General features: G+C 41.0%; 3 protein-coding genes across 4 annotated transcripts; 2 read left to right on the forward strand and 1 right to left on the reverse strand.

Moving 5' to 3' along the window:
- Positions 1-16,724: 16,724 nt before the first annotated feature.
- VTCN1 (V-set domain containing T cell activation inhibitor 1) lies at positions 16,725-85,577 on the forward strand (the record flags this gene model as incomplete). Of its 2 annotated transcripts, XM_081307971.1 has the most annotated exons (5): positions 16,725-16,756; positions 67,614-67,678; positions 77,980-78,327; positions 80,032-80,310; positions 85,453-85,577. In XM_081307971.1, the coding sequence occupies 5 exons, from the start codon at positions 16,725-16,727 to the stop codon at positions 85,575-85,577; spliced, it is 849 nt and encodes a 282-aa protein (XP_081164097.1). The 2 variants fall into 2 exon arrangements, with proteins under 2 accessions (XP_081164097.1, XP_081164098.1); XM_081307972.1 differs by lacking the exon at positions 77,980-78,327.
- LOC308656753 (large ribosomal subunit protein P1-like) lies at positions 37,218-37,619 on the reverse strand (the record flags this gene model as incomplete). The annotated part of the gene is made up of 1 exon (XM_081308128.1): positions 37,218-37,619. The coding sequence occupies one exon, from the start codon at positions 37,617-37,619 to the stop codon at positions 37,218-37,220; it is 402 nt and encodes a 133-aa protein (XP_081164254.1).
- Positions 85,578-111,130: 25,553 nt separating the features above from the next.
- Positions 111,131-121,064, forward strand: TRIM45 (tripartite motif containing 45). The gene is made up of 6 exons (XM_081305557.1): positions 111,131-112,420; positions 114,387-115,120; positions 116,575-116,704; positions 117,218-117,332; positions 119,318-119,444; positions 120,330-121,064. The coding sequence occupies exons 1-6, from the start codon at positions 111,933-111,935 to the stop codon at positions 120,476-120,478; spliced, it is 1,743 nt and encodes a 580-aa protein (XP_081161683.1). The 5' UTR covers positions 111,131-111,932; the 3' UTR covers positions 120,479-121,064.
- Positions 121,065-144,179: the final 23,115 nt, after the last annotated feature.

Below are 144,179 nucleotides of genomic sequence, written 5' to 3' on the forward strand. Positions count from 1 at the left end.
TACAGGCGGTGAAAGCAGAGCCTCATGATCCTTTTGACCTTCTGGCTTTCAGCAGGAGGTGTCCGAGAAGTTCCACAGGGATAAGTGGCTTACGGCAGCCAAGCCTTCATAGAGCTGTCACTGTTGGATCTAGCCGTCTGCTCTTCCTTTCCATGTGCAGCAGAATTTGTCAACCACTGGACTGTGTGTCTAGTGACAGGGAATGTGAGCTGGGTTTAGACCATCCTGAGACAGGACTTTCTTTGACTCTCTCTCCATTTGACAATAACGTAATCCTTGCCTACATTATGAGATTGGAGAGTTTTAGTGTTATTTCCCAAGATGATTATAAAATTGAAGGCAATTCACTTTTCCAAGGTAGCTGTTACACAAAGGGTACATCTGTCCTGATGCAGGGCCTCAGCCCTATTGGACACATAAAGGAAAAAAGGAAAATAAAATGAACCCTCAATACTTTCCCCTTCAAGTCCAGTGACTGGCTACTTAAATTCACATCTTGTATAAAATGAGAAACAAAAAACATTTTCAAAAAGAAAAATGAAAGATATCATTCTTTTCCAATTCCAACTCTCTTTTTCTCTCTGTAACCCCTCATAACTGACTATGTGTGCATCTGTGTACTGCCTGTCCCCTGTACTCAATCTCCAGGAGATTGAGTGCTCCATGGGGACAGAGACCTGGGCTTGTTCATCATTCTAACTCCATGACCTAGGACAGAACTTAGCACATAGTAGGTGCTTGTTGCAGTTTGGGTTCTCTGGGAAGCAGACTACACGATGGAGTTTGATGTGCGTGACTTCTTCTGGTGAGCACTCTTGGGATTAGCAGCAATAAAAAGGAAGAGAAGGAGAGAGAGGATCAGGCAGAGGAGTTCTCTGGTTAGGTAATTGGGCAGTGGGCTGACCACCCAAGGCTTCCTTCCAGCAGCACTCCCAGGAGCTGAGGAGAACGTTGCTTCATTTCTGAGGGCAGGGATGTGCGTAGCTCCTCACAGGGCCAAACAAAGCATCCAATAAGGTGGTCAAACAAAGGAACTTACCGTGATCCAAAAACAGGATAGATAGGGTAAATACTCGTGATATGCAAGAGAGAAAGCAAGGCAGAGTCAGGTGAGTGAACCTCCATGCCCAAAGTCTTCTGTTTGCTCATTCATCCATTGCTTAGTATAAACCAAGCCCTATGCTGGGTGCCATGAGCCAATGACTTACACATGTAGAAATCGAGCTTACAGGGAAAAGAGAGGAGGGGGTGTCTCTCAGCTAGGGGAACACAGGGGAAGGGCTGAGGAAGACAGTATGAGGAGGCTTTTAAAGCTTTTAAAGAGGAATAAGACTTTGTTGGTCAAAGGAGGAGGCAGTTGGCAGGAAAAGTGTTGTAGATCAAAGGTTCATATGTAGGAAATCCCAAGCCAGGTGGCCAAGAGTGTTCTCCGAGCTCTGGTATTGAAGGTTGGAGACTTCACTGCACATGAATCCCTCAAAGGCCACCCAGCCTGTGTCTTCAAGCCAATTCCTGAAAGAGCCTTTCCTCTTTGCTTGCTAACCCTACCAGCCTCGGGAGACAATTTTCGGCCATTCTCTGTGACTTGTTCCACTTTGAAAACTGTAATGAGCCAGTAAATCCAATCATCCAAACTATAAAATAGTCCATTGTATTTGGGAAACAGAGTGTAATACATACAGAAAAAAAAAAAAAACCATACCTTTCTGATGAGAAACTGAAGGAGTGGTAGCTGAATCTGGCTAAAAGAAAGTTCAAAATCAAATAAGTAGGCACAAAGCTCTAACCCTACAGATGAAGGAACCAGGCAGACGAAGGTGAAGGGATTTCTTCAGGGTCACACAGCAGATCCATGTCAGAGGTGGAAGTCAGTGATGAACACACAGCCCCCCGAGTGACCCCCGAGTCTTTTGCCAGAGCTCCCCAAAAGATGATGCTGCCCTCTTTTTTTTTTTGATCAATAGCAACAAGAGACACATTTGCTGGGTCAAGTGGCAGCCCTTATCTAATCATAGCCACTGTAAAGAGGAATGACAGCATTGAGCTGGTTTAGAGTCCGTTTTCCTGTGGCTCATGAATGGCAAGCAGAGCAATAAACTATGGGCTTTATTGTTGGGGTAAGAGAATGTTTACAAGGCCCTGGCAGGGGTCACCGGCCTTGGCTCTGACCAAAAAAGAACAGACTCTGAGGCTGTGATTTCAGAGAGTGACAAACAGTTGTCACGTGAAACCATGGTTTCAGCTTGAAGTTCCAACTGGGCTTCGTGTTTTCCCACCAGTTATTTTCTGTTTGCCTAACCAGATCAAACTGAATAACGGCTTCCTGATGGGCTTCTAAAAGAGTCTGTCCCCAATCACACACACTGCTAGAAATGAACCTGTCATTTCTTAAAGACCTAGATTACTTTGATTGTTCAACTGCGACCTCAGACATTGGCTTGGAATGTGTGGGTCATCTTGTGACCAAAACGACCAAGATGAGAACTGAGTGCCAACAACGAAGCGTTCGACCAGCCTGGATCAGAACCGTGATGCGAAATGACATTGTTAAAATTAGGCCTGAAAGACACAAAAGACCCATAGATAAAATTAGACCAAATATGATCTCAGGCCTCCAAAAACTTAGAAGCAGGTAAGATGTTTATCATTTACTCCAGATTAATGACTCTTAAATAGTGAAGAAAGGTTTAACTTAGTGGTAGGCTACATGACCTACATCCCTGGGTATGAGCCATTCGATTTTTTTATTCAAATTATGAGACAAATGGTTTAAGTTTGGCCTAAAGTGCAAGCAGGAATCAAGTGACACTTTTCTTTGATAATTATTATTCTGTTTGTCAAGATCTTCCATAATGTCCAGTTTCAAGATGAAACGTGGGTGAAATGAAACTTTAGAGAATTACACTGAGTTTCAAATCTCATCACTAAGAGATAAGCCCAGCTAGTATTAGACCAAGCGGAAGAGTGACACAACTATTGTGGTTGTGCAGTGGACCTGAAGAATCCCTGCGGCCTACGACTAGGTCATCAGATAACTAGTAGATATGTTTTTGTTTTCCCTGAAATCTGTGACAGCTGATCCCTATGGGTCACACTTTGGAGTTTAATGTGTCATGCATCAGTGCCTCGAGTTACTATCCTCCCTGTCATCCATTTCTCCATGCCCAACTTTGTCAAATGGTCTTTTTCAAAGGAAGGTTAACAAGGCCAGTAACTTGTACCTTCTTCCTGTACCAGTCACCTGTGCTTGTCATTCTTCACCTGGCTACAAACCTTATCAACTCATTCACTTCTTAGTATCAAGATTCAGCCAAGATGTGTCACGTTGGTGATGATGGTGGATGGTGTGTGCGGCCGTGGGTGACATATATGGTCTTGCTTCATCCTAAAAGCAACTGTATGCACTTGTATTTTACAGGTGAGGAAATGAGAAGAAGAAGCAGTGAATGACTTGGTGGGCAGGGACCAGATGAATATGGACCCCATAAGCCATGAGGGACCCCATAAGCCATGAGGGAGCCCATACGCCAGCTGCAGTCAGAAACCACTGGAGGGTTTTCAGCAGGGACATGATGTGATATGCTTTATTGCTGTCAATCACGGTGGCTGCTACGGTGTCAGGTGCAAGAGTGGCATCGGGGAGCCAGAGAGGTACTTCAGGAGAGAGTTATTAGCCTGCTGTTGCCCACAGCTAATCAATGATCCTCACTCTTCCTGCATCTAAGAGTAAACAGAGAAAGCGTTGACGTTGTCTGATAGCAAGATGCCAGTTTTTCTCTGACATCCCCTCCACCCATTTCTGCTTGAGCACCCTCTGGGTATAGTACTTGAAAGCAGATTGACAGGGCCAGATGCTATCAATCTCCTGCCCTTCTAGAAGCCCCCAGGCCAGAATATCTCTAGAGGTCAAGATGCTAGATAGCCTGCCTTTTTGGGGTGAGGGGGAGTAGGGGAGACAGGAATTATGAGATGTGGTGGTACGGGGGCAGGTGGCATATAGAAACCAAAACGGGGCGAGGGTTAGCTGTTCTGACCATTGGAAGAGAGGGGAGGAGAAGAGAGAGGCCCAGAGAGTGCCTAATTTTACCAAAGATTTTTTATGAGGCCACCAATCTAGGAACTGTGGAAATAATGAAAGAGGCTTTGGGGTTTAGTCCTACTTTTGCAATCCTTCATAAATGCTTTAGGGTGAGAGATTCTGCTTCATGAAGAAGGCTGCCAAACTATGTTTCTCTCTGCTCTCTCTTTCCCTCAATCTCCCTAGCACCCCTCTCTTCTCTCTCTCTCTCTCTCTCTCTCCCTCCCTCCCTCTCTAGCTGAACAACTTTTGTTCTGCAGTGCAGCAGATTTCAGGATGATTTTCTTTTTACATGTTTAAGTCACTTCCTCCACCCAAATGAAGCCTCTTGAGAGCAGAAAATTGGATTTTATAGTTGTACCCCTTGAGGTGCTTGGTGCACCAGTCACAGACTGATGACCAAGTCACAGACCAACTGATGCCAAGGTCTCCCCTCTATTAGATGGAATGTTCATTCAGCCTTCAAGGTTTGTTGGGAAGATTAGATTAAATAGGTGTGATGTTTCCTTCAGTGAGTTTGTGAACCTGAATTCATAGGGTGTGTTCCACCGTCATTGGGTCATTTCTGCCACTAGTTATTTGGGTTGGGCAGAAGTGGCTTCAGTCATCTGTGTCTAAAACTGTCCTTTGGGAGGTGGGTACCTTGCTTGTTTGGGGAGGCCATAGCAAAGTGGGACAACCAGATTTTGTGGTGGGGCTGTAAGCTCTGGGATTGATCACATTGGGCCAGCAATTCTGAATCTAATTGCTAGCCTCTTACCTGGATGTTGGCCTCCCCATAAGTCTTTCCTATTAGGTGTCCACAGTCCCTGAGGACAGCCGTGTTTTCAATCATTTGTTGAATGAGCACCAGGGCATAAAGCATTAAGTGAGGGACTGTGAGGGAGACCCCAAAATCCCCCTGTCTTGAGAATTTTCTACATACCTAACTCTGAGCTAGACATTTTACACACTTTATTCTTTTCAAACATGAACAGAGCAGTTTCTGACCATAAGGAAAAAAAAAACATTATTTGTGGAAACAAGATCCATCCCCCACAAAAGGACCATGAGTTATTCCAAGTGTATGGCCACTAAAAATCAGGACAGTAAGAGCAGTGAGAATTTAGAAGAAGGGGTCACTAGTAAGACGTGTGGTCACAGAAGTCTTCAAAGGGAATAATGTGTTCTAATATGGACCCTGAAGGATGGACGGAGGAAAGAAAAGGAGTTCGTCTCTTAGGAGTATTACTGAGCGAATCCAGAAATAAGAATGAATCCTAGTTGTGCCCAGCAGACAGTGAGGATCACACACAGAAACAGATTCAAATGTCTAGTTGTGTATTTTTAAAATTTGCTTCATTTTGTAACATATTTTGGGGGGAGTGGGAGTGGGGGAGACAGGAATTATGAGATGTGGTGGTTATGGGGGCAGGTAGCATATGGAAACCAAAACGGTTTTGGTTATTTTGGATAGTTTTTCTTATCAGTACATATCAGCTTCCCTGTTCTTTTTTGAAGCTGCAATCCATTATATAGATTACTATACTTATTCATTAGTCTCTAGTGGATGGACATTTAAGTTGTTGCCAGTCATTTGCTATTAAAAAATACTGCAGTAAATAACCAAGTGCATATGCCATTTTGTTTGGGAGTACATTCATTGGATAAATCTCCAAAAGTATACTTACTGGGTTAAATAATTTGTGTATTTATAAATTCTATAACTATTTCTAAATTGTCCTCTGTCAGGTTAGTCCCTCCAATGACATATGAAAGTGCCTGTTCCCCCATTGCTTTGCAAAATAAGAGTGTTCACAAACCTGATGCATTAAAATGGTGTCTCAATTTAGTTTTAATCTGAATTTATCTTATTATAAATGAGATTGAGCTTGTTTTCATATATTTTTAAAAGGCAATTGTACTTTCTTTATGGTGCTCATATCCTTTACCCATTTTTTTATTGGGCCATTGGTCTTTTTTATATTTCATAATAAGGAAATTTATATAAAGAATTTTTTTATTTTAGGAAACTAATCCTTTGTGGTCTGAACTACAAACACTCCATTTGCCATTTTTCTTCTGATTTTGCTTATTGCGTGAGTTATTTATTTATTTCTTCGGTATAACCGGCCATCCTAAAAGTCATTGACTTGGAACAATAACCATTTATTTGCTCATGATGTTATGGTCTGGCCTGGGCTCAGCTGAGACAGTTCATCTCTGTTCCACGAGGTGTCAGCTGGCCTCCCTTCAGCATTTAAAGTCAGCCAGTGTTGCTGATCTCACCCATCTGGTGGCTGACTGCCAGTAGAGTAAGGACAGTAACTAGTCATATGTCACTCATCATCCAGCAAGATAATCTAGAATTCTTCTCAGGGTGGTCACAGACAGGTTTTAAAAAAAATAGCAAGAGGGCCTGTACCCGTGTCCAAGCATCGCCAAGGAACATGGGTAAGGCTGAGGTCGGGGAGTACATGAAGGGAAGAGATTTGTGGTCACTTTTGTAATCTGCTACACCTGTGGGGTTTGTTTTAGTGTAACTTTTGTTTTTTATTTTCTCTTATTTTTCAGTGCTGGGGATTGAACCCAGGGGTTGCACATGCTAGGCAAGTGCTCTACCCTACAATATCCCCAGCCCAAGTTCTTTTTCTTGTTCAGTTTTCTAGGCAGGTTTTTATTTTTATATAATTTGTCCATCTCTACTTCCATGCATTCTTCATTTTGAGTCATTATTTTAACTTAGAGCATTAGAGTTATACATAGTAGTTGGGTTCATTTTGACAGATCACACTTGCAGGGAATTTGATTTCAATCCCCATTCCTATCTCCCTCTCCTTCTTCTGCTTTCCTGGCCTTTCCTTCATTCCTTTATTTTACTTTTGATTGGTACTTTCTACGCATACATCAATGTGAAATTCCTTTTGGTACATTTATATATGCATAGAACACGACTCTGTGAAATTCAGTCCGTATTTTACCCCCCTTTCCCCTCCTCTCTCCCTTCTTCTCATTCTCGACTCCATTGAGCTTCCCTATATATTTCCCATATCTCACCCCCACAACACTGCCTTCTGTCCCTTATTTTGCTCTAGCTTCCCCATACGGGAGAAAGCATCTGACCCTTGATATTCAGGACTGGCTTATTTCATTTAGCATGATTTTTCTCCATTTCCATGCATTTACTGGCAAATGCCATTATTTCATTCTTCTTTATGGCTGAGCAAAACCCCGCTGGGTATATATATATCTATATACCACATTTTCTAGACCCATTCATTTATTGATGGGTATCTGAGCTGATTCCATAATTCAGGTGAGTCATATATTTAGAAAGCCCTTCCCCACTCTAAAGTTACAAAGCTAATTACTATTTCACCTAGTGCCTTTACGGTCTCAATTTTTACGTTTAAACATTGACGTACAGATTTATCTGGTATTCACTCACATTTTCATACTTATATTTCTAAAACCTTTTTTCAGTGTTGGAGATTGAATTCAGGGTCTTGTGTACGCTAGGAAATGCTCTACTCAACTGCACTGAGCGACATTCCCAGCCCTATATTCATATTCTATTTTATTTATTTTTTGGTATTTCGTAAAGGGAAATCTTTTATTTTTTTATTTGTTCTTTTTAGTTATACATGACAATAAAGCATATTTCCACATACATATTATACACACATGGAATATATCTTATTCTAATTGGGACCCCAGTCTTGTGGGTGGTGTGGAGATTCATTGTGCTGTATTCATATATAAGCATAAGAAAGTTATGTCAGATTTATTCCACCATCTTTCCTATTCCTATCCCCCTCTCTCCCCTTAATTTCCTTTCGTCTAATCCACTGAACTTCTATTCTTCCCTCCCCTGACCCCTAGTTGAGTGTTAGCATCCAGATATCAGAGAGAACATTTGATCTTTAGTTTTGGGGGAGTGGCCTATTTCATTTAGCATGATAGTTTCCAGATCCAACCACTTACCAGTAAATACCATAAAGTTGTTCTTCTTTTTAAGGATGAATAATACTCCGTTGTGTATATATACCCCACATTTTCTCTATTCATTCATCTGTTGAAGGGCACCGTGGTTGGTTCCATAGCTTAGCTGTTGTGAATTGAGCTCTATACACATTGATGTGGCTGCATCACTGTAGTATGCTTATTTGAATTCCTTTGGATATATACCTAGGAGTGGTATAACCAGGTCAAATGGTTCCATTCCTAGGTTTTTGAGGAATCTCCATACTGCTTTCCAGAGTGGTGGCACCAATTTGCAATCCCACCAACAACCTATATTTATGCTCTTAACTAAACCATTATTCCCTATTGGGCAAGTTTTTTGTATCAGTCAGGATAAGGAAAGTTGTGCCCACTAACAAACACCCCTACATCTCAGTAGCTTTTAATAAGAAAAGCTTTTCCAAGCTCATCCTATAGCCCATTGTGGTACTAAACTCCACTCCATGTCAACTTCCTCCAGGATCTAGGCTACTGAGCCTTCCTCAGTCTAGAACATGGAGTCTTCCACAGAAGGAGAGAGGTCATGACCAAATGCATACACATCTCAGCTTTCTCTCAGAAGGAACGCGTGTCCCTCCTACACACGTTTCATTGGCTCAAGGGAGTCACATGACCAATCCTGTCTTTAGTGGGACATGGAAGCGTAATCCTCCCCTGAAAGGGGGCAGAAAGTATCATCTGAGAACATTTCAGTCCTCCATCATTGATGTGCAGCTGAGGAAGGTCCCCATGGAGCATCCCATCTCCCCGGTGAGGCCAGCACCTCCCCAGCAAGGCCTGCAGCTGTGTGTGTCAGAGCCGTGTGACCCACACCAGCCTTCCACCCTTTTCCTGCGGCCTGCTCACAGCAGAGGGCCTGGAGTCGTGTGGAGCAGCACAGTGAAAAACGGGAGAAAGACCTGGCCTCACCCAGGGGACTGTTAGGGGTTGACTTCTGTCCCACCGTCTTAGTTCAGGTGGACACCACATAATACCACAGACATCAAGTGCTTATTTCTCATAGTTCTAGAGTCTGGGAGTCCAGCCCTGGGGTAGGAGCGCTGTCAGGTCCTGCTGGGGGCCCACTTCTGAGAAGCAGACTGCTCACTCACTGTTTCCTCAGGTGGCAGAGAAAGGTCAGAGAGCCCATGGAAGCCCCTTTTACAGAGGCACTGATCCCAGTCTAATCAGCTCCCAAAGACCGCACACTCCCGTGCCATCACATCAAAGGTAAGATTTTAAGATACAGGGGCTGGGGCTATAGCTCTGTGATAGTACACTTGCCTAGCATGCACAAGGTTCTAGGTTCAATTCCCAGCTTCACAAAGAAAAACATATGGATGGGGGGCACAAATATTCAGTCCACTGTACCCACCAGAAAGATATATGGAAGTCTTAACCACCCCTTCTGGGAACCTCAGAGTGAGGCCTTCTTTGGAGACGGTGTCTGGGCTAACTAAAGGTAGTCAAGTTACAATGAGGTCATTTGGATGGATCCTCATTTTATATAAAAAGAGATCTCTATAAAAAGGGAAAACTTGGAAACAGAGACAGACACATATAGAGAAGATGATCTAGGAGAAGATGAACATCTAGAAACCAAAGAGAGAAGCCCTGAATGGGTTCTTTCCCCACAGCCTTCAGAAGGAGCAAAACGTACCTTGATTTTGGACATCTCGTCTCAGGGACTGTGCCCTAATAAATGCCTGTTGTAGAAGCCAGCCATTTGGTAGTACTTGGTTAAGCAGCCCCAGGAAGTTAATGCAGGGCCCGACTCCAGTTGCTTGGTAGGGGATGCCTGGCTGCTAATTTAGCAGGATTTCTGGTGCCACACTCAGACTAACCCAGGACCAGTCAGTAATGCTATGCATGAATATGGGGTGGGGTAGTAAGGCACTGGGAGTCAGTGGGCAAGGGATCACAACTAGGCTTCAGCACTGGGGTGACACTAAGGCTTACACAAACTTGTGAACTGGTGAAGGCCTGGGTGGGGCTGCTAGGAATCTATGCCTGAGGGCTTTGTGCTGAAGGATGAAGGGCTGGGGGTGGGGGTGTGGATGGAGAGGAGGCAAGGCATCCAACTCCTATGCCGGTACCCCTCCTGGCCAGCGATGAAGCAGCAGCCCTACCCTAAAGAGAAAGCACCCATAACTGCCAATGTCTTGGCTGGGCACAGAATCACGAGCCACTCAAGCAGGAACAAAACTTTATTTTTGAAAAAGCCGCCAAACCTCCATACGCACCGACAAGCCAAAACCGGTCCACCCACGCTATTTGCTTGTGGCTCCTAGCAGAATATTACCTATGGTTAGCAAGGTTTTGCAATCTTACAATATTCTACTAAAGAAGAAAAGTTTTTAAAAAATATATTTTTATTTTTAATTGACACAGAGTAGTTGCCTGTATTTATAGGTTGTGGTATAATATTTTAACACATAGATGCAGTATGTAATGATCATATTGGGGTAACTGTTGAATCTATCACCTTAGACATCTTTCATTCCATTATGTTGGGAATATTCAAAATCTTCTCTACTAGACATTTTGAGTTGTTCGCTTGTTTGTTTTGTTTTGTTGTTTTTCTGTAGTGCTGGATCGAACCCAGGGTCTCATGCACGCCGGGCACATTCTTTATCACTGAGCCACATCCCCAGTCCTCTACTAGATATTTTTTTTCTATTATATAGTTTGAAAACTTCAATTAATCGTTGTCAACCACACAAACACATTCAGAGAAGAAATCTTATCATACTTAGAAGATTTGAGAAGAGCAGAACTTGTAGTTCAGCAAACTTCAAAAGAGCTAATAGAAAGGGGTGCTGACCTCTAGTCCACATATGGAGCTATCATTTTATCTGAGGCTTTGACTTTCTTCTGTTGGTTATGTGCTAGGAGCCACAAGCAAATAATATGATGCATGGCACTTTTGGTTGTAAGGTGATGCCAGCTAGCCACTGAGATGATATGATTATGTTAAGATTTACATTCATATGGAAATTGGACTCCTGCTGTTCACCTTGGCCTGCTACAGGACTCATGTTACAGGACTCCTGGAGAGTTCCCATTGGTTGGGGAAGGATAGTAGGAGGGAATTCCGGGGGAGGTGGGGGGGGCGGTTCCGGTAGGCGCGCGTGGGTGGACCGGTTTTGGCTTGTCGGTGCGTATGGAGGTTTGGCGGCTTTTTCAAAAATAAAGTTTTGTTCCTGCTTGAGTGGCTCGTGATTCTGTGCCCAGCCAAGACATTGGCAATATTCAGAGAGGGTCTCATATTATACTCATGTATTAAAGAGAGCCTGAAATATTGATGAAAAGGTACAGAGTATGATATCTTTCTTTTAATAGATGAGGACCCCTTTTTATTACTTTTCTATAGGCAGATTTAGTAACAAACTTTTGTTTTAGTTCTGCGGCATTGATGAGTGTGCCTGCTTGTGTGCATAGGTGTGTAACATGTATTAGCATACTGGGTGCTATATGGAACACCATTATCAGTTCGGAAGCAAGATAGCTCAATGGTGCAGATATTAGGTGGAATTCTAAGGCCAGGCAATAGATATTAAGATGACATCAGAGGTGACTCAGAAGAAGTGACCATGCAAGAGAAACAGAACAGAATAAGGTGGAAGAAGAGTGTATCAGTCATCTATTGCTTATGTAACAAGTCAACCCAAAATGTAGTGGCTTGAAACAACAACCATGATTATTTGAGTCAGTAATAATGGCCAGGCTTGAGTGGGTGAGTCTCCTGACCTAAGGTCATTCATGTGGTTGCAGTCAGCCGACAGATCAGTTGGGGGCTGATATTTATAGGGATCTCAGTGGCACGGGCTCATCTTTGTTCCACTCTTTTACATGGTAGCAGTAGAGTCCTCAGTGGCTGGAGAGGGCCAGCCTCTGCTTTCCCTGGCGTCCCCTTTGATAACGTTCCAGTGGCCAAGCCCCAGGTCCCCGTGGGCAGCGGCTATCCAAAGGCACCGGTACAGGAAGGAGGGATTCCTAGGGTGCCCTTAGTGGAAGAATCCTCCATAGTTTACTCTTCTGAGAACTTTTGTGTCATATCTTGAGAATGCAAGAGATACAGCTTGTAGATGAGCCAGAGATTTTGCCTTAGAAAGTAGGTTCAAGAGCTAGTGACATCTCTGTTGTTTTTGTTAATATGACCCCATTTACACCCACAGGCAAGTAAGTCTTGAGAAAAATTGAATAAATTTGACCTTGAATAAATCCCTTAATCTGTGAGACTTAGATTACCACTTGTAAAACCCTCCACAGGGCGATGGTGAGGATCCCAAGAGCTGGGGGTCTTTTGCAAAAAGCATAATAAACCACACTTGTGGCTGCTGTTCCTATCACAGCCAGAATATGCTGTCATTCTGGGGAATTTTAAACCTGGTTGGTACACAGGAAAATGTCCAGATTCACAAGGAGAAAATGAAGAGCTCCAAATGACTGGGCTATTGAAATTTAAAAACAAACAGAAAAAATTCATGAGAGGACATCTTGATTCCAGCTATATTAAATGTGTGTGTGTGTGTGTGTGTGTGTGTGTGTGTGAGTGAGAGAGAGAGAGAGAGAGAGAGAGAGAGAGAGAGAGAGAGAAAGCCTCTTTTCCTGAGATCAAAAGGGATTTATATTTGTTTCAGACATCTTCTTTACCTTTCGTCCTAATCCTAAATCGCTCCTCTATTTTAAATGCAGCTTGTTCTCTCCTGCCTCTAATAGTGTCACTCCAGCTCGCAGGACATCTCCTCCAGAAGTGTTTGATTGATCACACCCCAAGTTGATCCCTGATCACACATCCATCAAGTGTTCCTGAGTCCTTTTTATGTCTGGATTGGTGCTAGGACTTGGTGACAAAAAAAAAAAGATGAACGAGACAGAGTTTTTATCCTCCAGGAACTCACAGACTAGCAATGAGATAGATGCATGAGCAGGAAATTGTACTATTATTATGTGCTCTGAAATCAGATTTGCATTTATTCCACAAACGTTTCATGATGGCTTCCTCTGTACCTGCCTTATCATGGTGGAAGATGCAAAGATGAAGAAGACACATTTTCTAATTTTAAGGTGTACCTTGGGAAGGAGACAGACCCACAGCCAAAGGTCAGGAACACAGAGGCCATTACCAGGTTAACATCGGAACCCAGAGCGGGGGCACCTGCCAGATAGAACTGGTTGGGAAAGTTCCCCATAGATCTTACACAAAACAAGAAAAAGACCAGGATGGATTCCAGGTGGAGAGAGGAACCTGTATAAAAGGTAGAGTGGCCTCGGAGAGCGTGACATTTTAGAGACACCCAAAGCAGCTCAGCATTGGCTGATCACAGAATGAGAAAGGGGGACACGAGAGAAATCCAGAGAGGCAGGCAGAGGCCAGATCACGTACGGGGAAGCAGTCATCAGATTTGCATTTTAGGAAGACCACTTTAGCCAAAGTGGGTAGACTGGCACTAAACAGGGGTGGGCTAGGGGCCGGACAATGAGGTCGATAAATTAAATAATTTTAATAAATTAAGTTTAATAACTGAATTCAATTTGGAAATGGTAAGTGTTGAGTTTAGGCATTGCTTTGGAGAAGAGAGAGAAGGGATGGATTTAGAGGCATAAGAAAGTGTTATGGGCTGAAATATCTCTCAAAAACTCACGTTCAAGTCCTAACCCTGAGGACCTCAGAATGTGAGTGTATATGTAGAGGGGGCCTTCAAAGAGGTGATGACGTTAACAGGAGGCCATTAGGTGGGCCCTCGCCCAATTTGGCTGGTCCAATATGTTTTTCTGGGAAGGGGATATTAGGACCTACACAAGCACAGAGAGAAGAGCCTGCCAGCAAAGACACCGGAAAAAGACAGCCCTCTACACACCAAGGAGAGGCCCGGAGGAGAGGCCAAGCCTGCCAACGCCTTTCTGTCACCTAATCGTCATCCTTTGTCATGGTGGCAGAACAAAAAAGACCAGGAGCAAGAACCAGGAGATGTGGTGATCACAGAGATGTGGGAGCAAGGAGAGAGGGAATAAAGGGCAACTTTGAGGCTTCTGACTTGTACAATGTAGTGCTGGGGCCCAAAGAATGACACCCCAAAATATCATGTTTGGCTGTGCTAAGGACTTGACCTAAGGGGGAAGCTCGCCCTGCTTCTGCCTATCCAGGCCTAAGAAGAGACTCTCTGGAATTCCCTTATCTTCATTAGGAACAGAGTGAAAAGCAACTCAACAGCCGTCCCACTCTGAAGCCCCATTATCTAACTCCCAAGATCTAAAAGAAGATGGAGGAATGTAACCTCACCAGGACAGGCTTCCCCTGTGAGATAAAGTCTTTCCCTCAGGCACATTCAAATTCCTTAGAGACCATCCTGGGGACCATTAATTTCTCTAATCATCACCAGCATTCAAAATTGTCTACACATCCCTCCATAGAGAAAGGGGTAAATGAGTTTTTGAATGACGTTAAGTGGGTAGTTGATCACACTCCCAAGATTTTCCCTGATGCTATGGTTTTCTCCTTTTGCACATTAATGAATGTATATTCCTTTTCTCCTATTTAATTTTTGACAGTTTATTCCAGTGACCCTTCAATGGAGAAGTGTCCCTTTACCTCTATGTAACAGGGGTTCGCTTGATGCTTTGACTATGTCCCTTGTTGCTTTGAAACTTACACGTATTTTCTCTTTTTTCCCAATCTTCTCCTCCCTGATCTTCTTTTCCCTGAGCTTCTCCTTCCTGATCTCTCCTCCCTAATCTCATTTTCTCTGAATCACCTCTTTAAAAGCTCCCTGCTCCTGCTGATGGGGAGAATCACAGCCTTTGGGACAGGAGTCCCCTGTGTCTCTCCTTTGCCAGCAAAGCAATAAACTGTCTTTTTTCCTTTTTCTTAAAACCGTGTCCTCGTTATTGGATTGGCATGGGGATAAGGACTGAGGTTTGGCAGTATCTACACTAGCATGTGATGCTTCTGTGTTCCAAGAGGTGTGACCAGGAGGAACAGCAGGATTGGAGATGGTGATGCTTTCCCAGAAGGACAGCCAAGTGGAGATGTCCACTGTACAGGCCCAGTCAGGAGGCATGAGCTGGGGATACGGACGTTGGCATCTCCAAATACAGGGGTGGCTTCAGCAGATCAGCTTTTAAGGTTACCCAAGGGATATATATGCTAAGACAAGAAAGGGCAGGAGATAGAACTGTGGAGAAGCCCATCACTTATGGGAGAGAAGGAAGGTAATCTGAGCACAAGAAAAAAAGGGGAGGCTTTGATGGAGGTTCTCAGAGAGGAATAATGTCAAGAGAATCCATAGAATCACACCAGTGCTGGAAAAATGATGCTTTTGAGTTCTCCACCCCCGAGTGCTCTCTCTCTCTCTCTCTCTCTTTCTCTACACACACACACACACACACACACACACACACACACACATACACACACACACACACAGGTTTGCTTTGCAACCACTTTACCCATTATTTTATGTGCACTACTGTTCACGTTTTAGACTAGGGACCAGAGAGGTACAGTGATTTTCCTGAAGCCACGTGAGATTCAGGCCTGACTGTGTGACTATAAAGATCTTTCCACTATGAAACTGCCCTCTTCTGTGAGGTCTTCCTACTGCTCAGTCCTCCTCCCCTCCCCAGCTTTACTCTATGGCTGGAATGATTATACGGAAGGCCTGGAGCACCTTCGCTTGATACAAATTCTTTTTCTTATTTTGGCGAGTGCTGGGGATTGAATCCAGGGTCTCATACATACTAGGCAAGGGCTCTATTACTGAGCCATCTTTTCACCCCTGGAGGACCTTTAAACAGTCACAAACAGTCATGAGCATTTCCCATCCAAATATGGAGGAAAAATATAAAGAGAGCAAGCTTCATGCCTACCTCCTGTGTAGGTGGAAACCTGAATGCTGGGTGAAATGTCAGAGATCATTTTTGCAAACTCATCTTTAACAGCAAGAGTCCCAAGTAATGTATATTTGGTGTCCTTTGGAATTTTAAAAAGAAAAAGAAAGTTGTTATTTTGTTTGTTTGTTTTTTGTTTTTTTGTTTTAAAGAAGCCCTTCTACCTTCTCACTGAAATAAAACCGGAAGAGATTTGTCCACCCTGAGCAGTCTCTGGGGCCCAAGGTGAGCTCAGTCTTGAGGGACAAATTCAGCACCCTTGTCACTTGAACTCATGATATTTCTGAGGTCCTGCAGTATGAATCACCTCCATGAGAGACCCTTTCGGCAGTGACACAATCTCTGTCTCAGTGCCAGCGACCCGGCAGCTTCCTGGTACAGCCTGACAATGAGCTGTTTCAGGTCTTTCTAATTTTGAGATTCAGTCTCCTTCTCTAGAGCTCCCCTTGACAGGTTAAGAGGAGAAGACCTGTGTTAAATACAAGCCCTGAAGCAGGGGCCTGGGAAACTTTTTCTTCTCATCCTCTCACCAGGTCAGGCCTTGGAAAGGCAGCTCTGGCCCTTGGCTTCCCTGGCTGGCTGCGAGCAGGCGGCCACAGGCAATTCTGCACAGCAGAGCTGTTTCCTCATACCTGAGTGCAACCCTCCCGGCTTGCACTATTTAAGGCCAGCACCCTGGAACTTACTGTGAGTCACGGCACCCAGGAGGGCAGCAGCAGCTCCATTCATCCCAGCTCCTGGCCCCAATCAGGGGAGGAATCTTCCCGTGGCCATGGCTTCCCTGGGGCAGATCATCTTCTGGAGGTAGGGTACTCGTCTCTCTATCCTTACAGGTTAAGAACAGGAGTGAGGTCTTTGGGGGGTGCCGAGAACTGTGGGGTTGTTCCATAGGGTCCCATCTTATCTTTTTCTGATCCAGTATTAGGCTCGTGGGAGCCTTGCTGGACAAGAGCCTCATTAGACTAAAAAGCTACTGAGGGCATCTGTTCAAGGTTAGGGAGGTTTCTCTAGACTGAGGAGAGTGTGAACCTGGCTGGGGGCTCCACTGAGACATTAGGGTCTGAGCACTTTGGAGGCACTGAGCAGGGTTGCATGGAGCTGCTTGGTGGGCTGGAAGGGAATCCATGGCTGGTGACGGGTGGGACACAGGAGACCCTCTAAACAGCCCTGAGGGTGAAGGTGAGCGTGATTTGACTCTTCCCTGTGGATGTAATTTCTCTGAACAATTCACACCCACATCCCTACATCACCCCAACTGAAGGATGAGGTTCCCAGTTTTCCTGGGAGAAAGTTTCCGTGGAGAGGAGACACAGGCAGCAACAGCAGCTGCTCACTCCTCAGAAGTGAAGAAAGAAGCAAGTTCCTCCCCTCCCCTTGATTCCAGAAGTTGTTTGAAGAAGCCTCCAATTTCTGTTTTATTTTTCTAATGAAAAAATAAATTCTTTTTTCTATTTTTTTTTGTGAGAAAAATAAAACAGACTGAAGTTGGGCCCCCTCCCCCTAAAATGGAGAGCAGATTCCTCATGCTGAGAGTCCGTGCAAGGAAGAAAAGGAGGAAGGGATGGAGGGAAGGAAGAATAAAAGGGAATCCAGATCAACCGTGGAAAATTTGTGAAGGGACTGAGAAGACAGCATGGCTTCCCAGAGAAGCCTAGAAAAAAGTCTTTTCTTTGAAGCAGGATGCCTGGTCCATCACCCCTGTTCACCTGAAACCACCAGCCCTGCTGCAGGGGTGGCAGAGACTCGGTAGCATCCTCCGAACCTGGCAGCACTCTGCTCCAGCAGACCCTAGAGAAGCAGCAGGTAGTGATGGTGGGCTTCCATCCAGAATGTCCACAAGACACACCTGCATCAGAAGAGCTAGTGTTGCGGGGGCTTATACTAGTGCCTCACAGAAGTGTCTACTTTTAGCCTCACTACCCCATTGTGAAAAGTTAAGTCCTTTGCTCAAGCCCTAGTGGCTATGTGTAAGGGCTTTAAACCCTATGGCAACCTAAAACCCTGTCCTAGGCTCGCCTCTGCTCCCACTGCCCCTGCTGCTCTGCCTCTCCCCTCCTCCATTCCTCCAGTTTTGGTCCCATGGATGGGAAACATGCAAGTGGCTTTGTTGTTTCAGGGACCTTCGTGTGGGCTTTCTAATAATACGCTGCAACCAGTCCGACTGGTTTTGCTGGAGGATTAGCAAGAGGTGGGTGTTCAAAATGCAGATCCCCCACCCTTTAGAGACCCATTGGAATCCACAGAGGCTCCTCTTGTTGGTCCCAGTTGTCTCCTTAGCTATTTGTGCTCAGTGGTTGCAAAAGCAGGGACAAGCCACAAAGGTGGCAAATTCTTTGTGCAAAAGAGTCACTGGGAAAGGAACAATGAACAACTTCAGTGGGACGCAGGATCTAGGAAGCTGGTCCTAGGGATGCAGATGGAGTGTGTGTGGGGGGGGGGAGAACCCAGTGTTCTCTCTCAGCCATAACAAGCCCTCTCTCTTTGCCATAATTTCATGAATGAATAACAGTATCTCTCATGAAGGGATCCTGGAACCTTCAAATGGAGACTTCCCTGGGCAACAGAAGGCATGAGGCTGAAACTAGAAGAAGTCAGGGCTGGGGATAGAGATCTGAGCTCACAGGCAGGGAATGGTCATATGGAGTGTCTTCTAAGGAGAGCACAGAGAGGAAGAGAAGCTGGAGTGGGGGAGTGAAGAACACCAACATTTAAGGGTGAGTGGAGGAAACTGGGGCTAAATGGGGAGAGGGGTAGGAAGAGATCAGAATAGAGAAGTCATGGGTGTCAATAGAGCAGCGTTGCACGGAACACCTAGGACTGATTCTTCATGAAACTTCCTGGTTTCATTGGAAATCATCTGTGACAAGGGGATTGACTTGTCAAAAGAAGGAAGCTACTAGGTAGGAAAAAAGAAGATATCTCTGTGCCAGACCAAAATGGGTAAAATAGAGAGGAAGGGAGACTTGAACAAAGGAGGCTCCCAGAGCTGGGCTCTGGGATCTTGTTCTCTCATTTTTTTCCACATTTTCAAGCTGGCACCTGGCTCAGACATCTCAGATCTTGACGGCCAGAGAAAGTAGTGGCAACACCGTGCAAATTGTCTGGATCTGGGGAGAGCTGAACACAAGTCATGTAAATTGGGCCCAACTTTCAACCTCTCTGAGCCTACAAAATCTGAGCCTTCGGGGCCTTCAGCCCATTTCTTAAACATGACGGCAACTTGGAAAATGGAATAAATTGTGCATTGGAATGAATTCCTAAATAGGTGGCACCTTGTGTCTGCCCCCTCGAGGGTATGTTATCTTCTGGGCTTGACGCTCTTCCCTGTCCCTACCTGTCGCAGGCCTCTCATCTCAACATTCAGCTCAAATGCCACTTCTGCTTTGCAGTCTACCTGGATATTTCTAGTTGACCTTAATTGCCCCTTGTATATTCACAGTCATGAAGATCTGTTCCTGGTGCCCATCAGTGTCTCTCACTAGGGTTAGCTTCTTCAGGGTCTGTACTCTGTCTTGCTCATCCTTGTAGGGAGGAGGTGTTGCCTTAGGGCTACACATCTGGGCTCTGGGATTAGGCTATCTGGTTTCATATCTCTATGAGATTCAATTTCCTGTCTATAAAATGGGACCGATTATAGTACCTAACTGCTAGGGTTGTGGGAATGACGTTGTGGAAATTAGTAAGTGCCTGGTACATCCTGAAAGTTCTGTTAACTATTGTTCTCCTCATTATTTGAAAATCTCTCTACAGTTCTCAGTACTCTCCATAAAAATTTAACAATTCCATGACCCCACTGGCTTTTCCGCCCTGAAATAGATGTTCTAGCGAGGGCACACTGTAAATTAACTGCCACGGGAGTCGCTCAGAGCAATTAGTACCTGCAAAATGCTGGAGAATATTCATAGAATTCTCCAGATTCTAATTTTGAAAAAATAAAATAAAATAAAATAATAAAATCCATGCCCCCTCTCAGTCTATGAATCTGAGGCTCAATAATTCTCTAAATCCGAGGATGCCAGGGCTGAGACTCTATTAAATGTCTGGCTCTGCCCGCATCGAGCATTAAAAAGTGGTGGTGAAGACTGTCAAGATAGGTAAGGTAGCCTGGGAGGAACTTTGATGCACATCTTATCATCTAGATCCTCTGATGAGGTGCTGTCTGTCAAGACCTAGAGCAACAGGCTTTGGGGTGCAGTTGGAGCTATGGAACTATGACCAAGCACTCATTCATGGTTAATTAGCTAAACTGCTTCACACTCTTAATTATCTCCATTTCCTAGATGCAAATGTTGAGGCAAAATCATTTTCTCAGTGTCTTCCCAGCAAGACCATGGCAGGAACAAACACGTTCCTACCTCTTCCTCTATATTGACTTTCATCAGAAAACTATCTTTCTGATCAGCCAGCTCTGCTTCATCTTCTGCCACTTAAAGCAGAACCCAATTCATCACGGGCAAATTCTCACTTCCTCCAAGACGAGTGACTGCCACAGCAGAAAGGTTTTTAGCTGGCTGATGAGAGAGTCATCCCCAGAATAGGCCAGAGGCTGTGGACTGTTGGTCTGTGTTGTTTCTGTGGCTAATCTAGATCAGAGAACGCAGCAGCAAGAAAAGATTAAATGCACCAAGAATTATACACTTTTAGAGTTTGAAAATTCAGAAAATCGGTACATGCCCTCATGTTATCAATGAGACCATCAAACTAAAGTATGCAGTTTGCCCAAGGGTCATGCAGTTAAAAGAATGATAGAAAAGGGGTTTTTCAATGATCCTTTAAACTGTGCTGGACCCCTGCAGACCATATTTTACCCAAGCATCAAGTAACCTCAAATCTGAGATATCAAAGCTTTCATCCGTATTTACCTTTGACCCATGAAAAAGTAGAAATATGTTGATTCTAGAATTAGTTAGATATGTGCATATAGTCTATCTCTCCATTAACTGGCTGTGGGACCTCAAGTAAGTTACTTTTCTGTCTTTCCTCATCAATAAATTGCATGTTATTAATAGTACCTAGTCCTTAGGGTTGTTATGAAGACTAACTGCATTAATACATGGAAAGAGCTCAGAGCAGCCTCTGACACATAGGTAGCCCTTTCTGTGTTAATCACTCTTAAGAATTATTCCCTTCAGATGTTTTCGGAGTATAACAAAGTAACTTGGAGGGAGGGAGAGGAATGACAAGTCCAACAAGAACCTTTGTGTCTGGAATGTTCTGGGGTTTCAGGAGATTTGAGATACCTTCTTTCCAGCCCTTGTCCTATGAGATATGGGCAAATCCTCTGTCCCCTGAGGTTGTGACCTAGATCAACTCAAAGGTCACCACCTGTCCCAACACTCACCTCAACATTCAATGTGGTCTTGGGACCATTGGGTCATCTGGGAACTGTTCAAAGTGCAAATACTCCAGGTGCAAATCTTCAGGCCTCCTCCCTTCAGACCTACAGAAACACTGGAAATAGGCCCAGTAATCTGTGGTTAGGACCCTCCAGGTGACTGATGCTCACTCAAGTTCAAGAAGCATTAAATTAGCAGTTTTTCTGGACCCGCTTGATACCCAAGCAAAAAGTGCAAAGATTGCATCCAGAGAGAGATAAATTTCACTTCGGATCATTTATCACTCCACATTCTTCTTTAAGAAATGTTTAAAGAGGCAATGGGTGGGTCTTGAGGAAGACAAAGTGGGGATGGGGGACGAGAAGTTTCTACAGGTAAGAAACCCAGGTTATATTTCTCTTTGCATTAACTTTCCGCAATCCCAAACCATCTGCCTGGAATACTTCAGATTTACTATCACGTCACTCACAAATGTATTCCTACTACTCCCCGCACGGCAGTAATGGGAGAAAGGGCAGACCATTTTCCTTCTTTCTTTTTCTGCAGATTTAAAATGAAAAATTTCATGGAATAAAAACCATGAAAGATTTGAGAGGCAGAGAGAGCATCCATAATATTTAGGGGTATTGAATTGTCTCTTTTAACTACCTATCTTGCTTCTTTATTGTGTTTTCTTCACACTCCCCACACCCAGAATAGCCGTTTCACATCTCTCTTCTCTCTTCCATCCTCTTACTAACCCCCATCCTTTCTCCCTCTCCCAGTCCCAGATAATGATGTTGCTTCATCCTTCACTGAGAAAAATAGAAGCCAGCAGACAGATACTCCTTCATCTTTTCATTTCGTACCTGCTACACTTATTGGTGCCCTTTTTCTCTGACTCCCATTCTGGGTCCAAAGGATTTACCCAGCTCCTATTAAAGGTCAGCGTCTCTGCACCTTGGGCCCGGGGAGAGCCCTGTTCATGAACACTTTCCCAATCTTGTATCATCAATCTCTCCTCCTCACTACTATTATCCCAGGCAACATGCAATCCATGTGTCAGTATTTTCTATATTAAAAAGAAAAACTACCTCTCAGTCCTGCAATTGCTCCAGCTACCCACCCTATCTCTTTTTACCCCTTTCTCAGAAAACTTGTTGCAAAGGTGGTCTGGAATGAAGGATCTTACTGGTTTGGGGGCTTTGCAGAGCAAGTGTTGATTTGGGGATTCCTGACACAGTGTGGAGCCAGGCTCCCTGGGTCCATCCTTTTCCAGCTCTGCCACTTTCTGGCTGTGTGACCTTTCTGTGCTAAGGTTCTTCATATGTGAAAATAGGGGAAACTATTAGAATCTACATCTTAGGATCTACATCTTACTTAGGATCTTAGTGTCTACATCTTACTCTAGTAAGATTTTGTATTTTATCCCCTCTATACCAAAATATTACGCCTGTCAATGCCTCTGCAGTGTTTACTTCTCTGTTTTGTGTCATGTCTTTTTTTTTTTTTTGGCTTATAAACATTAATAGCAGCATTATTTGTATTAGCCAAAAGTTAGGATAAAATGTCAATCAGTTGATGAACAGATATATAAAACATGGTGTACCCTTATGATGATATATTATTTAGTCATAAAAAATAAAATGAAATACTGATGCATTCTACAACATGGATAAACTTTAAAAACATACTCAGTGAAAGTAACCAGTCACAAGGAACCACATAATCTCTAATTTCATTTGTGCAAACTATCTAGAGTAGATAAAGCCATAAAGTAGATCAGTGATTGCCTAGGGCTGGTAGGTGAGGGTGAGGGGCTTAGGAGGTGACACCTAAGGGATAGGGAATTTCTTAGTGGGGGGTAAAGAACATATTTTAAAATTGTAGTGATAAATGCATAACTCTGAAAATGCACTAAAAGACACTGAATTATACACTTTGTATGGGTGAACCATATGGCACGTGAATTATATCTCAATAAAGCTGTTTTTAAAAGGGAAAAAATTTTAAAGTTGTACCATATGTATGCTGTTAGAGCACATGGCCATTATATATAATACTCTTGGTTTCTTAGCTCTCATCTGTTGTGGTTCTGCAGGTAATTATATATTGATTGCCTGCCACCTGTCCCTATATCCATATCCCTCTAGTTATTTTAGTGGTCTGAAGCATTCTCTCTGATAGATTTCTTGGGAAAGGCTCATGAGAATAATATTCCCCAGTTACAAGTTGGTAACAGACTGTGTCCTCATACTTGAAAGTAATGTTTGTTGGATATGAAAACCTTGTTTCACACTGTCTTTCCTTGAGTATCTTAAATGTTACTCCTTTTCTTTTTCCCTGGCATAAATCACTAATCTGACCACAATCTAATTTTGTCTTGCTTAAAAGTCACATGGTCATTTCTTCTAGATGGTCCAGAGAACTTAAAGTCAAAGAACTTTGTCAGAGTATGGTTGTGGTGTTAGGTATTCTGGGTCAGTAATCTTGGCATGTGGTGTGATCTTTCAATATGCACTTTCAAATATTTTTTATTTTCGGGAAAGATTTTTCTTTTAATTCGTAGGGTTAACATTTATTCCATGTCCCTCGTTTTCTTCTTTAGAGAGAGCCATTACATCTGTGATTGCTCTCCTTTATCTTTCCCTCTTCCTTTTCATCTCTCTTAATTTCTTTTTTTTTATTTTTTATTTTTTATTTTTTTTAATTTTTTTATTGGTTGTTCAAAACATTACATAGTTCTTGATATATCATATTTCACACTTTGATTCAAGTGGGTTACAACAGCATTCAACACAGATGTCCCCAGGACCTCTTTCTTGAAACACCTTCTTCTCTTGATTTGCATTTCACTACATTCTCCTGATTGCCTGTGCTTTGCCTCACTCAGGACAGAGGTCCCAGCTCTTGGAGTTGGCTGCTGCTTCTCTGCACCTGGTCTGGTGGTAGCAACTTTCCTCCTGGGTCCCACACAATTCCAAAATATCACACTCTGCAGCCAGTGAACCTGCCTCTGGTACCAGGACATAGCCTTTCATTTTTTTCCTGTATTTGATAATGGGCGCTTTTCGTGGCCAAAAGGCCTCAGGGTTCAGGAACAGACTGTAACGGCACAGAGATAATCATCCTGCAAAGCGGCTGGCATAAGCTTCCTAAAGTCCTTCCTACCAGGCATGACACTCATGAAAAGAGCAAATGCTGTGTGGGAGGTGGCTTTTTCTAGACCCCAGGGAGCCCCAGACACATGACCTTAAAGAGTGGGTGAGTTTTCAGACAGGCCCTGATGGAAAGCCCCATAGCAGGATGGAGCCAGAAAAGGGTTACTCCATCCCAGAAGGTGATCCTTGATTTCGTCTTCTACCCATCCAGGAAAACTGCTTCCTATCCTCCTCTCTTTTCTTTGAAGAGAGGTCAGATCTTGGTGATTCCCTTTGGAGTTAAGGTAGAAGAAGCCAGAGTTGATAGGAAAGTCATGGTGTCCTTGTAGTGGCCTTAGCTCAGGGGATCTTTCTCTAATAACTTGAATGTAGGGGACTGGTATTTTAGCAAAAGCCAGCCAAGTTTTCTAGCCTCCTGCTGCAGTCACCTTTGTCTTGGGGTCAGCTCTGTGGCACTTTGCTGCAGAGGAGCTCTGCCTTTTGGGTCCTTATTCATGCCAGCTCCTGCAGAAGGACAATAAACAAGGAACATTGGTCATGGATTGCAAATCGCTGCTGGTCCAGTGTCTGCCAACAAGGCTGCGTTTGGGAGTGGGACAGGGGTGGGAGAGGCAGGAGATAGGACTCTAGCATATTCCTCACACAAGGGAAGTCTCCACTGAGGCTTGGGGTAGCTCCTCAGCTACCCCACCTTTGCAAGAAGCTTTGGCCAGAGGAATTCCCTTGGGCGATGACAACCTCACCCTCTACCGACAGGCTGCTGAGGGGCTGCTGGGGTGGTATCCTAAAGCCAAACCAGGAAGACATTTCCCAGGGACACAGCTTAATAAACGGGAGCTAGATCCCCCAAGGAGCTCACGAGTCTATGTACTCCATGTAGTTGTGCATTTCTGTTAGTAATGTTGGTCATGTTTCCTACTATTTCCCTTATAAGTGTGCAGTATTCCTGAGACATTGAGATTTAATAGCTTTTTGAGGCCCTGCTGAGGAAGCTGGTCATTATTAATACTGTTGTCATAGGATCCAGCACAAAAAAACTTCAAATAACAAACCTACTGCAAACTTCAGAAGGGAGCCATTGGGTGTTGGGGATCCCTGTCGGTTTTGGAATCTATTAAGATGGGCTTCTTCTGGTTGAGGAGAGACAGGGACTGTTCAAGAGGTGACATTTTATCCTGAGAGGAGGCCAGTCTTGGCAGGAGGTCGTCTTCTTCTTGACACTACTCTCCCATCTAGAAGGAACGGGAGTACGGGCATTGGTATTTTCTCAGAAGACATTCTGGTATGGACTCAAATACTGAGTAATTAGTATGATTTTCATACAGCAGAATGGGATAATAACAACATTTAAGGAATTTTGAAGACAAAAACATAAACTCATCCATGGTTTTATCATTGTAAATTACTGATTTCTTTTTTGCTCTTTCTCTTTTTCAAGCCCAAGTGAAAATATTTTTTTTTACATAATTCTTATTAATATAGAGTTCCTTGTCTTTTTTCCTATTAAAACGTTGTGTGCTAAAATACACAAAGTGTGTTTTTTAAAAAGTGGATTGAAAGCACTTTATCAGTTAAAAATCCATGCACAGTGCTGCAACAACTATACTTTTACTCAGTAATGTGTATTTCTGTATGTCTATTGGATTGGGAAATGCCATATTGGGCCACCCTTCCTGGAAACTCAGTCCAAAGACCTGGTGGGATCTCCCCATCTGCCTTTTAGAAGTGCTCCCATTCTGCTCAACCCGGTATCCAGTTGAAGAGGAGCATCGTTGGGGTCCAAGCAACATGCAAGACTCAATCAATTAATAGCCTTTTACGTAACTACCTAAGACAGTGTTTCCTCAAGAGAGTTCTGAGGACAATGATATCACACCAAATTTTTCCCAGAAGAGATCTACTATAGTGCACGTGTGGAAGTCCTGAACAGTATTAAGTCTGACCATATGAAATTATCAATGTTCGATTGTTTTTGACCTGTAAAAAAGGTCATTTTGAATGGTTCAATCTAATGTGCATGCCTCTGCGACATTCACCATGCACACTAGCATATTAAAACTTTGAAAATTTCTAGATAGTTGAAGAAATCTTATTGTGATTGACCCAATACAATTTGTTTATAAAATTAATACTTATTAATATATACCAGGACTCCTTTGTTAACTAGATCCTGGGATAATTAGAAAATAATAGAAGCCTTGAGGGGAGGAAGCACATGAATGCAGTAGTGTCAAGAGCCTGTCCCCACTGTCCAAATGACACAGGTTCTGACTGAGGAGGTGCCCAGCTGGTAAAGGTCAGGCTGGTATTTAACTCCCCGGGAATGCCTGCTTATCTTTCATATTCAAAGTCATCATATTTTTTAGATCGTCCCCTTCTACAGTAATTCTTTCTTTTTTTTTTTTTTTTTTTTAAAGAGAGAGTGAGAGAGGAGAAAGAGTGAGAGAGAGAGAGAGAGAATTTTTTTAATATTTATTTTTTAGTTCTCGGCGGACACAACATCTTTGTTGGTATGTGGTGCTGAGGTTCGAACCCGGGCAGCCCGCATGCGAGGCGAGCGCGCTACCGCTTGAGCCACATCCCCAGCCCTAATTCTTTCTTAATTACCCTTGCCCTGAACTGACTTCTTGGTAACTAACCTATGTCTTTTCCTCTCTCATAAAACTGGAAGGAGAATTCATTAGGTGACATTAATGGTTCATCCATTTTTTCCTTAACTGACAGCTACTAAAGAAACACGGGTGTTATTGTGATTGCCCTCTCATTATTATAATTAACAATTAGTTCCTCTTTTCAGGATATTGTTATTATCCCAGTTTATATTGGTTCATCTCATTTGCCTATAACCACAAAGTGAGTTAAGTTGTTCTGGATGCAAGGAGGAGACACAGCACTGGTTACCTGAGCCTCTGCAAAGAATGAAGACACACAGCCAGAATTCAAGTTGTTTTTCTGTAGCCAAGTGTCCAAGACATGGAATGGAAATGTTGGATGGGGGTAGATTCAGAATACAGTGACACAGTGGCTTGTTTAGGACTAAATCAGTGCTTCCTTCTCTCCCTCTTCCCCTGACATTTCTTTATCCCACTGTCTGGAATTCTTTGCCTGTGCAGACATGGTCATCTGTCATTTACACAGTACCAGATGGTCACCAGTATGACCTACTCCTGCAGGATGACAATGGATTTGGATATCCTTTGGCACATCTGGTATCCTAGCAGTTGTTAGAGGTGGGTAGGAATTATCATGTATTCCAGGGAAGTGAGAGAAGAGAGTTTAAAGATGTTACTTCCTTACAAAAGCACAGAGTTAATTTAATTAAAGTGGTTAATTACACCTGGGTGAGGTGTAAATGATGTTAAATGGGGCCCTGACAGTTTGGGGCCTTGTAGTGGAAGACACTGCCCAGAGTGAGCCAGCCTGTGAGAGACATTCACTGACCCTCAGGGGCATTGCTAGGAACACTCAGTTACCAGGAAGAATAAGAATATGCCATTTTGATTTCTCATGAAATAAGTGGAAATAAAGCCCTTGACTTAGGCTCACTGAGAGAGCAAACCCTGGTAAACCTTGAACAAGCCCTGTCGTGTTCAGATCCTCGCATCTCATTTGTTCTCTAGGTGTAGAAGTCAAATAATAGAGTATAGGGAGTGCTCTGGGAGTGATGGGAAGGGGAGAGGCCTGCTGCATGGTAGATGGAAAAACATGGGACTTGGAATCAGAGAGGCCTAATTTGGTGTCCCTTTCCAACTTTATTGTGTGTGATCCGATGCTAGTCTATTTCTCCAAGCTTCAGTTTTTCATTTGTTAGGTAAGTACAATAAATGGACCTCCCCAAACTGCCCTGAAGATCGCAGGTATCAGGTGCAAAAGATGATTATGGCAATGACATTGACGGACGCACCCAGCTCTCTCACATTATCAGTACATCTACATCTTTCAATAAGAAGCTGCTTTGCCCACTGGAAAAAGAGAATTACCCTTATTATTTATGGTACTGGGAATTGAAAGCAAGGCCTCTCAGACACTGGGCAAGCACTAGTCTAGCATTGAGTTATATCCCTAGCCCTTTTTTGAGACAGGGTCTTGCTAAGTTGTTAAGGCTGGCCTTGAACTTGTGATTCTCATGCCTCAGCCTCCCCAGTGTCTGGGATTACAGATGTGCACCACTGCATCTGGCTAAAATCAGCAGAAGTCTTGAAAGCAATGATCACTCATGCCCTACTTTCATTTCCTTTTGAGTTCAGCTTCCCGAGAGTCCATTTATGACAGGGATGTTGCCTGACATTTTAGATCTCTTGGTAAAAAGTTTATGTCACTTCTGGAGATGGCCTTCTAATGGGACTGCCTCACCGTCCCACTTCATGATCACAACCTCTAACATTAAGCTCCTCCTATGTACCAGAACTCTCCTAGGAGTGCTGCTGCATTGTCAATTTGTTTAACAGATATTTATTGAATATCTTTCAGGAGTTGTGCATATATTATATATTTCTTTAACAAATATTCAGTGACCATGTATTTGTACTAGCACCACAGGTCCTAGGATGACCATCATGAATGAGGTATGAGGCCCACCATCATTTAGAGGGCATACTAGACAGGGAGACACACGGATACACAATTACAATGCAGTACGCTAAGTGTCACCACAGGCCAATTTTAGAATGTCTTGGAATCATTTCTTACCCCATCTTGGTGGTGTTGATCATGTTGGGTGGATACAGAGAATTTCTGGAGGAGGTAGCTTCTAATCTGAAGGAATTAGCCAGGAAAGGAGAGGTGGGAAGAACATCCAGACCCCGGGAAAGGAATGGGAGGAGGAAGAGGAAGGCAGTACAGGGATCAGAGGTGGTAGTTGGAGAGATCAGCATGAGACAGATTCAGTCTTCTCAACAAAAGTAAGGTGGGATACTATCCTCCCCGTCGCACAGCTGAATAAGTTAAGACTTGAAATGATATGAGAAAGTGTTGGGGGACTTGGGGAGAAGGATTAGAAGATGTGCAAAACCAGCCCAAATCAAATCTTTTTTGAGTGATTTTCAAATGAGCCAAGAGTTGATGAGGTCACGAGGCCAATGGTCACGGCAGGACTCTGCTGGGCCCATGAGGCCCTTTATTGACCATCTTCTCCCAGGAATCAGCAATTTCATTGCTCTACCTTGTCAAAACTATTTAATGCACTATAAGCAGAGGGAATAGGAAATAGAGTCTACAAGCTTTCTGTCTCCAAATTCTACGTTCCTTTGTTGTTTAGAAAAAAATATTATTTTACTTTTTAAATAATAAGATTGCTTGGAGCAGCTGGGAAGCCCGGGCTTGGGCTGAAGCCAGATGGATCGCATGAGGCGAACTGTCTCCCGCCCATGGGCGTGGTAGCCACACTTTGTCGAGAGCTCAGGAGCTTCCGTGGCAAAATCCAAAATGCCAGTTTCCACTGCCTTTCTCTAAAGTACTTGAAAAGCAAACGTCTGAAGTGTTAACAAAAGTGATGTCAGTATGAGAAAGAAGATGTTTTGATATTCAGAGTTGTCAAGATCTTGGCTCTTTGGAGGAGCCAGAAGGCCATCTTCCTTAGAGTTCTCCTCAAATGCCTGCTTAACTTATAGGATAAGACTGAGATTTTGAACAAAATATAAATCTGGCTATGTTTTCTCACGTTTCTAGGTTAAAATTTCCTAAATTAGACCAAGGTAATGCTTGCTTTTAAAAGACTTGGCAAACATACTATACCCAACTCTAATATACTTTTTTTTTTTCCTTTCAGTTCTAGGGATCAAACCCATGACTTTGTACATGACAGGCAAACACTCTACCACCAAGTGACATCCCCCAGCCCTCTACTTGTCTTAATCAATGTTATCTGAATGATGCTAATTTTCTGAGGCAGAAATACATTTAATATGGGTAGCATATCCTGTTAGCCTCACAGTTTTCCACCCTTAAGGCAAATCCACCATTGCAAGATGGTGGCTTTCAATAGCAAGCCCAAAAGGTGTCAAACTGTGAAGGAAGTGTTCAGTTCATGAAAAATTCCAGGGCTTCTAATGCTGCCCACCTGGGCTCTGGAACCGAGGCTGTTCTTTCATCATTGCCTGGGGCTGCTTGTGAATGGAGTTACGAAGAGCATGTTTACTTGCTCAAATGAAGGAAAACATGTTATGTATAATTTCTAGCACACGCTCACCTGGGTACGGGCTCTTATTCTGAGAGCTCTATTGAAGGTACAAACCATTGACCCAGGAAACTGTTGAACATCTTCAAGGGAGCATCCGATTGAGAGATGCCTGTTGGTCTACCATCCAGGGAAAAGGCAAACCTAAAGAAAAGACCCACTGGGATGTAGCTTAGTGGTAGAGGGCCTTCCTAGCATGTGTGAGGCCCTGGGATCATCCCCAGTACTGCAAAAAGAAACAAACAAAAAACAACCAAGCAGTGTTTGCTCTTTAAATTTTATTTTCCTTTGTTTTACCAGAGTAATACTTGATTAGTTTGGACAATAAGAAAAGCAAAAAAGGAAAAAAAAACAGAAAATTTTTTTATCAAACCTAGCTATCGCAGAGGTAATCACCATCAGTAGGTCTTTCCAGTCTTTTTTTTCTCTGTATGTAATAAATAGTATCATAAAGTATATTAGAAACTACTTTCTACTTGCTGGTTTTATGAACATTTCTTATGTAAGTAAATATTCTGTGCTATGATATTTTACAAGTGCATGGTATTGTCACTAAGGATGAACCTTAATTGAATCACTCAATTTCCTATTATTAGAACTAAATATTGGCTACAATCCATTACATTAATTTAAACTAACACAACAGCTAACAAACTGGGAGATGCATCCTATTGGTTCTTTCGTGGATTCATAGAGGTGGAATTACAGGATCAAAGTTGGCTGTGTATTGTAAACCTTCTGACAGATGTGAACAAAGTGTCCCCTCCCTTTACCCTGAATTTTGTACCAAATCACACTCCTACCAGTATTTTAGACTCCCCAAAGTAATAATTTCTACTTAAGCCTTCTTCAAAGACCAACAGTTTCCCCTGCCAACAATTTGAAAAAAGAAAACAGCAAAGTTTTTCATCTGATCTTCCCACCTTTTCCAAGATTTGAGATTTTTCTTCTTTTTTCTTAGCCTTCTTCTACTTCCATCCCTGGCTTTATCGAGTAATGGGTTTCTAGATTCCTGTTGGCGTAGAAGAGGTCAGAGAAGCCAGTGTTGTTTAGGTGCTGGGTGCTCTGCCCAGCACCTCCTGAGTTCACTAATCACCATTTAATTACGGCAGCCCTCTGGGATAGATATTAATTTGTTCTCTTGCTTTTTCATGTGTTTACCCATCTAACAGTATGGATCTGAGGCAGTAGAGTTTCTACCCTGTGGACTTAGAGTGTCCCTGAAGGTTTCTACTACCTCACTGTTTAGGGGGAAACAAATAATAAGAAGATAGAAATAAAAAATTAAAGGAAGAGTGAAAGAGAGAACATAGCAATTGGTTGTTAGTGGAAGAAAAGAGAGAAAGAGAATCAAGGGAAACAGGCAAGTGAAAAATATACATAAAGGAAAAATTTTTTAAATAAAAATAAAATAATTCAAAACAAAATGAAAATATACTAATCAAACATCCCAGTCCTCAAAAAAACTGATCCATTAAAAATAACTGGCTTCAAAAATGCTATAAATGAGAAAAAAAATATGAGTATCTATAAATGTCCATGTACCATTAAGGTCACAAACAGAGAAAAGGGGTGGGGGAAGGAAAAAAGAAAAAAGTAAAAACAAACAAACAAACAAAAAACAAAACAAAAACAAAAAAACAAGAGAGAGAGAAATCTCAATAAGCCATTGGAGTTCAAAAGATTCTCAGTTTCTCTTCTGAGCAGTTCTAGGTGGGGTCATCTGGAGTGTGATGGAGTGTGATGCTCCACCCTCTGGATTGCTGGAGTGAGAGAGGTAATCCTGTAGGTGGAATTCCTGGAGGTGCGGTTTAGCCTTAGGTGGGCTCCAGGGTCTTCACTGAAAGCCAATTGGTCTGCAGATTTTAAATTAGCACACCTCCAGGGCCCAGTAACTGCTGGTCCATGTTGGAAGACTGTTCCCCAGGGATCTCCCCTGGGTTCCATTTATGTGGTGGAGGAGCCAATTCTTAGTCCCCTATGCTACCTGTGTCCCCCCCAAACTCCGCCCATGTTTCCTGATTCTAGGTTCAGTCTCCAAACTCAATCTCTCCCATCTGAACCCTCCTGAGTTAAATTCCCAGCAGATGTATCTCTCCCAGCCAGTCCTGCAACCAGCAGGTTGGAGGGGGAGGTGTAGAGACCCGTGGGTTTCCATGACAAGCTGACCCTGTGTAAACATCCCTCCATGTTTGATTTTCTCCTGGTCACTGAAGCACACTCCATGTCATGCAGTATGTGTTTACTGAGCCTGTGTTTTGGGGTAAACTCAGGTTTGCAAGGGATGGGCTTCCTCAGTTACCTGCCCCCGCCCTGTGGCTGCAAAATGGTTCCTTCTTTTGTCTTCTGCACTCCACCTGGAAAGATGGCGGCTTCTTTCTGGCACAAGGATGTTGTGCAAAGTGCCTTCCCAGTTTGTTGGGCAATGTCCTTGATCTCTAAATTGTCTGGACCCAGACATGCCTCAGGCCACTAAAAATGTGGGTTCCTTTAATTTCTTTATCCTTCCATTTTGCTCCCAGAGGGACCACTTTGGCTGGTGCTTCTGGCCCGGCTTCGGCAGCAGCTGCTGTACTGGGGATTTCTCTCTTATTATATCCAACCTCCTGTGTCCTAATCTGCTTCGAATGTCCAGTTTTAAATTCCAGTAAAGTCCTCCCCCACTTTTTTTTTCTTTTGTTCACCCACCTTCTGAGAAACTGCCTGTCTGCTTTCTTGGTTTTAGCCCATGGAACAGTCGGGAAAGCCTGCAGTTTTTGTTACTGCAGCTCTACAGTATAAGTTAAAATCAGGTATTGTGATATCTTCAGCATTGCTCTTTTAGCTTAGAATTGCTATTCTGTTTTGTTTTTGATTTTTAATTCTTCCAAATGCATTTTTAAGACTTTTTTTCCTAGTTCTGTGAAGAATGTCTTTGGTATTTTAATGGGAATTGCATTGAATCTTTATATTGCTTTTGATAGTATGGCCACTTTAACAATACTGCCTATCCATGAACATGGGAGGTCTTTCCATCTCTCTTGTATTCTTCAATTTCTTTCTTCAAAGTTCTATAGATTTCATTTTAGAGGTGTTTCACCTCCTTGGTTAGATTTATTTCTAGTTTTTTTTTTCCCCATGGGGGAGACTATTGTGAATGGGGTTGTTTTCCTGGTTTATTTCTCTGCAGATTCATTATTGGTGTGTAAGGAAAGCTATTAATTTTTTATGTTGATTGCCTGCTACTTTGTTGAATTTTTTTTATTAGCTCTAGCAGTCACCTGGTGGAGTTTCTTGGGTCTTCAAAGTATAGGATCATATTATCTGCAAATAGTGATAATTTGACTTCTTCCCATCCTATTTTTATGGATTTTATTTCCTTCTCTTGCCTAATTGCTCTGCTAGAAATTCGAGTATTATATTAAATAGGAGTGATGAGAGTGAACATTTTCATCCTGTTTGTACCTGATTTTAAAGGAAAATATTTCAGCTTTCCCCATTCACTGTGATATTGGCTTTGGGTTTTGGGTATATAGCATTTATGATGTTGAGGTAGGTTTATTCTATTCCTGTTTTCTCCCGTGTTTTTTTTTAAAAATCATGAATGGGTGATTAATTTTGTCAAGGGCTAAATGACTTTGTGATTTTTGTCCTTAAGTCTATTTATGTGGTAAATTACATTTATTGATTTGCATATGTCTAACTGTCCTTGCATCCCTAGGATAAAGCCTACTTGGTCATGATGTAAAATCTTCTTAATATGTTGTTGAATACAGTTTGCTAGCATTTTGTTAAAAATTTTTGCATCTACATTCATCAGGGATATTGGTCTTCCCTTGATATCTGGTTTTGGTATGATGGCATTACGGACTTCATAGAATGCATTTGGGAGTTTTCAATCCATTTTTATTTCATGGAATAATTCAACGAGCATTGACATTAGTTCCTTTTTAAATGCCTGATAGAAGTCAGGGGAGAATCCATCTGATCCTGGGCTTTCCTTTGTTGAAAAGCTTTTTTATTACTACTTCTATTTTCATTGCTAGTTATTAGTCTATTTAGGTTTTCTATGTCTTCTTGATTCAATTTTGGCAGACATATGTGTCTAAAAACAAAGCCATTTATTCTAGATTTTCCAATTTACTAGAGTATAAGTTTTCAAATTAGTCCCTAATTATCCTGTGGATTTCTTTGATGTCTGGTTATTTCTCCATTTTTCTTTTTTTTTTTTAAGAAAGAGAGAGAGAGAGAGAGAGAGAGAGAGAGAGAGAGAGATATTTTTAATATTTATTTTTTAGTTTTTGGCGGACACAACATCTTTGTTTGTATGTGGTGCTGAGGATCGAACCCGGGCCGCACACATGCCAGGCGAGCGCGCTACCGCTTGAGCCACATCCCCAGCCCATATTTCTCCATTTTCACCTCTAATTTTATTAATCTGTATTTGACTGAGAGTTTATCGATCTTGTTTATCTTTTCAAAGAAGCAACTCTTCATTCCATTGATCCTGTATATTTTTTATTTTAAATTCCATTGACTTTGGCTTTTATCTTAATTATTTCCTTTCTTCTACTGGCTTTGGAATTGGTTTGTTCTTGCTTTTCAGGTGCCTAGAGATATATTCTTGGTTGTTTTTTGGAGGTCTGATTTTCTTACACAGGCACTTGTAACTACAAACTTTCCTCTTAAATCTACCTTCTAGTGTCCCAGAGGTTCTGGTATGACATATCACTATTCTCATTTGATTCTAAGATTTTTTAAAAATTTCTCCCTGTTTTTCTTCTATCATCCATTCATCATTCAAAAAGCATTATTTAATTTCCATGGGTTTATATAGTTTCTTTAGGTTTATTGGTGTCAATGTGTAAGTTTATTTCATTATGTTTAGATAAGGTGGAAAGGATTATGTTAATTTTTTTTGTATTTTCTAAGATTCCCATTGTGACCCAAAATATGGTCTATTTTTGAGAAGGTTTCATGAGTAACTTGATCAGCTGTTGTTGGATCAAATTCTATAGATGTCTGTTAAGTCTATCTGATTTCTAATAATTTTTAGGTCCAAAGAGTATTTCCTGAGTTTATGTCTGGGTGGCCCATCTATTGGTGAAGGGAATATGTTGAAATCACCCAATATTATTGTACTGGAGTTTATCTGAGACTTTAATTCAAGCATTGTCTCTTTTATGTGACTATGTTCAACAACATTTGGGGCACACATATTTACTTGCATTATGTCTTCTTCTTGGACTGTTCCCTTTACCAGTAGGAAGTGAACTTATTTGTCTCTTATTAATTTTGGCTTTCAGACTGCTTTGTTGAATATGAGAGCACTCCTGCTTGTTTTAGGGCTCCATTTGCAGGGTATATCCATTTCCATTCTTTCACTGTCAGCCTGTGGCTCTTTCCCTGTAAGGTGAGTCTCTTTCATACAACATATAGTTGGATCTTGTGTTTTAACCCATTCTGTCAGTCTATGTCTTTTAATTGGAGAGTTGAGATCACTTATATTCAATGTTATTACAAACAGATTTTTATTAATTCCTGCCATTTAGATTTATTTCTAATGTTTAATATGGTCCTGTTCCTCATTTGTTTAACTACTCTTTAAATAATATTTGTCCATTTGTGTGCTTTGGGGTTCGTTTTTGATGTCTTCTTTGCCAAGTACTTATTTTCTGTGGTGTCAGCTTACTAGTCATGACTTAATTTGTTTTCTGCTTATCGCAGAAGACTTTTATTTCTTATTTGATTCTGAAGGACAGCTTTTCTGGATATAGCAATCTTGGTTGACAGTTATTTTCTTTCACAGCTTGGAACATATCATTCTAAGCCCTCCTGAATTTTAGATTTTGTGCTGAGAAATCAGAAGTAACTGACTGGTTTGCCTCTAAATGTGACCCAAGTTTTTTCTCTTGAGGCTTTCGATATTCTATCATTGTTCTGTTTGTTGGGCATTTTAATTATAATGTGTCATTTTAATTATAATGTGTTCTTTTTTGAGGTTCCTGTCTTTTTGGAGTTCTAAATGAACCCTGTATCTGGATGTCCATTTAATTTTCAAGGTTTGGAAAAATTGTGTATTATTATTGCCCTAAAAAGGGTCACGCCATTAGAACATATTACATAGTCTTCTTCAATTCCAGTGGTTCTTAATCATCGTCTCTTAATGTTGTCCCAGAGTTCTTATATTCTCTAGCTATGGTTACTTCTTTTCTTTTCTTCATATTGTCTGAATGTTCAAGGCCAAACACTTTGTCTTCCAGTTCTGAGATGTTGTCTTCAGTATGCCTACTGTATTAAATAAAGACTCTCAACTTAACTATTTATTTATTTATATCTCTATCTTCTTATTGAATTTCTTATTCATATCCTGAACTGGCCTCCTTAATTTATTTAGCTACTTTTTGGTGTTCTCTTGGAACTTTTTGATCATTTTTATAATCATTCTTCTGAATTCTTTATCTGATATTTCATCCACTTTAATATCTTCAGAGTTGTTGCTGGTGAATTACAAATTTTAGGAGGCATCATGTCACCTTTTTTCCCCCATATTTTTTGTATTCCTGTGATTCCCCCCCCCCCAAAAAAAAAACTGTCAGCAAAATTCAGCTTTTTATTGTACATGTTATAAGAGTTTAGTCAAAAAGATCAAATCCCATGTAATCATTGGACTCCTCAGATTCTTCCTTCTTTGCTTCCACTTTCTTCTCCTCAGCTGAGGAAGCTGTTGTGGTAGGGACAGGACCTCCTGCTGTTGCCACACCAGCTGCTGGAGCAGGCCCACCAGCACCTGTGTTGCAAATGAGGCTCCCAGTGTTAACATTGGCCAGGGCCTTTGCAAGCAAATCATCATTTACACCAGGTTTTAAAATGAGGGCATTGATTTTATCCTCCATGATGGTCACCTTGTTGTCATGCTGGATAAGGACAGAGTATAAACAGGCCAGGCCAGATACAGAGGCCAAGTCATGGACTGCTTTATTGGATGAAGTGAGGGCCTCACCCCAACATGGCCTTAGGTTCCTCAGAAGGACCATGTACTTTGGTGGCAGCAGAGGAAGGAAGACTCTGTTGGGCTTTATGATCTGTTGGGATGGATTTCTCACCCACTCTTATATGTAGGACTTTTTAGGGGACTGAATTCTCTTGCAAAGGTGACCTGGGATGACCTAGATTGAGGATCCTCAGAGGTATGATGTTCATAGACTTTGTGCTAATTCTCTGTTGAATTTTGCTGTTGAAGTGAATGTCCATGAATGGGATCTGAGAGACCCCCTAATCATTCCTACTTGGGCCTGGTCATTTTCTTTTTCTTTCTTTTTTTTTTTGAGGTGGGGTATTAGGGATTTAACAGAGGGGTGCTTCACCACTGAGCTATATCCCCAGCCCTTTTAAAAAATTTTAATTTTGAGGCATGATGTCACTAGATTGCTTAGGACCTCACCAATTTGCTGAGGCTGGCTCAAACTTGCAATCCTCCTGCCACAGCCTCCCAAGTCACTGGGATTACAGGCATGCACCACTGTACCTGGCTTAATTTGAGGGATTTCATCTCTTCTGTTATTTGTATTAAAGAATCACTGAAGTTTAAGTGTGATTTATCTGTGTGAATCAGATAAGTATTCTCTTGGCTGGATTTAAGTCAGCAGTAGAGTCTCTACCCTGTGAACTTGTGTTCCTGTAGACTCTGAGCACCGCTCAGAAAAGGGCAAACACAATAACAACAATTGGAGCAAACAATATTCAGCATTAAAATAAATATCCAGTGCCTCCAACGATATCTACAACACTAGTTACCACAAATACAGGAAAAGCGAGGTCAACAATTGCTAATAGAAACGAAAACCATGAGTTAAAGTAAACAGTAGGTGTCAACTGTGCCATCCACAGAACTAATAAGTGCAACAACATGAATGATGGGGGCAGGAGCTATGAAAAGCAAATCTAAAAGATTTACAGTTTACTAAGAGAAAGGAAAATGTGATAAGAAAGTAAAAGAAAGTTTAGAATGTTTACAATGTGAACCAGAAAAAATGCAGAACAGATATAGCAAGTGATGATTATAAAGAAGGAGGAGGAGAAAAAATAGAAAAGACAAAGTAAATGGGGGGAGAGAGCAAGAGCAAGAGAGTTTGACTGTCAACGGGAGAAGAAAGGATAAATCGAGAGATACAAGAGAAAATAAACTAAAATCCCAACCCTCAAAAGACAAGGAAAAATAATCATTCTAAAAACTGCCAAAAATGAAAAAAGAAACAAATATGTATATATGTGTGTGTGTGTGTGTGTGTGTGTGTGTGTGTGTGTGTATAAATCAACAACACAATATGAACAAAAAAAGTAAAAAAGATTCTTCATGAAATAATTTTATCTAGTGAGGTGGTCAAAACCAGGGTTAAGGATGAATGGTCACTGCCTTCTTTCCATTTCTTCTTGGGAGAGAGAGAGAGAGAGAGAGAGAGAGAGAGAGAGAGAGAGAGAGAGAGAACGCAAGAGAGCATGCTAGAGCTTGTTTACCTCTTCTTCTTGTGTTGCTTACCAAGGTACCAGTTGGAGTGGCCAAAACAAACTGGTTGAAATAGCTCAGCTTTTCTTCTTACCTGTATAAGGTAGGATGAAATGGAAAATACTGTCAATTGGAGTTTTGTCCCCACAGACCAGACTGAGGTACTCCCAGGGTGGGGCTACTACAGAGTTCCAAAAGGGAAGTTCCCGGGTAGCTGTGGCTTAGATCTTATCAGCCTCTAGGGACTTTGTTGGGTGGTATCTGCTCTGAATAGATTAGATCAACACATCCGTAGGGTCCAGATAGATGTTGACCTGTGCTAGGAGTCTCTATCTCAGGAGGCTTCCAAGAATTCTACTCATGGGGGAAGGGAACCACCCCTCCACAGGTATCACACACTCTGCTGCCCAAGAATGTGGCCTTCTCAAGAGTAGTCCCCAAGTGCATTCACACCTGCCTATTCAGTTTCCTGATCCTCTTCAGCTGGTCAGGTGGACGGCCAGACTCAAAGAAGTTGCACACCCCTCCATATTTCTGACTTGAACCCCCACTGAGTACAATCTTCTCTGTGCCTGTTTCACTCACATTCTGCTAGGTACATCCTAGGCCACACAATAGGCACTTTCGGGGACAGGATGGCTATGTTTGCTATAATGTTCCGGCTCCCACAGCAGCAAGCTCCTCGAGATGGCCTATGCCCCCGCTCTCTGCCTGCCAATTGAGAAATAGCATTTTTCAAACACTAGTTTACTGTGCAGTTTCTGGATCAACTAAATTCAGGTTGCTTTTTCTAATCTATAGGTTTCTCTGTGCCAGATTTATCCATTGTGTTTCTCTCTGTCGATATTATCCCTCCCATCTGCCGTGACCCAGTGCCACTCCCACTGCCAGAATCAACTGAGCTCCAATGTGTTCTTTCTTGTTCTTTGTTCAATGAACCCAACTTTCTGAATCTCTAAGAGATTCTGACTATCTGATATTGAATATAAGTGAATTCCCCCTTTTACCAACCTCACTGAGAAGCAGGACTCTGGCAGCTTGGATCCAATTCATGGAGCAACTAGAAACACAGGCTTCCTCTATTCTACCATCTTCCCAAATCATCCATTTCTAGTCCATTTTTGCACATGGTGCAAGAAAAGTATCCCATTTCATTCTTTTACATAGCTTTCCCACCATGGTTTATTGAAGATATCCTTTTGCCATTGATATTCCCGGTGGGTGCACTTGTCAAAGTTTAGTTGGTTGTGTACGAATGGGTTTATTTCTGGGCTCGTAACTGATTCTGTTCCATGGGTCTATAGGTCTTTCAATTACTATAATTTGAAATTTAAAAAAAAGTAAGAGTGTATAATGCTTTCAGTTTTGTTCTTGCTCAAGATGGGCTTGTGATCCCGTATGTATTTTAGGGTTATTTTTACATTTCTGTGAAAACATGACATTGGGATTTTGATATGGATTGCACTGAATCTGAAAATCACTGTGGGAACTATGGAAATATTAGCAACATCATTCTCCCAATCCATGGACACAGAATATCTTTCTATTACTTGTGTCTTCTTCCATCTCATTAATCAAAACTTTGCAAAATATATAGTGTTTAGTGTATAACTCTTTCACCTCCTTGGTTAAATTCATTCTAATTCTTTTATTATTTTTTTGATGCTATTGTAAACTGGATTGTTTTCTTAATTTCTTTTTTTCAGAAATTAATTCATTAATAATTTATTTCATATTAATTCATTAATAATTATTGATCTGTTCAAATTTTCTATTTCTTTATGATATAATCTTGTTTATTACAACTTGTTTCTTATAATTTATCCATTTTGTCTAGGTTATTCAACTTGGTGTTTAATCATACATAGGAGTCTTTTATGATCCTTTGTATTTCAATTGTATCAGTTATAACACCTTCTCGTTCATTTATAATTTATTTAAGTCCTCTCCCTCTCTCTTATTATTGTGCAGTCTAACTAAAGTGTTGTTAATTTCATTCAAAAAACCAACTCAGTTTCATTGATGTTTTCTAGTTTCTCTGTAGACTTTATTATTCTTACTCTAATATTTATTATTTCCTTTCTTTTGCTAACTTCTGACTTACTTTGTTCTTCTTTTCCAGTTCCTTAAGGTTTAAACTTAGGTTTGTTTGAGATATTTTTTTTCTTCATGTAGGTGTTTACTGCTATAAACTTTGCCTATAAGAACTGCTTTTGCCGAATCCTGAGAGTAAGTTCTGGTTTGTTATATTTTGTGAGAAACATGCTCACCTGTCCAAACCCAAAGAATGGACTTAGAGACATGAAGTATAGCAAAAGTGGAGCATTTAATTGATGGTCTTGCAAGACTGGGTGTTTGGGTGAACGGACACCCAGAGCTGTTACAATCAGCATTTTATTCCCTAGTATGCACAGTCCTTCCCTTGATTCCTCATTGACTGAGTACCATGGGGTATATTGCCTAGGTTTTACTATGTCCTATTGGCTTATTTAAAGAAATATACCTTCAGTTGCTCCCACCTCCCTTGTGCTGGGAAGGCCTTCTTGGGTTGAGTGCATTTGGGAATACACTGCATTTTATCCTTGTTGATTAAGTTGGCTCCTTCCCTTTTCCCTTCTATTCTCAAGGGGCTGTGAATTTTTCACATTCTGGTGTTACCTGCTTGTAACTTTCCACTCTGTTCTCCCCTTCTGCTGCTTTTCTTAAGTGTCAAGGAATTTTATATTTAAGGTGACATACTATACTTTGAAAATGGACCAACAGACTTTCTGTTTTTCACATGTTTCTATTTTGATTTATCTCAAAATACATTTTTTTGGGGGGGGGGCAGAGTAGTAGGAATTGAACTAAGCTGCAATCCCAGCCCTCAAAATACATTTTATTTTGCCTTTCTACTTCTTCTTTGGCCCATTTGTGTTCTTTAACTTCCACGTATTTGTGAATTTTCTAATTTTCCTCCTGTTTTCAATTCCTAGTTTCATATACCATTGTGTTTGGAAAAGATACTTGATAGATTTCAATCTCTTTAAGTTTGTTAAGACTTCTTTTGTGGCCCAGTATATGATCTAGCCTGGAAAATATTCTGCGTGCGCTTGGAAAGAGTGTCTATTCTACTATGATTGGATGGAATGTTCTGTATATGTCTAAAAGGTTCATTTGGTCTATAGTGTTATTCAAGTTCACTATTTCTTTGATGAGTTTCTGTCTGGATGACTTAGCCATTGTTGAAAGTGGGGCATTAAAGTATTCTACCATTATTGTATTCCCATCTCTACTCTTTTCAGTTTTGTTAACCTTTGCTCATGTGCTTAGGTGATCTGATGTTGGTGCATCATATTTACAACTGTTATATCCTCTGGATGAATTAACCCCTTTGTCATTATAGACTAACCTTCTTTGTCTATCATGATAAATTTTGAACAAAAGACAATTTTGTCTGAACTGAGTATTGCCATTCATGCTCTCTTTCAGTTAACATTTGCATGGAATATTTTCTTCTCTTTAGTCTTTGTCCTTAAGACTGTAATAAGTCTCATATAGGCAGCATATTATTGGATCTTGTTTTTAAATACATTCAGCCACTCTATGTCTTTTGTTTGGAAAATATAGCCCATTTTCATTTAAAGTAAGTATTAATTAATACATAGTTAACTTCTTTTTTATGTTGAAATTGTTTTCTGGCTGGTTTATAGTTGCTTTATTACTTTATTTCTGTCTTCTTTTGTATCTTGATTTTTGTTTGTTCATTTTTTAATGCCATATTTTAATTCCTTTTGCTTTATATTTTGTGGATCTACTAGTTTGTTTTTTTCGCATTGGGTTACCATGAGTCTATATGACAACACATTTTTTTCTTTCAGTGCTGGGGATTGAACATAGGACCTCATACATTCTGGGAAAATACACTACCATGGAGTTACATCCCCAGCCCCCATAAAACATCTTAGAGATATAAGAATTTATTTTAAATTAATACAAAATAACTTCAATTGCATACAAAAATTGCATTTTATCACTCCTAAACTTTTTACTATTGATGTCACACTTTAGATCTTTTTACGTTGTGCAATCATCAACAAATTATAATAGCTATAGTCATTATTAATACTTAGTTCTCTCAACTTTACACTAGAGTCAGATGTGATTTATACACACTATTACAGTATTAGAATATTCTCAACTTGATGGTACAATAATTTTTACCAGTGAGTTTTGTATCTTCATTTCACTCAGTATCCTTGCATTTCAACTTGAAGAACTCTCTTTAGCGTGTCATGTGAGGCAGGTCTAGTGGTGATGGTTCCCTTAGCTTTTGTTTCTCTGAAAATGTTTTCACATATCATTCATTTCTGAATGATAGCTTTACTGTGTACATTATTTTCAGTCAGCAATTTTTTTCTTTCATCATTGAATGTATCATTCCATTCTCTCCTGACCCACAATATTTCTTCTGAGAAATCTGCTGATAACCTTATGAAGTTTCCCTTGTATGTGCCAAGTCTCTCTTTCCTGCTTTCAAGATTCTCATTGTCTCACATTTACAATTTGATTATAATATGTCTTCTGGTAATATTCTTTGTGTCAGCCTTACTTGGGGGCTTTTGGGTTTCACTAATCTAGATATCCTTCCCAAGGTTTGGAGAGTTTGAGGCTATCACTTCTAGCTTTCTTCCCTTTTCTTTCTCTATTCTTCTAAGACTCAACTAAGGCATGTTTGTATACTTGATAGTATTCCATAGACACCATAGACTTTCTTCACTTTTCCTCATTCTTTTTTTCTTTTTGTCCTTCAAATTTCAAATAACCTGTTTTCAAGTTCACTGTTTCTTTCTTCTACTTGACCTTACTTGCTGTTGAAGATCTCCATTAAATGTTCACTTCTGTCATTGTCGTATTCAGTGATAGGATTTGTTTGGTTCTTTTCTATTTCTTTATTAAACTTCTCATTTTTTTGCGGGGGGCGGGGTACTAGGGATTGAACTCAGGGGCACTTAACCACTGAGTCACATCTCCAGCTCTATTTTGTATTTTATTTAGAGACAGGGCCTCACTGAATAGCTTAATGCCTTGCCATTGCTGAGGCTGGCTTTGAACTCACAATCCTCCTGTTTCAGCCTCCCGAGTTGCTGGGATTACAAGGCGTACACCATCACACCTGGCAAAACTCTCATTTTATTCCTGATTTTTCCATGATAGTTTTTTAGTCTGTGTTTCTTGCATCTCATTGAGCTTCTTTGAGATTATTATTTTGAATATGTAGTCAAGCAATTAAGAGCATTTAATTTCTCTGAATTTGGTTGCTGAAGCTTTATCAGTTTCTTTCAGTGGGGTTATGTTTGCTGATTCATCACCATGCATACAGCCTTTGCATTGGTATCTGTGCATTTGAAGAAAGACATACCCGCTTCAAGTCTTTACAGATTGGGTTTAGCAGGTATCCTTTTCCTGTCAGGTACTTGGGTTGATGGATTGCTTTTAGTATCACATTCCAGCCAGGTTCGAGCCAGTAGTTGCTTCTAGGTCTGCTGCAGGGTCCAGTGGTTTGGGTATGTATGGGTCCTGTCTGATCCCTGAGTGAACTGGACTTTTAGCAGACCTTGGTCAGTAGGTGTGGGACTTGGACAAATGTCTGCATCAGTGTCTACAATTGGGCCAAAAGGTGGTAGAACTATTACCATGTATGCATATAGCTGTGGCCCATGCCAGGTCCCTCGGAGGGTTCTTTCCAGGTCATTAAGCAGGCAAACCTGGCTCCAGTCTTGGGATGAAAGGAGCTGGAACCAAGTCACAAGTCTTCTTCTGGATCCACAATAGAGGTTAAAGTTTGCAGGCCTACCTTACAGGGCACAGATGGATGTGTCTCTCTTCAGGTTCCTTAATGGGCAGGAACCTAAAGGAATGGGCAGGTCACAGGCTGATTTAAGATACACAGCAGGGACCAAGGTCAGTGAGCCTGAGGCACCAGTGCACGACTCCTCCTAGACTTCTCTAATACATACTACCACTGATTTTCCTCAAAAATTCACCAAAGGGCATGTTGTACACTAAAAAATAAGAGGCTGTGTAGCTTACAAGTGAGCTGAAACATATGATATATTACTGGGGACATCACAACACCAGATGATGCTAGTGGCAAGACCAAGTTCATGCAGGGTGAACCCACAGAGATGGAATTGTTTCTAGATCTGAAACTGGGACCATGGTTAGTGAGCCTGCCTCCTGGGAGTGAGCCTGTCTTTTCAAAATGACTTTCTTCAGTCTTGTCCTTTACTATGGTTTTGCAACATCCTACTTGGATCCCAAAACTTCCACAAAGTCACTTTTATCCATCAGTGGTTGCCAAATGGAGAATATGAGTGGGGGAGCTTCCTATTCCGCCATCTTGGTGATGTTATTCCCTTCAGTCTCCTCTTCCTAATTTATCATCCAACCCTACTCTCAGTGAGATAATTCTCATTCATTCAGGTATCCATGGTTAATGGGATTAAATATTATACTAAGTACTTTATGAACAAGATCAAAGGAATAAATTTCTTCTGATACAGTTTTGCTTTATTATCAATTTAAGGATGAAAGCTATTGCAAGGTGGAGAAAGTGAAATAGAGGCCATCGGCTTCTCTTACTCCCAATGCGGCCCTTTGCCAAGTCTCCCTTTTGTGGAGTGACAGTGGGAAACAATTAAGTATTCATAGCCTCTTCTGAGTTCTCAGGAAACTCCTGTCATTTTCGGCTATCCAACACTCAGTTATGACAAAACCCTGAAATTAAAATATAGACCTCCACTGAGTTGGGCTAGCTCATGAGCATAGTTTGGTACAGTGGTAGAAGAATATGTACCCAAATCAGGTCATCTCAATTCAGCATTATCAAATCCCTAGGATGAGTCAGGCCCCATGTCTGACACTTGGAGAAATAAATGTGACGGATACATTGATACAGCATGACAAGTAGTCATAATCAAAGAAAAAAATTATTTTTTTTCTCCTGACCTTTTAAAGTGCATTCAGTAGGGAAATACATGATGAAAATTCTGAAGCCTCTCATGAAAATTTGGTTCTCCTTCAGCAACCTTATGTCATCTCAGACTCTGGTTTACTGAAGAGTCCACTTCACACAAGATTCTCCATTCAAATCCCCTCTCTCAGGTGTGCCCACTGGTAAGGACTCAACATGGGAAATACATACTCCTGGCCTCATGAAAGAGCAGTGGCCACTCAAATGCAGCTTTCTCTCTCTCTCTCTCTCATCTGTTCTGTTCTAGACCATGTTGAGTTTCTCAAGTATGATATGGATTCTAATTATCCGTATCCCCCCAGCTCATTTCAGGAGAGAGCACATAATAAGCTCTTCAAGTGAAGCTTTGTATTTGTGTGTTGGAGAGGGAAAGGAGGAGGTTCTCACAGCACAGAAAAGTTTTTGTCTCCAAAGAAATATCTTCACAAATCTCCCTTCCCTACTCTAAGCTCTTTTTATATCCTTCGTCTGAGTGAGGTGGCTAAGAATTATGGAAATGATTGTCAAGATTCCCTTTTTAAATTCTGCATAATGATGCAGTACCTCACTTCGGCATCTATTGTACCTTGGAACCTCAGCTGAAACTTTAGATTTAACATCTTATTACACAAAAATAAAAGACAGTCCTTGCTCTTGAGAAACTCAGAGGCGACTAAAGGAGACACAAATTTGTAAACAGATCATTTCAATATAATGTGACAAGTGTCATAACAACAAACTAGGCGCAGCGTACTGGGTATAATGAGGACACAGAGATAGTTTCTGATACACATTGCCGCCGGTTTCCTCTCAAAAAATTAGCTGGGGGAAAGATCACATGCTAGAGAATGAGGAGTCTGTAGCTTATAAGTAAGCAGAAAGGATGCAGTACGTTATTAAGAATCTCATGCTCCAGAATAAGTGCTACTGCTGTGTCTCCTGGTTGTTTAAGTACCTTGAAAGAACAACTGAATTATAGGATTTGGTAATACTGTTTAATTGGTTAAAATGAATAGGAAAAAAACTCCTTTCTTAAGAGTTTGAAAAGAGGCCCAGAAATCTTAGCAGCCAAATGTAAAAATAGTAATCCTCTCTGAATCTGCCTAAGGAATTCTAGAACAGGCATAGTTCTGAGACCTGGATAATTAAGATATGCCTAGCTAAAGTGCCCTTGGCTTCAAGGGTACCAGTTGAATGGACAGAGGACATCTGGACGTGAGGTAAAGAGACCCCATCCACTGCACTGACCAATTTATTTCCTGTATTTTATCACCTATTTAATTTCTCTCTCTCTCTCTCTCTCTCTCTCTTTGAATAAATAGTTAATTTACTTTCCCAAACTCCAATCCCAACATGAAGCAGAGCATTATAAAACTGCAAAGAAAATGTTAAAAAAAAGTTCAACAATGAGCTCACTTCTCTAATACTAGGGAAGAAAGAAGCTTGTGACCAGTTAGGGTCTTGGTTGAAGTTCATGCTTCTGAAGATCCTCAGACTCCTAGAGATGTTTCATTCCTATATTCAAAGAGGTGCAATCTACTTTATGTGCTCAGAGAAAAATGTCTCCTTGAGGTTCCAACCATACCGTGGCTATGTACCTCACATCTAATAAGCCTGTTCTAATTTTAGTCGTTTTACCCATTATCCCTTTGAGTCATTGAAATTCAAACAGGTATGAACTCTAGCCATGCCCTGGAGACCTCTCACACCTGGAAGAAACAAATATGTTTCTGATCCTGAAGAATGGGAACTAACATTTTTAGGACATTTGCTTCATGCCAGGCACTAACACTGCATACATCCCGAGGACAGGCACCAATGAAGAAGATGGTTCCCTTCCAGGGTCTTAAACATTTCTCCCTCAAGCTCAGAAATAATGCCCTAGGCATTAAAAAGATGGTAGTGGTACCCACCCATGCCCAATGTGCAATTCATAAAAGATTCTGAACTTTAAAATAAATAATGTATACCTAGCCCAAAATTTTAAAATTTCTGGTTTTCCTGACTTTAAATTCCTAAATAACACTGCTGTCATATATAAATTTTTTTAAAAATCAATAATTTTTTAATTTCAAAAATTATTTCTGCATAAGCTCATGGAATCTTTTTGTCTCTGGCCTTGACCTGTGAGCGTGTTGCTCAAGGGTGAAGGGAAGGTGCCACCACCCCTGCTTGGCTGCTGGTGGAAGGACAAGCTTTGGTGTCCTGGTGGCCGCTCAGGGCTGCCTAGGCTTCAGGTACCCTGTGCTAGTCAAGAAATGCTTTCTTTGGTCGGTCTCATGAAGTCTTTGATAACTTGGATTTCTGGACAATAAAAGCTTTGTAACTTGTATCTCCCACTTATTCCATATGCCTGAAGAAGATTCTTGGGTGACCATTAAGGCTGTTTCTATCCTTTGGTGAAGGAATCAATCTTACCTCTAAGCTTTTATAGCAGCATCCGGGAGTCTTTCTAATGGACATAAAGCCTTAATGGTGGGTTGTATATTCTGTCTTTATCATATTAGTGTCCATAATACCTGCTAGATATTATAGATACACTCTCAGCACTTTAAAGATAGAATACCATCGTGTTTCTTGGCTTCCTTTGTTCCCTCGTCATGTAATCTTTCAGTGTAGTTCCTGTTTCTTTCTAGATTATTTGTCTGCTCTCTTAATGTTTTCGATGTCCTTTTGGTCTTCATTTTTTTCGATTTCACTGTCAAATATCTTCTTCTATTCTCGTTCTCTCTCTCTCTCTCTCTCTTTCCTCTCTCTTTTTTCCCTACTTCAGATTCATTGAGCTTCTTGAAAATGAAGATTTGATTCTTTCATAGATACTAGAAACAATTTGGTATTTCTCTCTCTGAAAGTTGCTTCTCTTTCCTTGTCTAGTCTCTTTTTCTGGACCTCTGATTAGATACAAATTCAAACTCATTTGGTCTTCATGTATCTCCCTTTGTATTTTTAATCTCCTGTTTCTCTGTACTGCATCCTGTGTGATTTCTTCAATATTTCCTTCCGCTTAACTAATTCTTTTTTTTCCAGATGTATCCAATCTACTTAACCTGTCCAGTGAGTTTCAAATTTCAATTATTTATTTTAATGTCCTGCTTGATTCTTTTTCAAATTCAGCTGTTTTTTTTCCTTTTGTTCATTATTTGGGCTCTCCATTTCCTTATTTATTTTAACACATTAAAAACACTTATTTCATCTTTTGTATCTGATGGCTTCAATAGCTGACGTCTTCTCATTTCTATATCTGCCCTTGCTTACACCAATTCACAGTCTTGGTAACTTCTTCCTTGTGTATTTTAAGTGATTTTTTATTATGACCTCTTATTTTGGGGGATTTTATCTGACATTTGTTGAGATTTGGGCTAAAAAAAAAAGGTACATTTCTTCAGAGAATATTTGCTTTTACTTCTAGTAGGCATTGGAACTTCACCAGTGAGGGACCTTTAAAACTAGTTCCTAACTCAAAGTCTTTTGGAACTGAAGGCATTGTAGATACAAACCTCAAACTTGCATGATGACTATCTTGTACGTACATAATTTCTGAGAATATTTTTTTCCTTTCACCCAGAACGAAGACCAAATAGGGTTGTTGTCTTTTATGGGAAGGAGTTCTAGCTTATGTGGGTCTCCAATTAGTCCCTCCCTTGTGTGAACCCTTATTTTTGACGCTAGTATTTTGCTTGGCTCTTAAGACAGAAGATTTGGTTTGTGGGGCATGTAGATAGCCACTGTGTTCAGCAACTCCCACCAGTCTAGATTCATGTTTTTGCTTCATTTTTAGCCACTGCAAGACTTTGTTACTTTTCTTGCCAGCAAAACCAAGTATTCAAAAAATGTGTTTGTGTGGTTTGCTTTGGTTTTACTCAGCATTTAAAGTATTTTTAGTAAGGTCTTTGTTTTTTTTTAAGGATATTTAGTATGCATTATTGCTGGAAACTTAACTCTTCATTCCCTACAAAGTCCCAATTTTATTTAGAGAGAGAACTCTGTTTTGTTCCTTATGCATGGAGAGAAATGACCAACAGGACTCAAGTTTAACTGATCATCAAACAGAACTGTTATCAATTAATTTCTTTTCTTAACCACAGCCATCCAGGTTTCCCCTAATTTCCAACCCTCCAAATCATTTTGTTATAATCCACAGCATCAGCAAGATTTCACATGCCATAATTTTTTAAAGTCTGTTTTCCTTTAGAGAGGAAGATAAATGGTAATTTCTCCCACAAGTGGCTTTTTAAACTTAAGAATGTGTTAGTTCCCCTTAGGAGCACAGTATGGATATTTGTTAATTCCATGTACTTCAGATGCTACGTGCAGGCACTGAGAGGAGCAGACTGTAGGGTGGAGCATTTCTTTGACAAACATTATTAAGGACCTGTCCTGTTCCAAGAACCTGAAAAACTCAAGAACAAAGGCATAAAGGCAAGAAATAGCCTGGCATATTTAGAGACCCAAAGTAAAAGTCTAGAATGGATGGGGCATAGAGGTAGGGAGCCAGAAGTGGAGAAAGAGATGGAACAAAATATTCACAGATTTATGTAAACTCTTCTTGAGCTTATATGGATTCAACTTTTATAAAAATTTAAGATTAATGTGTATTTTTCACTTTCTATGTTCAAATCAATATTTTATTTTTATACTTAAATCATCCTTTTTCTAAAAACGTATCTGGATGTGCAGAAATCTTCATCAGGAAATAAAAGAGATATTTTGAATTTCATCATAGCTCTGTAGCCTATCCCTGGATCAATGCCAGGTTCTAGGCTGGAAGGCCAAGGAAGTTTTCTTTGTGTCTGTTACAGATAGACAGGTCCACAGAAGACTTCACTCAGGGATGACTGTTGATTTTTAGGACAGGGACTATCTCCCCTGCTTTGGGTTTTAGTAGCGTCCTAGGTATGGCCAGGCAAGGGTTGTCATAGGTGCATGTAGCCCCAGGATGTGGTCTGCTTCCGGCGACTGTGGTCCCAGGAGGCCAGGCCTTGAAGGGATAGGTGTGACAGCCTGATTTCACACTGCAGTTCTCAGACCTTACACAGCCACACCTACAGCACTGTGCCTGAGTCCAACATGTGAGAACATGGTCCCTACAGGTAAGGATGTGCAATGGACCCCCTGGCGGGACTGCTGAAAGACTGAACAGTATGCTCCCTCTCGATTTCCAGTACGCAGTTGTCTATTTTCAATGGGAAGACCTTCTAGCATTACTGAAATAAAAAGAGTGAATGAGGCTCAGTTTGGGATTGTTGGCGGGGACGGAAGCGGTACAGCCCCACCCCCCACAAGGGACACTCCACTAAGGTAACCAGCGGCCACCATCTTGGACAGCGGAAGTAAACACCGCCACTCGCCGACAGATTGCAACAACAAACAGGTGTGTGTCACCCAGCTCAGCCCCCATACATAGGGGGATTTCGCTTAAAATCTCTCCTAGACTTTCAGGGGGAGGGACTATCAGAGTGAGCCTGCATAAAGACTAAAGGAGAGCTAGAGGCACCTGACCCTCAACCCGCCCCCCTCCCATCAGCGGCCAAAACAAAACCTGTCTAGCCAGCGCTGGGGAGGGGCAAGCAGAAAAAATCAAAACCATAGAGTGCTGGGGATCCCAAAAGCCAACGGTGTGACCCCGGAGATCCAGGCTGTCTGATTCGCGCAGCCTGCCCCGAGGCTACAGAAGGCGTGGCGCCCCAGAGAAGGGGTTAAATAGTCAGCAGGGAATTAAGTGACTGCGACACGGTGGTATCCCACCAGCCAAGCCCAAGCCCGCACTGACCCCCGGGCTGAGTTCGGGATTGTTGGCGGGGACGGAAGCGGTACAGCCCCACCCCCCACAAGGGACACTCCACTAAGGTAACCAGCGGCCACCATCTTGGACAGCGGAAGTAACCACCGCCACTCACCGACAGATTGCAACAACAAACAGGTGTGTGTCACCCAGCTCAGCCCCCATACATAGGGGGATTTCGCTTAAAATCTCTCCTAGACTTTCAGGGGGAGGGACTATCAGAGTGAGCCTGCATAAAGACTAAAGGAGAGCTAGAGGCACCTGACCCTCAACCCCCCCCCTCCCATCAGCGGCCAAAACAAAACCTGTCTAGCCAGCGCTGGGGAGGGGCAAGCAGAAAAAATCAAAACCATAGAGTGCTGGGGATCCCAAAAGCCAACGGTGTGACCCCGGAGATCCAGGCTGTCTGATTCGCGCGGCCTGCCCCGAGGCTACAGAAGGCGTGGTGCCCCAGAGAACGGGTTAAATAGTCAGCAGGGAATTAAGTGGCTGCGACACGGTGGTATCCCACCAGCTAAACCCAAGCCCGCACTGACCCCCGGGCTGAGTTCGGGATTGTTGGCGGGGACGGAAGCGGTACAGCCCCACCCCCCACAAGGGACACTCCACTAAGGTAACCAGCGGCCACCATCTTGGACAGCTGAAGTATCCACCGCCACTGTCCGACAGATTGCAACAACAAAACAGGCACAGAGTACAGTTTGAACTGCCGAGAATCATCACTGAGGGGAAATCTGGTCTAGCAGGAGAAACCAAGGCTAGCAGGAGAAACCAGGAGCCTAGAGGCAAGGCCCTCGCGACTGGGCAGCTGTAAACTGCAGGCCCACCGGCGACAGTTCACCCACTGCCCGCGTAACTTGGCGGTAGGAGAACGCCCTCCCGTTGGTGACGGATCACCTGCCCGCGGCCTGTGATACTGGGCGGCTGGAGTCTACCCGCCTGCCACGACCGGGAGCTGAAACCACACAGAGACAGTCCAGTCACACCCCCCCATTAGGGCACCCCAGCAAGGAGACTGGGGCCCGTCATAGCAGAGTAGTGTCGTCACTGGAGCTCGAACGTCGGAATTCCTTCCCAGCGGAATCCACGTTAGCAGTCATACTTCAACAACACAAAGGAGAGACATCAGAGTAATACAGAAACAAAACAAATCTATAGAGGAGAGCAGAAACACGACAATCAAAAAGAGCTGGAAAGTAACGTGGACAACATGAGAAAACAAGGGAAAAAAGGATTACAAACAATGCAAGACTACTCAATTCTACAGGAGGACATAGAAACTTCAGAAACAGGTATAGGGAAAGAACTCAAGGCATACCTAACTCGAATGGAAAGGAATATTAGAGAAGACATGAGACAGCAAGTCCAAGAAATAAAAATATATTTTGAAAATGAATTAAACAAACAAATTCAAATGGCAAAGAACGAGCTCTACCAGGAGATAGAGATATTAAAAAAAAAATCAAACAATAATCCTAGAATTCCAGGAAACTATAAACCAAATTAAAAACTCAAACGAGAATATTACAAATAGACTTGATCAAGTAGAAGTCAGAACATCAGATAATGAAGACAAAGTTTATCAACTTGAAAAGAATATAGTCAACACAGAAAAGATGCTTAATTCCCACGAGCAATCTATTCAAGAGATATGGGATGTCATAAAAAAACCAAATCTGAGAGTCATAGGGATAGAAGAAGGCACAGAGATTCAAACCAAAGGAATGGACAGCATATTAAATGAAATAATTCTAGAAAACTTCCCAGAGATGAAAGTTGGAATGGATTGCCAAATCCTGGAAGCCTACAGGACCCCAAACATTCAAAACCATAATAGACCAACCCCAAGACATATAATTATGAAGATAGCCAACGTACAGAACAAGGAGAGAATATTAAAAGCTACGAGAGAAAAGAGGCAGATTACTTTCAGGGGTAAACCAATTAGGTTAACGACAGATTTCTCATCACAAACTTTGAAAGCGAGAAGATCCTGGAATAACGTATTTCAAACGCTGAAAAATAATGGATTCCAACCAAGAATACTATATCCAGCAAAATTGAGCTTCAAATTTGACAATGAAATTAAAATCTTTCACGATAAACAAAAGCTAAAAGAATTTGCAGCAAGAAAACCAGCTCTGCAAAGCATTTTGAACAAAACACTACAAGAAGAGGATGTGAAAAATAGTGCCCAAAACTAACAGCAGGAAGTATCTCAGTAAAGGGGGAGGAAAATAACCAAAAAGCAAAACTAACCAAACTAAAATAAATAAATAAAGAAGCATGACTGGAAATACAAATCATATCTCAATTGTAACCTTAAATGTTAATGGCCTAAACTCACCAATCAAGAGACATAGGCTAGTAAACTGGATCAAAAAAACAAATCCAACAATATGCTGCCTTCAAGAGACTCATATGATAGGAAAAGACATACACAGGCTGAAGGTAAAAGGTTGGGAAAAATCATACCACTCACATGGCCCTCGGAAGCAAGCAGGAGTGGCCATACTCATATCGAATAAAATCAACTTCAAACCTAAGTTAATCAAGAAGGACAAAGAAGGTCACTATATACTGTTAAAAGGAACCATCCACCAACAAGACATAACAATCATCAATTTGTATGCACCCAACAATGGAGCTGCAACGTTCATAAAACAAACTCTCCTCAAGTTCAAGAGTCAAATAGACCACAACACAATAATTATGGGTGACTTCAACACACCGCTCTCGCCATTAGACAGATCCTCTAGACAAAAACTGAATAAAGAAACTATAAAACTCAACAGCACAATCAATAATCTAGACTTAACCGACATATATAGAATATATCAACCATCATCAAGTGGATACACGTTCTTCTCAGCAGCACATGGATCCTACTCAAAGATAGACCATATATTATGCCATAAGACAACTCTTAGTAAATATAAAGGCGTGGAGATAATACCATGCACCATATCTGACCATAATGGAATGAAATTGGAAATCAATGATAAGAGAAGGAAGGAAAAATCCTACATCACATGGAAAATGAACAATATGTTATTGAATGATCAATGGGTTATAGAAGACATAAAGGAGGAGATGAAAAAATTCTTAGAGTCAAATGATAACACAGACACAACATACCGGAATTTATGGGACACAATGAAAGCAGTTTTAAGAGGGAAATTCATTTCTTGGAGTTCTTACCTCAAAAAAAGAAAAAACCAACAAATAAATGAACTCACACAACACCTCAAAAATCTAGAAAAGGAAGAGCAAAACAACAGTAAATGTAGTAGAAGACAAGAAATAATTAAAATTAGAGCAGAAATCAATGAAATTGAAACAAAAGAAACCATTGAAAAAATAGATAAAACTAAAAGTTGGTTCTTTGAAAAAATAAATAAGATAGACAAGCCCTTAGCCACGCTAACGAAAAGAAGAAGAGAGAGAACTCAAATTACTAACATACGGGATGAAAAAGGCAATATCACAACAGACACTACAGAAATACAGAAGATAATTAGAAAGTATTTTGAAACCCTATATTCTAATAAAATAGAAGATAACGAAGATATCGATAAATTTCTTAAGGCATATGAATTGCCCAGATTGAGACAGGAAGACACACACAATTTAAACAGACCAATAACAAAAGAAGAAATAGAAGAAGCCATCAAAAGACTACCAACTAAGAAAAGCCCTGGACCAGATGGGTATACAGCGGAGTTCTACAAAACCTTCAAAGAAGAATTAATACCAATACTTTTCAAGCTATTTCAAGAAATAGAAAAAGAAGGAGCTCTTCCAAATTCATTCTATGAGGCCAACATCACTTTGATCCCAAAACCAGACAAAGATACTTCAAAGAAAGAAAACTACAGACCAATATCTCTAATGAACTTGGATGCAAAAATTCTCAATAAAATTCTGGCGAATCGAATACAAAAACATATCAGAAAACTTGTGCACCATGATCAAGTAGGATTCATTCCTGGGATGCAAGGATGGTTCAATATACGGAAATCAATAAATGCTATCCACCACATCAATAGACTTAAAGACAAGAACCACATGATCATCTCGATGGATGCAGAAAAAGCATTTGACAAAGTACAGCATCCCTTTATGTTCAAAACACTAGAAAAACTAGGGATAACAGGAACTTACCTCAACATTGTAAAAGCTATCTATGCTAAGCCTCAGGCTAGCATCATTCTGAATGGAGAAAAATTGAAGGCATTCCCTCTAAAATCTGGAACAAGACAGGGATGCCCTCTATCACCACTTCTATTCAATTTAGTTCTCGAAGTACTAGCCAGAGCAATTAGACAGACAAAAGAAATTAAAGGCATAAAAATAGGAAAAGAAGAAATTAAACTATCGCTATTTGCGGATGACATGATAATATACTTAACAGACCCAAAAGAGTCTACAAAGAAGCTGCTAGAGTTAATAAATGAATTCAGCAAAGTGGCAGGTTATAAAATCAACACGCATAAATCAAAGGCATTCCTATATATCAGCAACAAAACTTCTGAAATGGAAATAAGGAAAACCACTCCATTCACAATATCCTCAAAGAAAATAAGATACTTGGGTATCAACCTAACAAAAGAGGTGAAAGATTTATACAATGAAAACTACAGAACCCTAAAGAGAGAGATAGAAGAAGATCTCAGAAGATGGAAAAATGTACCCTGTTCATGGATAGGCAGAACTAACATCATCAAAATGGCGATATTACCCAAAGTTCTCTATAGGTTTAATGCGATGCCAATCAAAATACCAACGGCATTTCTTGTAGAAATAGACAAAGCAATCATGAAATTCATATGGAAAAACAAAAGACCCAGAATAGCAAAAGCAATTCTAAGCAGGAAGTGTGAATCTGGAGGTATAGCGATACCAGAGGTCAAACTGTACTACAAAGCAATAGTAACAAAAACAGCATGGTACTGGTACCAAAACAGGCGGGTGGACCAATGGTACAGAATAGAAGACACAGAGACTAATCCACAAAGTTACAACTATCTTATATTTGATAAAGGGGCTAAAAGCATGCAATGGAGGAAGGATAGCATCTTCAACAAATGGTGCTGGGAAAATTGGAAATCCATATGCAACAAAATGAAATTGAATCCCTTTCTCTCGCCATCCACAAAAATTAACTCAAAATGGATCAGGGAGCTAGATATCAAATCAGAGACACTGCGTCTGATAGAAGAAAAAGTTGGCTACGATCTACAAATTGTGGGGTCGGGCTCCAAATTCCTTAATAGGACACCCATAGCCCAAGAGTTAACAACCAGAATAAACAAATGGGACTTACTTAAACTAAAAAGTTTTTTCTCAGCAAGAGAAACAATAAAAGAGGTAAATAGAGAGCCTACATCCTGGGAACAAATCTTTACCCCCCACACCTCTGATAGAGCCCTAATATCCAGAATGTACAAAGAACTCAAAAAATTAAATAATAAGATAACAAATAACCCAATTAACAAATGGGCCAAGGACCTCAACAGACACTTCTCAGAGGAGGACATACAATCAATCAACAAGTTCATGAAAAAATGCTCACCATCTCTAGCAATCAGAGAAATGCAAATCAAAACCACCCTAAGATACCATCTCACTCCAGTAAGATTGGCAGCCATTATGAAGTCAAACAACAACAAGTGTTGGCGGGGATGTGGGGAAAAAGGTACACTTGTACACTGCTGGTGGGGCTGCAAAATGGTGAGGCCAATTTGGAAAGCAGTATGGAGATTCCTGGGAAAGCTGGGAATGGAACCACCATTTGACCCAGCTATTGCACTTCTCGGACTATTCCCTGAGGACCTTAAAAGAGCGCACTATAGGGATACGGCTGCATCAATGATTATAGCGGCACAATTCACAATAGCTAGACTGTGGAACCAACCTAGATGCCCCTCAATAGATGAATGGATAAAGAAAATGTGGCATCTATACACAATGGAATATTATGCAGCACTAAGAAATGACAAAATCATAGAATTTGCAGGGAAATGGATGGCATTAGAGCAGATTATGCTAAGTGAAGCTAGCCAAGCCCTAAAAAACAAATGCCAAATGTCTGCTTTGATATAAAGAGAACAACTAAGAACAGAACAGGAAGGAAGAGCATGTGGAAAAGACTACAGATAACAAAGACGAATGGGGGGAGAGAAACGGAGAGAGAAGGGAAAGCATATGGAAATGGTAGGAGACCTTCAAGGATACATAAAATTACAAGAGGCTATGAGGGGCAAGGGGGAAGGAAAAAAAGGGAGAGAATTGAACAACAGCAGGGGAGATAGAGAGGGAAGATGGGAGGGGAGGGGAGGGGAGGGGTGATAGTAGGGGTTAGGAAAGGTAGCAGAATACAACAGACACTAATATGGCATTATGTAAAGGTGTGAATGTGTAACAGATGTGATTCTGCAATCTGTATTTGGGGTGAAAATGGGAGTTCAAAACACAATTTGAGTCTAATGTATGAAAGATGATATATCATGAGCTCTGTAATGCTTTAAATAATCAATAAAAAATTAAAAAAAAAAAAGAGTGAATGGTAGAAGCCTTAGAGCATACAAATATGATGCCAGGCCCCATTTCATAACATAGAGGAAGGAGACCACCTAAGATAGGTGTCAGAGAAGAGCTCTGAGGGTGACAGATGAGCTTGTTTCTAGCTTTATTAATGAATAAACAGCAAACTGATCCCAGGGCTAGGCTTTCTGAGATGCAGCCGGCCCAAGTACTTCTCTAAGTCTCCTCAGTGACAGGGCTGGGTTTCCTAAAGGCAAGAAAAAGAGTGAAAGGTCAAAAGAGTCATTGTGGCTTTAGGGTGTTGCAAAGGTAATCTAGATTATCGATCAGTGGCTCGGTTGGCCACCCATCTTCCTGAGACCCAGATCACAGGGACTTACAGCCACAGGGACTGATGAGGAGGATGGGCTAAATGGAGCCACATTCTTCCCAGAGGGAGCTTGTCCTGTCCACCTCCTCCCTCCCATTTCCAGCCCCAAATCCCTAGTGTTGGCCCTTGCCCTCCTCCCTTCTCACAGGCTCAACCTTCTGAGGTCCACCTTCTGCCCCGCTCCCTTAAATACCTGAAGCAAAGAGATGAGAGAGAAGCTCTGGGCTGGCCTTCAGGGGAAGGCATCTGAGGCTGGTGATAAGCGAGGCCAGGATTTGAGGGGTCCCACTTTTGATAACCCAAGAGGAGGCAGAAGGGTGTTCTAGGCAGAGAGCAATAAGAGACAATGAACAAATCAGTTTGGTGAGAACACAGGTTTCCAGAAGAGGACAAGGATTAAGAAAATAGCTTGTGGCGTTTTAAGATGGTCTGAAACTCTAGTTCAGTTTGAACTTTTTTAAACTATCGGGAGTCATTTAAATTGGAAGGCAGGGAGAAGGGATAACAATAAGAATTAACTTTATGATTTAAAAATAACAACTAATATTTAAACTTTAGAAAGCATAGTCTGTAGCTTTGGATGCTCACAGCAGCCCTGTGTTAAATGTGGATTCAGGTAGAGAATATTTGCAGCACAGCCCAGATGCCCAAGTTCCCTGCCCCCATCAAACAGCCATTAGGAAAAGGGTGTCAGGCTCTCTGAGGAGCTAGCTGATCTGGGAGAGGAACATCAGCATCTTCTCCTCGTTCCATCCATTCCAGAAATGGCCAGGCCACCTCCGAGCAGCGCTCTTGCTCTCGTCTATGGCTGATCAGAGGAATGAGAGGTGAGGAGAGCAAGGTGATGCCAGATGAGGCAGAGGGGGGTTGTGAGCCAACAGAACAGCAACAGCACAACTACAGTCAACCATGAAAGGGAAATGTTCGTTAGCAGCCAAACCTCACCCAGCTGCAGTGGCCCCCCTGGTCATCTTTCCTAAGCTCCAGTTTGGAAAACCTACAAGCAGGAGGCTGTTTCAGTTTAAACCACACAGACAGGAATACCTGCCTTCTCTAACAGTACAAGCACTTCGTGGGAGGGTCATGAAAGGTCTGAAGTGTGCTTGTTATTAAACACAATGGGACCGGTTATATTGCTGAGGGAATCTTCTGGAGATGTTTTCTTTTCTTTCTTTTTTCTTTCTCGGCAGTGAGAATAAGGAGGAACAGGAAATACAGGTCTGATTAGGAAAAGGACTAGTAATCAACCTTGTATTGACTTTTGTCTGGCTCTGCTAGTGCCGGTGGAAAACGGTGTGCACAGGATGATGAAATGCTAATGCCTGCATCATGGCAATCAGGGGACAGTTATAAATAGAGCAGGCTGACTAATAAAAAAGGATGACATTGCTCCCAACTCAAATATTGTTTTGGGGACAGGTATCTGTTTATGAATATTCTGGAATCTTCCACCTGACACTCCCAGTTTTCCTTTCAGAGTCTCAGATAAAAGACACCTCTTAGGGGAGATGTATTTTTTCAATCTGTGTAAAACTGTGCATGCTGTCCTTCCATTGGTTACAACTGTTTAAAACACAAGCCTCACAACAGATTTGAACCCTGAGATTTATAAAATGTGGGATATGTAAATACAGTAAAATAACCAAGACCGATGATGATGGCAACTCAGACCTTACGTTAATCCTGCTCTGATTTCCCCAGGATGAGTCCTCAGGGAGTTACTAGCCATTGGTCCTCAGCTTCCTCATCTAGAAAACAAAGATAATAGAATCTATTTCATGGAATTATGGGGATTAAATAAGATCAATGAGGCCACACACTTGGTAAATATCAGCTATCATTGTTTTATTATTCACAAAATTTTCAGGAAAAATTTTTAGAATATGCAATGATAGCAATGGCAAGGCCAGAGAAAATACCAGGAAATGTCAGATTACAGTCATCCAACTATTTGAAAGGAGGCTTCAAAATTGTCCCAGTCTTTTATCTGGTGGCCGACACTCCTTGCTACCCTAAGCAGGAGAAGGTTAAGAGGTTTCCAGCCCTTGTTTGTACATGTATATTCAGTGATGGGGAACTCAGCAATCTCAGGCCAGCACCAAGAGTTGTGTTGCAAAATTCCTCTGTATATTGAATCTAAATCTAACCTCCTAGAACTTTCCACTCAGTGGCTTTGTTTCTTCCAGAGAGATGGAGAACAGGCCCATATGGCACCTTTCAAATATTGAAATGAGCCTTGCTATATTTAGGCTCCTTTAAATTAAATCGCCCCAGTTCCTTCAACTGTTCTTCAAAAGACATGTCTTCTAATCACATCACCACCTTGTTCTTACTTCTTCTAGATCAGCGGTTTTCAACCAGGGCCACATGTCTAGAAAAACTTTTTGGCTGTCACAGCAGGAGCAGGGGTGAGACCTGCATCTAGAAGGTAGAGGCCAGGGAAGCTGTAAAAACCCTACAATGCACAGGATAGCCCCCAACAACAAAGAATTATTCAGCCTGAATAGTCCATAGTGCCAAGGTTGGGAAGCCCTGTCCTAACTAAGCATCAGTGTTCTTAATGTGTGGGATAAAAATATGCATAGAGAAGCGTCAGCTAGTACTGCCATTATACGGTCATTACATTTCTGCTAAATTAGCCTAAGATTCGGCAGATTTTTAGTTTAGAATCAGTTGAAACCCCCTTTCATGTGCTGTTGCTGACCCAGAGATGATGTACATGGGGCCCATATGCCCATTTAGAAAACATCCATCAGTGCTGGCACTCTTCCCTGCTTGCCCAGAGGCCGCGTTGCAATCTCTTCCAGCACAATATTCCAGGCCACCACTACTAATCATTCAAATGGTAGTGAGCATGCCAGATGAAATCTATTCACTGACCATTTCTCCCAGGTTTTGTGATCCTGGGACCCAGGTCATGATGTGATCCTGGGACCTGTGCTTTGGAGGACTCTACAAGATGGTGTCACAATTCTTGGAGCAGCTGGAAAGAATAGAGGATGCTTTGATTTGATATTCAACAACAGGCAATTCTTTTAAAATAAGCGATTCCCCAAAATCCTTTTTCCAAACCTAACTAAACAAGCTCTATACCCTGCATTATTCAGGAGAATTAAAAAAATAAATTGAAACTTGAGTAAACAGCAATCACAGCTTCTCAGAAGCCTGAAACCAATATTAATCAATATCTAGAAAATGGTTGATTTTACTTTGAAGCTTGATTCTTTATTCCATGTAGTGTTTTAAAATATATTGTTCCTCAGTATCCGAGGACAGCTTCCAAAAAACCCTCCCACATCTCAGATATCAAAATCTGCAGGAGCTCGTCTCTTCTATAAAATGTGCAGTGTTTGCATATAACCTGCGCACATCCTCCTACATACTTTATAGCATCTCTAGATCACTTATCTACCTAACACAATATAAACACTACGTAAATAGTTGTCATACTGTGTGGAGAAGAAAGGATGACAAGCAAATAAGTCGGCACATGTTCAGTACAGATGCAGTTTTTTTTTTTTCCTGAGTATTTTCTATCTTCAGTTGTTTAAATTCAAGGCTGTAGAACCCATGGAGATGGAGGGCTGTCTATAATTCCTTTTTTCCCTCAGTGGGGGAAGGAGAAAAAAAGACACTTTTGGATACCCTGAAATAGCTGTCTTCAACTTCAGCATTCTTTATAACCCTAGTCACTTCATTAGTTATGAGCAAAGTAATATGTTTGCTATAGCCTGATTTACTCAAATACTTGATATGGTAATTTAAAAGTGGATTTATTCAGATTAATTATGTTTGCTAACTTAATCTGGTTTTCAGAGTTTTAAACACTTATCAATTGTGCAAGTAGAGTTAAACCAATGACCTATAAAAGACATAGTATCTGTCAGTACTTGAGAAGGAAACAGAAACTCAAGAGCATAGAAACTGTTAATATTTGAATAGAACAAAAAACATTTGTGTTTTCCAGATTGAGGGCTCTATATGCTATGTAGCAGATCCCCAAAGCCCTTGTTTTCAGGAATGCAGGTAAAGGAGATATGCAGGGGTGGGGATAAAGGGAGCCTTCCAAACATGTGACTGCTTGCCACCTGGGACTTTAGAATTTCTAGACTTATGGCACATAGCTAAAGTGCAAGCTCTTATGCCAGACTCTCTGGGCTTGAAGTCTAACTCAACCATAGCTGTGAGAGCTTCATCTATTACTTATCATAAGCCTCAGTTTCCTCGAGCATAAAACCCAAATTATATTGTTATATTGTATGTATACACAAATACATAATAACATATTCCAGTATTATGTTTAATTATAATGCACCAATAAAGAAGGAACAACAGAAATAAATAAATAATAAAGGTAATGGTAGTAGTACTTACCTACTAGGTTTTTTGAAAAGATTAAACAAGACACCGTACACAGAACATTGGTATGCAGAACATACCCAGGAAGAGTTGGCTTTTGTCTGGACCTCTGAAATTCAGTCCTTACAGAGATAGGATTCTAGATTATTCCTTGATGTCTGCTGTAATATGTGTTCATAAAGCACCAGTTAGCTCATTTGTAATTGCAAGATAGGGGAACAATGACAGTGTATCATGGAAATTGTGCTGGTTCACATGTGTTTTTTTTTTTTCCCAAGGCAAGGAGAGCTAAAATAGCAGAGATGAGTAACAACTTCAGTGGGAAAGCCTCAGCATGGCTTCCAGTTTGATTTTTTCCCCTTTAATTTTAAATGAATGTCTGCACTTGGGGCTCCCTCTTCAGAGAAGCACATCCCAGCCTTGCATGTCCCGGGTTGCACTTACCTATGCCCATCTTCACAGCAACCCCACTGGCTCCCAGCAGCCAAAGTCTGAGTGTCCATCTTATTATTTTTTGTGCATTTTTAATATTCTCTGAAGCAGCTTCTGGTCCTACTGAGCTGCCTGCCTTGGTTTCCAAGATACCAATTACTGTTTGTGTTGGTAGGCCAATTATAAAGTCACACAGGTGTTGAGTGGTCATCCTTAACCCTATTCTTTTATCCATAAATCCTCACACCTTAATTATGTGATTTTCCAGACTGGGAGCTTCCAAGAATGCATATGATGTGCATTTAACAAGTGACCAATGGCTTTCAAAGTGCTTCAGAGGCAGCACCAGGTGAAACAAAAACATGTAAAGGCACTGAACAAGGCCACATTTGGGCAGCCTGGATGTGTTGGGCAGAATTCCAGGCTGCAAAGATGGCTCTTCACCTGGGAGGCTCTGAATTCTGCAGCCTCTGAAAGAACTTTCCAGCCCAGGGCACCAAAGTGTGCCTGTTAGGTCCTGACACTGCTCATGAGGTAGAAACACCACCTTTTCTTTGTGTTTCTGCCTCTGACAAAGAGTGTATAGTAGCATGCGTTAGCAAAATGCATTTCTGAATAAACTCTTTCTCTTCACCTTTTGTTTGTTCAAAATGCATTTTTTTTTTCAGGGAAATACATTTGATTCTCCCTGTTTCCCCCAGGTTTGGGTAGTTCCTACCTCCCTCTAATTCCTGTGGCAATTTGATCCTCTCTAAACTGAAGACCTGCTTACATTTTCCTCTTATCATTAAAAAGGTGTGTGTGTGTGTGTGTGTGTGTGTGTGTGTGTGTGTGTGACCTCGACTTAATCAGAAGTTCCTTGAAGGCAGGGACTTTGTTTACTTCATCTCTATAGTTCCTCCACATTGCCCAGCACCCTATCTTTCACACTGTAAGTACTTAACAAATGTTTACCAAATGAGCAAGTCCTCCCAAGAAACCATTGGTTTTTATTTGTGCCCTTCTGTAAGTGCCTGACAACAGTGCACTGTGGATTCCAGGGCAGTGGTTAGAAGACAGAGTTCTGCCTTAAAAATGTCCTGTATAAGGAAAACTATTCTGGGAAGGTAAGGACCAAACACCAACGTCAGAACACCTCATGTGAAATATTTTATTCATATTTTTAAAAAATTAATAAGCAACAGACAGGAATTATTTCATTTGGCTGCTCTGATAGTTCCTGCTGCTCTTTCTGAGTCTCTGGAGGTTAAACTGTTTCCCAAGGGAATACAAGTTCAGAACGAACCTCAAGGTTATTCTTGCTCAGATAGAAAGCTGACTAACTGATGGCAGGGTTCTGGGTTGACAGCAGGGACATGTGGGCCTGAGGGCGGTGGGGATGGGCCAGCTGCTTAGACTGAGACTCTTGAGCTCCACTGTCCTCCTCCTCTTGGTGAGCATCCAGATAGATCTGTCCAGTGTCCACTGTCTAGCCCTCTCCTTCAAATTTTAATAATGAATAAAACAGAATTTTAATACTGAACTTAATTGAAGTAGCTACAGGTAAAAATATTTATAGTATAAAGTAATACATGAGGAGCCCCTTATGAATTATATAATATTCAATGTTTCATCTGCTCTCAAAGCAACCCTTTTAGTTTTAGTTTGCTCCCTAGCAAACTAAACTTATAACGAAGCACCACAAACTGTGTGGCTTACACAGAAGGAATGTATTGTCTCTCAGCTCTGGTGGCTGGATGTCCAAAATTAACATGTCTGCAGGGTTAGCTCCCTCTGGGATCTGTAAAAAAGAATCTGGTCCGTCTTTGGTGTTCCTTGGCTTATACATCTCTGCTTTCAACTTCACATGTTTTTCTTCCTTGGTGCATATGTATCTGTGTTCAAATTTCTCCTTTTTAATTTTAAAGTTTATTTATTTTTGAGATGGGGTCTGACTATGTGGCCCAGGCTGGCCTTGAACCCCTGAGAAAAAGAGATCCTCCTACTTCAGACTCCTCAGTAGCTGGGACTATAGGCCCGCACCATGATGCCCAGCTAAATTTTCCCATTTTATAAGGACACCAGTCATATTGTATTAGGGGCCTATTCTACTCCTGATTTACTTCATCTTAATTGTATCTGCAATGACCACTTTTATTTATATATATATATATAAAACTGTAGTCATATTCTGTGGCTCTAGAGGTTAGGACTTCAACATATGAATTTGGAGGGGATCCATGTAAAACATAACACTTTTATAGGACACAAAGCAGGAATTTCTTCCATCTTCATTTTACAGATGAAACAGTCCCAGGGAAATGAAGTAATTCACCAAAGTAAGTGAAAACCCTGTGTCACAAATGCAAAGCTGCTGTCGGCTCAGGTGTCAGGGAGAACCATACATATTGCCTCTTGCTATGAGTTTGTCCAGCTGTTCTCACACCTGGAGCCGTGTGAGACTGAGGCTGCACTGAGGCAGAGGGAGGGGAAGTGGCCCCATGTGGTCTCCTTTTGGAAGCAGTTTAGCAGATGGTCTTATTAGTAAGAGCTCTACTTGCTGCCCGTATGGGTGCACCTCATGAGGGCTTGGCCTCCAGTGAAACTGTTTACTCAAGTTGTTTCTTGTAAGTCTCTTGTTTCTTCCTGGTGGGCCCACTCTGGAGCCAAGGGGAGCTGGGTACAATGAGCTTATTCAGGGAAGAAAGTAAAATGCCCCATGCTTCCTTTCTCTATGGCATCATTCTTTGCCACCCTGTGTCTTTCTTTTGTCTTGCCTATTGAGTAAGCCCAGTGTGGGTGTGGGGAGTATGTGAATGGCCAGCAGTGTGACTGGGGATAGACGCTTGAGGAAGCACACATCAGGGTAGGCAGCAATGGGCGGACTTCTCAGAAATGGCTTTGCCAACACACCCACTTTGACCTTCTGCTCTGCCTGAGTCACTCTCACCAGCTAAAGCTGGACCCTCCTGGAACATGGGTTCCCCTAGGCAGAAAGGAGGGGCACCCCTCATCTGTGAGCCCCACCTTTCGGGAACTGTGTAGGAAGTAGCTGAGTGCAGATTTGGGAGATACTCTAATCTGAGCTCTGCCAGTTGCTAAGCGTGTGGCTTTAGGGAAGATGCTTAATCTCCCCATGTCACTTCCTCATCTATAAAATGGAGATGATAAATTTGTTTACCTCGTAAGGTTATTGCATGGATAAATGATAGAAGCTAAAAATGGTGCTTGGAATGACACATCTACCATGTGATTCTAGCACACTGTGGATGTAAGCAGTACTTCCTCACTGGTTTATTTTATTTCCCAAGTGTCATTTGCTAACCTGTAACTTAAAAACTTTCAGGTATATATCAAAAAGTTAACAGTGGTTGGTTGTGTCTGGATGATGGAATTTCGGGTGATTTCATTGTTCTATTTTTGATTATTTATAAGCTTTTGATTATTTAAAGCTTTCTAAGCTTTCTGTTGTAAATATGTATTACTTTTTTTTTTTTTAACAAGAGAGAGCAAATACCACTGAGGACCTAAAGGATGCAGTGAACTAGATGTGAGTGGGTACAAAGTGGAGAAGACATGACCATTACCCTTAGTAGAGTTTAAAGTCTACAGAAAGAAACAAGACACATAAAAGACAGGAAGAAGTGGGCAGTGAGGCTAAGGCAGATTAATGGCTTATTTTTAAAATTCTTTACATATTCTGATTGCAAATTGACTATATGCAACCAGTATGAGACCAACTCCTCCCGAGTGGCACTAGACATCACAGGGAGGTTACTGTCAGTCGTACTCCAACAGTCTTAGAAGTCTGAAATAGGAAAGTAAGATGACCCTGTCAAATACAAAGAGAACTTCTCTAATTTATCCCATGGAGCCAGGGGGATGGGGATGGAATTGCTGATTCCTTTCTAAGGTACCTATCTCTGGGAAGGGGCTTACGAGGACTAAAACCTTGGGATACCTTATGTAGCACATCTTGCACATGACAGATGTGTATCACATCACGAAGCGGCTTGTCAAATGGAATGAAGAAGTAATTTCCTGCTTCCCTTTCTTTCCACAGCATTATTAGCATCATCATTATTCTGGCTGGAGCAATTGCACTCATCATTGGCTTTGGTATTTCAGGTACGTGATTTCTTGCATTACTATGATCCATTCACCCTCACTATTAAACTAATCGCTCAGTGTGATAGTGTGGAAAGAAACACAGGGCTTAGACACAGAAACTTGTGAGCAGAGCACTTGTTCTTCTCTTATTGTGGTTCTTTTCACCTTACTTAATTAACTCCTCGTGCCTTAGTTTCCTCATTGTTAGCATGGAGAAATAATGCCCAGTCAGTGTTTAGATGAGAGAATCAAACAGTAGGGTTATCAGCAGTCCTCCTACCAGTCAGTGCTGAAGATGTCATTCTGGGATCATGGGAAAAGTGCCACATCTGAGCCAGTCTGTCAGTGGTGGACCTGGGTAGATGATTTCCTTGCAATGCAGCTTTGGCCGCAGTGTTATAGAATACCAAGTCTTTGTATAGGGGAGTCTTAGATAAAAAGAAAACTGGTCACAACTACTGTACCATGTAGGAAGTAGATGTCATGGTGGCATGGATGGTTAGTTTCCAAGAGCAGTTAAAGGGTTTCCATTGTAGGAAGATTCCTCTTTCCTCCTCTATGCAGGCCGTCTCACTGAAATGCTGAGGGGATTAGGCCAGCAGCTGTCTTCTCTGATGCAACTTATTTGCTCTATTTCCCATAAACCACTTGACCTTAGCCAACACATTTATTGTAACTTTGTGACCAAAGCTGTCCCTTCACAACTAGTTTGTATAGTTCCAGCACATTTCCCCTCTGTTAATCTCCTTCAGAGTCGTGTGGCCTCTAAATAGTGGTCAAAAGGCCTAAACTGAGAAAACTTGCTATATGCGTGTTTTCCCAGAAAAGATATTAGGACACTTCTCCAATTTCTTTATCATCAAAAAATTTTATTTTGTCTTTTTTTCACTTTAATTGAATATCACTCTTTGTTGATTTGTAGAAATTCTTTACATATTCTGATTGCAAATCAACTACATGTATTACCAAATCTTTTCTAATCTGACTTGCTCTCTCACTCTCTGAATAATCTTTCAACAGAAAAAAAGTTCTCAATTTTAACTCAATTTATCAGTCTTTTCCTTTATCAAACTTAAGAGATTTTGGTCATCTGTTTAAGGTATTTTTTGCTTATCCCAGGGTCATGAAAATTTTCTTCTGGGTTAAATTGTGAAAGATTTGCTGTTTTGCCTTTTAAATTTATAACTAGGGACCATTTAGAATTAATTTTATGGTACAAGATTCAATTTCTCTTTCTGTCTATCTAGTGAGATTCAGCACCATTTATTGAAAATGGTCCTTTCCTGACTTCTCTTCAATGCCGATAGTGTCATAAAGCAAGTATCCATATGTGCATAGATCCATTTCCAAACCTGCTAATCTGTTTCATTCTACTAGAGATGTTCCCTAACTTATGATGGGGTTACAGCTCAAGAGACTTTTTATAAGTTGAAAGTATTATAAGTTGGAAAAATCATTTAATACACCTAACCTATTAAACGGTATAGCTTAGCAACATAGCACACTGTAGACTACCAGCTGTGGCCCTCATGTGGCCAACTGGAAGCTGTTCTCATTGCTGGTGCCCAGCATCATGACGGAATAGCATCCTATTTATCACTAGCCCAGGAAAAGAGGAAAAACTCAAAATTTGGAGTATAATTTCTATTGAATGTTTATTTGAATGAAGTCTAAAAATCAAAAGTTGAATCATTCTAAGTCAGACTGTCTGTAATCCTTAGCAATTCATTTTTCTTTATTTTATGTTATTTTATCTTTTTATCTATTCCGAATTCCTAATCTTGGTCTCTTTCCCAGCTCCTTCTTAAACTAAGTTGTTGAGATTACAGGTATAATTAGCTTATAGTGGTAAAGAACTAGTTTTGTGTTTATTCATAAATTTTTTAATTTGTTTTCCTGATTTTCTAATCTTGTCTTTTTATCTTTATTAATATCATCCTTACTTTATTTTGGCTGTCTTAATTTTTTCTAATATATTAAAATAAGCACTTCATAAAAAGGCATGTTCAAAAAGCCAGTAAATAGCTTTTAGTAGATAGTGCCATTCACTTTTCCAAAGTGATTTACCAATTTACTTTTAGCCAGAAGCTTATGAGACATCCTAAGCTCATGTTCTCCCCAACACTGTGTATTGTGGAATCTTGCCGTCTTAATTTCTGTTTCCTGGTGACTAGAGAGACTGAGTACATTCTCATATGAGAAACATAATGTTGAGTGACAGAGAGCACAAAAAGACTAACTCTACGTGATTCCATGCATGTAAAATTCAAAAACAAGCAAATGAATCTCTGCTTTTAAAAGATAGCATAATGGTTATTACCTCTGGGGAAAAGTGAAAGGATAGGACATTGGGGGGGGGCATGAGGGAACTGCTAGGAGGGTAGCAAAATTCTGTTTCTTGGTGTGGATGGTAGTTATGTGGAATGAAGTCATAATTCTTTAGGGTGTACAGTTACAATGTGTGGAGTTTTATATGTATGTATGATACTTATATTATATACCTATATTACATATAAACAAATTTGTATAAACATGTATATACACATAAATATATGTTTTTTAAAATTTTTTTTTTTTTTAATATTTCAACCTGATCATGTCTCTTTCTTTTTTTTTTTTTTACATTTTTTTTATTGGTTGTTCACAACATTACAAAGCTCTTGACATATTATATTTCATACATTAGATTGACATGGGTTATGAACTCCCAATTTTACCCCAAATGCAGATTGCAGAATCACGTCAGTTACACATCCACAATTTTACATAATGCCATATTAGTGACTGTTGTATTCTGCTACCTTTCCTATCCCCTACTATCCCCCCTCCCCTCCCCTCCCATCTTCTCTCTCTACCCAATCTACTGTAATTCATTTCTCTCTTTGTTTATTTTCCCATTCCCCTCACAACCTCTTATATGTAATTTTGTTTAGCAATGAGTGTCTCCCTTCATTTCCATGCAATTTCCCTTTTCTCTCCCTTTCCCTCCCATCTCAAGTCTCTGTTTAATGTTACTCTTTTCTTCCTACTCTTCCTCCCTGCTCTGTTCATACTTGCTCTCATTATATCAAAGAAGACATTTGGTATCTGTTTTTTAGGGTTTGGCTAGCTTCACTAAGCATAATCTGCTCTAATGCCATCCATTTCCCTGAAAATTCTATGATTTTGTCATTTTTTATTGCTGCATAGTACTCCATTGTGTATAGATGCCACATTTTTTTTATCCATTCGTCTATTGAAGGGCATCTAGGTTGGTTCCACAGTCTAGCTATTGTGAATTGTGCTGCTATGAACATCGATGTGGCAGTGTCCCTGTAGCATGCTCTTTTAAGGTCTTCAGGGAATAGTCCGAGAAGGGCAATAGCAGGGTCAAATGGTGGTTCCATTCCCAGCTTTCCCATGAATCTCCAAACTGCTTTCCAAATTGGCCGCACCAATTTGCAGTCCCACCAGCAATGTACAAGTGTACCCTTTTCTCCACATCCTCGCCAGCACTTGTTGTTGTTTGAATTCATAGTGGTTGCCAATCTTACTGGAGTGAGATGGTATCTTAGGGTGGTTTTGATTTGCATTTCTCTGACTGCTAGAGATGGAGAGCATTTTTTCATGTAATTGTTGATTGATTGTATATCCTCCTCTGAGAAGTGTCTGTTCAGGTCCTTGGCCCATTTGTTGATTGGGTTATTTGTTATCTTATTGTCTAGAATCAACAAATGGGACTTAATTAAACTTAAAAGTTTTTTTTCAGCAAAAGAAACAATAAGAGAGGTAAATAGGGAGCCTACATCCTGGGAACTAATTTTTACGCCTCACACTTCAGATAGAGCCCTAATATCCAGAGTATACAAAGAACTCAAAAAACTAGACAATAAGATAACAAATAACCCAATCAACAAATGTTTTTTAAAATTTTTTAGTTATACATGGACACAATATCTTTATTTTGTTTATTTATTTTTATGCGGTGCTGAGGATCAAACCCAGGATCTCTCACGTGCGAGGCGAGCGCTCTACCACTGAGCCACAACCCCAGCCCCAAGATATATGTTCTTTATAAGGAAATAAAATGTTGACTCATAAAGCAAATATTTGAGAGTAACTTTTAAACATATTAATGCTAAGATACATTTTACCTCCCTCATTAAAGCTTTACTTCTCCCAAATATAATTCACCCATCCCTGATCTTATTCATCAACTTGAATTAAAACCCTAACATTTGTCATTCCTTACCTTGGTGACTAAACCTTCTCGAGCCAAGGGCTAACTAGTTTGGCATCAGAACCCTCATAGAGTTATTTATCTTTGTTGTTAGTAGCTATGGCTACCCTAGCAAGAATTTTCACAGGGCAAATGGCTTTCCTGAATCAGTCAATACCTATGCTACTTACATCTTTTCCTGCTGCATAGATATATTACTGATAACAACCCTCAAATACTGAGCTCAGTTTCTTGAATGCAGAGTTGAATCCTTAAGGATATTTAAAATAAATGGATGAATGAATGGATGGATGTCGTAGAGAAATGAATATAAAGAAATTATAGTGTATCTGGTAGTGCATCGCCAACAATATTAAAATTCTACTACCACCAATTTCACAAGGTGAAAGCTGATTATTTTGGATAATATGAGCCATTATTAGTTTAATACTACTTAGTTGGATTTTTTTTCAGTTGCCTGTATTAAAAGGGCCATAACCTTTACCAGTGAACATCATACTTTCACACTTTAAATGAATTCAATAAAATGTTAATTGGTTTAATATAAAACACATTGAAATTAAGCAAATAACATTAAGTCGATGATAATGATAATATCTTTTGAACCCTTCCTTTGTGCATCTTCCTTTGTGTACTAAATAACTTACATGTATTATTTGATTTACTATTATTTTGTATTCACAAAAATAGGAGGTAAATGTTATTAATATATCCAAATAATAAACCTATGCAAAGTCACATGCAGCTAGAAAGTAGGCTGTGTTTCAGGTTTGGGTTGTTTGCTTCCAGAACTCACACTTTTACCTGATACTGCATACCAATGATAATCTCCACTCTGAGGATGGACCCCACCCCATAAAACGTAAAATGCATTCAAGGTGAATTGTTTGGAAGGGAGGTTGAGGAGCTCCCTGATTAGAGGACAGTCATTGTGGATCACCCCTGGAGAAGGAAGGAGATAATAGTGGAAAGGCTCCTGGCCACATTTAGCCTAGTCCCTGTGCTACCACTCACTCACTGGTGACTCTGAGCAGCTTTGTGGAGTGGAAAAGTTTGAGAGTCAGTGAGGTACCAATCTCTGGTCTGACAACTATGAGTCCTTTTGGATGTAACTTTCTAGAACCAGTTTCCTTACTGGTAAAGTAGATAAGGTTATTGGGAGAACTAAATGAGAGTGCCTATAAAGCACCTGACATGTGTATGATAAATGGTTGCCATTGTTATTTATATTGACACCATTAATGCTATTCATAAAAGTTTGCTATTATTAATACATTTATATAACAACTTCTAGGAACTGTACAATTTCCTCATCACACCAGGGCAGGCCTCCTTTGAAGCTGGGGAAGTTAAGGCAGGAAGCCACAGTGCACTTTCTCCTAAGCCAGTGTGTGCATAACAAATTATTTGGAAACTATTTGGCCTTCCTTACATTTACTTTATGGTTTTTAATTATTATTTTTTGATTGATTGATTGTAGTTTTGGGGACTGAACCCAGAACTCGTGTAGGCTAGGTTATTACTCTACCACTGAGCTACATTCCCAGCCCTATTGATTTTATTTTTAAGTGAAATAGAAATATCTTTTTTTTTTTCTTTTTCTTTTTATTGTAATTTGTTATATATGGCAGCAGAATGCATTACAATTTATATTACACCTACAGAGCACAAATTTTCCTATCTCTGGTTGTATACAAAGTAGATTCACACCATTCGTGTCTTCATACATGTACTTAGGGTAATGATGTCCATCTCATTCCGCTGTCTTTCCTACCCCCATGCCTTCTCCCTTTCCCTCCCTCCTGGTTGCTCTATCTAGAGTTCCTCCCCGACAACCCCATTAAGAATCAATGAAATAGGAATATCTTTTGATGGGTTGGCCCTCTACATATTTCATCTTGCTCTGGTTTTCAATAATATGTGGTAGAAAGAACTCAGTCTTAGTGCCACGCAAAACTGGTTTGACCTTGGCTCTACTACCTACTGCTAGATACAGGAAATTAGTCAAATCATTTAACCTCACAAAGCCTTATCCTTATTCATAAAACGGGTATAATAATCATTCTTACCCCCAATGGCTTAAAATGAGTCACAGTAAATAAAGAATTTGCTAAAACATTCCTTTCATAACTTTCTGGGGCTCTGATCTGTTATCTTTTCAAGTGATTATAGTTAATGGCTATTGATAGCAATGATATAAGGTTTAACATGGCAAGTTGAGCTTCTATATTAAGTACTTTACTTGCATTTTTGTATAATTTAGTCCTCAGAGAGCATCCTTAATTTACAGATGAAACAATTATGGAAGAAAGAGGTTAGAAAACGTGTCCAAGGTCATATATCTAATAAGTGGCAGAGCTGGGACTTCAACCCAGACAGCCTGATGCCCATGTCTTGCTCTCAGTTACCACACTCGACTGCTTCCCTACGATTTGAGTCAGCTTTTTTTGCTGCTGTGACCAAAAGACCTAACAAGAACAATTAGAGGAGGAAAAGTTTATTTAGGGGCTCATAGTTTCAGAGGTACATAGCCAGCTCCCTTCCTCAGAACTCAAGAGGAGGCAGGCACCATGTTGGGAGAGTGTGGTGAAGGAAAGCAGGTTAGTACATGACCACCAAGAAGCAGAGAGAGAAAGAAAAGAAGAGAGGGGGTAGAGGGAAGGAGACTCAACTCAACAAGGACAAAATATAAGCCCCAAAGACATGCTCCCAATGACCCACTTCCTCCAGCCACACCCTACCTGCCTTCAGTTACCACTCAGTTAAAAATCCATATCAAGGGATTGATGCACTTATTAGGTTAAACCTTTTATAACCCAATGAGTTCATCTCTAAACTTTCTTGCATTGTCTCACACGTGAGCTTTTGGGGGAATACCTCCTATCTAAACCATAATACCAACATTTTTCCTTTGTTGGGTCTGGTCCAGTATCCTTTCTAGTTTCTTCTAACATGAGCAACTGCTATTTCCAGTCTCAACTCTTCTTTGGCAGGAGTGGGTGCTACACCTGGAAAGCACTGGTGCAGGCTTGAACTTTGTGTTTCCACCTGTAAGCCATGTACTGTGGTGCCCCTTTGGATGGCTGAGTTTCAGCAGAGGCGGAGTGACCATCTGCTGAGGGCTTCTTGCATATTCTCTATGTTATTGGAACATAGTTCGTCTTACTGAGCCTTGTTAAAGGACAGTCTATTTCCCAGGTTTTATCCTGTGTTGCAGGGTACCCCAGAATCATTGCTTCTTTACAGAAATTCTGGGTTACCTGTTCTCCTACTTTCCAAGATATTCCTGTTACCAGTGAAGGATCAATTGAATAGAACTGAACTCCTGTGAAAACCAAAATGCTCAGATGTCAGCTTGCTCCACTTTAATGGCTCCCGCCCTTTCTTCACACAGACTAGAGCAGAATAATTACCCTTCATGAGCGGGATAATTCATTTTTAACAGTTAGCTGCCTTCCACTTCTTAAAGAGGTTTGATGCAATTTTAGAGGGAAATGACATACTTTAAATCTATGCTCACTTAACGGAATTTTATATCAATACTTAGCAACCTATAACCCATCTCCATAGGACCCTTTTGTCCTTTGGCGAACCAAATCACATAAGAGCCTCTGGTGACCCATGGGCCTGCAGAAACTTATCAGGCCAAACTGCATAAAGTTCCTTAGCTAATTTTTGTTTTCAAGTCTGAATACAGACTTCTTTTTTGTAAGAATATACACATGTTGCTTGCATATTGAATTTCATTTTTTTTTTCATTTTTAACCATCATTTATTCATTTAACAAGAAAGTTTTTATTGATTGCTTTCTGAATCCAAAGCAGTGGCTAGGTCCTCGAGGTTTCTTAAAGTTCTTACTGGCTTTTATTCCAACTCTTTATTTGATATGGGGGAGAGATTTAATCGACATTACACTCATTCCATCTGCCACATCATTAATGCAACCTTAAATGATAGAACTTGCAGCAGGTCCCTAGGGGCACTCCACAGCTGCCTACTTTTAATCATTAATTTCTCTAGGAGATATTTCAATGGATTCCCTACCTGTGGGCTCAAGGCCAACACATTAAAATTAATTCAGCAACACAATTACCAAACTAAGATATGTCATTATCATTTCATTTTCTTCATAAACTGTGCTAATCGTGTATTTTTTTCTGAAAAGTAATTTTTCAATTCCACTTTAATGGCACTTTATAAACTATAATCAAATTTACTCCTGCTCTAACATAGTTACACGTGCTCCATGATTTTGAGAATCTCTATGTATTTTTATTGCCTTCTTTTACACTGATTCACATTTCCCTAGAATTTAAATGTGATAATTCTGCCAAATGTTCTTTACTCTTGCAGTGGATACATTTTTTCAAATAGTGCTTTGATTTCAACTTATTCCCATTCATTTATTCATTTATTCATTCCCTCAGCAAATATTGTTTTTCTCTATAGAAACATAGCACCAGGCGCTATAGGACCTATAGATAAGACTGAGATAGCTTTGCCCTTGAGAAAACTTACAAATTAATACAAGAGATAGGCCAGAGACATGGTAAAGAAGACAGCTGTCATGATAAAGATAAACATGAGTGTTAAGAGAGAGTAATGAGAAGTAGTTACAAAATTTTATCTTCATGGACTAAAAGAAGGTATTACGAAAGGGCTGCCATCTGAACAGGTCTGACTATAAGCAGAATATGGATAACCAGTGACAAGGGAGAAGAAAGAACTTTGAATTGTAGGTGCCAGAGGTGCAGGGTGTGAAGGTGCATAGGGATAGTATGACCCATGGCAACCTGGGATGCCTTTTCAGTCTGTTAAATAGGAATAATTAAAAAGCAAACTGAAGCTTTTAAAAGCAGTGTTCAAGCAAATGCTAAGGCAAGAGACGGATGTGTGTTGTATTCATACTACTCAGCAAAGTCTTCATATTGTTGGCTTTCATGATTCTTTCCCAAATCTGTCACATGAATGGTCATGCATGGCAGCTGTTCCCAAAATCTCTTTCTCCCATGCTCAAGCCTCCAGAACATTCTTCCAGCCTTGCCTATGAACACTTTACTAGCTATAATTTTTCTTCTCCCTTTAATAGCTACAATTTTTCTTCTATCAGTAGCTCTATTCTTCTTATGCAAGTCTATCTAGCTTAGCTTTTCCAGTTCTCACACCCATTATTGCTGTCTATTTTACAAAGGCCTTGAGTCAGACAATTCCAAGTCCAAGCTTCGCATCCAAACCACAGAAGGAGCCTCTAAGAAGATTCAGTTAAATTAAATCACATCTGTAGGTGTTCTTACTCAACAGCCTCCAGTCCACAAAGGAGGGCTGATTGTTCTTTCCCCGACTGGGTGGGTTATAGGCTGGGCAACTGGTGAAGAGGCAATGACACATAGCTGGCACTATAATTAGTATTTCTACTACTGGTATATTCCTAGAGGAGTGGGTAGCTTCTATCTTTACCAAAAATCAATTGAATTAAGTTGACTCATTATGCCATAGCTAACACTATAATCTCAACCTAGTTGGGTATAAGTACCAGCACTTTAGAATGTAGTCTTCTTCAGAATTACTAGACACATTTAACTAATATGAGGTTTCACTTTGTGCCACTTCTGGTTGACTAAAAATAATAATAATTTATATGTACAGTTATGGTTTGCAAATCAAGTTCACATCCATTTTATTTGATCCTCATAAGAACTCCTTAAGGTAGGTGAGAAAGATATAATTACCTCCATTTTTCTGAGAATCAGAGGGCCTACATGACTTATTATTAAGTATCAAAGCCAGACTTGATGTTCAAATGGTAATGAGACTTGAATGAGAATCTTCAAACCCCAAATTCAATGGATTTTCCTCTTACCGCCTCTCAATGGGTTGATTGGTATTACAAAAGCTATTGGGTATGGCAGATCTGGTGTAGATATTAAAATTATTGTCTTCCTATTCTTTACGTTCTCATCTCCCTTTTTAAAAAATGCCTTTCCTGTTCTATATTTTTCATTTATCACAGAAATCTCTGCTTGGCTTTTAGTAATAAAGGGTTTGGCTGTAGAAGTTCCAAGGCTTCCCTTGGTATTGATCTTTGCCTCCTGGATTGCAGGGAAACACTCCATCACAGTCACTACCTTCACCTCAGCTGGGAACATTGGAGAAGATGGAATCCTGAGCTGCACTTTTGAACCTGATATCAAATTGAATGGTATTGTGATACAGTGGCAGAAGGAAGGTGTTGTGGGTTTGGTCCATGAGTTCAAAGAAGGCAAAGATAATCCTTCAGACCAGGATAAAATGTTCAGAGGCCGGACAGCAGTGTTTGCTGATCAAGTGATCGTTGGCAATGCTTCCTTGAGGCTGAAAAAAGTGCAACTCACAGATGCTGGCACCTACAAGTGTCACATCACCACTACCAAAGGCAAAGGGAATGCTAACCTGGAGTATAAAACTGGAGGTGAGTTACTTTGGTAGAGAGGGAAAGAAAGTACCAAGAGATATTTGAGCTGAAGAGCATGAATTGCTGATGAAATACCATGTTGTCCTCACGAATGACCAATATCAGACAAATCCCTCTGAGCTCTCTTAGTAGCCATCTTGTCAAGATCCACATCAGCACCCAAAGTAGCCCACTATCATATTAGGACTTGAAATCTTTTGTTCTTGGCTCTTTCCATTTCTGAATTTCCAGGTGTATTTCCTAAGATATTTTACCAGAATAAATACCGTCTCTTTATAGTGACCTTCACTATTCCTAATAAGAGAAGTCTACAATCTTGTTGGGGATGTTATTATGCTGATTATGCCCAAGCCCACATCTGAAATGAGTCCTTCTAGAGATAGTGGAACTTTTGCAGAAGTTCAAGGGAAATAAGCAAAACAAATTTTCCTATACACTCAATAGTACCTTCCCAATGAAATCACCCTTCTTTGCCTACCCAGTTTAATAAATGTTTTCTGAATTTATATACAAGGGGCTTATATAGATAGACTAAAGTCTAGTTTTAGCTAATACCAATGTATCGGTGATGGCTTCTCATTTTTGACAAATGTGCAATGTTTACTTAAGATGATTAAATAAACATGGAGGAAACTGGGAGAGGAATATACAGGATCTCTCTTTGGACCATCTTTGCTCCTCTTGTATAAATATAAAATTATTTCAAAATTAAAAGTTTATTTTTACATATTGGTAATAGTAGATATCCACAGGATTCTTCTGACAATCAAATTAAATAAGAGCTGGGATAAAGCACTAGCAGAAAGTACACTCTCAGTAAATGGTGGCTCACTGTTGTGTACACTTCAAATCCCATGTCATCCCCGAGGACCTGTTCCCTACCTGCTCCAAGATAACAAGCTCAGAGAGAGCAAAATAAAGACTTTTCTTTTCATGCTTACTCAGCACTAGTCCATTCCTGGTCAAAAGAAAATGCTAAATAAAATAGTAAATTGTGTCTTGCTATTTGGGCATAATTAAAAAGTCCAGGACCTAACACTTTTTTTCTACAAGTGTCTTTCTGCCTACATAAAGAGGAACTAGTCTTAATGTAAAAATGCAGTGACTTCTTAAGTGAGGAAAAGTATTTTAGAAAAAAAAAATGCCCATTTCTATTCCTGGATACCAGGGCTATACAATCTCTAAACCAAGCAGACTCCAAGTCCTCATGATGACAAAGGTCATGAATGGAACGTCTGTGGGTGACAGGTGAATACTGTTTGTTTCTGTTCTTTCTCTCTTTCCACTCCCCGCCACCGACCTAACTTTATCCTCCATGAAGAACAATACATAAAATCCAGAAGGCTGGATTCCAAAGATTCCTGAAAAAAAATGTCCAATTGTCCTAAGAAATAAGCTTTTCTCTAATCATTGGAGCTCATCTTACTAGAGGACATCACCTGATGTAACAATAATATATTGAAAACTTAGGTCCTGAGGGTTTGTGAGATTAGCCAAATGGATGTCATGTATAGCACCACTGTGAGCACACCATCATTTGCATCTACAGTAAAATGGGCCATGAACAGACATTGCCCTGGGGAAGTACTGAGTCACTTCAATGATAGTAATAACCTTTTGTGCTTTTGGAGACCTAGCAATTCAAGTCTGTCTTATCTGTCTGACTTTGACATTTGTGCTTTTTAACCTCTGACTCTGCAGCCTTCAGCATGCCAGAGATGAACGTGGAATATAATGCCAGTTCAGAGAACTTGCGTTGTGAGGCTCCCCGATGGTTTCCCCAGCCCACAGTGGTCTGGGCATCCCAAGTTAATCAGGGAGCCAACTTCTCAGAAGTCTCCAACACTAGCTTTGAGCTGAACTCTGAGAATGTGACCATGAAGGTTGTCTCGGTGCTCTACAATGTCAACATCAACAACACATACTCCTGTATGATTGAAAACAACATTGCCAAAGCCACAGGGGATATCAAAGTGACAGGTGGGTTGATTCCATGCTTCTTCCCTCTGTGATGCTGGGGCTCAAACGTAGGGCCTCACACAAGCTAGACAAGTGTTCTACACTGAGCGCCATCCCCAGCCCTCTCCATGCTTTATGTAGGAGTTTATTGTGGGGAAAATAATGTCTAAATTAAAATTCCATTTATTTAACAGATGTTATATGATAGAGTCCGAAAAATCTCTAGAGTCTTTCTCACTGAGCCCTTCATCGCGAGATTCCAGGTTGGATTGCCTTATGTTATAGAAAGCATAACAAAGCACAATATTTGTAGCCTATAGTTAAAGATGACAATTGGGTTTCATCTTGTATGCATTCTCATGGACTGGTTTTCTGGAGACCAGTGTTTAGAATTCTGAGGCTCTGTCTAACTTAGTAGAACTACTTTGATATGGTTGTGGGGAAGTGATGATTATTTGACATCTTTGATATATCTGGTTGATAACTACACTCTAAGTTCCCCCAAACTGGTTTGGTTGCAATCTGCCTTTGAGAATCTAAAGACTTAAGGTTAGACTATGACTCCATTTTATTCATCCCCCATGGGACTGACTCATGATTTCACTAATATTAGTCCAGAATTAATCTGAAATCCCTGGACTGAGCTGGGTTCCCAGGACCCTAGACCCACATCCTCACTTCCTGTAGTACTTTAATGCATACAAAACCTAGGGTTGAGCTAGTGTCAAGAAAATGCACAGACTAAATTATGATGTTTCAGAAATCCCTCCTGGAGCTAAATTGAATTCAAACTGTAGAGGAAGGAGTTTGTCAGGAGAATTGCTATCTATATCAAGCCTGGAACGAGGCAGAAAATATCTTGCTCATTTGAAGTGCTCTGTAAATGTTTGTTGAATTTAACTGACTAAATCACATTCATAACAGCTTATATTTTTATTTAAAATTATATATATGAAAAAGAAATCTATGGGATGGGTGAAAGTATTTGCAAATCATATATCTAATAAGGTGTTAATATTCAAATTATGTAAAGAACTCTTACTACTCAACAACAAAAAATCAAATAGCCAAATTTTAAAATGAGCAAGGGATTTGAATAGACTTTTTTCAAAATTTGATACTCAAATGCCCCCAAAGCACATGAAAAAGATATTTAAAATCACTAATCATCAGAGAAATGCAAACTAAAGCCACAATAAGATATCACCTCATACCCATTAGGATAGCTACTATCATACACATAAGAGTCCCAGAAAATGACAAGGGTTGGTGAGGATATTGAGAAATTGGAACTCTCATGCACTGTTGGCAAGACTGTAAAATTGTGCAACCATTATAAAAAACCATATGGAAGGTCCTCAAAAAATTAAAAATAGAACAATCATATGATATAGTAATCCAACTTCTGGGTATCCATCCCAAAGAATTCAAAGTCTCTCATAGAGATATTTGTTACACATGTTCATAATAGCATCATTCACAACAATCAAGAGGTAGAAGCAACACAAAATATCATTGATGGATGAATGGATTAAAGAAAAATTATAGTGTATACATACAATGGAATAGTATTCAGCCTTGAAAAAAAAGAAAATCATCTGGGCATGGCGGCACACACCTGTCATCCCAGCAACTTGGGAGGATCACAAAAGGCCAAGCTGGGCAAATTAATGAGATCCTGTATTAAAACAAAAATGAAAAGGGCTGGGACTGTAGCTCAGTGGTAGAATGAGGCATTTGGTTCAATCCCCAATACAAAAAAAAAAAAAAGAAAGAAATCCTATCACATGGTATAACATGGATGAGCTTTCAGGAAATTATGCTAAGATAAAGAAGTTTAGCTACTAAAAAAAGGCAAATATTATATAATTCTATTTATATGAGTCTTCTAAACTAGTTAAACTCACAAAACCACCACAGGTTGGATGGAGGAGGTGGGGAACAAGCTGATGTCTAATGATATAGAGTTTCAGATTTGCAAGATTATTAAAAAGCTCGAGAGATCTGTTTTACAACAATGTGCATATACTTCAAAGAACTGAACTATACATTCGAAAATAGTTAAGATGGTAAATGTGATTTTTTTCACTACATTTTAAAATTATCTAATGAAAACATTTGTGAGGGAGAGAGCTATTTTGAAAAAAAATGGGGACTGTCCTGGTTAGATCTCTTAGCTACCTTTAACAGAGAATGACTCAAATAAATAAGTCTAAGCTAAAAAGGAGGATTCATTCAGAGTCCTGGGTTGTCTCACGGAACCAAAGTTAAAACGGGCAGTTTGCTTCAGAAACAGCTGAAACCGGGAACTGAATTGTATTGGGATTCCTCGTCTCTCTTTTCTATGTGATTCTCTCTTTGCTCCACCTTCTTTAAGTTTCTATATGGGAAAATGTGGTTACCAAAAGCTCTAAAATTAAAAAGTCTCGGTCAATCAGGTGAGTAAACAGACCGAACCTCAGTCTATCAGTGCCATTCTACATTCCCCAAAAAGGACTGACGGGGTTGATGTGGGTAAGCTGACCATCTCTAGACCAGTGTGCAGGATCTGATGGAAGGCCTGGCCAGAAGAGAAGGGGAAATGAACATTGGCTATTTACAAAATTCAGTTCAAATTTTCAGTTCAAATCTTAAAAAAAAAACAAAACAACTCCACAGTGTATAATTAATGCCTTTTAGCAGAAGAGGCAGTGACTATACACAACCTAGACATTGAGAATACCTTGTATTCAGTGAACAGGTCCTCTTTTCCTTATATGCTTATCAGATACATCGGAACTTCCAAAATGGTTTGGGTAGAATAATAGCCTTCAAGTCAGAAGCCTATGGCAATGGTTAACTGGAGCAATAGAAATGGGAAAGAAAGAGGAATCAAAAGATACTTGAAGAAATAAAACTTGCGTTTGTACTTTTTTTTTTTTTTGGTACTAGGGGTTGAACTCAGGGACACTTTTCCACTGAGCTATGCCCCAAGCCCTTTTATTTCTTATTTTGAAACAGGGACTCACTAAGTTGCTTAGGGCCTCTTTATGTTGCTGAGGCTGACCTCAAACTTGCAATCCTCCTGCCTCAGCCACGTGTACTACCGTGCCTGGCAAGAAATACAACTTTTGATAGCTCAAAATTAAAAAAATAAACAGAGTTCCTTCTTGTTATTCACAGTATAGGAACTCCATACATGCTTTGAAGCCACTGAAGGGGGTCATAGGATGTAAATCTCTTATTCTCTAATTATACTGGTAATTTCAGTCATTCATCCAAGAAGTATATATTATGTGCCAGGTGTTATGTTCACCGCATTTTTTTAAGCACCACGAGACACTGAGATTAATAGCACAAATATAATAAGAAAAGTTTATCACAGTATAGATAGGGTACCTGCAGGAAAGAATTGTTAATTATTACTGGAGTGGGTCAGTAAATAAGGCAAAGTTCAAGTTGGGTTCTGGAAGGAGAAGAAAAATGGTGTGGGTAAAATAATAAGTCTTGAAGTCAGGAGCCTATGGCAATGGTCCAAGGGAGGAAATTATGAACATATTAACTGGAGCCGTAGAAATGGGAAAGAAAAGAAAGAAGAATCAAGATACTTGAAGAAAACCATCTACCAGCCTTAGTGATGCAAATGTGAAGGTCAAGAGAAATAAATCAAAATGGATTTGATATTTCTACCCAGGCTGTTTAGGAAGTTGGTAAGGCTACCAGCAAAAAAAAAAAAAAAAAAAAAAAAAGAATGTCCATGGTGTATACAGGAAGAGATGTTCCATGTTTGGCACATCACCCAGCACGTGGTGGTTTTGGGGAGAAACTACATCCCTACTCCCCGTATTTCCTTCTATCAAAAGGGATCCTATGTTTGTAAGAGATGATATTTAACATACGTAATCTTTTTAGCCTCTTTCTTCCTCCCTCTTTCACTCCTTCCCAGAGAAAGGGGAAACAGTTTATCTGATGAGTACAGAAGGGAGACACTGGACGTTTGTAGCTTAGCGCCTTCTTTTCTCCTTTCTCTGTGGCTAACTCTTGGGAAGTATATATTCTGTTCTGTTCCTCCAAGCCATTGGTTTTTCAGGGGTAGAATCTACCCTCGCAGAAGGAAGCTGGCCCCGGTCCAATTTTGTCTATCACTAGGGAGGAGTCTGGGCTATGGCCCACTTGCTTGCCTACAAAACACCCTTTTTTATTTTCAGAATTTGGGCAATAAAGGCGATATTTTGGTCTTTCAATTGCCTTCATCTTTTTGTCCTTCTCTGTAATTGCTTTTGAGCAAGGCTGGCAAGAGGGTGTAATTTATTGGACTGTTTGGATTCCCAACAGTAGGTGCTCAAAAATATTTACTGAACAATTATATTTTAACTGACATATTTAGTAGCAACTGTAAATCCAGATGTGGAACTCAGGACAGAATTAAGCTAAGAAAATAGATTCATACTTGATGAACATGGAAGGAAAGATTATTAGGCTTCAGTGGGACTACTACTATTGTTGTGTCTGTAGCTAATACTTATGGAGTGGTTACTATGTGCAGGCACTATTCTAAGTACTTAATATGTACTTAACCACTCATTAGTCCTCAACAGAATCCTATAAAGTCGGTTACTATTATTTTAACCCTATTTTATAGAGGAAGAAATCAGAGCAAATGTATATTGAGTAACTTGTCTAAAGCACACAGCTAGTAAGCGACAGAACTGAAACGAACTAAATGAGATTGGAGAGCAAAAGAAGAGTAATTTTATTTCTTCACTTCCACCTTTTTCTCCTTCAAAATGAAAACCATAATTCCTTGTCCCTTCATAGAGGTGTGATGAAAGCTGATGACACAGGACCTGTAAAGGTCAACGCCTGGGCAAAGAATGTGTCCAAAACCAAGGACTGGCTGTGGCTGTTCGCTTAGCCTATTCTTTATGTGGTAACCAATAACAGTTCCTTTATTGGTATAGTTTTTCATTTGGCGAGCGTTCCCTGGAGTGAGTATGGAATGGGACTTCTTTTGAAGAAAGGGAACGTTCTGCTTCTAAGCCAGCTGCAACAAGGTGGGGGAAGAGGTACAAAATTGCTTGTGCTAGGAACAGGTCTACAGGTACTTTTCTTTGCTAACAATCACGTGAAGAACACATTCAGCTTCTCTTAGATGACCCTGAACTTTTTTCTCTCCCTTTACAGACTCTGAAATCAAAAGGCGGAGCCACCTACAGCTGCTGAACTCAAAGGCTTCCTCTTGTGTCTCCTCTTTCTTTGCCATCATCTGGGTACTCCTGCCACTCTCCCCTTACCTGATGCTAAAATAATATGCCTTGGCCACACAAAAACATGCAAAGTTATTGGTACAACAGGTGAGATAATCCCCCAGTGGTGTGGGAGTTTGGTCGTGTGTGTGCCTGTGTTCCTAACAAGGGTCAAGCAGCCTGCAGCAGCAGCCACAGAGAGCAACACTCAATGGTGCCAGCCCATGATGCTATTTCTTTCTACTACTTCGGTGAAAGGCAATCATTTGCTGGCTTACAAGAGAGCAGAGATATCATTGACAGACTTGTAGAAAAACCAACTCTGCACAATTCAAATATTTGTATAAATTCAAGCACCTTTTCATTGACTGAGTCATCCGTGAAGACAAAAAATATCTTATTGAGGAGGAAGAGATGTTTAGCCCTGATTAATTCCTTTGGATGTTATTGTCATTTACAAAGCATAATGACATGCACCTACCTTAGTGACCTCTTTACCACCACTCCACCTCAGGCCCTGGTGATGGGACGGTTGGCAAATGACTCACCAGCAAGCCCTTCTGCCAAGATTTCTCATTCTCAATTCAGATCTCTGGCTCCAATTATTGTTAGGACATTTCCTTCTAAATGTTCTACTGCATATGAAATTTGTACAAAACCAAACTCATGAGGTTTTAGTCAATACTCCCCCTTCCTGAGTGACATCCCTACCAAGCCTCCTGACTTAGTATTAGAGATCTTTGTCTCCCCTCTGTCCTGCATGACCATGTGTTGCCACCCACTAGGCCATTTTCCCCTGTGTTATCTCTCAGATTGTCCCTAATCCAGCCTTCTGATGAAGGTTAGTTCTGAAACTTTGTACTTGTTCTATCATCTCTCCGTAGGAATCAAGGTAGCAGAACAAAAGTATTTGAACATTAATTTAATCACAAAGTTTCTTTGCTCTGGAGCCCAGAATGATTCTCTGGACACTGTTGTATCAAAGTTCAAGTCCTCAGTTTACAGTCATGACCCTCTAAGTTTCTCTCCCTGAACTTCCTCCTCTCAATTATTCTCTAGACTTGCTCTCTCATTCTGCCCTTTTCTGGAAATCTACTCTGCAGGAATCCATATCCATGAATTCCTTTATCCATTTCAGGAAAGGGCTTTCTAGTTTAAGCCCCCTTTCCTGAGGGCCCTTGGCATGTATGTATGATTTATATCTCACCCTTTTTACAGCACATATATTCCCTGCCTAGATTGTTAAGACCTTAAGATAGACAAAGATCTGCTATTCTGCTTCTTTTCATCTTGTTCTCCAAACTCTTACTACAGTACAGTGCACAAAGTAGATTCTTTGTAAGAAAACCTGTCAGTTCCCAATCCTACATGGTTGTCAAGCAGAGGGAGATTCCCCTGAGGAAACTATCCCTGGGGGATCTCACTACTAGAAGAAGGATTCCAATCTTCTTTCCTTCAACCCCTACAACACTGTAAATGGGTTTCTAATAACCTACAACTAGATAATATGACCTATAAAGTACAGCTTATTTGTCTTTACCTTGTATTCCCTTTGAGCAATAATTTGCAGCCTTTTTAGTTGAAAGTATGTAAAAGATCATGTTCACACACAGTGTAAGGGCTATATACTGTTACCCAGCAAGCTATGGCGACAGCTCTTTCTCCCAAGAACTATAGAGGAATAACCTTGAATCAAATGGATTTTTAAAAGTGGATAGATCGTTATTTAAGACACATGGTATAACTGTTCAGTTCATGTAGTTATACACACTCTCAGACTGGGAATGAGGCAGAAGCTATTTTCCCAGGCTCCTCCACCATGGAACCTACCCACACCTCATCTCTCAGTTTCTGTTTGCTCTGAGGACCTGGCTCTTCTCTGAGACTGTCACTGAAATGAATCCCCTTTAAGACGAGATTTAAACCATCCACCTTCCCTCGGCAACTCATGAGATCATATGGCCATGACAGAACCACATTAAAACACAGAAAAATAAGCCCATTTCTAAACAGGAGATACATTCACCCAGTGGCAGGGAGACTTTTAGTTCTCAATAAATGTTTGCTGAGAGGCTGTAATGGTATCTTATTGCTGTTATTTTCAGAATCCCAGGAATCTACAGAACTATTTTTTTATATAAGATATGACCTAGTTTTATATTTCTAGGGGGAAATGAATTCATGGCTAGAAGTCTGGAGTGAACAAACAAGAAGAAGAAATAAAAAGAAGACAAAAGCAACCCACAGAAGACTCCAATATGAACAAGACACATGTTAAAAGTTGGGGAAATCATTCATCCAGACTGGAGAAGCATGTTAAGACTGCTCAATAGAATGCATGTGGAGACAAGTATATTCCCATGACTCAGGGACCTCCCCTTCCCCGTTAACTCCTGGGGAGTGAGAGGATGGGATAATTGCATCTCACTGAATCCTTAGTTATATGTGCTGTAATGTGGCTTTGAAGAAGTTCCTGGAAAGTTTCAATCACCATATATTCATATCTCATATTCTGCGCACTGAGCTGTGGTATATGCTCTAAGAAGCTGCAAATCAGCTTCACAACTCAGAGGTGACTGCATTTTCATGAAGGGTCAAATGATTCACTTCTCATTACAATGCTTTCAAAAGTGCCTTGGCTGCTTCTCCCACTTGACAAATGCCAAAGATGTGGAAAATTATAATTTTGGTGTAAACAAAGAAGTTGGGTGACACTGGTTTTCTAGATAATCTTAGCACCTTCTTTTTTGAACAAATGGCATTTTATTTCTCAGATTGGCATTGACCTGTGAATGGCCCAGGGAAGGATCTCTCACCTTACTATGTGACATTATGTCATTACAAGGTTTGAGGGTTCTACTTTCTTTCTATACCTCAGCTTTCAACAGCATCCAAAGCACTGGGACTCAATTGGAGTGATTTTACTCCCTCTTATCTCTCAGGGACAATTGGCAATGTCTAGAGTCAACTGTGGTTGTCACCACTCGAGTAAAGCAGTGCAAGGTGCCACTGTCACCTAGTGAATGGAGCCCAGGGATGCTGCTTGATATCCTACAATGTACAGGACATTTCCCCACAACAGGGAATTCTCTGTCCCAAATGTCAATTGTGCCAAAGTCATGAAACCCTGATTTAGAGTAGAAAGGAAACTAGGAAAGAGGAGAGCAAACAAATCTATTTGCTTCTTAAAAACAGGCACTGGCTTCTGTCCCTTTGGCTACCGCTTCAGCTCAGAGAGCCAGATCTCTGTGTTGGGCAACCAGAATAACATCTTTCAGTGAACAGAGTTGACAAGGCATGTGGGAAATTCCTAATGGGATTATCTTTAGCTCATTGAGCTTCTAAATTCCTTTCCCTTTATTCTACCCTATGAACTAAGTTCTGTAAGAAATCTAAATTCCATCTCAAGTTCTTTCACTCTGGATTTTAGATCTCAGGACTCTGCCTAGCCAAAACACAAATTAAGGCAGCAAATATGTACCTTTCTTGAACACATAGAGACTTTGGAGGGTTTTTTTGTTTTTGTTTTTCATCTTTTTTCTTCTTTTAGAGTCCTGACGAGGCCTGGAGTGTGGTAGGTAAGTGTTCTACCACTGAGCTCTATGCTAGCCCACACAGAGACTTCTAAAAGAAAGCAGGGAAATGACCTTTTGAGGCTTTGAGGAACAAAATCTTGATGAAAAAGAATGTTTTATTTCCAGCCCCCTCCCCACACTTTTCGTGGCCCTTTGGACCACTATGTCTGTGTTACATTTTGTTATAGAAAACCTCATTTTAGAGCACTGACCATTCAAGAGAAAGATTATTAAATATACATTTCCTATGCTGTTGTCTGCCTGATCTGTCAAAGAAAGAGAAGATGGATTTAAAAGCCATGAAACAGATTCTCAAGACTAGTACCTCGCACATAACAGGCCTTCTCTCAATGTTGGTGGAGTGAGGGGGGGGGGTGGGTAATGACAGGATCCTGTGAGAAGGGGCTGGTGTCAGGCCTAGTTCTTGAAGGATCTTTGACTGGGTTTATACTAGCCTAGCATGTTTCCATCTGGAAAAATGCTGGTGGCACTGAGCTTGAGGCAGATAAATGTAGGAAAATAGGTATAAGTGGACAAACTAACTGCTCTCATCTTTAAAAAAAAGAAAATCTGACTCTTACTACTGAGGAATTATCAAATTATCAAATTTTAGAGCTAGAAAAATCTCAAAATTATCTTTTCTAATCTTTTCACTTTTCAGATAAAGACCCAGAGATCCAATAACAGTATGAGTCACTGGCTCATACATGGGCTCCTCAGGTTAATATAATTTTCCAAGAGTCACATTGGTAAGGTGGAAAGATAAAACCTGTAGAAACTTTAATTTCTGACAGGCAAATTCCCATGGAACTTTCAGAATAACGCTGTACCAGTGCATTCTCAGCTTGATCCTAATAAACCGGTTTACAGAAAAAACTATTAGTCAACTTTTTGCCACTGTGACTAAATACCTGAGAGAATCAACTTAAAAGAGGGAAGATTTATTTTGGCTCACAATTTCAGAGATTTAGTCCATAGTTGCTTTGGAGCCTGTGGTGAGGCAGAACATCATGACTAATTGCACATGGTAGAATAAAGTTGCTTACTTGTTGGTGGCCAGGAAGCAAAGAGAGAGGAAGGGATTGCGATCCCAACATCCATTTCAAGAATACTCCCTCAATTACCCAGCTTCCTTCCTCCAGGCCCAATCTCCTAAAGGAGGCCTTACTTCCTTCTACTAGGCCTCCACCACCTCTCGATAGTGCTATAGGCTGACCACCAAGCCTTTAATACATGGGCCTTTGGAAAAGATTTCAGATTCAAACCATAAGAGAGAAAGGTTAATGAAAGCATAAACACACCTAACCCCTATTACTTCTGTGGCCTGTCCATCAGCCCACAGCAGATGCATTAGACAAGAGATACGTACAAACAAAGCAAAATATGATATATACCACAAGCATCTGTAACTGTTCAAAACTAAATGCCAAAAGCCAAAACATTTCAGAAGTATTAACACAGTGAGGAGCATACAAGTCAGACTTCAAGGTAAAGTCTACCTGGGTTGTAGGAAGACTTCCTTTAAGTGCACAATGCCTTCAATCTGTACACTTTTAATTGGAGGAGAAGGTGTGCAAGGGATCATTATTACATAATAAGGCCTCTGCCCTATGAAATATGTAGTGTGTTTTGGTTCTACTGAAGATATGTGAAATTCCTACTCTCCCTTCAGCTGGATGAATTTCCACACATCCACCTGGACATGGGGTCTAACTCAAACTCTTACCATGTGCTCAATTAGTTCCAGGAATTTTCATTTGGGAGTCCTCAGTTAAAAATAAAGTCCAAAAACATAAGTGTGCTCTCTCCCATCTTTCTTCAAATTTTACCCATTGTCAAGATGTAGCAAGAATCCTTTCCTGGTGATACTACCTCTGAGTGGGCCAACGCATCATGATCTCAACTCTCTTTAGCCTATACGTGCAATTTAACACAAAGTCACATTTTATTTGTTTTTTACTGTTGGGCACTTATACTCCCTCAATGATCATAATATGATAAGTATGGGAACCCAGGCAGTCTTGGGAAGTTTGCTCTGTGAAAGAGGATGAGTAAATATTGCCCAGGAAGGCTTGTTTCTGATGGTGTCTGCTGGGTCAGAACCATTATGTCACAGCCTGGAAAGGGAGGCCTGTAGTTATCTCTCCAGGAGGCCCAGTCCATGAAGAGACAGGGCTGCTCCAGATATGTCAATGCCCGACTCCTCTAAGTCATAACTTTCACCTTCAGCTTTTTCTGTGCAATTCAAGTCTAATCGCCTGGCCTAAAAGGTCTCTTTAGTATTTTCAATTATAAGATTCTTTACCCGAAACTCACTTCAGATGAGACTTTATGAACACTTTAGTCCTGTATGTTTTCCTTAAAACAAGTGAAAAGTGGTGTTCTGTTAATCTAGCCAGGGTTAATCTAGCTAGCTAGTCATAGAAGACTAAAACCATTTCCTTTCTCTCTAGTCTTCCATATTTACAGTTACCAGATTTAATTTGTAACCATCCATGTATCATAGGGAGAATTACTTAAGTTTTGACAGATAAAATTCTAGGACCTATGGTACTTGATTTGACTTTGATTTTGATAAGATGGCTCAGGTAGCCATATATGACTCAAGGGGTAGATCCAGTTCATAGAGTAGGTGATGCTGAATGTGCAACACGTTGGAGCATAAAGAGAGCTTATAGTAAAAGAGAGAAGGAAAGATTCACCTGTATGGGAGAGTGAGTCATGCATTAAGCTCATGAAAAAAGGTAGCTGGTAAACTACCTTCTCATGTGTGGCCTGGGGTCAGAGTGGAGCTTTTACAGAAAGAACAGTGGAAAGATGGAGAGTCAATCCTGCTAAATAAGTCTCTATTAAAGAAATGATAATTGTGCTTAGTTCCTCTCATTTTCCTCTTTAAAAACATGTTCCCAGTAAATTCCCCTCTAAATCCTGCATACTCTCCATCTTTCCACTGTTCTTTCTGTAAAAGCTCCACCCTGACCCAAGGCCACACATGAGAAGGTAGTTTATCAACTACCTTTTTTCATGAGCTTAATGCATGACTCTCCCATACAGGTGAATCTTTCCTTCATTTAACTAAAGCAATAAGAATGAACTAGTCAGAGATAATTGGAGTCCTACAGTGTAGACTGGGAATTCTCAATGAAGAAGTGGAGAATGCTTTTTTAACAATAGACATTTCCACTTCTACGCACCAGGGCTGGAGTTAAAGATCACTGTTTATAACATGAGATGTATTTGAAGAGAACGTTACTCATACAAACTTTTAACTATTATTGAGTCTGAGTTCCACTGATGCAAATAACCACTGAATGCCTGCTAGGTGTCAGATATCATAGTAGGTATTTCTCACATTCAATCCTAATTCTCAGCCCAACTACCATCACCATTACCATTTTACCTCTTCCCTGAGAGGTTAATTAAAACCGATGATGACATAGCCAACAGTTAACCATAATTCAAACCCAATTATACCATCAAAACCCATATTATTTCTGAGAGAGTACATACATGTGTAAAAGTGCTGTATAAGATTATTATTGATATGAAAGCATGAGGATTTGTTGGGAGCTTTCATTTTTGTTGCTCATGAAGATCTTCAACTGTCATGAGGACAAAGATTCCTCTCTGCAGCAGATGATTCCTCCATAATGCTCCAGCCTTCTCTGACTCACAAAGGGGCTGGCAGTGAAATTGCAAACCTCATTCTAACTTGTTCTAAGGACGCCGCCTTGTGCTCCTCTAATATAATGAGTAAGGAGTGCACACAGGTAAACATAATCTGGATAAAAATACATGTGTCAGAAAAATGCCTGACTCTATTCAATTCCTCTCCCCACCTCACCCATTTATGAACCAGAATATTGTATTGACCTACTCAGGGTAAGGCATGAGCAGAGTTCCTGCCATGGGCAAAATTGGTATTAGAATCCCTGACTAAATAGTACCTGCCTTGTTTAGTACCTGTGACAATTAAATGAGATAATTCATAAAAAGCAGTTATGACATTATCTAGCTGCACTCATTGGCTAAGATTGCCATAATAAAAATACCATAGATTGGGTGGTTTAAATAACAGAAATTTATCTTTTTCAGTTCTGTAGACTGGAAGTTCAAGATCAAGGTGTCAACAAGTTCTCTACTTGTCTTGCAGACAGCTGTCTTGTTGTGTCCTTATGTAGCCTTTTTTGTATGTGACTTCATCCCCAACATCTCTTCCTCTTCTTGAGAACACCAGACATCCCGGATTACAGCCTACCCATATGACCTCATTTAATCTAATTATCTCTATAAAGGCCCTATTTCCAAATACAATCCCATTCTGAGGTGTACTGGGGGTTATAAATTCAACAAATAAACTCAAGGGAACAATTTAGTCCATAACACTTGCATATATAGAGGAACTAATAAAATAGCTATTATTGGGCAAGGCTCAATGTGTTGGGCAAGGCCAATGAATATCAAGGAATTACAACAAGAAAGATATTAACAACTTTGCTTTTTCCTCCATTGACCAAGAATAGATGTTTAATGTTTGAACAGTTGGGATACAACAGAAAACCTTGTCCAAATAGCTACCAATTGAAACCAGGTCAGAGGACACTCGAAGACTAGAGTACAATGGCTCAGCAGGTAGACACTGTTAAGGGAACTGAATTGGCTAATGGCCTCCCCAAACCACAGGTTACTATTTTAAATGTTACAAAAGACCGTCAAGCATGAAAAGATGAAAAATAAAACCAGTGTGTGTCCAATCTTCAAAGGAGGAGAATTGAGTCATAGGGGGGCAGTTTGGCTTCATGGTACTAAACTAAATTGCCAAGTAATAGTGCTGTCTTTGGGCCAGAGGTAGATTACAATCTGTTCTGTCCTGGGGCTTCCAGGAAAGAAACTGTTTTTTTTTTTTTTTGTTTTGTTTTGTTTTGTTTTGGGTTTTTTTTTTTTCTATCTCTTTCCTTCTCACTAAAGCCCTTATTTTTTTTTCAGTCCTTAAACAGAAAATACCTCTGTGCTGATCAAAGTTATACAAACAAGACACAGACACACCCATGGTGCTACATGTGATCACATAAAATAAGATTATTTGGTGAAAAGTGAACAGATTTGAGGGATCAGAGCAACCTTCTGGGCTCTTGATGTATTGCTTACGCTGGGTACAGCTGCCTTGAACTCATCAGGGCCAAGTGTTCCAACAGAACCCCAGCCCCATCCCAACAGAAAGAGACCCCTCCTCACAGGAACTTCCTATATTATATTTATAAGAAAGGAGAGTAGGCAACCGTGATGCTGTGGAAGCCCTTTTGGAAAGGGGGAGCTCCGTCACAACAATATAAGGACTTATTTGCCAGGATAATCCACAAATTTTTCAGATAGTACCCTAAAAACAATTGTATATGCCTCACTGATATTTGTTCTTAGGTTTTCCCATCATTTGATTTTATCATTGTTTACTAGTAAAAAGCAACATTGCCAAATAATCCCTAGTTTTTCACTTAAAAAACAGTGAAATGATGTTATAGCCTTTAGAAAAGTTTTAGGTTAAGCCTGTTGTTGCTAGATTAACTTTAATATATTTCTTGCTTCCCTTTATCTGGAATGTGGCAATAGCTTATTTACTTTTAACCCTTTCAATCCTTATTCAATTCAATGACTTAAAGTTTGAGAGCCAAACACTGGGACTTGGGGGTAACAGATTGGCAGTTGGCAGTTTTATTGTTTGCATAATTATATTTGGCATGGTCCATAGAAAGGATATGGCTACCTTTTGTTAAATCTGCACTTTCTAACTATCAAAAAAGGGAAATGAATGTAAATCGATTTTTGTATAACCTACTTGAAACATGAATTTTATTTGTTCATATTAGGATTTCGCCCCTTTTCTATAAGTCTCTTGGGATCTTATGTAGAAGCTGTTCTCGTTAAACGCTAGTCAAGGCTATTCTCTGGTATTAGCTATAAATTCGGTTTCACATTCTACTTAACAAACTGAAATATTCAAAAAAAAAAAAAGGAAGAGAGAGGGGGGCGGGGGTGGGGGGAGCCCCAAAGCTCATGAGCAGGAGCAGGTATGAGGTTGTTGTTCTGCCAAGGGATTCCAGGGCCTTACAGATGTGCATCTGCACAGTTAAGGGAAAGGAATAATCAGACCTCCCTACCAGCCATTGTGGAGAGGATTAAAGGAGAGATGATTGGGTTATAAGAGCCTTAACCCAATTGGTGAGTTAGTCATGATGGGATTAACTGTGTGGTACTGGAAGGCAGGTAGGGTTTGGCTGGAGGAGGTGGGTTATTGAGAGTCTGGGTTTTATATTTAGTATCTGGCGAGTGGAGTCTCTGTCTCTCTCTCTCTCTCTCTCTCTCTGCTTTCTGATCATTATGTGGGCCACTTCCCTCCACCACACCCTTCCACCACGATGTTCTGCCTTACCTCAGGCCCTGAGGAATGGAGCTGGCTGTCTGTTAACTGTGACCTCTGAAACCATGAGCCTCTAAATAAATTTTCCCCCTTAAAATTGTTTTTGTCGGTCTTTTAGTCACAGGAGTGGGAGAGCTGACAAAATACTGCATATAAATGTCCTTAGACTATTGGTCACTTGAAAAGGCAACACAAAAGATGACCAATGTCACATGACATTGGGGTGAGGCCACACTTTCTGGGTGAGCCAGCTTCCTGCCAGGGTTAGGAAGACGAGATCTGTAAGGATTCTGCTCAGATTTGCATTAGCACTCGAGTGAACATTTCCCCCAGCCTCTCAAGTTATCTTCCTGCTTGTAGTCTCATTTCGACTTTTGATCTGTGAACCAGGAACCACCATTTTGAGGCATGGTGGGAATACAAGTAATTTGCCTCAGGAGGAGGAAAGCAAGAATCCATTAGGCCTAGTTCAAAATAGAGGGGTTATAAAGTTGAGAAATAGGTCAATGTAGTGTGGTGGTTGGTCTGATCCAATAATTCTGGCAAGTTCTATGCACATTCCTGAGAACAAATGCGAAGGAGATATTTTTGACAAGTGCTGGGAAAACCGAGGGAAAATGGCTATTCAACTAGTAGACTAAATAAGCCAAGAATCTATTAGGACTCAAGACAGATGATTCTCAACTTTCCTTAATTAATGTGCGCAGGAACTTGAGTATGTACACACATTAAAAATTATCGACAATTTTTAATTTTATAGAGAAAAAAAGTATGTCTAAACCCACCTCCCTAATAATTATTACCATGTCTATATATGCTCTAGTTTCATCCATTCACACACAAATATTATATAGATGCACTCAGCCTTTGTCTTGAATAAATATATAGAATTATGTACCTAAGGACTTACTGAGTTAGAAAAGAAATGGACTATACCACATGTTTCACTTAAGAAATTCTCAATCTGGAGTACATGATTCATTGCACAGTAGTTCTGCTAATTAAAGGTAAGTTGCAGTCTAGATTATACCTATATAAATTACAAAAGCAATGTGCAGAATTTGTTAAGGAACTACAGATTAAAAATTGATGGGCCCTAGATATGGGGAAAATGCCCAGCATCTAGAAAACAAAAAAGAATCTCTTACTTTCACAGTGCATTCTGGCTTATATTATATCATCCCTAAAATGGGTATTATAATTGGGCTCTCAAGGGCTCACACGCTAAGGACTTCGTTTCTAGCCTCTGGTGCTCTGTGAAGTAGTGGAAACTTCACAAGGTGGGGCCTTCTGGAAGGAAGCTAGGTCACTGAGGACATGGCCTTGTCCTTTCTCTCTCTCTCTCTCTCTCTCTCTCTCTCTCTCTCTCTCTCTGCTTTCCAGCTGTCACAAAGTAAATGAACAGATGTCCTTGCCATGTGTTCTTACCATCATGTACTGTGCTGCCACAGTCTCAAAGCAATGGGGACAAGTGGCCATGGCCTGAAATTTCCATAACTATGAGCCAAAATGAATATTTCCTCCTTGATAATCTCAGGTACTTTTTTTACAGCAATGGAAACACTGACACATGGAGCTAACAATATCTACTTCACAGGGCTTTGATGAAGAATAAAGAATGTGAAGTTGCATTGTAAACTACAAAAAGGAAATAAATGTAAGGAAAAAATATTATTAGTATCACACATGAGTGTGAATTCTCCACTAAACTCCCAAGTCCCGAAGAACAATTCCCTTACTTTTTTTTAATCTATTTTCCACTCTCCCCTACTTCCCATCTCTCCCTACACTTCAGCCACACTTGCAGGGTGCTATAATATAAAGGCACAAACAGAGCTCTAAAAAATTACCCTAGGATTGTCGGAAACATTTCACCAAGAGTTAGAGTTTTACAAGGGTAATAATGGGGATCTGGGAGCTATTTTAAATATTTTATAGAAGTCTAATCTGAAATACTGTTATCAACAATAAAGCTTAAAAGCTAAATATAACATCAAGGTTTTCTTTCGTTTTTCTTTCTTTTTTTGTTTTTTTTTCTTTTGAGTGGAATTATATAAAACAACTGTGCATCTGATAGAAAGAATTAATTACTACTTGATTTAATAAACATTTTGAGCTATCTCATGGTCTCTGCAGAAGACAGAGAAGAATAAATCATAATCCTTCCCTTTAAAGAACTTACAGTCCAGTGAAGACAGACAAGTGTAATGCTTAAATGTAATGCTGTGTGACAAGGGCAATAATGAGGACAATTATAGTAAAGGGAGATATTTGGGAGTCTTAACCTAAACTCAAGTGGGTTTGGGTGGTCATGGAAAGCTTCCTGGAGTAAGTGGAAGTGCAAAACTTCTGGTATTTTTCCAGGCAAATGCTGTATGTGAAAGGATGAAGGGGTGAGGGGCAGACAGCATGTTCCATGCAGAGAGGCAATAAAGTCAAAAGGCTAAAAGTGAGAGAAAATGTGGTTCTATAGATCCCCAGAGTAGAACTGGAGGACAAGGGTGTGCGGAGGGATGGTGGATGGCATTTTACCCCAACTTTTATTTTGAAAAGTTCACACTTGAAAAAATATTGCAATGAATATATACTGTTCACCAAAATAATACGGAGGAGGCGGGGATTTGGCAAACTGTTAACAATTGGTGGTTAATTGGTGGTATTTTTAATACATCTCAGCTGCTCCCTCTCTCCCAACCTGTAAATTTATATCTTTCTATATTTTTTCTCTATCCTATATTCCTCTACCTCCTTGAGAAACTTTGGACATGAATTGGTCTAAATTTAAAAATTCAGTTATGTGCTCACTCCACAAGGGCTAGTGTTCCTAAACCAGCATTTGTCTACTTTTCATGACCAACCCCCTAAGGAACATTTCTATAATATTTTCACTAATCATCCCCCCTTTCCCAGGAAACTTTAATACACAAATATACAACATATTTGAGTTTGTTTTATACATACAGATATGTATGTATACACACAGGTGTATGTCTATATACATGGTATATATGTTATACGGCATATGTGTATACACGCATACTTTATACATTGAAAGAGTAAGATTTATTTCACATGTTAAGAACCAATTTTTGCCTATTTAAGGAGCAATTTTTGGGGTTGGGGATGTGGCTCAAGCGGTAGCGCGCTCACCTGGCATGCGTGCAGCCCGGGTTCGATCCTCAGCACCACATACAAACAAGGATGTTGTGTCTGCCGAAAAACTAAAAAATAAATATTAAAAAATTCTCTCTCTCTCTCTCTCTCTCTCTCTCTCTTTAAAAAAAAGGAGCAATTTTGCTCCCACTGAGAATGTCTGAGACAAACCAATGTAACACAAAAGAAGAATAAAGCAGATTATACTTGAATGAACCCTCCTGTTCCAATTAGTTTCTAGAAAAAGTATTAATATATTCATCATTTATATAAATGTAAAGTAAGACAAATTCTAAGGGTTATAACAAAAAAATTTAATTTCTAATGCTGTGTTTTATCTCTTCTCTCTTAGAAAAATTTTGTGGTTCTAAGCAAGTTAGATCAGCATATTTTATATGCTCCAGAGAACCCAGTCAAGTGAATCAGTCAATTGTCATCTAGTTCTGATAGAATGACTCTGATGACTTAAGTCTCAGCTACAGACTAGGAAATGGGAGCAGGAAGAAGCATGCAATCCCAGCAGCAGGAGCAAGTCAAGTTAGGCAAACCCCAGAGAAGAATGTCCTTTGAAGTAGGCAACAAAATCCAGGCAGGTGTTGGAATGGGAAGGTCATTTTGAAGATAAAATCTACTGATAACACCATTTTGCCAAGGTCTAGAACAGAGCTGCCCAGTAGAAATTCATTGAGAGCATTTCTTTAATTTTATTCTAGTAATCCCATTAAAAATATAAAAAAACAAGTGAAAATAATTTTAATAATGGATCTATTTAATAGATTTTTATTAAAATATTATTACTATTGGATAAACTTTAGCACATTCATACAATGAAATATCATTTAGAGCTAAAAAGAAATGAGCTATCAAGCCTAAAATGACATGAAGGAAACATGAATGCAGATTACAACGTGAATGAAGGAAATCTGAAAAGTCAACATACTATATGATTCCAACTATAGCATTCTGGAAGAAAGCAAATCTACAGAGACAGTTTAAAAAAAATCAGTGGTTTCCAGAGTTTGAAAGAAGAAAAATAAATAGGTGGGGCACAAGAAATTTTTAGGGCTGTGAATCTATTTTGTATAATACTAATTTATCAAAATTCATAGAATACATCAAGAATAACCCCTAATTCAACCAATGGAGTCATAATATGTCCATTTTGGTTCACTGATTATAACAAATGGTCCACCCAGATGCAGTATGCTGATGATGGAGGAGGCTATACCTATGCAGGGAGAAGAGGTATAGAACTGTGCACTTTCTGCTTAATTTTTCTATGAACCCCAAACTGCTCTAACAAATAAAATATATATTTAAGAATAATGACAATAGCTGGGCATGGTGGCACATGCCTGTAATTCCAGCCACTCAGGAGGCTGATGCAGGAGGATCATGAGTTCAAAGCCAGCCTCAGCAACCTAGCGAGACCAGTGCAACCCTAAGCCATCCAATGAGACCTGCCTCTAATAAATCATAAAAAAAAGCTGCGATGTGGGTCAGTGCTTAAGGCAACCCTGGGTTCAATCTCTGGTACCAAAAAAAAAAAAGACAAAAATAAATATATCATCATTTCAACATGAAATCAAAAAACATTATTAGTAAGATATTTTGTATCATTTTTTCTATAGTAAATCTTTGAAAACCAGCATGTTTTTCCATTTGCAGCTTTATATCAATTTGGACTGACCACATTTTAAGTGCTCAAAAGCCTCATGTGGCTAATGACTCCCACACTGGACAGCACAGGTCCAGAGCAGTGGCAGTGCTCACAATGCCTTGGGGGGAACCTTACCTACCTTCCACACTTCCTACCTCACAATAGTAATGCTGTTAGAACAGCATCACTTTAGGTCACCCTGGAGATTTTGTTTATATAAAATTATATTTATATAAAATTTTCTTTATATATGGCAATAGATAGTAATATATCCATACACACATATGTGTGTATGGATATATTACTATCTTTTGCTCCTCAATGGCAGTTTCCAATCAAGTCTCTAAACCTTATTTCCACCCAGATTGCACCCCTTGGCTCTCAAATACAGATATTCAGGAGCATCACCCCTGCACGCTACCCTTCCAATTCAGTGCTCCAGACGGGTACCGCTGCAAACATTTTCTTGACAGGATTCTGTCTAAATGAGGGGCATGGGATGCTGAAGAATACAAGGGCTTTATTACACCAGAATCTCCTCAAATCGCCACATGCTACTCATTAATATCAGGAGAGAACTTTCAGGTTTCGTGCACTGTGCAAATAAATTAAAAATTTATTAAAATGCAGTGTGGGCTTAGATGCTACTTAGAAAACATGTACATAAGAAAAATATAGTTGCTGTCAATATAGAAACAAACAACTAAGCTTTGTCTCAGTGGTTGGGGATTATTTCTATTTCCTGGCAACTAGGAATATTGTTTCTATTTCCTACCAACAGTCCCGGAACCAATGTATGGTCTTCCATATATGTCATGATAGGTTATAATCTACTCATGCTCTAAATAAGGCTACCAAGATGTGGATGCACTTTTGCTCAGAAAAGTTAGCCGTTATTCGAATCAGAAAAGGAAGTACATTAAATCTTAGCCTACCATCTTATATTCATCATTTTCAAGTTTTATCACTCAGAGAAGCACGAACAAGGGTATCAATTTGCTTACTATTTTCAATAGCTCTTCCAAAAGAAGGGAAACGAAAAATAGAAAGTGGTCTGACTGTAAAATAAAGAGATGAAATTTCACACATCCTGCAAAGAAAACAACATGACCTGAATAGCATTTCCTGACACTTCCATGTATATATGTACATTGTTGTAGTCAGCTTTTCTGCTGCCATGACCAAAAAGATCCGACAGGAACAATGAAAGGAGGAAAAGGCTATTAGGGGGGCTTACAGTTTCAGAGTTCTCAGACTATAGAGTGCAGACTCCATTCCTCAGGGCCTCAGATGAGCAGAACATTGTGGCCAAAGTGTGTGGCCAAGGAGAGCAGCAAGGGGCATAGCACCAGGAAGCAGAGAGAGAGCTCTACTCACAGGGACATAATACATACCCCAGAGACATGCCCCCAGTGACCAATCTCCTCCAGCCATACCCTACCTGCCTACAATTACTCTGAGTCAATCCCTACCAAGGCATTAATGCACTGATTAGGTTAAGACTCTCCGAACCCAAAATTTCACCTTTCAACTTGCAACCTATCACTTGTATCGTCTCACACATGAGCCTTTGGGGGAGAACTTAGATCTAAACCCTAACATGCATATTTATAAATTTTATTTATAGTCATAAAACTCATTTTTGAATTGCCTAATTCTCATCTGAGTCCTCTTTGAAAGTAAGAAGAAAAATTTTTAAATTAAATCAAATTGGTATGTGCATTCGTAAAGTGAAGACGTTTTCACAGAAAATATTTTTTCACAGAAAAATATTTCACAAAAATATTTTTCATCTTATTCGTATTTCCAAGTAAGTATCTTAATACAATCCTAACATAATTAAATAAAATTTCATGATATCTGGGATTTGTTTTAAAACTTTTTAGCAAAGAAAAAATAGTAAAAGTTGGGGAACTATATTAAATAAGAATGACAGAATACTGTTAAGTGGTCAGCTGAGGGAATACTTGGGAAGTGGTTATGCTAGTCCCCATACTTGTCTAGATCAATTATCTCAAGTTTCCCAAATAAAAATGTTCAAAAGTGACTCATGATCATTTAAAATATTGGGGGTTTTTCATGTTGCTAGTAATCAAACCCAGGGCCTCACACATACTAGGCAAGTGCTCTATCACTGAATCACATCTCCAGTCCTAAATGGCCTGATGGTCTCTGATTTAGGACCTGGCAGGAGAGACTTACGATTGACTTACACTCCTTAAGTTTTTACATGTTTTTATCACTTTTTCAATAAAAAACGTGTAAACATGTGTATATGTGTGCACGTGTGTGTGTGTGTGTGTGTGTGTGTGTGTGTGTCCAGCTGTCCTTTTGTATCATGGGAGGTTGGTTCCAGGACTCCCTGCAAAGACCAAAATCTGCAGATGCTCAAGTCCCTTGTATGCTGTGCCACAGGATTTGCACATAACCTATATACTTCATCCAGATATTTTAAATAATCTCTAGATTATTTATAATATTTAACACAATGTAAATGCTTCTTAAATAGTTGTTATACTATATTGTTTAAAGAATAATAACGAAGAAAGTCTGTACATGTTTAGTCCAGATGCAACTTTTTCTTTTCTTTTTGGCAGTCATGGGGATTGAGCCCAAGGATGCTTTACCACTGCACTACATTCCCAGCCCTTTCTATTTTGTTTTTTAAAAATTTTCAGGCAGGGTCTCACTAAGTTGTGCAGGCTGGCCTCAGACTTTTGATTGTCCTGACTCAGTCTCCTCAGTAGCTGGGATCACAGTAACGTATCACCATGCTTGATTCGGTACAATTTCTTAATGAAGATTTTTCAATCCACAGTTGATTGAAGATTGAACTATACATGCTGAACCCAGAGATACAGATGGCTAACCATATATCCACATATATCTACACACAAAAGCACTTACTTTCTGAGGATACTGATATACATTTGGTTTATCAGTTGTGTGCTCTTCTGAACCTTTTAATGTAAGGATAACATTTAAATTAGATAATACAGTTGAAAATATCCAGCACAATATAGGTGCTCACTTTAGTGTTGGCTTAAATGACATTAAAAATATGTGGAGAAATTTTAGGATATAGGCTGCCCCTAATATTTAACAGAAGGAGCAAGAGGAGAGGAATCGCCCATCCTATGACTTGGTCTCTTTCTTTCCACCCTGCCAGGAAGCCTCATGTGTGTGGACATCCTGAAAGGTTTGATCAAGTTCCACCATCCCCAACAGCTGTCCTTTTACCACTCCTGAAGACTAGATGTGCACACACTCATCCTACAGTCTACACCTGGGAAAGAGTCCTGCATAGGCCCTGAAAGGGGGTTTCTGGCTTTATATGAGGAAATTTGAGGTTCCCTGGTTGTTATAAACTAGTCTGAAATGTGTGGAGCAGGGAGGTCACTCTTGGAATTCCCTGGCCTAAGGAAAAGGGTGTGACTAGAGAAGGACCAAGATGGTTTTCATCAAAGCAAAGGGCCCAGAGCAGGGGCCATAGATAACTGGACCTAAAAGCAGTACTTATTAAAGCCAAAGTGTTATACTGAACCACTCAATGGAGTAAGGTCAAAAGGGTAGATTCTTGCCCCAATTCTGCCAGTAATTTCACATGTGATGTTGAGCTGGTCTACATTACTGTGCCTTGTTTTTTTATACATTCACTTAATAGTTACTTATTGAGCTCCAGTTATGATCCAAAAATGCATCTAGATACTTGGTGTACACAGAGAATTCAACTGATAACAGTCCTTGCCCTCACTGACATGCCACTCCGGCAGGGAGCAAGCCACGAAGACATCTGGGGCAAATGTATTCCAGACAAAAAGTCCCTTCTAAACCAAAATTTTCATGATTAATCTTGAAAGTTGGCATGTTTATTAAATACAAGTAATGAAGGAATCTTAAGAGGGAAAAAATAGTGTGTGTTAAATTATAATGCAGCATTATCAACAGCACAAAACATGTCTTTTATGACCAATTCTCTAACCTAACAGCATGAGCACTCCACAACTGCTTCTCTAATTTTAATCACAAGCATTATCGCCATATGCAGTATGAAATCCAATCTCTAAATGTGCTATTTTCTCTATATTATTGCCCATTTTAATTATGCATGTTTTCTATGGAAGATAAATTTATGTAAAAATAATATAATCCCAAAGCATTACCCATACTGCTAAAATAAAATATATCATTATAAGGCAGCAGGTGCTTTTCAAAAACATCTATTTCAAAAAAGGTTAATAATGATCTCTATTATGTGACAAACAGAAAAGGGAGGTCACAGAAAGAGATGAATCAATTGTGTAATAAAATATAAATAGTTTAAGAACAACTTAACATTTATAAACAAACCAACAACTCTGCAGCTTCCTGACAATATCAACGATAGAATGTTTGGGGGTAATGACAGACTACTTGTCATACAACTAGGAGTCAAATAAGAAAAGTGAAAAATCTTAGATATGACAGTGGAGAATTTTTTTTCTAAAAGCGTAAGTAATAATGAAACTGATGTCTTGTGTAGTTCCGGTCTAACCTAAAAACAGTTATCCACAGAGAGCTCTCAAGCTCACATTATTAATAAGCTATTTCATTTCCAACTTCTTGGAGGTGAAGAGTTGCCCATTTATCACAAAACATCAGTTATGAAGGAAAAGAATGTAATGATAATAGAAATAGTCAGATAATAATCAGATCTCACAATTAGAATGATCTCAGGGTAAAGAGTTTCTAAAAACACAATAAAAACATCCATAATACACAGGGTCCTGGAGCCTATGCAAGCCCTTTCTTTTCTTTTCTCAGTCTCAGTTCAAAACCTAAAAAATGAAACAAGCAAACGCTGTTCAAGCTTTATTAGTATAGGGTTTTTGTTTTTTGTTTATTTTTTTAATTGCAGCTACCTCCACTAGATGGCACTAAAGATTCTGTGTTTTAGAAATCAGGTCCTTTTTTTAAAAAAAGGAAGGCAAAAGTTATTTGAAAAAGGCAATAATTTTTCCTGTTCATTTGTCCTATTAGTATAATCAGCTTCTTAGAATCTTTTTTTAAAGAGAGAGAGAGAATTTTTTTAATATTTACTTTTTAGTTTTTGGTGGACTCAACATCTTTATTTTTATGTGGTGCTGAGGATCGAACCCAGCGCCCCCACGCATGCCAGGCGAGCACACTACTGCTTGAGCCACATCCCCAGCCCTGAAACATGAATCTTACCCATTCATTTCCTCATCAAACACTTATTAAACCGTATTGTGTTTCAGACACTGTGCCCTGTATTAAAGGATGCAGAAATAAGACAGGATTCCATGTCATTAAAAGTTCCCAATGTGGAAGGGAAGGGGTGTAGTGAGGGCAGAGCGAAGAATTTGGACAAACAAATAGAAATTGAAGTGAAGAATGTCAAAGGTTGACAGACTGAACACCATAGGTAGCACATAAAATGGTGCCTAGTGAAGACTTGGTGAATGGAGGAGTCCTAGAGAAGTTGATGTCTGAACTAAGCTTTGAAGAAAGGGTAGGAATTAATTAGGCAAAAAAAAAAGTGGGCAGGGTGTCCTAGGCAGAGCAAGTAACTTGCACAACTACAGTAGGCCTGAGCTCAGAGTACGTGCTGGAACTGGAATGGTGCAGTGCATGAATGAGGTTGGTGGCCTGCAGATTTAGGGTCCTGTCACTCTAAGACAGGTGGAATTTTATCCCAAAGGAAACTTTCCCCTTGCTCACGCTGCTCCTGTTCCATTCATTGGCCTAGCTGTTGCTCAAACATGCTAGGCATGCTCTTCTCTGAGTCATCACAGACTCTTTACTTATCTGCAATACTTTTCCCCCAATCATCTGCATGGTTCACTCCCTCACCTTCAAGTCTTTGCTCAAATATCACCTCATTGAAACTTAGCTTGATCACTCCATTTAAATTGCAATACCCCACGTTGCCTACAGGATGCTCTTCACTGAGCTTCATTTGCCCACGGCACTTCCTACCTTCTACTACACAATATAGTAGTGTAGTAGATATTTATTGTTTAATGGCTGCTTTACCCTAAGAGAAGATAAGTTCCCCAACAGCGGGGATTTTTGCTTGTTCTAACAATGATGTATCTCTAGGGCCTGGCACATATCAAAAGTCCCTGCCTTCGTGGAACTTGCTATTCTAGCAGGGAGCAAACCATGAAAACATTTGGGGAAAATATATTCCAGGTGTCCACAGGATATTTGACAAGTAAATGAAGGTACTAAAGAGCTACCAAGAAGCACGTCAAATTGAAACTTCAGAAAGATGGCTAATGGGATTATAGAGAATGGATTAGAAATAGGGACACCAGGTAGAATTCAAAGAATAAAAACAAATCAAAGAAAGATTAGGATGGAAAGGAAGGGGTCAATTCAGATACTATGAAGGTAATAATGATAGTAGTAAAATGAGACTCCACGTAACAAGTAGACTGATACATCACCTCCAAACCCCACAATGATCAAGGGGAAGACAAAGAAGTTTAAAAAAGGACTAAGGACCCTGGCAAATGGTAACATTCAAGAGCCAAGTGGAAGAAGTAGTATACTGCAGGGGAAAAAAAAGGAGTGGTCAGAGGGACAAGAAGGATAAAGAAAATCGGGAATGTGTCAACCATGGAAAGAGAAAGTTTCAAGGAGAAGAAAGTTGTGTTGAAAGCTATAACAAATTCATAAGAACTAAAAAGTATCCATTGGATTTAGCAAACAGGAATCTATTGGTGACTTTGGCAAAAGCAATTTCAGAAGAATGGTACCAGCAAATGCAAGAATGTTCTATATGCAGGAGCTAAATGCAAGGAAAAGAACAAGAGAAGCAAGTGAGGACTTTTCTTTTCAGGAGTCTTGGCGATTAAAAGGAGGGAGATTAGAAACTGAAGAGCTACCCAAGGTTGAAGACTAAGCAGAGCTATGAGCTAAAATAGAGCTTTACCAGAAAAGAGAGTATAAAGACAGAAGAGAGGAGACTGGACTCCGGAGCACAGGCCTCAGAAAAAAGGATTCTACTTCCTTTGAAATAAAGGAAGAGGGATGATGACTGATAGACAGGTGTAAGGGTCAAAAATAGAATGTTTCCATTTCCAAATTTCTGGTGGTACTAATCAAGAGAAGTGTCCAATTCAGACCTTCCTGCTTTCCTGAAGAGTTGCCTTCCCTTCCTGATTTTCTTGATTTCAGTATCCTGTGTTGAGCAACAGGAGTAGGGGGAAATGCAATAGAATGTTGATGAATCTGGTCGCTTTCATCAGTCCTGTTCCTCTGATACCATCTGGAGTTCCCAGATAGATGAAGCAATGTCTCCGCCTGGAGTAAGACACTGACCTAATTCTGGGAAGGGAATGTCTTTAATAAATTCTCTCTCATCCCATGATCTCAATCCATACCACTTACGGGTCTGTACTATCTGCAAAACTATGAGTCAAATGTGATCCTGTTGGTTCCCTCCCCTTATTTGAGATCACTATTTTCTGCCTCATAACAAGATGTCTTTATCTAATGCCTACTGTGCAGACACTAGGTTACTAAGGACTTTTCTTCTTAATAGAGAGATAAGAAATACATATCTGTGTGCTTAAATTATGTATATAATCTATACATACATATGTGTATACAAGCATAGACACACACATATATACTTCCATAACAAACAAAAACAATACTACAAGGAAGCACAAACTGCAAAGTGAACAATATAGGAAAAAGAACTATTAGAGCTCAAATTTGGAGCCTCAGAGTAACTTTAGGTATTTAATGCAAAGCAGGCCTGATGTAGAAGGAAGGGTAGGCTTAAAATGCTAAAAGTGGAAAAAAAGTTAAAGATGAACTGGCAAAGATCAAGAAATGGGCTTGGCATTAGAGAATACCTCAAAGCTGGTTTTGTGAATCTATAAAGAAATTCAGATGTTATCTTAAGGATACGAAGAGCTACCAAAGATTTTAAAACGAAGACTGACTTGTCCCATGTTCTAACATGATTTTACAATTAACCTGGAAAACCAAACTAGAGCAATTTTTAAAAGGAAGTCAAAGATAACTCAGAGACTACTATGATACTTGAGATGAGGGTGATAAAGTCCTATGCCATCTTAAAATTTTTATGCAGTAAAGTGTTGGCAATGAAGATGGAAAGAGACTGGTGCCTGCCTGGATATGGAAAAAAGATAAAGGAGGCTAAGAGTACTATTAGGTTTCAAGCTGGAGGGAAGGGAGAATGATGAAACTCCAAAGGGAATGAAATAGGGACATTCTAACAGCGCAGTTTAACAAGCAAAGAAGTTCAATAAAGTTTAAGATATGTGGGGGTTAAGGCAATGGAGAACACATTTGGGAGATTTATAATAGATGGTTGTGACAAAAGCTTAGGGGAAAAGTCAGTACAGGAAGTATGGATCTGAGAGTCCACTGCATGGGAGGAAATGTTGAGAGAAAAGGTAGAGGATAAAATAGAGTAAGAGGAACTAATGAGAAAGAAGAATGTGAGAGCAGCCCAAGAGATTAGACCAGAACAAAGCATTGCTCAGGTCTTAGGAAGCAAGTTTTAAAGAGGAAGTACATAACAATGATGAGGAGAGGAGAGAAATATAGTCACTTGTTATCTGTAAGAGGAATGTTTTAACAGGAAAGAAGCAGGAAATAAATGGGTGGTGATGGTGATAATGACAAGATGGTGATAAAAGCAGAGAGACTACTCTTGAGAAATATAGTGGCGAAGACTACCAAAGTTAATTAAGTTGAAGGAGATCTGGGTTAAGGGGGGATTTGTTTCCCTCTTCACAATTTGATCATAATTCTTGGCAGAAGAGAATGTGTTACAAAAGGACTGATTAAAAACACAGGAGAAGCAAGGTTTTGTAGAGGCAGAAGAGATTGGGATAAAGAACAAAAGTCTTGAGGGCTAATCTTGTAATAGAAGAAAGGCAATCAGGAGAGGTATGAGAGAATATTTTAAAAGGTGAAGGAGTCCTCCAGGTAATTTCATTTTCTCACTTAACTGAAGGTAGTTAGCAAGTGAGTGTCTGAGGGATTTGATGCTTAAGAGCTGAGAAAGGAAAGAGTAGAGATGGCTGGGGTAGAATCATAGACATGACATCATACGACTGGGTTTAAGTCCCATATATGTTACCTTGGGCTGGCCATCAGCCCTCCTTGCGACTCACAAAGTTATGAGAAGATTAAATGAGATAATGCACATGTAAATGATAAAACGCTTCTTAAAGGAGAGAAGCTTGGAACACCTGCCATGGGAAATGTGATACAGCATGAATAAGATATGAAACGAAGTATAACCAAGCACCAGAGCATTTAGAGCCAGAAGTTCGGAGCAACAATATATAGCAACACAAGTCCACACAGTTTTTGTGACTTAACTCCAGCAAACCCAGAGTGAAGAAAGCAGATTCTGAATTAGGGTAGGTCAGAAGACAAGAGGCTGAAGTGACCCAGGTAAGAACTATTTTAAGACCCTTGTAGGCACGAATATCTTGGAAATGGCATGTAAATTTTATATCAAATGGCATTTGACTCATTGACATTATTTTTTACTTATGCTGCAGTTAGATCCTCCCAGTGGATGCCAACCCATACAAGATCCGTGTCCCCCTCCCCCCGCCCTTTTCTTTAGTGCTATGGATGGAAGCCAGGCCCTCACACAGAGGAAGCAAGCACTCTTTCCCTGAGCTACACTCCCAGACTGACATTATATTTTAGAAATAACCAGACGTTTCATTTTTTTTTCCAATTTTATAGCTTTCTTTTCATATTTTGGAGGCTTTTCAGTTAAAACTTAGGCTCCAGGAACCATACCTAGAGCATACAATCTATAGCATAATGAAGATATCAATAAAACAGCTGTCCATAGGTCCAATTCAAGTAGGTAAGGTCATCAATAAGTGTGACAGACTGGCACATTAGACAAGCTAAAGTGACTGGAGATAATGAAGACAGGCAGAGGGTAAGGTGTCAGCATATTAGTATTCTTTGGAATTAGGGAGATAAGGGTTCCAGATCCTAGGTGTAGCTAAGGCCCCCATATGACCAAATCAGAGATTCTTAGTAAGAACACTTAAAAGAGGTAAGTATAAAGCTAAGGTGCTACGTATCTCCGTCTTCCTAGTTAGTTGGTGAACCCACAAAGGACTTGACCCTCACTGACATCTTCCACTGTCCCATTGTGACCAGTCAGGGCTGATAAAGAAAAAAAAAAAAGCAGCAGGGTCTGATCATGTAGCTCAGTGGCAAAGCACTCACCCAGCATGTGAGAGACCAGGGGTTTGAGTCCCAGCAAAAGATCAAGCCAAACTTTCTTTGCACGTAGCTTTTCAGGTGATAAATATTGAACACCTTTTGTCATCTAAACGCTTCCCCGAACAGGGTGAAACAAATACTTTTAACGCAACAGGAATCCAGAGTGGGGTTCCCTCCAAATCGAGACCTCCACTCTAATTGGTTAGTGGCCCCACCCCACCCCCAAGTGGTTCCTAGAACCAGTCTGAGGTGCCCTCACCCCCGAAAAATGCCACAAGTTAGCGAACCGCTGGAGTTCTTATAACCCTCCCGCTGGGCCTTAGGGACTTCGGGGCTAAAATTTAGGAACCTCGCAGGCTCACACCCTAAGAGAAGAACGTCCACCATCGCTCTCCACGCCTCCGGAGCCACAAAACAACGCCTACAACTCCCAGCATGCTCCGGGTTGAGCCCGGTGTCAACTGACAGCGCCGCCCACCAATGGGAGAGCTCAGTCTGCGTTCCTGGGATCCACCCGAAAGCAAAAAGGAGGCCGACCCTGCTGCACATCAGCACTCTCTGGCTGCGACTGGGATAAAGGGATAGTGTTCGTAAAATGGTGACGCTGGCTATACTGTGCCGCTTACTCCTAGCCTTGATCTTTCCCTCACCCTGCCCCCGACTGGGTCCCCGCCAGTGAACTGCAGGGGATGCGGAGTTGCCCAAGCTTATTGGATGACGTTGGTGTCGATCTGGAGGGCGGCTGGGCCCAGAACGGCAAGGTCCGCCTCTCTCAGACGGTGATTGGAGTTCCCGGAGTCGACCAGGACTGGGATTGGTGCGAGGACGGGCGCCAGCTTTCGGGCCTGCTGGGCCAAAGCGCTGGGAGGAAGTGCCCACAGAGGAGCTAGCGGAGACTCGCAGCTCCCTTGCCCGCTGCACGCCCTCCGCAGAGGGAAGGAGCCAGAGGACCCTCTACCTCATCGCTTGTAGCGTTTTGGACGGGACCTTTGGGGCGGGCTGCAGGAGGCGGGTGGGCATGGGGGGAGTGAGAGGCAGGGGTCTTGGAGTTAGCGGTAGGGCTAGCTTGGAGACTTAGACCTGGAAGTGCAAAGGGGGAGGAATTGGGGAACAGGAGGCTGTGGGTGTGTTTGGTATGGGATGCCATGGAAAGGAGGGGGCCCTACCACAGATCTTGAGTAGATTTGTAGATGGTTTCTTGGAGGTATCCTCTACCTCCCGTTTGCCCTTTTATTTGCCAACAAGCAATTCCCCATGGTCTCTGTTCAAGTTCTGGAAACTTTCTCTCAGGGTGGGTTTAATCAGCTGCACCATTATAGAACTGCCCAGGGTCTTTTCTGATACTGGGCACAAACCTTGGGAATATGTCAGAAAACAAGAAGCCACTTTTGGGCTTTGTGCACAAACTCCCCAGTGGGACTGCACCTGCGAACTCAGGCAAGACTCGCTGCCCTTTGTGCATGGGGCTTTTCAAAGCCCCCAGGCTCTTGCCTTGTTTGCACACGGTTTGCACCACATGTCTGGAGCAGCTGGAACCCTTCTCAGTAGTGGACATGCGAGGGGGAGACTCTGACACAAGCTCTGAGGGATCCATATTCCAGGAACTCAAGCCACGAAATCAGCAGTCGCAGATTGGCATCCTCTGTCCTGTATGTGATGCCCAGGTGGACTTGCCCGTAGGTGGAGTGAAGGCTTTAACCTTAGACCACCTGGCCATGAATGATGTCATGCTGGAGAATCTGCATGGGGAAGGCCAGGGCCTGGTGTGTGACCTGTGCAATGACAGGGAAGTGGAGAAGAGGTGTCAGACCTGCAAATCCAATCTCTGCCAATTCTGCTGCCAAGCTCATAGGTAAAGATGGGATACGCAACCTGTGTGACTTAAGAGTGGAGTACAAAGTGGTGTTAAGACAGAAATCTTGGCTGGGTGCATCGGCACACACCTGTAATCCCAGTGGCTCAGGAAGCTGAGGCCGGAAGATTGTGAGTTCAAAGCTAGCCTCAGCAGCTTAGTGAGGCCCTGTCTCTAAATAAAATACAAAAAATGGGCTGGGGATGTGGCTCAATAATTAAGTGCCCCTAGGTTCCATCCCTGGTTACCCTCCCCTCCCCAAAAAGAGAAAAGAAATCTTTGGTGGGTGATTTAAAAGGAAAACTTTCTCTAATACCATCAAAGATCAAAGACTAATTCACACTCTAGCACAGTAGTTAACCCCATCAGCTTAGAATAATACTTGTAGTAATAACAGTGAAGGTTTGCATAGTCCTTTTCAAAGTGCATTCAGTTTCCTTTCATCATCAGTCATTTGTGTAGTGCATAAGTGTAGTAGGTGCTGGAGAAGTGGTAGGATAGTATAATAGCATAGATTCTGCCCTTGATCTCATGATCATTGCAACTCTTATAGAAAGGCAGCACTATTTTCATCATCATTTATTAATTGAAGGAATTTGCCAAGGTCCCACATTTGGTAAGTAAATGGGTAATAGAATCAAGTCTTAAATCCAGATCTTTAGACTATTCTATGGGTGTGTGTGTGTGTGTGTGTGTGTGTTTTAACGAATGCCATCTTAGGATAGGAGCTGATTAACTAGACCTCAGTTCAGCCTTATGCCATCGAGTTACTCTGTAGCTTGGAGAGGTAGGTATTATTTGGGGTGCCAATTATGTCTTCTATTACACTTTGTGAACAGTTTGTCAGATGGATCATTCATTTTCCCTTGATACCCTACCCTACTCCACTCTAGGATGTCCAAATATAAAATGACCAAGCTTTTAGGATTAGCCTAAAATAGTTCTTAAGTTCTGACTTCCATTTGTTTTCTGGCCTCACCAACAGAACAAATTAGTAGTCTTCACTCTTTCTATTTTTATCTGGTAATTATATGACAATCCCTGTGACTGTATTGCTGCCAGCCAAACAGCTGACCCTATTTCTGTGCAACTACTCTTCTGGTGCCAGGATAGGCACTTCAGCTTCAAGTTAATATAATGCTAATAGGGAAACTCTGAGCAGTACCAAGGTTTCCTAGGGATTTCCCTGAATCTCTGGAGGGCTACAAAAAAGGGGAATTAAAAGAAAGCTTTGATTTTTTTTTCTAACCATTGATTTCACTTTTTAATAATGTTGATGACTCTTAAAGGACATTGTAGTCTGCTGATGGTGGGTGATGTAGGTATTGGTCAAAGAAAATGATTTAGGTGAAAGCCAGATAAAAGTTTTTGTCAGGGCCAGCTACGGCTTTTAACTTTTCCTTTGTTTTTACCACTGACCTTTTTTATTTTTAATTTTGAGGCAAGATCTTGCTAAGTTGAACTTGGAATCCTCCTGTGTCCGCCTCCCAAGTTGCCTAAATTATAGGTGTGCACCACCTTGTCCAGCTAGGTAGCTTTTTAATTGCTATGCCATTTGGCAGTTTACGTAGCTTGGTGCTGGTTTTCATAGTGTTCATCTCTAGCTTGCTGTAGAAGCAGGCCGTGACTATTTGTCCAAATTCACCAAATTACTGGGGAAAGTTTTAGGATGTCATCTTGGCCTTATAACCATTTGCAAAAAAAAAAAAAAAAAAAAAAAAAAAATGTCACAAGCCAAAGCCCAAGATTACTCCTATTTTGTTCTGGAATAACAGCCATTTTAGGTAGGTATTGGTCCTACTGTACCGACAAGTAATGAATCAGAGAGGATCATGCAGTTAGGGGTTAGAACAAGGAATGGAACTCAGATTTATTTTTCAGAGCCTGTTCTCCTAAAACTTCTGCCAAACGGTGTTCCACCTTGGAATCATTTCCTAATATCCTGTTCTTACCCGCTTGTTCCCAGGCGACAAAAGAAAACCAGTTATCACACCATGGTGGACCTCAAAGATCTGAAAGGCTGCAGTCGGGTTGGAAAGCCTATCCTGTGTCCTATTCACCCTGCAGAGGAGCTGAGACTGTTCTGTGAATTCTGTGACCGGCCTGTGTGCCGCGATTGTGTGGTGGGGGAGCACCGGGAGCACCCCTACGACTTCACCAGCAATGTCATCCACAAGCACGGGGACTCCGTGCGGGAGCTCCTCAGGGGCACCCAGCCCCGTGTGGAGGCCCTGGAGGAAGCCCTGGCTCAGATCAAAAGGGTGAACAGTGCTCTCCAGAAGCGAGTGGAAGCAGTGGCTGCCGATGTGCGAAAGTTCTCCGAGGGCTACATCAAGGCCATCGAGGAGCACCGGAACAAGATGCTGAAGCAACTGGAAGACCTACGGGTCCAGAAGGAAAACTCCCTGCAGCTGCAGAAAGCACAGCTGGAACAGCTGCTGGCCGACATGCGGACTGGAGTGGAGTTCACGGAGCACTTGCTGACCAGCGGCTCGGATTTGGAAATCCTCATCACCAAGGGGGTGGTGGTAGAACGGCTCAGGAAGCTGAACAAGGTGGAATATAACACCCACCCTGGAGTAAACGATCACATAAGCTTCTCTCCTCAGGAGAAGGCGGGCCAGTGCCATGGCTATGAAGTGTATGGGGCCATTAACACCAAAGAGGTGGATCCAGCCAAATGTGTCCTTCAAGGAGAAGGTAGGAAGGCATTTGTCATGGGCATTGAGAGGGCAGTGGACAGGGACGTGGTGTTTCAAGAACTGGGGCTTGTTCAACTGGAAAAGAGATAAATTGGTTAAAGAAAGCGATCTGCTGTCTTGCCCCTTTCTTTCTGATTTGTTCTGGTCAGAGTGCTGTTGACATTTAATACAGGTGTGAGACTTCACCCAGTTCCACTTCAGACAAGTAGTAACTCCCAGAAACCCAGGGATCATGCTTTGTTTCCATCAGAGGCTAGAATCGGGACAGTGCCTGCAGAGATAAATAAGGGCAATGACAAGGGCAGCGTGAGGTCTGCCAGCTCAGTGTGGCAAGCCTCAGCTGCCTGCATCATGCTCTGTAGGAGCTTAGAGAGAAATTAGGAAGATGACATTATGTTTTCCTTTCTTCCATGCCCATTCTTGGTATACGTAAGCCTTATATCATTGGCATGTAAAAGAATATGATAGGTACTGGGCGTGGTGGTGCACACCTGTAATCCCAGCAGCTCGGGGGGCTGAGGCAGGAGGATCACAAGTTCAGAGCCAGCCTCAGCATAAGAGAAAGGTGCTAAGCAACTCAGTGAGACTCTGTCTCGAAATAAAACACAAAATAGGGCTGGGAATGTGGCTCAGTGGTCAAGTGCTCCTGAGTTCAATCCTTGGTTACCACCCCTTACCAAAAAGAATAGGTGTTTCATTCATCAGGGAAAGAAATGGTTTCTTTTGCCCTGTGTTGGATTTCTAAAAGAAGCAGATTAGTCAAATATGTATTTCATAGATCAGTCCTGATGGGAAAATTGAGTTCAAGAATCATCCTGACTCTGGCAAGGAATTCATAACTTCGAAGTCACAGATACCTTTGAGAATGATCTATTCCCCCAGAAACACCAATGAAACTAGGGCATATACTTTGAGGAGATTTTTAGACCCTTCATAAGCCTCTCCATAGACTTCCTATTAGTTATGAAGCCTGGGCTAGGAGACCTGGTTCATCTGGATGCTGGGCTGAAGGCTCTAGCATTTGGATACCCCCCCCCCCAGCTTGACACAAGCTGCTGTGTCGCAGATGATCTCACAGCACAGAGGGTCCAAATTGACCAGCTGTATCCCCTGCCTATTCCAGCAGGATCTAGAGCTCAGAGAGTGTGGTTTTGCAGTGACTGACCTCTCACAGATCTATAGAGATTTCCTTCTCCCAGTACCTAGATCCATCCTGAGTCTTTTCAAAGCTTCCTTAAAAAGTGAAGATAAAGTTCAGGAACGTGTACAACTCAAGAGCCAACCTCCCAGGAGGAATTCCCAAGAGATATACTCAGGAAGGCAGAAGGGAAAGAGAAAAGAAAGAGAACAGGGTGGTTACAATAAGCAGGAAAAGCTAGATGGTATCTTACATGGGGATGTGGTCACTATGGTTTGCCTTTGAGGTGAGCACTGAGTGTTTATTTTTTGCAGATCTCCACAGAGCTCGGGAAAAACAAACAGCCTCTTTCACCGTACTTTGTAAAGATGCAACAGGAAAGAGCATGGGCAGGGGAGGAGACAATGTCCACGTTGCAGTTCTCCCTAAAGATAAGAAAGACAGGTTTGTGTTGGGCAGTTAGGTGTCGTGGGTAATAAGCAGTGAGGAAACTGGAAACATGAGGTCCTTTGAGTTATTGGAGATGCAAATGTAGTAGTCCATGTTATCTTTATGAAAAAAACATAATCAGTTGGACCAAATTTGTTTTCTCTTATGGATTGTTTTCCTATATCCAATATTCTCTCAAAGATTTAGTCTGCCCCTTAGATTACCTCCTTCCCAGCTTTGGAATAGACGGAACTTTTTCCAGATTGGACTGAATTTTACCCTTCCTAAAATTTAACCTACCTTTGCTACTAAGTTATGCCATAAGCATATTTCTATCTTTCTGGAATTGGAGAATAGGGAAAGGACTGAAAGTTAACCTCTGAGACAAGTGGAAGAAGCATCCCCTTTGGGGGACATTTAAAATTATTATCAAGTGAAATGATGTAAGAGTTCACATCCTAAAATGGTAGGTAGCTGAAGCAGGTTTGTGAGAGGGAGTAGGATTTTTTAATTCTTGTCTCCATTTAGTCCAGTCAGGACAATGGTCCAAGATAACAAGGATGGAACGTACTACGTTTCCTACACCCCCAAGGAACCTGGACTCTACACCGTGTGGGTCTGCATCAAAAAGCAGCATGTGCAGGTAAGTAAGACCCCCCCACCCACCCAGCACATGCTGGCCCCGGCTCCTTTTACCCTGCTCCCCTGGTTCTATGGGATCTGGTGACATATCGTAAGATCAGCTGCATAAAGATTGAGTAAGATTCTCTTCTTATTACTCCCCATCTCCTCCTCACTGTAGAAAAAGCCTAGATTGTGCCACTCTTATTCTTACTAGAGGATTCTAGTGATCATAAGAACTCTTTATCCCTATTTCCCCTCCTGGCAGTTCTGCTTATATTTTATCATTCTTTTTGTCAGTTTGTTGGAATTCTTAATTTGGGGAAGATGCCCCAAACACAGGCAATCTATTAGCAGACAGAATGTAGTCTAGCTCAGTATTTTCCAGAGTTGTGCAAACTGACCAGACGCAGACTGGCTGGGACATAATTGGTAGGGTTATACCCCCTCTTCTCAACTGACCATCATCCATCTGCCTAACCATCTGCCCATGTAATTCTCTACTCTCTTTTACATATATGCTTATCTGTTACCATGGTTACTATGCCACCTCCACAAATAACTATGATACTTTCTGGTTTGTGAAGTGTTTTAAAACTGGGTAATCCATGTCCCACAGATTTTCTCTTGTTTACATCTGCTAACACTGGAGTAGTCAGAAATTCCCATCAACCAGAAAACAACATTGCTGGGAGTGCTAGAATACTATGCAGTATCACAATCTCTTAGGCTAGTAGTTTGTATACTAGGCAGACTCATTCAACAGCCATTTATCGCTTACCTAATCACAGTATGTCACAAAAGTTTAGATGTTTTTTGTACATTACTTCTGTTTTCTTCAAAATCACTCAAGTACAGGGATCATTGTCCAGTTAGAGTAAGACCAAACTTGCCACACTATGCAGTAGCTCTGTAGCAAAATCAGATTTTGAACCTATATCTTCAATGCCTGGTTTGTGTTTTTTAAATGAATTGTGTGTTAGCTTTCTGTAACAAAATACCTGAGATAATCAACTTAAAAGAAGGAAAGATATTTTGGCTCACAGTTTGAGAGGTTTCAGTCCATGGCCCTCCTTTAAAATGAGGGTCGGGGGATATAATATTGGAAAGGCTTCTAAGATTCCAGGCATTTTACTTGGTGCTTTCTCAGACTATGTGGTTCTCACATATGAATAGACAAAGTGCAACACTCATTAAACATTTTTGTTTTTGTTTAACGTAGATAGAATTTAGAAAATGAAAGTTATCCTTAAAGAGAGTGGGAGAGTTACTGGAGAATTATTAGCTGTAGAAGTTTAACCTTTCTCCCTTCCATACATTGACAGTCCCATGATAGGTGGATGGGCAAACAGATGTGTTGTGTGCAGGATGGAGGAACAGGAGGAAAGAGGGTAGCCCACTATTTAAGGGGAGAAGGCATGTGGGTAAGAAACTGGAGATAGAGCCACAGGAGGTCTCAGCCTTGTGGTTGCAAAGTTCTACAAATTACCCCTGAGATTACTTAAGAATTACGACTAAGCATCCTATAAGACCAAAGGCAGTCCCATAAAAGCACAAATCAAGATGATTGACATATCAGGTGGTCTACGCACTTTCATTTCACACATGGGAGGTAGAACTCCTTGTGAAAAAGCTTAACCTGATTAGGATATGGGCTTCTGCTTTTCTGCCACCTTACCAGAACAAGCCCTATCTAATTCATATGTCACTGAGAACAGAACTGACTCTGTGGGATCCCACTCAGTGTCCAAGGGATGCTTTCAAGCAGTTTTTATGGTGAGAAGTATGACAGACGGCTGCACAGGCTCCTTGATTCCAATTTTACTGCATTTGTGTCTACCCCCACCCAGCTGAGCAGAGTTCTTGTCTTCTCTTCTGTTTCTCTACTACTATCCTCGTCCCTCCAAAGGCGGGCTCCTTGGCTAGACTGTTTAGCACATAGCAATGCTCAGCACACCCTGTTGACTCATAAGGTGCTGTTCTTTGTTCTTGGCCTGAACACGGAAGGGCTCACCATTCACTGTGACTGTGAGAAGAAAGCGGCGCCCACACCTAGGTGTGTTTCACTGCTGCACCTTCTGCTCTAGTGGAGGCCAGAAGAACGCGCGCTGTGCCTGTGGAGGCACCATGCCTGGTAAGGAGGAGCACCATTCATTACCCTTGGGACTATCTTCCAGGAGTAGGGATCAAGTGACATCCCCCACCCCACTGCACTGCCACATAACCACTAGGTTGGGATGCTTGGACTGAGGCTTTGTTTCTAGGAAGCATAATCTGTTTTGTGTGCAGACACAGTAGAAGTTCCACTTAATCTGGCTTCTATATTCTGAGCTGATATTGCAGGTTGAAAGTTCTGAGTTCTGTTTGGTTTTGATACAGTTCACCAATCCTGCAATCCCATGCTTCTCTGGGATTTTCGATTTCAGTCTATACCCTTTCCAGGAGGCTGAGCAATTTGAGAAAGAGAGACCCATCTTACCCCTTTTAAAACCTTAAAGAAATTCCAAATGAGGCAGTGATTGGGGAGTGGATGATTAGATCAGTTAAACCAGGTCTGGCTCTTTTGTTGGTGGTAGGGGGATCGCAGACAATAGATGGAATTGTTTTTTTAAATTGCTCTATCATGTCCTTATTCTAATGGTGGGCCATAAAATGGGCTTTTGTACCCTTCCTTATAACCACTCCAGTACCTGCCTCCCTTTTCATTTCCATTAATGTACCCTTCTTTTTCATTTCATTTTACAATTGAAATTCAAATCCTTTCACTTTGCAGTTAAAGGCCAAACTAGTTCATCTCCTTCGGTTGGTGCATTTAAACACTGTTGGGAGAGCTTTGTTGACTTTCATTGATTTGCTGTGATGAGTCTTGAGAATCCTCCTACCATAGAGGGTCAGATAGCTTGTTCCTCTCATCGGGGTTTTCTTAGGGAATGTCCAGGGTTGCCAGGAGGTTCAATTTCCGTGGTACCTGGACTCCACTCTCAGGGTTGTTTTTTCCTTTCCTCTTTGTACTATGCAGGTGGGTACCTAGGCTGTGGCCATGGGCACAAAGGCCATCCTGGTCGTCCTCACTGGTCTTGCTGTGGGAAGTTGACTGAGAAGTCTGAGTGCACATACATAGGTGGGCAGAGCACCTCGACAAGTCTGCTCAGGACTGTGGCACTCTGATGCTTCCTGGACGAGTTCGGCCTGGTAAAACCCCAGACAGCTGGATTTCAGATTTCCAGAGGATTCCAAAGCTCAATTAATTCTGAAGAGACTGATAAAATTAAAAACAAAGTGCCTTATCTTATTTTATAGTTCAAGTACTTATTTGTGAGTTACTCACTGATTGTACTTGTGAATGGTCGACTGTGTTTCTCTTTAAGGTAAGTTGGTGTGTGTTCTTTCTCTTTTGTACGGGTGTGGAAGAATCTATGCCCTTGGAACTTAGTCATGGGGTGGGGGATAATTTAGCTCCTTCCTTTCTGATATATTATAACCCTTTTCATTTTTCCCTGAGCTGTGTAATTTAGATATTTCCCTTGGAATATAACTGCCCCCTCCCCTATCTTATCCACTGGTTCTTTAGCACACTTTCACTGGACTTACTGGTACATATTTTGTAACCATTATAATGTGACCTTGCTATTTGGGCAGGTGTCTCCCTCCTCCCTCTCTGGACCATGTGTCCTCCTGCCTCCCAAAATCCTGAAGGATAGCTCTTGGTGTAGGGTGTACACGTAGAACATTAATAAAAGGATGTTGAAATACATCTCACATGTCTATTGCAGTTCTGTTGATGCCAGGTGACCTGGACGCCATCACCCGCCCCCCGCCCTTTCAAATCATTTTGATTTTTAGAGAATCATCTTTGCTTGTGTGTCTATGCCTGGAAACTTAACTGAAAGCTTTGATTCTTATAAGGTGCCTTATTAGCTGCTAGAGAATTCTGGGAAGAGGAAATAGCACTGGTGCCTCAGCCCTGCCAAGGACTTTTCTGTATATATTTTGTGTGTTCTGCAGGGACTCTCGATTTCTTCTATATCAATACACTCAGCATATATTAAATAAAATTATTGAAATCTGCATTGTAAGATTCCTTAAGTTGTGGGTGACTCATTTGACAGGTGAATTGGGTCAGGCAAAGCAAGCAAAGTCATTAGATGGTGACTGTCAGATCTTCTGGGGTATATTTCCTTCTTGAGGCTGACATAAACACTAACATGTTCTCTCTAGTCTCATCTTCCTTAACCCAAATCTGGTCTTCCCAGAAGATGCTGTTGCCCATCGCCCTCTCAGATTGTTAGCAATGGGTTCTCCCTCACTCCTGATAACCGTGGACCAAGGGTCAGGTAAGGGTCTTTTTTAGTTTGTCATTGCTGCTTTTAAGATCAGTGATTCTCAACCAGGAGTGACTTTGCGCCCCAGAAGATATCTGGCAAAGTCTCAGAGAAAGTTTGGTTGCCACTACTGGGGCAGGTACCAGCAACATCAAGTGGGTAACAGGTCAGGGATGCTGCTGAGTGAGCATTTTACAGTGTTCACGACAGCTTCCCCATTCAAGGAATTTTCCAATCCAAAATGTCAGTAGTGCTTGAAAAACCTCTTCTAGACCATTATCCCACTTGTTTTCTAAAAATGATCATTCCCCCTCATTTCTTGATTATAGTGTCAAGCTAAGCTCGCTGTCACCCCAGTACAGTTCCTCATCAATCTCAGGGTAATTCAGTAGCCATTATAGACCTTGGGGTTGTGAGGCCATTTCCACTTATCCTACCTTAGCCTTATAATCATTCCTTGATTCTACCCGCACCCTCTGCGCAGTCTCAATTTCAGACGTTCTCCCACGACCTCCCCTCTTCTTACTTGCCCACTGTGATAACCTGACTACTTATTCTTCTTTCCCTGGAACCCACGATGCAGTGATTCTACCACTTTCTTGCTATTCCCCTCATCCCCTCATGTCCTCATGTCCTCCCCTGCATCCTTCTCAGCTTAGACCATCATTACAATTGCTCTTGCACAGAGTGTCCCTTGTTATCTTGCCTGGCAGAACTGCAATCCATGTTGGATCCAGCTTTCACCTAACCCTCTGAATGATTCTGCAGAAACCACTAAAACATGATGACTAGTCCCACTTTAAACTTATGACCACTCATTTTAATGGGCTCTTAGCATTGTCTGGTGTGTTGACAACATCTCCTTAGTTCCTGCCTTTGTCCCACTCTCCTAGATGATTGTTTCATACTTTCTTTCTCTTCAAACTCCGATTTCTACTCCACCTCTCCTCTCCACTTAAGACCTTGCTTCCTGTTTCACCAAGAAAATAAAAGGATTCAGAAGAGGATTTCCTGACTCTCCCACCACACGTATGAATCTACCTGTATTCCTATCAAAAGCCAACTTCTGCATGGTGTCCTAGATCCCATGCCGTCACTCCTACCCAGAGCTGTCACTCCAGTGACTTTCCCCTCGATGGCATTTCTCATTTTAGGAAACATGCTACAATATTTCCCATGTTAATACACAGATTTCTCTTGATTTTTCTATTAGTCCACCATGGCTGTAACAGTATCTTGGACTGAATGGCTTAAGCAATAGTTCTGGAGTCTCCAAGTCTGAGATCAAGGCACTAGCAGGGCAGGTTTCTGGTGAGTCCTCTATCCATGATTTGTAGTTGGCAGCCTTCTTGCTGATCCTCACGTGGCCTTTCCCCTGTGTGCTTATGCTCCTGGTATTTCTTCCTCTTCTCATAAGGACACCGACCAGCCCTCCTGGATTAAGGCCCCATTTAACCTTAATTACCTTTGTAAAAGCCCTGTTTCTAAATTCTGTTCTGTTAGGGGATTAGGGCTTCACCTGGCAATTTTGAAGGAACCACAGTTCGGTCTATAATAACTTGCCCGTTTAGCAATCTATTTCTCAACTCCCCAGACCTTAGTAGCATTGAGATTTGTTATCATCTCTACCTCCCTCCCTTCATTCTCTCTTAGATTGCATCCAGTCAGTTTTTAACCCTCAGAACACTCCACTGAACTAGCTCTTTTCAATGTCAACAGTAATAACCATGTTACAGAATCCAAGGGAATTGTCATTCTTTATCCTTTTTGATCTATCAGTAGCAATTATCATAGCCGGTCACTTTCCCCTCCATGAAACATTGTCTTCCCTTGTTTCATGTGGCATGACTCTTCTTAATTCTCCTATCTCATTGTCTATTCCTGCTCAGTGTCCTTTGCTAAATCCTTCTAATCTTGCTGTTCTTTACATATGGGAGAGAACCAAGGAACAGGGCTTGCATTTCTGTCTTTCCCCTGCTCCCTAGATGATCTCATCCTATCAGGATTTTAAATACCATTTATATACTGACTTCCAAATTTATCTCCTGGTCCAATCTCTGTATAGGACAGTGTCCAATAGCTTCCTTAACCTCTCCCCTTATATGTATAATAGGCACCTCAAATTTAAGATGTCCAAAACAGATTTACAGTTTTCAGTTCTTACTTTCTCTTTTCTCACCACCACCAAATCTTCTACATCCCTTTAAAAGCACAAGTCCACTCTTAGAGGTGGTAGAGCCAATAGCCTTGGAAACATGCTTTGTGTCTGTCTATACCACATCCAATCCTCAGGCAAATCCTGTCAGCCCTTCCTTCAAAATATATCTACTGACTGTGCTTTTCACCTTCATTGCTACCATCCTGGTCTGAGATACCAAGATGTCTTAACCTGAATTCTTACCATTTTCTTCTAACTGGTCTGTTTCCACCCATTACTCCCTTACATTATACTCTCGACCCAATATTCAGAGTGATCCTTTCAAAACATGTCAGAGCATGTCATTCTGTGCTCCACATCCTCCAGTGGTCTCCCATCTTACTCGGAACAATAGCCAGCGTATGTGCTTCACGTCAGCAGTGAGATCTGGATCCTGCTCTTCTCTCATCTCCTGCCCATTCCCTTCCATCACTCTAGTCTAACCAAAGGCCTGCCTGCTGCTCTTGAAACTCTAAGCACTCTCTGCCTTGGGGCCTAAAAATCACTGCCCCTCCGTGTGAAATTCTCTTCTCACAGTTACCTTTATGATTCATTCCCTTATTTCTTCAGGTTTCTGTTTTAATGTCACCTATCATCCTATTAGTGAGGTCCCTCATGCCCCAGGATTCCATATTACCCTGAAGAAGCCCCATCCCTTCTGACATATATATTCTGCTTATGCTCTGTCCTTTCATACCAGACTGTAAACTCAGTGAGAGCAGGGACTTGGTAACTACTCTGTTGTCCCCTTGTAGGACAGTTCTTGGCATACAGTAGAGACTAAATGTTCTGTTGAATGAATTTAGATTTATTTGGTAGACTTTTCAGTTTGGATCTACTTAGTCTGTTTTCATAAGACTTCCCTTCTTTCAAACTCCAACATTTCTTATTTAACCAAATACCACTTGGGGAAAAAAGTCTCAGACTTCTCTCAAACTTGGTGGATGAATTATACGCACCCAAGGGACCAGCCTTGAATTTTCCAGTTACCTCAGACAGCTAGGGAATAGCTTGCCATAAAGAAGCCTATGGCATTACATCATCTTTCCCCATGTGTCTTTTTATGAATCTGATTGCAGAATTGTGGATAAAAATCATTTATTTCAGGTAGAAACTGCTATACATGAAGTTATGTTGCAATACAAAATTTCTATAAGATGCCTGGTTTTGGGTTAGTGATGTGGGCTTTAAACACTACTAATGGTAACAATTCTTCTAGAATTATTTAAAGTGTGGGTGGGTGGCAGCTGGGGAGGCTGTCCTTGGCCTGCACCATAAGGAGCCTTAACCCAATTTAATTCAACTACCCTGCCAGCCAAAAGACCTGGTAAAGTAGGAGTGACCTACAGAGCTCAAGACTTCAAGGAGAGGAAAAAGGAGTTAAAGGATTTAGAACTTGTCTCCATGTAATGGAGTGCTTCAGAAATCGTCTTTGAGTTGTGAGCATTGGAGCATCAACAAGAAGCCGCATTATGATGTAGGTTAATGCTGCTGGTGTTAAGGTTAAAAAAAAAATGCATCACAAATTAGAGCCTCAGTCCTCTGGGATGTTGCACCAGGATAAACACCTTGGCCGTCTCGGAGAATAAACACATTTACCTGTTGGCCCACCCATTCTCTGATCTCAATAATCACCCATCACCCATTCCCATTCCCTCTTGCTCAATTTTACCCCAGAGGATGGTTACCTGTGTATCGGGTTTAGCTCAATTAAGAGGTTGTTTGATCAAGTGAATGCTAATTAGAAGGATTTTACAGGAAGAGGCATTTCACTCTGCCCTGTTAGCCCCTACATACGGGTGTAGGAATTCCATCATTACTTCCAGAAAGATCTCCCATGACTAGGTTAAATCCCTGTGATAAACCTTCATACACACACACACACACACACACACACACACACACACACACACATGCCTCTTCATCCACACGATCATCACCATGCTGCTACACAGCCATTTGTAATTAATTTGATTAATGCCTGTTTCTCCCTTACTGCACCCAGGAAGGCAGGATTGTTTGGTTCTTGTTTGGTTCTGTTTATCTTTGTATTTGCAGTGCCTAGCAGTGTCTGGCACAGCAGATGTGTGTGTGTGTGTGTGTACACATATACATATACACATAAACACACACACATTCACTCACACCTGATCAATAGTAGTATTCTCCTCATCATTCTTTTCATCCATAATCTCCACCTGCACTCAGACTGAGCTGGAAGGTAGTAAACACATTGTGGACCTACACGAGTCTCCCCGTCCACTCTCTAGGGTAGGCTCCTTTTTCTCATTTCCGTCTCCCTCCCTCAGCTTCTGATCCCTGCAGTATGTGGTGCCATAACTGACTCTAATTTCATTCTAATTTTCCTCAAGGTTACATGCCCAGGAATTCTGAATTTCTGCACTAATTCTTTCTGTCTGCAGGTATGCTTTTCAGTTCCTCCTGTGCTTTCTAGGGCTAAATGCTGTATGACAAATAGCAGAAGGACATCCTACTTTGTAAACCCAATTGTCTCAAGGTATTAGGGTAGACCCCAAAGTTTCAGGAATCAGAGAGACTACCAGTACTGGTGGCCCCATGAGTATTCCATTAATGAAGGAGAATCTAACTTCACCTTGGATCCTACTAAGAGCCACTTCATTGAACAAGGGATAATCAGAGGAAACCAACCAGTGTTCATAAATAATCCTACTAAACCACCACATGATTGCCAGAGAAAGGGGTCGTGTCCCATAAGAGTACAATTCTACCTACGGCTATTCGTAACGATTGTGTGGCAACCAGCATTCTGGATGGGGTTTTTGGAGGGTCCAGGATTCCACCAGGCCACGGTATGCACCATGCTCTTGTCTAATCAACAGAGCTAAACAAAAGTCAAACTGTTGACCTTCCATAATGGGAATTCTGCCACATATGAGATACCTTATTATAAATGTCGTGCTCAGGAACACTGTGCATTTTGGTGGGAGACATTCACTGCCACCTGCACCTAGGCTCTTTATTACTATGTTCCCAGACCTTGTCCCACAGCAATATCACTAGCCTTTGCATGGCACTTCATGGTTTATAAAGCATTTATTACCTGAGATTGGCCATGCCCAAGTCTCCTGAGGTAGGCAGGCAGACATAAAAAGAAAACCAGAAGTAGTTGTGTCACATAAAGGAAAGCCGGTTGACATCAGCAGGACTCACAGTGGCAATCCTCACTACACTGTGAGATGTGGTCCATTTGGAGAGTGCAAAGACCCATCTTGTCACGCCTAGACCTTACGAAATTAACTCACACTGAAGAAAATGAGCATGAGCCTAAGATAGATACTGGAATGCCACTTATGTCAGTTCATAATGAGACATTTCCATCCAAGGATTAGGATTTAAAAATGAGTGTTAGGTATACTCCATCCCATTAGCGTGTCCACATCAATAGCTTCTTACTGTTGTAGGATCACCTTTCTGAGGCATATTTACATGGTTCTGCTAGCTTACGCTAAGACAGAGAAATATTTAAAAAGTGTGTAAGATGCCAGGAAGAATCTTATAGTAGATTACATTTGGCAATAGGCTTTGAATACTTGAAGGTCTCTGCATCTCTCTCTAAAAGCCAAAATCCTGGAAACTAAACGTTGAGCCTTCCTTCTCTCGATAGTGCTTAGACTGGGACACTAACAATGTTTATTTAATATTCTTCTGATTGACATTATTGACCTATTTATCTGATAAACGAGTTATGGTCTGTCTATTTGTTATTCAATTCCCGGTAGAGCACAAGATCTATGCTAATTCACACATCTAAAAATGAAACTCTGAGATGACCAAGGGATCACTAACTAGCCCAATATCAGACAATCAGCTAATGGCAGAGCCAGGGTTTTTTCCCCCATAGTATAGTACTGATGCATTATAGTTGTAATGGGACTTCTTATTATGTATGCACACATGCACAAAATATAGCAATATAATTTGGCCAATGACATTCCCTCGTAGTTCCCTTTTCTTTTCCTCTTCTCTCCCTCTGGTCCCTTTTCTCTATTCTACTGATTTCCCTTCAAATTTCATGTGATCCTTCTCACCTGTTTTTCCTTTTTTTCTCTCCAGTTTCCACGTTTAAAAGAAAACATACAACCCCTGAACTTCTGAATTTGGATTATTTCACTTAACATAATGTTCTCTAATTTCCTGCAAATAACATAATTTCATTCTTCTTTATGGCTGAATAAAACTCAATTGTGCATATATACCACATTTTCTTTATCCATTCATCTGTTGATGGACACTTAGGCTGGTTCCATAGTTTAGCAGAACCTGAGTTTGTACATTATTGCTGACCTGAGAGCCATTAAATCTCAGGTGACTCTATCTTTTCTTTGTTGTATTGATCTTATAATTTCAAGAGGGTAATTTTACTGCCTTCTTTTTTTTTTCTTTTTTTTATTGGTTGTTCACAACATTACAAAGCTCTTGACATATCATATTTCATACATTAGATTGAAGTGGGTTATGAACTCCCAATTTTACTGCCTTCTTGATTTTATTAGGGACCTCACTGTAGTTGCAATTAAAAAAATATAAGATTTTTAACTTTTACTTAACCTGAATAGGAACTTCTAGACATTTATTTTAAGAAGTAAATGTTGAATGATACATTTTAGGATCTTTCCTAAATATTTCTCCTTTTATGAATTGCACATTAACTTAATTCTTTAAGTAAAACTAATGTCTATCCTTATTTTTCTCCTCCAGTACTATCATCCACATTATAATGGACTGTGATGTAATAAAATGAGAAAATTTTCAGACAGCTTCTCAAAGGCCAAGTTTACTTACTCCTTTCTGATTTTATCACCTCCATCAGACTGGGGGACAGAAAGCACTGAAGGCCAATTTACTGAAGAAAATTGAACATTTGTGTTTGCTATTACCCAAGGACTTGGGGAAAAAGTATTTGTTGATTTTCAGTGTCCAGATGAACTGAGTCACATAGATTTTTCTCAGTCAGTAGCCAACAATTATTCAGATGACATCTTCCAATGTATGGAGTGCTCCAACCAGGGAGACTATTATTCATTGCTTGTTGAGCTTAGGAAGAATATAGACATCCATTGTAAACCTTATGTTTCCAAAATCCCAAATGTAGGAAAAATATGCAGACATACAGATATATAGGCTAATTCTTAGTAACAATATGAATATATTTAAAGTTTTTAAAACTTTGTAGTTTTGTAAAAATATTTTTCTTTTACAATTATTTTCCTTTTTTTAAATCATTTTACCAATATGATATATGGAGCCAAAGAAAACAATAGTAGTATTAATAAAACCCCCTAAGATTCCTTGTCAGATTTAATTCTACCCAATGGCAAATAGTTGTTTCAGTTGTGGTTTGAAAAAATAATTAAACATATGTGTGTATTTAATATTATTTTCTTAGAAAAATAAATCATTTGAAGTGTCTATAAATATCCTGCAAATACACTGACTGATATAAATCAACGCTAAACACATACATGGCTCAGTCAAGGAGGCTGTGCCTTGAGCCCATCACCTGTCACTACCTTTGATGTGTGCCTGGCTCAGCCTAGAGAAAGTGGACAAACCTGGATGTGCTTAGTCTTCAAATTGATGGAGCAGGTGTGGTGGAGAGAGGCAGAGAACCTGATCTGGCAGCCTAGATGGCCTTTTTAAGACTGAAGTGTGAATAGACTTGGTATCAGGCCCACACCAGAGCTGATATTGTTGGGAGTGTATGGTGTCCCATTAGCAAAAGGCAAGGATGCTGGAAAAGATGGAACCAGCTATGTGCTACCTGGAATGTTTGTTTTTCCGAAGTCGGGTTCTGAAAACACAACTCCAAGGCACATACACGATGAAATGCAAAATTAAACTTCTGGCTACTGTATTGAACTTTTGCAAAGAACCTTTCCTCCAAGCACATCTTCCTTCCCCTCCTTGACTTGTGCCTTTGAAAAATCTAATACAAAAAGTGCTGAAATGAGTCACTGAATATAGCTGGTGCTCAGAGAAAAGATTCCATCCAACAGATTCCTACTCCCCCATCCTGAGTCCTCCCAGCAGTGCTCCACTTAACTCAAATAAAATGGTAAAAGAATAAAGACAGAGTTTGACTTTACACCTGTAGCCTTGTGAACTCTGTGCTTTGCCTGTGATCACTATTCATGCCGTTTTCACAGCCAGGAAAGACCGTCCCCTCTGCATTTCTTCATCCTGCGGTTTTGTCCAAGTGTCCTGGTCAGGCTGACCAGACCTGTTGTCTCAGGAGCTTAAATTGTAGGCACCCGTGACATGAGACTAAACTCAGGCTTCTTTTTTGTGTTCTTCCTGATTTTCAAGTGTCAATTAAGGTCTGTTTTCAGAAGAAGGTTGAGTGTGCTGTTCAGTGGTAGAGCAGTTGCCAAGAATCACGTGTGAGGTGCTGTGGGCTTGATCTCTAGCACCAGCATAAAAGAGAGAGAGAGAGAGAGAGAGAGAGAGAGAGAGAGAGAGAGAGAGAGAGAGAGAGAGAGAAAGAGAGAGAGAGAGAGAGAGAGAGAGAGAGAGAGAGAGAGAGAGAGAGAGGGGGGAAAGTTGGAATTAAAAATATCAACTAACTCTCTGGTATCATTTCCAAAACAGTCTCACAGCTGCAATCGGTCTTCTCCCAGCCTAACTGACTTGCTGAATGGTTAGTATTTATCAGGCACTGAACCACATGCCTCATCAGACCTATGAGTATGTGCCTATAACACTTCGATTTCACAGGCCCTGGGACTCAGGGTAGTGACTGGTCTCCTGGGTCACTCTATCACTAAGGAGTGAAGACAAGATTCAGACCCAAGCTTTGAGAATGTTCTTTCTTTAGGAACCAGGATCCTTCTTTATAACACACTGAATAAAATCAAATGAATACCACACATCATGAGGTGCCTTGTGTATACACCAGGTTTCCATGCGCTTATTGATAACTATGCTCTTTTGGAAAAGAGAATTTTAGTGAAATATGATGTGGTTTTCAGGCATCTGACTTTCGATGCATTAAAATATGAAAAAAGAATTTCTCTCTAAATGGATCTTGAAAGAATGCAAACATAATATGGCCAAAAAATAAATAAAATAAACAACAACAACAACATCTTTCCTTTTTGTCCTTGGTTATCAATATTCATCAGCTCTTCTCCTCCTGTTCCTGGCCCTCCAGTGTGTGGCAGTCAGAGCTTAAGCTGAAGCAGACAACAAATAGTAATAGCTGCTCCCATTAGAAACAAGGGCTGTTGAGGGAAGGTGGACAGCCATGGGAATCAGGGGACACTGAGCTCATGTATTTTGCCTCGGATGATTGATCTTGCAAACATAAGCTTGTGAATTCATTTATAACTCAAGTTCATATAACAATAATACCCTAAATATGTACACCATTTGTACAGACATTCGTGCTTCTAAGCTTCCTGAAAAACCTAGTGTCCCTGCTTTGGAAATGAGAAAACTAGGGCTCAGGTTGAGGACTTGCCCATTGCCCACATTTCTATCACAATCACTTTCAAAACAGTAAATCTGATCTTAGGTTCTCCTTTATCCTTTTTAAAGATTTTTTTTTAAATAATTAATTTTTATTGGTTATTTTTAGTTATACATGACAGTAGAATTTATTCTGATAGAATTACACAAGCATGGAATATATCTTATTCTAACTAGGATCTCATTCTTAAGGATGTACATGATGGTGGGATGCACTATGTTGTATTCATATATGTACAAAGGGAAATATTTTTTATTTATTCCACTGCCTTTCCTTATCTTTCCTCCCTTCCCTTTGTTTCCCTTTATCTAATCTACTAAATATCTATTCTTCCCCTCTCCCCCTTATTGTAGGCCAGTTTCCACATATCAGTGAAAACATTTGATCTTTGGTTTTGGGGGACTGGCTTAATTCACTTAGCATGATAGTCTCCAGGTCCATCCATTTACTGGTAAATGCCATAATTTCACTCTTCTTTATGGCTGAGTAATAGTCTATTGTGTATATAGACCACATTTGCTTTATCCACTCATCTGCTGAAGGGCACCTTAGCTATTGTGAATTCAGCTACTATAAACATTGATGTGGCTGAGTCACTGTAGTATGCTGATTTTAAGTACTTTAGGTGTAGACTGAGGAGTGGGAGAGCTGGATCAAATGGTGGTTCCACTCCTAGTTTTTGAGAAATCTCCGTATGCTTTCCAGAGTGGTTGCACCAATTTTCAGTGCCACAAGCAATGTAAGAGTGTCTATCTTTTCCCTACATCCTTGCCAACATTTATTTTTACTTATATTCTTGATAATTGCCATTCTGACTGGAGTGAGATGAAATCTTAGCATAGTTTATTCTTGAGAAGAGATCTTTTTATTGCTAGGCTTGAACTCCTGGCTTCAAGTGATCCTCCTGCCTTAGCCTCCAAGTAGCTGGCACTGCAGGTGTGCACAATTGTGCCAGGCTTAATTCTGCATTCTTATGTCTCCAGATAGAAGTCCACCTGACGTCTTGCCCCCCACTTAAAATCTTTGGAAAGATCCCAATTGCCTGTAAACACACAAAAGGGGCAATGGGGCCATCGCTCCCTGGTTCCCAAGTCCATCTGCACCTTCCTTCCATCCACAGTTCACCCTCTCTTGCCCATCTACTGAATTGTCAAACCATACTACCTGTGTTGTCTACCATACTCTGTATTACCTCCATGATCCACCTGCACTCTCTTTCCCTGTCTCTTTTTACCTGAAAAGTGAAAAAGACTCAGTTCAAGGATCACTTCCATGCCAAAGGCTTACACCAACTGCACTGGGTAACACAGAAGTCAACTCCTTCACTGGATTAAATGGTCTGCAGACTAATTGAAAGACTTAAAAATTAACTGAATTAAGAAAACCATTAGCTGGGCATGGAGGTGCATGCCGGAGATGGGAGGATTGTGAGTTCAAAGGCAGCCTCAGCAACAGCAAGGTGCTAAGCAACTCTAAATGGAATACAAATAGAGCTGAGGATGTGGTTCAGTGGTTGAGTGTCCCTGAGTTTCAAACTTCGGTAACAACAACAAAAAGAAGAAGAAGGAGGAGGAAGAGGAGGAGGAGGAGGAGGAGGAAGAGGAAGAGGAGGAGGAGGAGGAAGAGAAGGAGGAGGAGGAGGAGGAGGAAGAGGAAGAAAGAAAGAAAGAAAGAAAGAGAAAAACAGTGAATGAGTTGGTCAGTTGTGAGATCTTAAAAGACTGAAGAGTGAGAGAAACCAAGTAAGAAAAATATTGCAAACAATTGGTTTTGTATACATAAAGTATATACAGTCCTTCACAGAGGATTTGTTCCCAGACCCCCTGCAGATCCTGAACTCCAAGGATGCTTAAGTCCTTTATATGGTACAGGATTTGCACATAACTTGTGCACATGTTCCGGAATACTTCAAATCATCTCAGCCCTACTTACAAAACTTAATATAATGTAAATGCTATATAAATAGTTATGATGTATTGTTTAGAGCACAATGACAAGAAAAAACATCTGTACTTATTTAAAATAGACACAATTTCTTTCTTTTGAATATTTTTAAAAATTGTATATGTATTTTTAGTTGTTGATGGGCTTTATTTTATTCATTTATTTATATGCAGTGCTGAGAATCGAACCCAGTGCCTCACACATACTGGGCAAGCGCTTTACCACTGAGCCACAAGCCCAGCTCTTTCTTTTGAATATTTTGACCCATAGTTGATCGAATCCATGGTCTGAGGACAGACTGTATGTATCAAAGTGAGTGTAAGATTGAGTAAAATGAATCAGATGGTAAACCTGATGATGATGATGATGATGATGATGATGATTAACTAAAACGCAGCCTGCAGTCAGAGAAAAGCTTTAGAACCCTCTCTAAGTGGTAGTGTGGTGGGGTGTCTTGTTTCTTTCTGTCATACTCAACAGTGTTTAGAAGAACAGGCAAACTTTTCATTATTTCCAAGGAGCTGTTTCTCCATACAGTTATTCCATTTTCCTGGGAAGAGTCCCCTAATGGCATGGCATTGTGTTTATTTTCTAAATCACAAAGCAGATGTTGACATGGGTTCCACTGGCCCACCCTTCTTCCTCTCTTTCTACATAGCCTTGTTCAAATTTATATGTAGCCCACCCAGGTACATCAGGTAGGCAAAGGTCCAGAGAAAAGCAGGCTTAAAGAACCAACCAAGTCCTCTGGATTTTGCATTTGTTAGTCAATGAATCTATGAATGAACTCTCCCAGTCCAGCCCTACGTCACAGCCGGGTTATAGGGTTATATCGCTGGCTCCACCTCCTCCAACAGCTTGTTAGTTTTGACTTTGCAAAGCAGGGATCATTGTGCAATTTGGGGAGGAGTCAGCAGCCAGGGCTGGGCTTCTTCTAACAATTCAAATACACAGGTCATTAAAAGGGCTTAAAGAGTAGGGAAGAAGAGCATGAGAAGATGACTAACATTAAACAGGGATGAGAGGTGGGAGGGACAGGGGGAGAGAAGGGAAATTGCTTGGAAATGGAAGGAGACCCTCAGGGTTATACAAAATTACATACAAGAGGAAGTGAGGGGAAAGGGAAAAATAATACAAGGGGGAGAAATGAATTACAGTAGAGGGGGTAGAGAGAGAAGAGGGGAGGGGAGGGGAGGGGAGGGGGGATAGTAGAGGATAGGAAAGGCAGCAGAATACAACAGACACTAGTATGGCAATATGTTAATCAGTGGAAGTGTATGTCAATATGTAAATCAGTGGAAGTGTAACTGATGTGACTCTGCAATCTGTATACGGGGTAAAAATGGGAGTTCATAACCCACTTGAATCAAAGTGTGAAATATGATATATCAAGAACTATGTAATGTTTTGAACAACCAATAAAAAAATAAATAAATAAATATTACTCTAAAAAAAAGGGGGCTTAACCAGAGGGTCTTGATTAAGTCTCCTGGGCCAGAGATGGAGAATTGTCCTTTAGCTAGGCTTCCAATATTCGCTGCCCAAACTTGCAGTATTCTTTAGCTATCATTCATAGTGCCCCACTAAATCACTACTGGAAGCTGTAGGGAGTTATAAGATTCTTAAAAATCAGTTGCTTTGCCATGGAGCTGGGCCAGGCATGGCATAAACAAGGACAAAGTGCCAGCTCTGTAGTAGTTCTACCAGCACCCACTGTGGGTTGGAATTTGACAATGTTATCTCCAACACCTACTTGAGGAAACTGAGGATCAGATGGGTTAAGTAACTATCTCAAGGACTGGGGTCTGAACCCAGAGCCACCTCACTTCTGTTCTGCATGCTTTCTCCCAGGCTTGGACCATGACCTGACTGGTGGCCTGAACTTTTTGCATTGAATTTAGGTCCTCTTGGCCTTAAGAAATCAGCTAAGGCACCAAGAGTATCCTCTCTTTTTCACGGAACCAGGGAGATGATGTAGGAATCCTGATTTGCAGACTGTCGATGAGAGCACTAGACAAATCCCTCTCCTTGAGACAAGGTCAATTTGTCTTCCACTGCCAGGGGATGCCAGAGAGGTCTCGATGGAGAAATCACCCTAGACTCTTGAGTAACTGAGCCTCTCAGCGTCCTCTCGTCTAATTAGAGCTGAATGAATGGAGCAAAGCTTTTGGAGCTTAACAGGCCCAAGTCTGAATGCTTTTATCTTCTTTCTTGCAGTTGGATACATTCAGACAAGTGGCAAACAGCTCTCTCCTCCTCTTTCATCTTCCCCCAGGTTCCACTCACAGAAAGAGCAAGCTCTAGCATAACTTGCCTGCTGTCATAGGGAGACTTTGACAATGATCTCACTGAGAATGTTCCCTTTTGAAATATTGGAGGGAGGTGACATGGCACACACACACACACACACAAAAAAAAAACCCACTAAAACCTAAAACTGTAGTATCTCTGTTCCCTCGGACCAGTAAATACTGAAAAAAAAAATGAAGTTGTACCTTTTTCTGCGTTATCCCTTTCTTTAAGTACCAGAGTAAAGGTTCCCATCAATTTGTATGAATTACCTATTTGACTGCTGAAATAAAGACCCCAAATAACAGGCTTCTTTCCCTTGTACCTAACTATACATACATAGCAGCCCAGGGGAGCCACACTCTGTCATCTTGTTGCTCTGCCATCCCTTGACTATGACCCTCATTTGTGAGGTCCAGCAAGGATCAGTACTACATCCACTGTCCGTGGCAGCAGGTTCAAGGAAGATTCAGGAAATGAAACTTCCCCCTTTAAGAGCAGAAATCACATGTATCATTTCTACTCGCATCTCTTTAGGCAGAATCTAGTCAAATACTTCACTTAGTTGCAGGGGAGGCTGGGAAATATCGTGTTTAATTGGGAAACACAGCCAAATGCAAAGCTAAAAACTGTATCACTATAAAGGAGGGAAGAATGGATAATGGAGAGAAGTAGAAATAATAGTTGCTCCATCCAAAGTTGCCCATGGGAAATCTCCCTCTTTTGGGGGAGGGGGGCTATAGGGGATTGAATACAGGGGCACTTGACCACTGAGCCACCTCCCTATTTTGCATTTTATTTAGAGATAGGGTCTCACTGAGTTGCTTAGTGCCTTGCTGTTGCTGAGGCTGGCTTTGAACTCACAATCCTCCTGACTCAGCCTCCTAAACCGCTGATCACAGGCACGTGCCACTGCACCTGGCAGGAAGTTTCCCTCTTATCCAGCATATTCTTCCCTTCACCCTCCTGTGAAGCCTTTGGCAGATTATATTACTGGTTCATTTCACATCCCCATACCCACCCCCTTTGCCTTGTAATTTAGCTTCTCTACGGGAGGAATGTACTTTCCTGCCCCTTGACTTGGGCTCAGTCATGCAATCTGCTTTGGCCAATTATTAGCAAATGTGATAAAACCAAAACTTTGAAATGTGCTGGGGGAAATTGGGTTTGTTCTCTCAACCATCTGCCTTCACCATGAGAAGAGCTTCCCCTGGGGAGCTGCTGTCCCTGCAGCCTGGTCCCTAGAACAAACACACATGGGCAAAGCTGTCCCAGCCAGAACAGACCTGCAGTGAGAAGCAGAGCTGGCCCAAGCTCCAGACCTGCAGCAGAGGCACCCAGCCACGCTGAGCTGAGACCCGCCAACCCAAAGGCCTGTGAGAGTAAATGTTTAATATTATGTATACCTTCCCCTGGGATTTGGGCATTGATCATTACATGACATTATTAGGGCAATAACTAAATGATACAGCCTGGCCCTAACTCAGAAGCTGTCTATCTGCTTATTTACTCTTTGTGCCTCCAGATCCTTTCACCATACTGTTTCACCAGTCTCTGGGCTTTGGCAGGTGGATCTTTATGGGCTTTCTTGGTGTCTGGCTTCAAGATGGGTTTAGACAATGAGAGGTACTGGCAGGAGAGAGGATGATGTTTGGGGTATTTAGTTCCCCGGATTCTTCCCTGAAGCTCACCAGAGAGAGCAAAGCACACAATTTATGTCAGTTTCCTCTCTGGGTCTACAGTTGCCACGAGCCCAAGATTCTGCAGTAGCTTTCATCTTCCTAAACCCTACCCACATGTTTGTCAATTGCCCCTTCTCAAAAGTCTCCTCAATTTCTCAGCTTGAACAAACCATTTATTTTTTTGTTGGACCCTGACACATGCTTGTACCCACCCCCATGGCCCCAGGACATTTGCTTACCTTATATCTGACCTCTACCTTGCCCAAAAGTATGTCCTCTTCCTCTTCATGGGGTCAAATAGAACTCTCCTTTCAAGGCATATCTCATACCCCCCTCTTCTAAGACACTTTCTCCTAAGTCTCTAGCTCCCATGGACCTCCCCATCCACACCACATCATGGAGGCCTTGTTTCACACTAAAGCACAGCAATCTATAAGCTGTGCTCAGGGGTGACCCAGGGACTCTGTGAAAGGTCCCCGTGGTGGGCAGGACAGTATTTTCAGGGCAGGTGGAATTCACTTTCTACAATGACTAAACATTTCATTTGAGATCCAGTGTTTTTGAAACATTTGAACATTTTGATGTAGTACACTGGTCTTTAGCTTTTTATTTACATAAATTTTATATATGCAAGCTAAATGAATAAAATTAAATATCTCCCAAGTCAAGAAATTTATGTTCTCCCTTTGTGGGGGCGGGCAGATGGATGATGGACAGAAGGATGGCTGCATGCATGGACGGCTGCATGCATGGGGGGCAGGTTTGGGTTCTCATCATAAGCAGTTTCTTCATGGGTTCCACTCCCTACTCATGGTCTGGAGGAACACATCATTTTGCTCCTCCACAAATCCTGCTGGGAACATCTCTCCTGGCACTTCAACCAATCTCTAAAGGGGACAGAAGGTTAGAAAGGATGGAGGACCGACTGTTGGGCTTGCTGCACTAAACAGCTCCAGATCCTGCTCTGCAGAGACCTGAAAGGAAGGTGCAGCAAGAACAGCGCAGAAGTCTGGTGCCATGGGGAACCTACTCAGCACCCCCAGGGGACCGGCAAACAGGTTTCTAAAGATTTCCACCCCATCCCAACTTTTCCTGTCTCCAACCTCTCACTATGATCTTTCTCGTTAGTAAAAGGAATAAAATAATGTTTTCCTCTTATTTAATCTGCATCCACTTAATTGAAACTCTGCAAAGGAAGAACCATTTGCATTTTATACCAGAAATTCACCTCGTTCAAACCTCTACCTACAAGGGCACTGGGTGAAGGGCATTGAGAGTCCTGGGTCACCAGGCACCTTCTCTTGGACCCTGGTGTTTCTTCATGAAAGAAAAAAAAAATCCTTGAAAAAGGTGGATGGACAGACAGATGGATGGAATAAATGAGAGAGACAGAGGGACTCCCAGGAGAACAGAGTTCATTTGGACAAATCTTTCTTTCAGTGGGGAAAAATAAAAAATAAAAACACTGCACTCCTGCTCCACTCCAGCCCCCTCATTCCCATGCCTGAGTCGTGGGCGATAATAGATTAGGGGAATGCTGTCTGCACTGTACACTGTCTGCTTAGGGTATGAAAAAAATCACCTGCTTCAGGTCATTTGTGCTCACTTTGTAGCCATAATGTCTGGAAATAATAGAGCTAGAAATCACTTTTCCTGTTTTCAGTGTCCATCGTGGGTCACAAGGTCCCAAGCATGTTATTTTCCAGAGTTGGGAGTAAGAAAGTGCACCTGGCATCGGCTGCTGCTTCCCTCCTCCTGTGGGGACAACCGTCCTCCCTCTATAGTTCAGCTCACTGATGGGCCCCCGGGAACTGTGGGTACCTAGTGAGACCAGGGGAAGCCAGGAAACCCACACGCTGTCCCAACACAGGAGGAAAAGGAACCCCAGCAGGGCAGTGTGGCCATCAGGACCTGACACTCCTGGGTGAAGGCACCCAGAGCCAATGACACACAGGCAAGGTGGGCCAGCTGCTGCCACCTCCTCTGTGGAAACATTTGGAAGAGCTCTGGAGTCTCACCCCAGTAAGCCCAACTTCCCTTGATGTGTCTATGAAATGACCTCACTGTCAGGGATTCCGACTGTTATCCCTCCGCAAGATGCTACTTCTCAGAAGAAAGAGAAACAACCCCCAGAGCTGGTTTTTGAAGGATCAGGTAGGTCTCAGACGGCGTTGCTGATGTATCTTCTAAGCCTGAGCTTCAAGTTCTCTTAGGACCCTGATTGATGGAGCCCTAGCGCCATCACAGGTGTGAAGGGGGCCCCTGTTCCTTCAACTCTCACACCCACGTGCAGATCAGTAAACCCCTTCCTTTTGTCCTCTGAAGCACAACTAAGGATAGGTCTGAAGGCCTTCTGCTCAAGGTCACAGCATAACAAAAGGTGACTGGCCACAGAGCATCCAATTCCTAGACAGCTGGCACTTGCCATCCTTGGAGGACCCCAGGAAAAAATAGGTCTTACCTACATTCCTCCCTCCTAGCACCCGGGAGTCTCCAGACGCCATCTTTAAAGACCCCCATCCCATCCTTCTGCATCTGGTCCTGAAAGTGGCCTGCGCTACCTGTCTAGGCCCATGTTTCCACTCTAAGTACTCACCTGTGAAAACAGGCCTCAGCCTTCAGGCAAGATCCCAGCCTCTCCCTGCAGGGACCTGCACCAGAATACCTGATCCCATATCTGTCCCCAGAACCGACTCATGCCCCCCTGAGAGGCCACCATTGTACTACATTTAAAAAGAAAGAAAATAAAAGGAAAGAAAAGGAAAAATATGACAAAGAGTTTCCTTCTTCCTCTTTGACCTGCCCCCCTTTCTTCCAACTTCCGGTCATGAACACACTTCTTGAAAGAATGGGTCAGACCTACAACTGCCAACTCCCCTCCACCTTCTTGCTGCTTTACCTCTTACAGACCTGGCTCTCACTGTCCTCTTGAAAAAGTGCTCTCCTGTGGCGAGCCGCTTCTGCGGACTGTGGTCGCCATTACAAGATGGCGCTGGCCTTGTGGTGGTCTGTGATAAACAACTCCTTCTTTGGGAGAGTTGGCACATGGTTCTTTGACACCCTACGAGAAAGCTCCACGTGGCAGCTTCGCATTGGGTGTTTGGATACTTTATTAAGGCTGGGAGGGGCTTCTGGGAGATTAGAAGAACTCTCGAGAGCTTGAATAAACAGCTGTAAGAAGATTCCCGGTGTTGCGTCTTCCTTGCGGGCAAGGGGGTCGCGACAAGTGGTGCCGAAACCCGGGAAAATCAAAACTTGCAAGTCGTCAGAGGTGGTGCACTGAACAGTCCCGCTGCTGTCCTTCGGATTGCAAAAGGGGGCAATCCTGCCGCCAGAACATGCTTCCATTGTGGTCAACCCGGTCATATCAGACGTGAGTGTCCCAAAAATGTCAATTTTACTGGACCTCCTCACGGTGGCCCTTCCACTGGCCTTCGATCACCGGGATTGTGTCCAAGGTGCAAAAGGGGGAAGCATTGGGCAAAAGAGTGTACATCAGTGAGGGACATCCATGGACAGCTTATTTCAGCTGGGCCAAAAAACGGCCGACGGGGCCCCCGACCCCAGGGCCCGCAAATATATGGGGCAGTGGAGAATGTCACACCCGAACCCGAGACATGGCCATCTCTACGCCATCCCATGAAACGCGGAGAGCCACTACAGGTGCCGCGGGATTGGACCTCTGTTCCACCTCCAGACTCGTGTTAACACCTAAGATGGGAGTCCAATTGGTGGAAACTGAGTTCAAAGGGCCTCTACCACCTGGCACTGTAGGTTTGCTAATTGGACGTGCATCTTCCATTTTGCAAGGTCTTCATGTTTTCCCTGGAGTCATAAGTCCTGATACTGTAGGGATAGTAAAGGTTATGGTGGAAGCTCCAAAAGACATTGTGTCCATCTCCCCAGGAGATCGGATTGCTCAATTACTGGTTTTGCCTAGTTTACATGATCATTTCCCTACAGACTCAAAGTCACGGACAGAGAATGAGATTGGTACCACCGGAGGGAATTGTGCTTATTTGTCACTAGATATGAGTAATCGCCCTACTTTGGAATTAAGCATAGAAGGTAAATCAATTGTGGGCTTACTTGATACAGGTGCAGATCGTAGCATCATTGCACTTAAGGACTGGTCTAAGGGATGGCCAGTGCAGACTTCTGATCAATCTCTGAGAGGACTTGGATATGCCCAGGCTCCTCAGGTTAGCTGTAGACATCTTTCCTGGAAGGACCCGGAAGGACATCATGGTACTTTTCAGCCTTATGTACTTAATTTACCTATCTCTTTATGGGGCCGTGACCTGATGAAAGACATGGGGTTCACTCTTAGTAATGACTATTCCCCAGTGTCCCAACAAATTATGCACAATATGGGGTATAGGCCAGGTTTAAGACTAGGAAAACATTTACAGGGACGTAAGCATCCTGTACAAGGTCATCAAAAGCTTGACAGATTTGGTCTGGGTTTTTCCTAGGGGCCGCTGAGGCTCAAATACCCATAACATGGCTCACCGAGGAGCCTGTTTGGGTGCCTCAGTGGCCTCTTCCCTCGGTTAAACTGGCAGCAGCCCATGCTCTAGTTAAAGAACAACTTGACTTGGGTCACATCCAACCCTCTACTTCTCCATGGAATACTCCCATATTTGTCATTAGAAAAAAATCAGGGAAGTGGCGCCTACTGCATGATCTACGAGCGGTTAATGCTCAAATGCAACCTATGGGGCCCATTCAGAGAGGGCTGCCTCTGCTCTCTTCTGTTCCTCAAGGCTGGCACATTATTGTTATTGACATTAAAGACTGTTTCTTTTCTATTCCTTTACATCCTAAAGACTCGCAGCGTTTTGCCTTTACCCTTCCCTCGTGTAACCACGAGGAACCAGATCAAAGGTTTGAGTGGATAGTGTTGCCGCAGGGAATGGCTAATAGTCCCACAATGTGTCAGATGTATGTAGGGAAGACACTTGTGCCCCTCAGACAAAAGTACTCCTCCATCAAGATCATTCATTATATGGATGATGTGTTATTGGCTGCTAAATCAGAACAAACAGTTCATGAGGCCTATGACGACCTCGTGAAGTTGTTAACACAATGTGGGCTGCATATAGCACCTAAAAAGGTTCAAACAGGAGATTCTATTAAGTATTTGGGAGCAACAATTGGGTATGACAAATTACAACCACAAAAAATCACCATACGAACTCAGGATCTTCAAACTCTAAATGATTTTCAGAAACTGCTGGGAGATATTAATTGGATACGAGGATATTTACATATTTCTAATGTTGTACTACAGCCTTTGTATGTTACTCTTAAAGGTGATCCAGATCTTACTTCCCCTCGTAGCCTCACCAAAGAGGCTAGAGCGGCCCTTATGACAGTAGAAGAAGCTATACAACATGCCACTTTATGCAGGCTCCAGAGTGATAAACCTTTTCAATTATGTGTGCTTGCCACTATGCGGCAGCCTACTGGAGTACTATGGCAAGATGGACCTTTGCTATGGATACACCCACATGTATCCCCAGGAAAATCCTTAGAATATTATCCTGATGCTGTTACAGCATTAGCACTTAAAGGGATTCAACAAAGCATTCAATTTTTCGGACAATCACCTTCTTCTCTTATTATACCCTATACTAAAGCTCAACTTAATGTTTTGTGTGCTACTCTAGATAACTGGGCTATTCTATGTTGTTCGTTTCAAGGAGATATTGATAATCATTACCCTTCTCATCCGTTACTCCATTTTGTTAAGGAACATCCTATTATTTTCCCTAAAGTAACTTCATCCAGTCCAATTCCGGGGGCTGTTAATATTTTTACTGATGGTTCCAAGTCTGGAATGGGAGCTTATGTCATTAATGATTCTCCCCCTATCCAGCATCAATTTGCTCCTGGAAATCCACAATGGGTAGAACTACAAATTGTTATTGAGGTGTTTAAACAATGTTCTTTTCCTTTTAATCTCATTTCGGACTCCATCTATGTGGTGCAAGCACTAAAAATCCTAGAGGCTGTGGGAGCTATTAGTGATGCCCGTAATGTATCTGCTTACTTTAATCAGCTTCGACAGCTTATCTGTAGCCGCACTGCTCCCTTTTATCCAATGCACATCCGGGCTCACACCTCTCTCCCTGGTCCATTATCACAGGGTAATGCCTGTGCGGACTCAGCCACTCGAGGTCAGTTGATCTGTTTGGCTTCCTCCTTAGAAGAGGCTAAATTGTTTCACCAAAATTTCCATGTTAATGCTTTAACACTGCGCAGGCGTTTTTCCATTTCTAGAGCAGATGCTCGGCAGATAGTATTGCACTGTCCCCATTGTGTCACATTTCTTCATCCCCCTACTTATGGAGTGAACCCACGGGGGTTGAAGCCACTGGTTGTCTGGCAAATGGATGTGACACATATACCTGACTTTGGTAACCTCAAGTATGTCCATGTTTCTGTTGATACGTACTCTGGAGTTATTCATGCTTCTGCGTTATCAGGAGAAAAGGCACGTAATGTCATCATTCATTGCCTGGAAGCCTGGGCGGCGTGGGGTGCGCCCACGTCCCTTAAGACTGACAATGGACCTGCTTATACTGACAGACAATTCACGTCCTTTTGTTCTACTATGGAAGTACACCTTACTCATGGTCTGCCTTACAATCCTCAAGGACAAGACATTGTTGAGCGTGCTCATCGCACCTTAAAGAAAACTTTACAAAAACAAAAAGGGGGAATAGGAGCTGGACATACTCCTAAAGAATGCTTGTCCTTAGCTCTCTTTACTATTAATTTTTTGAATTTGGATATTCATGGTCGCTCTGCGGCCGATAGACATGTGTTCCCTCAGCCCTCTGTGATTGGCTATGTTAAGTGGAAAGATGTTCTTACGGGCCAATGGAACGGCCCCGACCCCGTGCTGACATGGGCACGA

This window comes from Spermophilus citellus (assembly GCF_964194105.1).
Source record: "Spermophilus citellus genome assembly, chromosome: 9".
Classification (NCBI taxonomy): domain Eukaryota; kingdom Metazoa; phylum Chordata; class Mammalia; order Rodentia; family Sciuridae; genus Spermophilus; species Spermophilus citellus.

What these genes read in the sequence shown, in the direction of transcription:
- TRIM45 (XM_081305557.1), top strand. Translation starts at nt 111,933, where the DNA reads ATGTCAGAAAACAAGAAGCCACTTTTGGGCTTTGTGCACAAACTCCCC. An exon ending in CCTAAAGATAAGAAAGACAG is followed by an intron (nt 116,705 to 117,217) that starts GTTTGTGTTGGG and finishes GTCTCCATTTAG; the next exon opens with TCCAGTCAGGACAATGGTCC. An exon ending in CTGTGGAGGCACCATGCCTG is followed by an intron (nt 119,445 to 120,329) that starts GTAAGGAGGAGC and finishes TGTACTATGCAG; the next exon opens with GTGGGTACCTAGGCTGTGGC.